This window comes from Phalacrocorax aristotelis, chromosome 1 (genome assembly GCF_949628215.1).
Source record: "Phalacrocorax aristotelis chromosome 1, bGulAri2.1, whole genome shotgun sequence".
Taxonomy (NCBI): Eukaryota; Metazoa; Chordata; class Aves; order Suliformes; family Phalacrocoracidae; genus Phalacrocorax; species Phalacrocorax aristotelis.
In genome coordinates this window covers 146,066,624-146,189,475 of record NC_134276.1, presented here as the reverse complement: position 1 = coordinate 146,189,475, position 122,852 = coordinate 146,066,624, and the positions used below count along the sequence as shown (strand labels likewise).

At 40.5% G+C, this 122,852-nt stretch overlaps 4 protein-coding genes across 7 annotated transcripts; 2 read left to right on the top strand and 2 right to left on the bottom strand.

Moving 5' to 3' along the window:
• Positions 1 to 5,443: 5,443 nt before the first annotated feature.
• Positions 5,444 to 26,985, bottom strand: LOC142066699 (solute carrier organic anion transporter family member 1C1-like). Its single transcript, XM_075114516.1, has 15 exons — positions 26,846 to 26,985; positions 24,477 to 24,622; positions 23,766 to 23,907; positions 23,524 to 23,656; positions 21,961 to 22,088; positions 21,595 to 21,741; positions 18,334 to 18,432; positions 17,293 to 17,529; positions 15,956 to 16,120; positions 14,386 to 14,581; positions 11,828 to 11,993; positions 10,127 to 10,308; positions 8,615 to 8,679; positions 7,344 to 7,461; positions 5,444 to 6,559 (listed from the first exon to the last, which is right to left on the bottom strand). The coding sequence occupies exons 1-15, from the start codon at positions 26,880 to 26,882 to the stop codon at positions 6,337 to 6,339; spliced, it is 2,184 nt and encodes a 727-aa protein (XP_074970617.1). The 5' UTR covers positions 26,883 to 26,985; the 3' UTR covers positions 5,444 to 6,336.
• Positions 26,986 to 38,930: 11,945 nt separating this feature from the next.
• LOC142066675 (solute carrier organic anion transporter family member 1A2-like) lies at positions 38,931 to 107,377 on the bottom strand. 4 transcript variants are annotated; one of them, XM_075114464.1, is made up of 22 exons: positions 107,147 to 107,347; positions 106,852 to 106,929; positions 106,614 to 106,755; positions 105,300 to 105,423; positions 78,699 to 78,759; positions 72,558 to 72,584; positions 71,898 to 71,994; positions 68,919 to 69,036; positions 57,938 to 58,049; positions 56,670 to 56,811; positions 54,621 to 54,753; positions 53,569 to 53,675; positions 50,175 to 50,321; positions 49,769 to 49,867; positions 49,049 to 49,282; positions 46,747 to 46,911; positions 45,037 to 45,232; positions 44,092 to 44,257; positions 42,827 to 43,011; positions 42,199 to 42,263; positions 41,523 to 41,640; positions 38,931 to 40,633 (listed from the first exon to the last, which is right to left on the bottom strand). In XM_075114464.1, the coding sequence occupies exons 9-22, from the start codon at positions 57,995 to 57,997 to the stop codon at positions 40,474 to 40,476; spliced, it is 1,977 nt and encodes a 658-aa protein (XP_074970565.1). In that variant the 5' UTR covers positions 57,998 to 58,049; positions 68,919 to 69,036; positions 71,898 to 71,994; positions 72,558 to 72,584; positions 78,699 to 78,759; positions 105,300 to 105,423; positions 106,614 to 106,755; positions 106,852 to 106,929; positions 107,147 to 107,347; the 3' UTR covers positions 38,931 to 40,473. The 4 variants fall into 4 exon arrangements, with proteins under 4 accessions (XP_074970565.1, XP_074970582.1, XP_074970592.1 ...); XM_075114481.1 differs by lacking the exons at positions 106,614 to 106,755; positions 106,852 to 106,929 and having other exon boundaries at positions 72,558 to 72,681; positions 105,300 to 105,401; positions 107,147 to 107,377; XM_075114491.1 differs by lacking the exons at positions 106,614 to 106,755; positions 106,852 to 106,929 and having other exon boundaries at positions 72,558 to 72,681; positions 105,300 to 105,401; positions 107,227 to 107,355.
• IAPP (islet amyloid polypeptide) lies at positions 77,555 to 81,227 on the top strand. Its single transcript, XM_075114503.1, has 4 exons — positions 77,555 to 77,605; positions 78,036 to 78,132; positions 78,280 to 78,414; positions 80,963 to 81,227. The coding sequence occupies exons 2-4, from the start codon at positions 78,053 to 78,055 to the stop codon at positions 81,153 to 81,155; spliced, it is 408 nt and encodes a 135-aa protein (XP_074970604.1). The 5' UTR covers positions 77,555 to 77,605; positions 78,036 to 78,052; the 3' UTR covers positions 81,156 to 81,227.
• LOC142055104 (uncharacterized) lies at positions 91,283 to 121,703 on the top strand. Its single transcript, XM_075088613.1, has 3 exons — positions 91,283 to 91,441; positions 107,569 to 108,198; positions 120,776 to 121,703. The coding sequence occupies exons 1-3, from the start codon at positions 91,283 to 91,285 to the stop codon at positions 120,908 to 120,910; spliced, it is 924 nt and encodes a 307-aa protein (XP_074944714.1). The 3' UTR covers positions 120,911 to 121,703.
• Positions 121,704 to 122,852: the final 1,149 nt, after the last annotated feature.

Below are 122,852 nucleotides of genomic sequence, written 5' to 3'. Positions count from 1 at the left end.
AATTAAAATATTCCTACATATTATGAGTTCAAAATTTTTAAAATGTCCTGATTTTATTTTTTTAAGAAATGCATTATTCAGCATGCCCAGAACTAGATTTTTGAAGAAGAATGAGTACTAATTCTTTTAAACTCAAAACTGTTACCTAAATTACCTGAAATAGGGAACCTAAAAATGGAACTCTTCCTCTAAACTCATTATCATCTTCTAAATACACAGATCAATACTTTTAAGCATTGATAGGACACTTCTTCACAGTCTCTTAAAGTCGTATTTAATCAATTCTTCTCTGTGCTTGCAATTTTATTCATGTTTTAACATATTCCTCTTTCTGAACAGGTATCCCAATGAGCCATTCGCCAACTGATATAATATTATAATTGGCCATGATAATCTTGTGTGATTTATACCTTCTGTTGGCTATGACGAATAAAAGTCTATGTAGAAATCTATCTATCTGTTATGTTTAGGAAATTATTTTCCACCCATGTGCCTGCAGCTTTAAAAAAGATTGAAGCAATGAATACACAAAACCCAGCAGGTCCTCTTAGATATTTCAGGTCACACCATCATTGTTATTACTATAACCTGTTACTAGTACTGGAGTAATATTTCAGGTTTCCTCGGTCTTCTCAGGTTATGTCAGGACTCAAGCACAAACTCTATGGTTATATATATTGCTAACATATATTGGCCCTTGCTGTAGTCTAAGGAGAGACCAAGAGCGTCTGACTTTCTGGAGAAGGAAATCCAGCAGAGCTGACGCCAGCTCACCCTGAAGCTATGCTCTGAAAGGCCATGCAGATACAACCAACTCAAGCTGTGACTCACAGCTGTGGCAGGGAGGCTGCTGCGTTGGCAGGAGCAGCCCATGGGATGCAGGGAAGAGGACCAGCTTGTTCAGGCAGACCTGTGCTCTCCCACTGTTCATTATGAATCAGCACCCCATGTAGGGCCACCTCACAGCAGGACATCAGGCTCCAGTGTCCCTGTGTGAGCCAGACTAGGAATCCACTTTTGTTATCAGGGAGATAAAATTTGATGGATGCATCCAGTAGAGCCACCAGCAGCTGCAGGGGACAAGCCACAGCTCTCCTGCACAGGGCTGCAGATGGTCCCTCTGTAGGGAAGCTCAACAGCCATGGATGAAGATATATTAAGCCACCTAAAAGCAGAGTATTCTTGGAGGATGCCTCATCTGAAACTGCATTAATACCTCTCCTTTGAAAATGTCATCTGAGCTATGGGAGTGGCAGAGCTCAGTATATATATAAGAAATCCAAGTCTGAGATCTAGTATAATACTAACTTTAGAGATATGAACTAATACATAGCATCAGTTTTCCATCAATGAGATCATAATAAAATAAATACACATTCAAATGAGATTAAATCATTTACTATTTTTGCAGATAATGGCAAGAGCATTCGTTCATTTATACAGCAATATATCCTACTGAGAAACATGAGACTTTCTGATGATTCCTTACCTGCTGATTTTAGAGGAGAAAAAAATGCTGCATTTTTATATAAATGCCTTATAGTGAACACATGGCTGATGAGATGAATTATTTAGGTATGACAGTCACTGACTCATAATATCTCTGGTTTAAAATGCAGACCTGTTATAATAATTTTATAAATACTTCTCAGATTTTTTCCCCTGCATCATGTAAGTCTTATACTGACCAAATCTCAAGGATTCTGTAAGAATACTTTGTCTCCACCTTATTTCCCTTATAAAAATTTCTGTGTAGCCTCTCTTGTAAGTTTATTCCAGTGATCTACTGAAATCTGCTGGCCTGTTGCTTCCTGGTAGACTTGATCACTCAGGACTTATTACTTTTTTTCACTAAATGTGGTAATCACTTTACAACACCTTTAGAAGACCTAAGGAACACCGTGCTTCAGACCCATTGGAAAGTAATCCCAGGGTTTCTGCTTCCAGTCCCACACCACAACCACTATGTACCAGAGACACTCAAAAAGCAGCCTGCAGCCAACGGGTGGGCCAGGCAGGAGCTATCCCACCTTGGTGCATGGGTGGGCAGCTGCATAGAAAGCTCTTATTTAACTGTCAGCTTCAACCTCTTGGGCTTTTCAGTCTTTTGCGGGGGGCTCCTTTGTTCCACCTACACCAGTGGAAGTCAACCCCTGCCTCAAGCAGCTCATCCCATGGAGGATGATTAAGTTCCAGGAACTAAAGTGGGACCATAAGTGCGGTGACACCAGGGTTGGTCTCAGAGAAGACCAAATTTACCACACATGCAACACACAGCCTGTCCAAACCCACATGATAACTCCACTGTGCTGCACTTGGTTGTGCTATGGATGCCATGCCCAGGTTTTCCTTGATTCTTACGAGAGTCCTGACTGCATGAGGGAGACACTGTGTCCTGGGTTTCTTAACCTGATACTGAAATACAGGGTTTTCAGACCTGAGCTAAGAGCTGCCATATCCTGCAGGGCACTGCTGGTGCATTAGGCAGGGCTCAGGCTTTAGAGTCCACCCTGTCCATAGTGCAGATCTGACCAAAGAGATGGACAAACACCTTAGGACACATGCAGAATACTTGAATGTCTCCCATGAACCCTCCACATCCATGGCCATACACAAACAAATCACTTACCTTCTCTGAAAACAGTCTCTGCCCTTACAGACCTCTTTAATAGTAGTGTAGTTGTATCTCATGAAGGAACCTGCTCAGCCTAAAAATTCAGGTGCACTTGTAGCAGGATTTTTTTTTGTTGTTTTTTTCTTCCTGGCTGACTTGAACTGTGATTAAGAATAAAAATATGAATTAATTAGAATGTAAGATATAAAAGTAACACTGGAGAAAAAAAATATGTGGTTCAGTCCTATATTAACAATTTGATCTAGAAAGAACTTTGACCGTATTCCAAACTAGAAGTAGGCAAAATGACAATATATTCCACAGTGAAAAACTGGTAGACTAAATCTAATGTTACCTTTCTGCCATGATGTTAAAATATTTGAAAAGCTTTAAATTTAATTTGACAGCCTCAAGTATTTTCTGTTTATTCTGCAACAGTAGCACTCTATTCCCAATTTATTTTTGTGCCAGGGTAGACAGGACTTGTTGATAATGGGGACACAAAACTCACAGGAGGGCTTGGTCTTTGTAGGGTACATGATCATAATGCGTACAGAAAACTGTGGATTTAGGGCTGCTGGGGTTTTTCTGTCTTTGATAAACAACCAGAAAATACCATAAAAACAGGCAGTCATAGGTCATTATGTCTGCTTGATTATATATCTAAAGGTAAAGAAATGCCAAACGTCTTCTGGGATAAGGCTCTGTCTTCCATAGTTATTCTGACAGAAGGACCTTGATAATGCCATTAAAGGGCTTTTTGATAGCCTCAAACAAGAGTTGGGTAAACACAAGGCTCATGCCCTTAAAGCTCCCACAGTTTGATAAAAATTCACTGGTTTGGCTATTTCTTCATTCCTTTCAGCAGAATTGCCATGATTTTTGGCCCACCAAGTTGTCTGTAATGATCCCTAAACCACCTGGTTTGTCATCTTTATTCAAAAGCATGACTGACTTGGTGCAGTTGCAAATTTGCTTCCAAAATAGCTTTCTTGGTTAACAATTTCTCTTACCACCTAAGAATACAACAGGTTTCTCTGCCTTCCTGGAGGATCTTCCCAGTGATGGAGCTCAGGGATGTCAGAGCTGGCTCTGAGCATGCTGAGACAGCTGTCACCCAGGACAAAGATACCAGTTTTGACCCTAGAATCAGTAATGTGGCTTTGCAAACAAACCAGAGCCCCAGGGGCTTCTCTGCCTGCTGTTTGGTGAAAACTTACCTTTGGAGCAGGTGAAATTAAAAGGGAAAACATCCTTATTTCTTCTCTTTTGTGAGAGGCAAGGGGATAAAAAACTTTTGGAAAATGCCACTCAGTTGACCACCTCTACCATTTTTTGTGTGTGTTAGTTGCATGTTGAAGAACAAATTATTCCCTTGAAGAAACTTCTACCTGGTGTTCACAGGAGAGCGCTTAGATTTATACATGAGAGAATGTGTGTTGAAAACATAAGCATAAGACCCAGCCTTGGAGTTGGGAGTATATTGAGCCAGAGTTTCATTTAATACCACCTGTGGCAGCACTTACACTATTATCAGTTTGGGACTGTTACAGAGAATGGTGTCAAGCCTTATTTGTTTGGAAAAGCTCCCTTTACCAAGTTGTATCTGGGGTAGATAACTGGACATGAATCATCAGATCTGACCAGCATCTCATTTCTAGTCTGACATCAATTAACGCACCTTTGGTAAAACATTAACTCTTAGGAAAAGCAAGCAATAGATGCCAAAGCTGCTCTCATCAAAAAGCCTGCAATATAAAAACCCAATATAAATACCAGTATAAATACCCAAACAACAGAATTAAAAGGGAAATGACGTTAGTGTGAGTCACCTGACTGAGTCTGTATGCCTAGCACAGATCAGGAGTGTTTCTAGAACTGCCAATATATTTATTCAATGTTAAAACGCTGTTTGCAGAATGAGAAAGACACATCATTATTCTCTCTGTGTAAAATGCCTGGGGTTTCTGGAACTTGTATTTTTCTTTAATGATTTCCAGATCTAGATGCAATATTGATATCATCTGTAGTAGGGAAGTTTTCATTTCTGTTCCCTTATAACACACACTGCTTTCTCATATCTGTTAGGAGTTTATAATCAGAGCCATGATTGTAAAGGGCAATGTCTAAATGTGCTGGTCATTGTCTTTAAGCCATAAAATGCAAAGAACTCCATCCCCAAGGCTAGGATATGAAGAACTTGCTTTCAGTGAGTACCATATCAACCCTTTTCCCATTCCTGTTCTTGCACTTACACAGGGCAGATGGTAGAAGAAAGATCACAAGATCCTTTACTGTGGGGAGTCCCTCTCTTTAGACCTCTGCTCTGCTGCTTTCTCAGATAAAAGGTGGTAGATTTTCTTCATACTAGTGTAGTGTTCTTTCACATGTCCTGAGGAAGTTTAAGATTTGGAAAGAAAGCTTGTTTCCTAGTTTTAGGCTTGTGCACAGGACCACAGGGAGCAAAGACACCCTTTAGAAAAGAAAGCAGAATGGCTGTGATGATACAGACAAAACCTGCAGTGATCTTATTAGGCATGTTTGCTCCCATTGCGAAGGTACATCATGAGGGCTTCCAAAGAAATATCACACTTCAAGTATTTTTAGAGACTTTTTTTTCCCAGTAATGACTGTTGGAAACACCGTTTAATACAAGTTTCTCTCTGAGCCAGGCTGTCTGTGGAAAGCTGTAAATTTGCAAGTTTTCAATACTGCATTTCAAGGCTTACTGGAGGTTCCTTAAACAAGGAAGGAAATCTATATAGTTGTGGTATAAATGCAGTGGTCATTAGAATAAAAATGCCCACAAATGCAGACACACAAAAAAAATTAAAGACACGCTATCACTTTATTTCATCAGTTCAGAGTAATTTTACTCATACCCAATACTGAGATGTGCTGCAAAATTAATACAACAATTTCTTTTGTTTGCAATCCATTTTGATTGTTGTGTTCAAGCCAAACCCCAGAGTCATCATGTAGTTCTTGTTCAGAGTGCTCACTAATGGCCCTGGGGCTCTCACCTGAGCTTGGGCCATGGGACCCAGTCTAGAACAGAGAGCTCTCTCTGGTCATGAACCATGCAGCAAAGCCATCAGAGCAACTGGGCAAGTGTAACCATTAGCTCTAAATTAGCCATTTAGAGCTGTAGGACTAAATGCAGAGCAAGAGGACTTGAAATAAAATTGGTGAAAAATGGAAGATTATTGTGGATTTCTTCTTTTTAATTTTTCAATCATAATCAAATGTATGACACTTGAAAAATTTTTGCTAGTTTTACTGTTGGTCTAAAAAGGAACTTAATCTCAGAATCACAGAATCACAGAATGGCAGGGGTTGGAAGGGACCTCTGGACATCATCTTGTCCAACCCCCTGCTTGAGTAGGGACACCCAGAGGAGGGGGCACAGGAATGCGTCCAGGCGGGGTTTGAATGTCTCCAGGGCAGGAGACTCCACACCCTCCCTGGGCAGCCTGTGCCACTGCTCTGTCACCCTCAAGAGGATGGGAGAGTTCCCCAGATTTTGAAAACCTTTTCCCCCTATTGTTTCAGATGAGTAGAGAAAGAGGATAGGTAAAGCAAATTAAAGGTCAATGTTTCAGAGATAGTTTTTTGAACCCCCAAAATGTAAACTAGCTGCTGAAGTCAGTGATTAGACCCCTGTTGTGCTTAGAAAAACTGAAGTGTGGGCAGAGTTAGGAAAAGGCCTTGTTTCTGTTTTTTTACATACAAGTTTCCTCACTCTCCGCTGAGGTTCTTGCACCAGGAAGAATTTCTTTTTTGTTGGCAGTAGCTGGTTCTTTGCTGGTTGATCTTTCTGTACTTTTAATATTTGTCATCTCTTTGCCATCTGGTTTAAAGCGTTTCATTATTAAAACAGAGAGCACTATGTATAAAAGACAGCATCCTGCCCGTAGTCCTGCAATGAGGCCAAGATAGACATTTCTAGAAAAAAAGGTACAAAATGTGTTTGTATTAATAAAGCTTGCCCCTTCTGAGCAGAAGCAAGTAAGATACCAAATACACTTTGGCAAAACCATTTATTCTCACCCAGGTATTTCTCCACATTTTAAGGAATAACAAACAGAAAGCAAACAATCTAATGGTTTTTAGCCCCAGGCAGGTTCTAATAACGTCCTATACTCATAGCAGAAATTCCTCCTGTCTGAAGAGTGCTTCCATTCAGCAGATGGTATTTTAGGGCTGGGACAGGAGGAGCTGCACCAGCCATGGCTTTGCCTTTCCCAGCCTTTCTCCAGCCCCTCACTGGCAGCACTCAGTGCTCCAGGTCACAGCTCTCCACGCACCAACAGTCATTTGGGTCTCCTCACCAAGGGGATTTTGTGACCTGTCTTATACATTAGGAAGCAGAGAAATAAGGGATGAGGAAGAGGGACTTGACTACTACACTTATTCCACGGTTGTTCCGTCTCCCACAAAGCCAAAGCGTCACAGAGTTATTCGGTGCACTAAGGCTTCGATAAAGGAACTAATTTGGGCGATGTAAGAAAGTGTATTGCAATGTCACACGTGAGATTGAATCAATATTATTAATATTATTTGGCTTATTTGATCTATTAAGGCCTAGTCAAAACAAGGAGTTTTGGTGCTTTTAGTACACTAATCTGTCTATTGACAACTGTCATGGGCAAAGTATACCTTGATCCTTGGTGCCCAAAGCTGCCTCAGAAACTGAATTCCCAACCCCTTAATGAAGATTTCAGCTTACCTGAATGCTTTCGTGTCATATACCCGACAAGATCCAGATCCCCCACAGGTTTTTGTCCCCCATTTCAAGCAGGTCTCATCTATCAAGGCACCAAAATAAATAGGGGCTGGGAGTCCTCCTGCAAAGAAAATTCTTATTACATGATCTCAGACATGAAGATCTCAGCATTTAATGTCATGGTAAAGAAATCAGGAAATTGATCTCAAGGCTTCTGAATTATGACAGCATAAAATGGGACTAAATATCCACCTCCAGCTTTGACATTCCAAGATTGGTGAAAATATTGAAGCAAGCACCTAAATGGAGTTGAAAGGATGGAAGATTATAGCATTACTATATTCAACAAGGGAAATGTTAGTAATTCTACTTTAATGGCATTTTTATTAGAATTATAGCTTCTGTTATTTAAAGAAATAATATAACCAACATTACTTTTTGAGTCCCTGGTGTGGAATTACACACCATTACATATTAACATTTATGTATACTAATGTATTTCTTCAGGTATTACAAAACAGTTTGCCATTAAAAATGGTTAGCTGAGTGAAAAGGGCTGAAATTAAGCACTTGCTCAAAACCAACCAGGTAATAAGTGTATTACTTATGTGGTACTAAAGAATTCCTTTTAGACAGTCATAATGCTTTAATATAATCGGTAAGTTGTTTCAGGGATAATGTGCAGCATTGTGAAGAAAATTATTTCATAAACGCACAAGATTGATTCTCTGAATAGCTAAAATATGGAGATTAGGAGAGAGAATGACTACTTGGGCTTATTTGCATGGGGAAGATCTCAGAAATCAGCAAGAAAGTGAGGGTAAGGCAAGGTTCATTAGAGGCAGAGCAGACTACATGTCTAAAGACTGGAATGATTATTTATTGCAGATAAACACAAGGAAAAAAATAACAGGCAGAGTACATGGAACTCTAAGTGAAAAACGGTCAGCAAAAGGCAGCATAGGTGTTAAGGATATCCAGACTGATCAAGCTCAGGTAGTTGTGCCCACCAAAAAAAAAAAAAGTACAATGCACTTTCCTTCCTTTGCCTGATTCCTTTGCTGCATAATAAAAGTTCTGAAGAGGTAATCATAATACATAATTACGGTCCAGGAAATATGTAGCAAGCTCCTCCAAAAATTTTGAAATGCATAGTCTGAGAAAAATTTTGAAAATTTCTTCTGTTCTCATTTGGAGCAAGGACATTGCACTGGCTAGCTTTGATCTGTCTCTTTGACTACCTACTTGAATCCCACAAAGAAATGAAGTTTTACCTAGTACTCTACCACCTAAAGTTTCAATCCCAACAGCAAAGGATTTCAGGTCTGGTGAAACAGATCTAAAAGGAAACAAAAATAGTACATTGTTTTGGGGAACAATAGGGTAATGTAGCTATAGCCATCCTGCGACCATCTGCACGTGCCCCATTGCAAGAGTATTGTGGCTTACCTAACACAGCTCACTCAAACCCTAACTGAAAACATTCACCAAAGTTGAAGTTCAGATGTAGAGCCTCCTTCCATTGACTTCAGTGGACGAACTCTCCTTGAAATAAATGGGAGATTCTACAGAAACTGAGCTTGAACCCGAGGAGAACAGATTGTAAAGACTTTTGGGAGAGGATGCATGGGAAAATTAAAGTGAATCAACTAAAAGTAGGCACTTCATGTCCATAAGTTAAGCTCCAAGAAGCTGCCTTGCTTTAGAAGGGGCTGTACTGTGCGGTGGTGAACAGAGGGAAGAAGGGTGTGCAGTCCTTGCTAGCTACATGCAGGTAAAACCTACCTCTGCCTCTAGCATTTTAGAGAGAGACAGCAACATGTGTTACCTGTCTGCAAAAGTACCTCATTCCTACCAGTGGAGAAACAGCTTGTGTCCATCAGATGAACTGGAAGAACTCTCAAAAAGCAGGGGGGAGTACTGAGCTGGCACAGGGACGGGAGGGAGACTTGCTATGGCCAGCCTGTTTCCTGAACTGCAGTTTATACATCAGTATATCGTCTTTCCAGCATTAACATGAAAGGCTTCTCATTATACACATTAGTATCCTGAAAACTTTGCTCAGCAAAGTTAGCCTTGTCCATAATCCAGGCATGCGGTAAGAATGGCTGCACTTAGAAATATTGCAGAAGAACCAGCAGCTTAGCAAAGAGTTACCTAGTCATGCACAATAACTACTGAGGATTGCAATTCACCCGTGAGCACAAGTGGAAAGAAACTTCCATGCAAAAGGCACAGAACATTGTCTTTTCTTCCGAGTACAAAATAGCAGTGCTGCTTTACAACTGAAGGAATAAAAATTAAAACATTATTGCTGCTGACATATTTCTGTTTATACCAGCTTGACAAAAAATATGGGAGTATCAGACTTCCCACAACACAGAAAACATTCTAAGCCAACAAGGCTTAACAAAGGTGAATGTTTTACTCCTGAGTAATTTGAACAGCATAGTCACCTTGGATATGGTGCAGCACTGCATCTTATTTCAAGTTCATTGCTCTGTTAAAAGCATCCCTCTCACTGGAAGTAAAAACTAATGTTCAGGATCAGCATAAGGCCCCCCATTTCATCACCATGTATCTACTCAGCCTTAAATTAGAATAAATTGGTGGGCAGGCACTTTGCTGTGCCTATGAACAGAGCTGGATTTCAGAGTACAGGCAAAGACTCAGGGCCCCAGTTTCATCAGCATGCCATTCCTCACAACAGGAACGAAATAGTAGATACCATATTCTGTTTCTCTTTCCCCAAAGCTTTACGGTCAAGGTAAGGTAAAGTATTTCACCTAAACATAATCATATATGTAGGAGTGCCTCCTAAGGCTAAAATAAATGCACATGCAGTCTGTAATGCTAAAAAATAGGGAAACGCTTTGGTACAGCTTTCTCTTTGGCATTGTCCCAGAACTGCCGAGGAATTGCCAAGTCCATGCATTTGTCCTTCGACACAGCTACAATCATAAAACACCTGAAAGGAGAAGATGAGAAGAATTTTAGTCAGGATTCAGCAGCACAAAACTATTTTAGTAGCTAGATTTTTCACTCCCCATAACAGGCAGGCTGTTGTTTACACTGAAAGTACCTCCCTAATCATCTTTGTGGACTGATGACCAATCCAATTTAATTGGTATGCTCCAGCCACTCTGAGCTGCTCCAGAGACACAAAGCAACTGAGACTTTAGTTTCAGACATGCCATTCCTAGGACATAAGGTGTTCTGTGTATGCTTAAAATGGGTCAAAGCTATAAAATTCAGACATGGACTGTTATCCAGCCATTCTGCTCAGGAATCCTGTGAACTAGATGAGTAACAATAAAAGTATAGATGTGGCCCCAAAAGTACAATCATGCATATCTATTGCCATGTATCTAAAACAGCATTTGGTACTGGTTTGGGAGAGGGCTGTTTCATAGCCTTTGAAGTTAGCAGGAAATGGGATTGAAAGCCAATTCCCCTGAAGAGAAACAAGGGAATATTGCTGGGATGTATGGATATAAGCCTGAAAATGTTGCCTGACTCTTTCAGTGTTGTTACGTAAAGACAATTCTGCCTCTGCCAGAAGACATGACTATTTGCACACACTCCTGCAAATCTACTGTTTTTAATGGTCTTACCCAGGTAGGATTGTTTGAAATCCTGGAAATGGCTTTGCTGTTGATACACAGAACAAAATGGCCAGATGTATGTTTACAGGACTTCTGGCTGTAAAATTTAGAGTTATGATTTGCTTTCCTGAGCTATGGCAGCTCTGACAGGTCTGTTGCACATGAGTTGACACCATGGAATTGTGCTAGTATAACAAGATGACTAGTAAAGGTCTTCTAAAGCAAACCCCTCCTAGCTGTGTCTGTGTTGCACCTATGTAGTAAGGGATCTACTGAGAAACTTAAAGCTAAATTTATGGTCATCTTGCTGAGAAGAAAATAAATTACAAAAAAATAAAAATAAAAGCATTCAACAAATGTAAGTCAAGAGTCTGACGCTTTCATGTCTTTCCTGCATACCTTCCTTACCTCACCCCAACTGTTTTAAAAACCCTCCCTGCAACCTTGCACTCACTCAGTTTCTACTACAAGGTTAAACTGTACAGAATGGACTTTGTATCTACAGGATTTCTTAATCACACAGCCAAAAATTTAATAAATGGAGAAATCTAGCTATATCTATAATCATAGAATCATAGAATGGTTTGGGTTGGAAGGGACCTTTAAAGGTCACCTAGTCCAACCCCACCCTGCAGTGAGCAGGGACATCTTCAACTAGATCAGGTTGCTCAGAGCGCCCTCCAACCTGACCTTGAATGTTCCCAGCGATGGGGCATCTACCAGCTCTCTGGGCAACCTGTGCCAGTGTTTCACCATGCTGATCATAAAAAGTGTCTTCCTTTTATCTAGTCTATATCTACCCTCTTTCAGTTTAGAATCATTACTCCTTGTTCTATCACAACAGGCCCTACTACATAATCATCTGTCCACCTATATATTTACCATATTCTTTCCCATCCCGGTTGATGATTTACATCCTGCAAAGCAGGCCGTCATGTAAGTGATCCCATTATCCCCACAGACAGGGTCCCACTGATCCAACTTGCAGCCGCAGTCAGCATTGCAACTTGCCATGAAGCTGTTTTTCGGGGAGGAAAGATGCTTTGATCTGGAGGAAAACAAAGAAATAAAATAATTATTTAGTCAAATTACATAGTCAAACAAAATGTGATGGAGTAGGCAGGAAAAAACTTGGAGAAAGTGAAGCAATCAACATGGGTAGGCATCTGCTACCATCCAAAGGACTGTGAGGTTGTCATAGGGAGACTAAGCTAATTTGAGCTAAACCAAATATTTCTTGAGATTTCTTATCAAGAGAAATTATGAAAAATAAAAAGCATCAACATTTTTTGGGGTTATTGCTGAAAAGGCATGGAACTCACAAACTAGGTATTATTGGCTGGGAGGGAATGTTTGGTATTACTTTTTAATCTGAAAGCTCAACCCAAGAAAAAGAAAATCATACTTAGGATCTCTTATCACCTGTAGACTGGTCATGCTTTTCCTTAGCAGTAGATATCATACCATATCTGGGTGCTAGAAGTGGTGATATTAAAATACATAAAACTACAGCTGCAAGATGTCCTTGACATTTTTTTTCACTGGATCAGAGCCAGTTAGTGGCAATGAAAGTTTCATAAGTCTGAGTGAGAAATGCTGCTTCTGTCTCAGCTCTGGCCATATTCAGCAGCAGCAGCCCTGCAGCTGGGACAGGCTTGAGCCCCATTTCTTATCAGATCTCATTTCTTGTTGTACATTATCATAGACTTTCATAGCTTCCACTTATTTCAACATTTCTGTAAGAAATGTCTAAATCAGGTCCCAAGGAGTTAAAATAAGTGGATGACAACTAGAATTGAGAATGTAAAAAGTGGCCAGCAACTCTGAGGACATGGTAGCAGGGCTCAATTTTCAGGAAGTGCTAGGAGCCCATGATCTACAAATCACCCCTGCTTTGAAGTCACTCACAATATAAAGGAAATAACGTTTAAAGTTTGCCTTTTCTTCCTCCTTACCTCTCAATCCAAGACACACCTCAAGGGGGCTACATTTCTCCTGTCTTCTAGAAGGGAAAATACTAGGGGCTTTAGCCCTCATTAGGCTGTTGCTCATCCTCAAGCTACAAATTGTTGAGCAGTTAAAACAGCATGTGAGTTTCTTACCCAGAACAATCCTAGCACGTGTTAAATTCTCCAGTCTCAGTTCTCCTGAAGAAACTGTAATTGCTCTTTCAGTATTTGTCTTGATGTTTCTGCTTAATTTTAATTCACTCTACAGTATCAGACATTGCACTGAACCAGAATTATCTCCATTGCACAAACCTCTAACATCTTTTATGTAACTAACCTCAAAGTTGAACTGGGTGTCAGGTTTGCCAAGACCACTTAGGTATTTCCCTGAACATAGGCTCAGTTTCAAAAAACACAGGACTGAGTTTCTGTCTGAATTGAAAATTCAGCACGCCCTGCTGGATTCAGTTTAATCCTTTAAAATCCCTTGAAATTTGTTGGATCAGATTGAGCTAAATTTAAACAGTAGGCAATTGTGGCAGGATGCTAGAGTCAGCAAAATGTTCTCAAGAAAGCATGACCATGGTCCTGCTAAGGGACAGGGAATGTCTGTTTGGGCAGCACACACTCCTGACAGGACCACTTCCGACCTCCCAAATGAGAAAATGTATTCAGGCAGGTGAGCATCTCCAGATGCCAAGGGAGGCTGGTAACTCCCCGTGCAAGATGATAGCTACTGATCTAGAGGATGGTCACTTCTAGAGGCAAAGCCATTGGAGGACTATGGGGAGGCCACTTTCAACAGTTTTTTTACATCCCACTCCCTACATGTTAGGAGGAGACGTGCTTTAAATTAAGGCCATGGAAGAGAACATAAAAATTTAATTTGTCTGTGATAAATTTCATCTTAATTAGCAATTTGCCAGAATATAGCGGTATATTGTCAATACCCAGCAATAAACAATTTAGACAAAAAAATGTCCAGTTTAAACAAAATTTGAAAAACAAAATCAGGATATTCTGCCCATCCCCGACACGAGGCATCGTTCCAGCCTGACAAGCCTATCTCAAACCCCAGGAGTTTCTTGTGTGTATCATCACCAAGGGAGCAGTAAAATGATATAATCACAGTATCTCCACTCTAGCTGAAACCACACTGATTGACACTAGCAGATGACTTAATACAGGTCAATTTCAACAAAAATTTTGTCTTTAAGCAAACTTTTTTTTTTTTTATGTAAAAGGATATAGCAATATGCTACAGTAAATCAACAGAGAAGACACATTTCAGAACTCATTCAAATTCAAATCAAAATATTTTCTAGAGTAGAAGGTTTGTAGCCCAGCTGAGATTACCCAGATTAGATGAGAACTCAGATTAGTTTGTGGGAGTAGAGGAATACAGATGTGTGCGCCGTGTTCTGCAGTTGCAGGAGCAGGAAGCAACTGTGACAAATGACACAACCAACACAAACCCGAGGGGATACAAACCCGGAGTAGGGCACTGTCAAACCAGCCACCTGGAGCACCTCACAACTGCATGTAAAGTACAAGAGGTTTAACAAATATGCTACTATAAAGGTGATGCATGCGAACTTTGCCATTTCAGTTATGTGAAGTTTGAATTTCTTGATCAGCAAGCCTCCTAGAAACATCCCCAAGATTGTGATGGGTAAAAGTATCACACCTGCAAATAAAAAGTAATAAAAATGTTATTCGCTGTCACTTGCATTGACCCTTTTCAGAATAAATATCTGGTTCTAGTCATTCCCAAAATATCAGATACTAACCTATTTTAGGACAGATCCTTTGATGTTCTAAGACTTTTTATTACCTTTAAGTAAATTTGCTTACTTCCTCATTTTCTTTCAAGTCGTGTTATGTCTTTAAAAAGCTTAGTTGCTCAATATTCCCTACCCTTTTATTACAGTGGTGTTTGAATGTACAGTGATATAATAAAACCTATACAGGTGCCTGTTAGAAACTGGAGTAAATGACATAGATGTTTTAGCTCATGGGCACTTCATCTAAAATAAAACATTAAACTTTTTGAAAGTTACAAAAAAAAAAAGCCCAAAACAGAACATGAAAGGAAGCAGCGTCTGGTTTTGCATTGGATTCCATTTTGCTCTCAGAGTAAATCATGGAATGATTTGCATTTAGATATAATCCGTTCAGGATTTCACAATCTCTAGCCCTAATATTTAAATGCTAAATAGAGAGCTTTTACAAGGTTTTGTTAGGGGATCGCCTTTCTCTGTGTGGTTTGGTTTTGTTTTGTTTTGTCGGGTTTTTTGATCATGTTGTTTTTGTAAAACTTTCCCTGCATCCAAGAAAAGATAGGAAAAGGAAAGTTCTTCTCTCATTTTTATCTGACTTGCAGCAAAGCAGGGTGCCTTCAGATTAAAGTAACGGAATACCAGTTCTGCAATGACCTCAAAATACCGTGGTTTTCTTGCCAGGTTATGACACCATATTAATCACTGTAAGATTAATATAATTTCAGCATTCTTTTCTTGTAGGACACTACAAAGAACTTATTTTTGATGGAACTGGCAAATAGAAAAAGAGCTTTGAGCTGAATGAAATTACTCAAAATTTTACATTCTGGTTTCTTATTGCTAATAAAATTTGTATTTGTAATCAAAACAGAAGAACATTTATACCAAGATGTTATTCTGAAATGAAAAATGACACATTTCATTAGACATTTTCTAAATTAAATGGTTTTTCCTTTTAGTTGTTATTTAGTTGCAGTTTATGTGTGGTTTCTGTTCATGAAAACAGACACATTCATAACCATAATCTCACTCTGGAAAAAACTTCAGCCAAAAAAAAATCCACCCAGTTCTAATAATCCTGTAGCTCACTAAATTAGGAACACCAGGAGTATTAACACTAAAATGAACATCCACTTTCAAAATATGGTAGGATAATTAATAAACCACTACATACTTTTTTTAACCAAAAAAGTTCACAGAAGTTCCTCCTACAAAGGAAGGCAAAATAACAAAGAAAATCTTCCTTTTTGAAACTGGAATTTAAAAGGACAGGTACCTACCAATTAGAAAGATGGCTCTTGCCACTGATACATTAAATTGCTGTTCCATGAACTTTGTCTCATAGGTTATCAACCCAATAAGAGAATTGTACTGCAGAATAGTGAGAAAGATGTACACCAGGAAAACTGGATTTCCAAACAGCTTCTTCAGTGCTGGGAAGAAATCTGCAATGGAGAGGTATATGCTGTACACCCTGCTAAACACAGAGAAGAGTTGTTTTGACATCCTTTAGATAATAAAACTAACTTTGATGTAATTACAGGCTGTATTGCAGGTTGTAATTCTTTGCCTATCAAAACATATGCTTGCTCAAGTGAGAGTTTTCCTCATTGACAACACATGACTTACAGGAGCAGCAATGCTGAACGGCACAGAGGAAGCTGAACTGGGAATCAGAAATCCTAAATTATCTTGTGTGTGACACAGGACTATTCATCAAAGGCATTCAGGATCACAGCACTGATTCTCAATGCCTGTACAGGAGAGTGTCCCTAGAGGAACATTAAGACTCTCTATAATAAACCAAGTGAAAGGTTTAGTGCCTAAAGCAGGAGCCTTCACAAACCGTATGAGAGCCCCACATGCAGCTGATATTCAGAGAAAGGGAGCACCTGATCCAGAAAAGGCTGGAACCTTTCCTGAGACCTTTGATTAGTGTATCTAAGTCCATGAAATTAAACTGAAGACAAAACCCTGTATTTAACCTGTAGTCTGGGTGTTCACACACTTGCCTAAAAGGTGACAGTTCAAAACACATTCACTGTAGCCACTAAGGGGTTCACATGCCTACATACATACGAATAAAATCCTTGGGGGAGTCCAGCAATGGGTAGTGTGGTCTGATATTGCCTATACGAGGTTACTTTAGCATCACTGAGCTCATACACAGGAGCTATGAATACAGTGAAATCCCTCCAACAGCTAACATAGTACTTAGCCCCATGTTTCCCTCCCCTATGTTGGCCTCAGTGAAACAGTAACCTGCCAGCAGTGGATTGCTTATTAATGAGGGATGGGATGTTTTCTCCCCTCTTCCTTCATAATCATAGGATTATAGCTGTAATACATGATATGACAACTACTGCATTGAACTGAGAAGTTCTGGTGCTCAAAGCAACAGCATGAGCTTTTTCAGGCTGTCTGACATAAGGACAGGACTGAAACACACCCTTAGCATGTAATTATAACACTACAAATTAAAGACAGCATTTTTGTCCATCATTTTCACTGCAGAAATGTGCATATTCTGAGGGTTATGCAAATCCATGCTCAGCTCAGAATGAACCCACGAGAGAGAATTCACATGCAAACAAACATTTGGACAATAATCTTTCACCTTTTACTGCCTCTGAGAACTTTAACTGTGGCTGAGCTGGGAGGTCTGTTTTACAGTGATCTCCTTGAGAAGGCAAATGACTAATCTTCAGGTTTTCATTCTCTCCTTCTTTCGGTAAGGAATAAGGCAGAAACCAGAAAGGCAATGAAGCAATGAAGTTGACTGCGCCACAGATAAGCAATCCAAGCCACCAGGCACCAACCCAACGGGTATCTTTAGGATTTATGCTGATGGCATCTATAAAATACAGAAAGACAGGAAAATAGATATCATGCAGAGTAATTAAATGTATTATAGGCATCCTCATATATATTATTTAAAGACCAGAACCGAGGTGATTTATGTTTCATACGAAGACTTGAAATGCAGCTTGTATCAAATCAGTCCCATGCAGTCAAAAATAGACGCCTCCATTTAGACCCACAGTGGCATTTCCTTGCCACAATCTTCCAACACTTCCTGTGGGAATGAGTGACAGCAAGAGGGCCCTTCACCATCCAAAAAGAACTTCACTTTCTCCGTTTCCCACTGTCCCCTCTTTCTACCAACCCCAAACTTAAAAGTTTTTCTTTGAAGTTCCTCAAATTTTCCCTGGGATTAGAGACTTGAAAGTGATTTGAACAATGAGATGGGTTTTCATATGAATCTTTGCTGCACGGTTTTTACAAGAACATAATTTTTGCCAGGTGTTGAAAGTGTCCATGAGCAAAGGCCTTTCACTGTTCTCTCAACATGGGCATGGCCTTTCATTTGCTCATTTGTTCTCAGCTGCACAGCAAGAATGTAACAAGTGTGTGCACAAGCATGAAAAGGGGTATAACATTTTTCTGCAGTGGGGGTAAAGGTCTTGCATCAAGGGATATTCCAGTCACACTACAATGCTGAAGATCTTAAAATGTAAATAACAGCAGCTTTTGAATAGGGAAAACTCTCTAGAGAGCCCCCGTTTTTGGAGTAGTAAGCTGGGAAGGTGCTTCTTGACATGCAGGTGCCTATATACAGCCATCTTCTCAGTTACTGCACCACCCCATGGTTTCTTACCAATATCCACAATGCCAATGTCAACCCAGAGGCTGGCACAGAAAGATCCAAGCAGGAAACCCAAGGTCGGCCCAAACATGCCTGAGGATCTCACCAGGCCTGTAAGAGAAGGGAGGGAGCACAGGAGAGTGAGCAAAATGCTACGCAGACAAACATGTCTTCTTCTCTGAGGACAAGGAAAGGAGAAAGGAAGGAGGAGACAGAAGAGGGGCACAGGCTGTTACAGGATGTCTAATGGGAAGCTTCTGAGCAGCAAGAAAATAAGATGTAAGGTGCCAATGTGCTAGCTGTGATGTGGAAGCAGGCTTCTTTACCCGCACAGGGCTTTGCTGAAGTGAGCACAGTCTCATGTGGACCCCCCACGCATTTCATTGGCAACGTTGGTGGATTGGAAGGCACAGGAAGAAGGACAATAACATTGCCATGATTTCACCCCTCCTCCTCCCTTCTCTCCTCAGACTTTTGTAATTGCATTGTTCAGCTTATGGTGGTTAACTAATGAACATACAACTCTAGGCCCTTGGAGGTATCATAAGTCTACCTGCAACTCTACAGCTTGCACGATGTTCTGTGATTGTAGAAGTCAGGACTTTTCCCTGTACTATGTGGTCAGGCCCCTAGCTTAATTTTAAGTAGCAGTGGTTGATCTGATAATGGGCATATAAGAAGGCACGCCTTTGTAGTTTGGCATCACATTAGGATGATAGGGACAATAAAAGTGTGTGGACACGGAATTAGGTGGAGGACCCTGAGAATATTTTTCTGTAGGCAACAAGGAGATGTAAGTGTCCCTGTGTGTGATCATAGTTCATTAGACAGAATCTTTGTTGGTTCATTCAGCTCCAGAACAAGCAAATCAGCTAACTGTTGTGTTAATATGTACTTATGCAGCCATAAAAAATAAAATAAAAAAATAAAAACCAACCAAACAAGAAATCCAGTCATAAAGTAATGACCTCTAAAAGTAGCTTTCAATTTTGCTACTGGCCTCACTGGGGCTTCTATTTCTCGCTCTGTCTCTGCTTACAAAGGAGATAACATGGGATCAGAAGAAGGTAGGCTGCCCCTAGGAGCAAATTAATAAGCTGTGAAGGCTAGCAGAAACCTAGGAAGCTAGGACTGCATTTTGCTGACTCGGTATGTAAATACAGCACAATTTGACTTTGGTGACCACTGCTGGCAATCAACATAAAATAAAAATATCTGCAAAATAAATCAAGCATAGTGACATTCACTTGTCACTTGTGTTGATCTGTTGAAGTTTAGTTCTGAGCGGGTAACAGTTTAAAAAAAAACATTCATTGATTTGGATTTCTGAGTTCTATCATGGAATTGACACCAGGGAGCTGATTGGAGTTGCAGAAGGCTTAATTCTATTAGAAAAAAGGGAATTCTTGACCAAGTGCCTGTCAGTTCTTGCCCACATTGGGCACAATGCTCTGTAAATCCTTCTGTGTTGCTCTACTGCAGAGCTTTTTCTCCTGTTGGTTTTGCAAACTCTCTTCTGAATGTAGTGATTGCTGAGCTTATGATCAAGGACTTCCATAATAAATTCTTACAGCATAATTTAACCAGACTGTTTTTCATCTTTGCTTCATTGTTCCAATTGCATTTTGTTTTGATTTAGTTCTCTCATTGTACTTCATTGGAAGAACTGGCCTTTTAGACTAAATACTGATGCTTCCAAATGACTGACTTCTGCAGTCAGGATTTTGACACTAGAAGCCAGGAATTAACTCTTTATGTTATTTATCAGTGATCTCCAAAGATCAAATACTCAGTGTCCATTCTCTAAAATAAACAGATAAAAACCAGCACAGTCATACCAATGACTTTGTATATTGTTTACGGTATATTTCTTTAAGACACCATAAGGTATCAGATAACTTAAAAAGCATATGTGCAATAATTTTGCATATGAAGAGCTTTTAAATTAAATGTCACACTTGCATACCCTTTAAATTCAAGAGTAACTTCACTAATATGCTTGTATTGTGATAAAACAGAACAAAATAAATCCACTGTTATATTTTCTTAGTATATTTTTTCTTTGTAATATTTATTCTTTGTAATTAGCAAACAGACTAAACCACAAACAGTACATCATGCAGACTTATTCAGTTAATCAGATGCTGCATATTGACATACCTACGCCAAGCCCTTGCATTGATAAGTACTTTAGCATGTATCGGGTATTAAAATTTACAACATACATTGGCCTCAGATATGTTTTTGTTGAAGCCATGGGTTCAATAGATACAAGATTACATGCTAGTGCTCAACTCAGTGATGAAATTTCATTCATTCAAAGCCTCTGCTTTGGTGAGAAATCCATAGAAGTGAAGTACTCGTTAAATATCTTCAATTGTCACATTTTTAACTTCACATTTTGCATGACTTAAACAAATTTTCATTTTTGTTGAATCCATATTATTCTGTGTCTACTTCATATTTTTAAAGTCGGTTCCCCAGCAATCCCCAACTTGTTGCAATCTCTCCCAGATCAGATTCTGACAAGAAAAAAAATCAGCTGAACTTTTAAAAATACCCTTAATCAGAAGCTCAGAGGTGGTGACAAATATTATAGATACTGCTGAGTGGAACTTCTGTTTTTGTCAGCTCCCTCCACAATACTGCCATTTTCTTCAACCTGCAGATCTCCTCATCCCACAAATGAAGACATTTGCAGTGTCCTTACCCTATAGCATTACATACTGAACTCTTCCTGAAATCACATCTTATTATCTTTATGACCAGTTCAACTTCACTAAGTTTACTTCAGGCAGCAGTTTTGGCCTCCCTCAGCCACACAAACACTCCATGCTATTAAATCAGTTTGGCAATAAATTAATTAGCTTGAGTGTAAGTCTTTCTGTCTTGGACAATAGGCTATCTTCCATCAAAATAACAACCAAATACCAACTAGAAGGGATTCATTACAACACCCTGGAAAGGGTTTGGCTTTTCCTATGGTAACTAGTGACTTGAAAATGCTTTAATCAGGAAGTATGCTGGTGTAGAATCCAAAAAGTTAACTGGCACATCTAGCAGAAGCCACTTGGGGAAAGCAAAAGGAGCATCTGGGAAATATCCTTCAAAAATAAATGAGAGATCTCTTTTGCATTGCTTTTTTTGTCTCTGTACGACTCAGAATTATTCAGAATAGAGCAGATAGATTTTTTCTTTGGTGAGTATTTGCTTGGCTACAGAAATGTTAAAGAAAAGACTGTTTAACATAAAAATCACTCATTTGCATATTACCTATGTAAAATGCTGAGTTTTCTTCTTTAGAAAAATCATCAATATATGAAACCCCCAGAGGCATAACTGGTGCCTCCCCAATTCCACGTAAAAGGTTCCCCATCAACACAAAGAGCCACAGGTAGGAATTTGTTGCTTTCTCACATCCTGAAAGCCATAAACATATACATTTCTGTGAACATAATTCTGACAATACTTTATTGCAACAGAAAAATAACATAAAATATGGGGGTTTTACAATCACTATAGGGTGGGTTTATATATATATCATGTTTCTAACAGGGATCTTATTACTATCCAGTAAAAGAGGGTGTATAAAATGGGGACAGCAGAAGAAGGGAACCCAGCATCAGAGCTTTTGCTTACCAAAATTTTTCATTGTGCTGGGTGTTTCTGTAGCATCTGTGACTGGATGGCCCTCTGATGCTGGGGAGCAAGCTGATACACTCATAGAGGAGTTGTCCGCAGTAACAGTTAGCCTTTCATAATTATAACTGGAAAACAACTACGTAAAATACAACTGACACATGAAAGACACTGCTTTGCAGGAGGTGTGTATGAGCCTTGTATTCATACACATCCATTCCTGTTACATGCAGGCAAAGCCAGAGGGGCAACCAATTTCCAGTGCTTTTGCTTGAAAAAAGATAGGTATTTTCATAACACTTTCAAAATGCCCTGACCATTCTAACCCCAATATTTTCTTAAGCTAAAGAGCAAAGAAGCTGCTTCCAGGGCTTAAGAGAACATTCTTTAGACTGAAGGACAGAGCCAGAGTCCATCTACATACAACAGAGCTGCCACCGGTTTCTTACCTATGTGACAGATGCATAACGACATAGAGATTTCTGTGCTAGTTTAAAATAGCTAGCTAAGGATCTAGCAGTAACCTATCCATGTCTATAGAGATTAACACAGGCTGCAAAACACATGCACCAGTTTGTCTGTATTTAGGCAGCCCACTACTACAGCATACCTGCTAAGTAAATTGAAGCCAGCTTGAGCACATTTATGCTACCTTGGGATAAATGGAGAGCAGATCTTCCCTCGGACTGTGCAATCAAGTAGCAACCTTTAATATTGTGATAGTTGACAGTGAGGCCCCTGTAGCCACTGGGTTTTGTTCAGTGTTTTGGAGAATGGGTAATCTTCAGAACTTGGCTGTGAGTTTGGCTTAAGTCAGAGATTTCCACAGCTCTGCTTCTGGCCTGTGCTGTCCCCTGCAATGCAGGTTGCCAAGCAGAGTAGTGACTGTGGCCATTCTATACCATGGTCCCCAGATATAATTCTTTCCATAGCCTCCTTATCAAAGGTATTGGTCTTGGAACTAAAGAAGATGCACAAATAAATTTTAATTTTTGAATGACAGAGGGATTTATTTTCAACTACTATTCAGTAAAGCTGCTGAAGGATTGGAGAGGTATGAGCTGCTTCTGTCAACTCTGTAAGCTCTAAAGCTTAGATGTGAAGGCGTATTTAGATAGTTAACTCTCCCCGAATTCAGTGTAGATAGATAAAATTCTTCATAATTTTAAAGAGTTTAACATTGATATAGCCACCATGGAGGAAGAAACCTCTTCCATCAAGACCTCATTACAGTTCATTTAAGTATAAAAAAAAAGAACGGCTAAAAGAAAAAAAAAACATATCTATATACATCCATCCCAGCTGAAAAATTCAACCCACTTTATCCCTAATTATGTATAAGTTCTGTAGAAACTTAAGGTTTCTCTCTTACTTACCTGTAGAAAGAGGTAAGCTTTCGGAGAGGAAATCAGAAAGTCAATAATAAAAAATCCACCTATTAAAACCTTCCTGTTATCTGGAAGAAACTACTATTGTCAAGCTTTTACCTCAGGTGTGTGATTAAAAAACACTTTATATGGTCAAGTTCAATTATTGCACAATGTAAAAACTCTCCATATTTACCGTCCCATTAGGAACTGAGGCATCACTGACAAAAATGCTCCTAAGGACATGATGAGACATCCAACAGCAATTACTTTTGGTCGATGAACTCTTGGTCCAAGGTAGCTCACCAACACCATTACCATTAAGTTACCTGCATCAACAGAAGAGAGAACCAGTAAGATTACAAAAAGAGTTTTTTTTAGGGGAAAAAAATGTATTAAGAAGTAGTATTTATCCACTTTCAAAGGAAGCACACTTACCAATCTCAAAGCTGCCATCAATAATGCCAACAATTGATGACGAGATTTCAAATCTCCTTTCAATTTGACTGGACATGCTTTTCATGTAGCTCCCAGAAAATCCTTTGGCAAAAAAGGAAAAAGCTAGAGCTCCAAGAAATATCTGAAGAGAGAAAATAATTGAGTTAACAAAGAAACAATTTTTTGCTTTCTAATTATCTGTGAAGAGATTCTTCCTATTATTTTCATTAAAACAGAAGATTTTACTTTCTCTTTCAGATGGCCTCCCAAGCCTCTTCTGCTGCAAAGAAAAAGAAAGTTGACATCGACTGTGTGCACCTTCTACCTTTCTACCACATTCTGTTTTAGCTGTTTCCTTCCTTAGGGAAAACCTGCAGTATAAAGTTGTTCATTACTGGTACTATTATTACGGCATGCCTTATTACTCTTACTTCTCCTGTTCTAAAAAACATGGATAAAAAGTTATAGCTGCAAATACCACTACAACTACAGCACACCCCTGAATGATTCATTAGTAAAATATGACCTCTCTTTTTAACTGCTGAACACATTTATTGAATTCTATGTGCTTGGAATCACAATGTAGAGTGTTATTTCCAACACATGTAGTGTCAAACAGTGTCATACAGAACTAACTGAATCTTGATCGAATTTTAAATTGCCATTTTCAATATTCCAGAGAAAATATGTGGTGAGGGCTCCTTTCCATACCTTTAGCTTTGAACAGTTATGGCACACGTTCTTGGCAGGAACTGCACTGCCATTGTTGTCCTGGAAGAGAGACTTTTCTTTAAGCTGGCCAGCAGTGATTGGCCTATCCATGGTTTTCCTCCTCCAGATCTGATATGTAGGTCTTTCTGTTTGGAAAATATCACTATGATTAACTATTAATTGCACAAGAATAAAGGTTCCAATGTTTTTCAGGCATACTAGATGGTGAGACACTACCTGAGATATCTATACATTGACACCTTTTCTCAGGAAGGATATTAAAAAGCATTCAAAGTAATGAGTTAAGGATTGGTGCATCTGCTTTGTGAAATCTGCATTCTAAAAGACTTCAGGACCTTCTTGCATAGATGGAAAATTTAGAGGCAACTTGCTGACAGTGTTTAGAAAACTTCATAGAGAAGAAAAGTTCCTAGGCATCTAGAGGCTAGGAGAGTATGTAAGCGAAACATCTTCACCATGCTTGACCTAATTCTTATATTCTCTTTTAGATATCCAGTTTTGATCATTGTCCAGGATAAATGGACCTTTGGTACGATCCAGTAGGCTCTTGATATTATGTTATATTTATTAGGATTTTCTCTAACTGCATGACCTATGAATTTGCAGAAATACTGAACACTACTCTGTACCATTCTGTCAACATTCCTATGAGTAACGTTACTTATCGGATAAATGTTTGTAGAATCAGACCACAAATGATGACTGAGGAGAAAATAGGGTAAGAGATATGGTAGGTAAAGATTTATTAGGGAAAAAGAGGGCACTGATTAAAAGAAACTAACAATGACTATCCTGAAGTCCAAAAGTGTCCTCAAGCTCCTGCAAGATAGATGATAAATGTAGCTATTGTAATGAGACTGCCAAAGTTTTCTGTTTAAAAAATGGCTCTGATGTAAGGAGTCATCTTAGCTACATTGCTTGGTGTAGATTAAGCTGATCAGGGGCAACCAGCTAATACAGAGAATTCTAGAATGACAACAAGACAAAAAGAGCTATTGCCAAGTTCCTCTGTTGGAAAACTGGTGCGGTAGCACCAAAATTAATTAGGTAGCTTGGATATACATTGGCACACGTATTAGAGGAATATAGAGGAAGATAGGTCAAGAAATTGGCCTGTAAAATTTCCTCCCAAGGCAATAGGATCTTAGATATCCCATTCTGTTTAATTTCTCTTGGAACTTCTCAAAGTTCCCCACTTGCAGGGCCGAGAGGCCATTTAAATTTCATAGGGCATTTTCAACACCGCAGGCAGTAGGGCTGTGGCAGGCCCCTGGGCCAACCTGCAAAGGTTGCTCTGTTCCTCTGGAGAGCTCAATTCCCTCAAGCAAGATGCTCAGGAGCAACCTGAACTCCCTCAGAAATGTACACCCATGCCCAGAAAGGACAACACTCTCTAAGCAGCCCAACAGTCCCCTGAAAATTATTCCTAATGATTGCAAATAGGCATTGACAACTAATAAAGAGATATAAAGCCTCATAAGCACTCTAACGAATTTTGTAGTTTTTAGTTCGAAATCCTACTCCAGTAGGGTCCACCAAAAGTGACTATGAAAAGTAAACACAGGTGTATTTCAGAGTGATCCACATATGAAATTTCTAAAGGGACTTAACCTTCCTCAGGCCATCTTCAGCAGCTCACAAATCAAAAAAAACATTGAAAAAAAGAAGTTATAAGCAATTAAAGTATGGCGAATTCAGGTTTACCCCGATCTTTACAAGATGGAAGCTGAAAGACATTTCTCTGAAGTAAATACATTCTTTATTGACTTGTATTTTGCTGATGATTAACTTTGTGAAACATCTGACTCTGTTAAATAAACAGTATTTAAATCAATGACATAGTTTTCCTTTCACAATATTTAATGTTATGCTGCCAGCCTAAAAATCTACCTTAAACTTACAGAAAATGTTAAACTGTATAAATCCTTCTCTTATGCCTAATGAAACATTTTCCATAACCACTCTATAAAAATGTGAACTTTGGCAAACCAGTGAATCATGGACACAACTGATATTTAAAACTAAACGAAGCAAGGAAAATAGTGCCAGATTTAATTCATGACATTTTTAAAAAATGAATGGTAATGAATAGTTTTTGTACAGACAAACAAAACATCCCACTGTCCACACAATTATCCTTTAAAAAAAAATTATCTAATTTGCAGAATTGTACCTTTGCACTTTACATAATCTCTTTCAAGTTTAGTGACACGGAGATGTACAAAAAGCCTAGTCTGTCCTGCACTAGCACGTAACAATTAAACAAACAAACAAACAAACAAACAAAAGGAAAGAAGTAGGAAGGCAGGGTGGGGAGAGACAGTGAGAGGCAGCGAGAGAGCACTTACTTGGTCTCACTGCCGTGTCAGGCTGTTTCTTTCCCATGCCCTAGGGCTTTCAGGCTTGAAGCCAGTGCAACGTCACAGCAAAAGCGCTGCCTACTCCAAGAAGTGGAACACTCCACAGCATTTTTTTAAACCTTGGATTTCCTTCTTACGGTGATTGCAAAACTTTCCTACAATCACCGATACAAAAGGTTTGCAAAACAAGGCAGGTTTCTTGTGTTGTCATTACTTTGGCAGCCTACCTGCCAGCATGCTAGTGGTGCCAGCCTCTCCCGGGAGGAGCAGCTTGTTTTCTTTACCTTTTTTTTCTTTTTTTTTCCCTAAACTCTAAACACTAAAGCTGCTTTAAGCACCTCTCCAAAGGGGACTTCCTACTATCCATCCAACAGCCATGGTGTGGCTCAGCTCACATACAAGAGCCCTGGGACAGCAGGCTCAGTTTTTCCAGTATCTTACCTGCAGCCTCAGTAACTTGCACTTCTTGGTGCCTTTGATGAGGGTCAGCAGAGATACTAAGGGATGACTTAGCCCCTCAAAGGGCATGAATTGCATATTGACATCTGCCAGTTTTTGGTATGGGCCCTCTGTTTCACAACCCTGATGCAGAGATGCAAGAGACCTAAAGAGAAGCAGATGCCCTCAGGAAATCACAGCCTCCCATTAGACCCGCTGCCTGTTATAAATCATGATTATTTAACACAGCCACAAGCAGTTCCTGCAGGTGTCAACAGGAGACGTGGGATGACACAGCTGTCCCTCCAAGCTGACTACAGACTGACCAAACAAAGAGAGTGAGTGTATTACCCATGGCTAGCCAAGCTCTCGCAACTTAACCAGCTCTCGTGTCTAACAGGGCACATACAGATTGCAAACCCACGTAATCCGTGTCTTCTCTAGAGCAGAACTTTCCAGTGCATGGAAAGATTCTGACCCAGAAGTCACTCAGGCGTTATCAACAGAGTCTCAAGAAATGCCTTTGGTCATCTGGTTACATGTAACAGCATGGTGCTCATTTTTGCAGAAATTTGAATTTAAAAATCAGATTTGCATCTAATTAAAGGACCATTCTAGTGATTTCTAAATATAGAAAAAAGAGTTTCATGACTCCAATAACTTCAGGAACCCTGGAAGAAAAAAGTGTTGCCTCACCGTCCCCTTTCGTTCCAGCGAAAGGCAAACTCCTGAAATACAAACTTTGACAGAGTTTGTATGAAAAGCCTTGATTAGCTTTTTCTGTACAAAAATACATTAAGAGACTTGCTAAAGACTCAATGAAATACATGGTAATGTATTATTTCGTTGTGAAAGCTAAAAGAATAAACTTGCTAAGTCCATAAATATGTAAGTTCTCACTTTCCCCTGAAGCTTGGTAGTTAACTGCAGACAATCATTTTATCTGCCATAGTCACACTAGCTGTTGGATTTTGCTTGACAGAATTTTACAAGCTTTACTTTAATGATTATATATTTATTGATTTATTATGGGTCTTTACTTCAAGTTTCAATTTTTCTATTTTTGCCAGTGGGACTCCATGCTGTCACCAAATACTTAGTGAGCAAATCAAAACACAGCTCATTTCTACCATTTAGTAAGAATAAATGCAAGACAGAAAAATGTTATTTTCTATAATAGTTTCAATTGCAATGTGTCTGCATTCATTATTAAATGCTAACTTCTTGTTTAATTAATTTAGTTTTAACACAAGGGAAGAATGTACATACTGAAACTTTCCTTCTCTTAAAAGAATTCAGAATACAGGAAATGCAATTAAACCTATTCTTAAGATAAACTGATCCATTCTCATACTTTTATTTAGGTGAGAAGAGTTACCTTTGCCTAGTTCTTAATGCCTTAATTTTAATTTTTTTTTATTTTTAAAATGCTTAGATTCACTCACCAGAATATCACTAGAATAAATGAGAATTTGCTTCATCTGCTAATTTTAAATTCACTTATATTACAACCTGCATTTGGATTGGTTTTAACTATGATGGTATTGCAAAGTTTGAGGAAAAACATATATGAACATTAGCAATGGGTCCCCTACTGCAACCAGGTGGAAGAACACTAGTCTGTTGAAAAGGTAACTGCAAGTCTAACAGGAGTGGAGCCACAGTTCTCAAAATGAGACACCCATAAAAATCCCATCAGCACTTTGATAAATACATTTTAAAGTTGAATACAAAGAACTTCATCTATAGAGGGCAAGACACTTCTTGTGATTGTCACACACAGATGGTAGGATCCACTTACAAGGCAGCACTGCATGGATTCAGTGCAGACACTTCCAGATGAGACACTCAATGACTTTCTTTTTATAGTCAGAGGAGGAAAAAGAAGCATTTCCAAAGGTATGAGTTGTCTAGTCTATTTTAGATACTTACTTTAGGTATGATATGAAATGAACTCCAGATATGGCTGTGAAAGAAGGCTAGACAGCAAGATCAGCTTTTGACAACAGAAATACAGGAGAGATGAATCCCACTATAAAAGACTTCAGCGCTCCCATAAAAATAGTCTTCCGTAGCTTTTGCAAACTAAGCTCCGATGTCTGTGACAGCATTTGCCATCGTGCCTGTCCATGCAACTCAGTTGCGATATGGCAGCTGCTAACAGATGAGGAAAAGGGCCCTTATTATGGAAGGGCTGTCCTGCGGAGGCAAGCTGCAGCTGCCGTATCCCGGCCAGCCCACTAGCACATGCTGGCAGAGAGCAGTATCAGCAGCACACATCAGTGCCTGTCCATGAGCTAGTGTGGGCTGTTGTGTCAGCCACCAGCCTGACAACCGGCTGTATGTTGGCCTTGCCCACTGGGAACCTGTTCTGCAAGGCCTGTGGTGGCATGGAACCTCAAAAACAGGTGAGTAGGTCACCAACAAGGAAAGGTTTGTTGTTGCTGATAAGGTGTTGCTGCTTCCTGCATGACCCAACACTGTCTGTCTGCAACATGTTGAACAACAGCCATCACATCTTGTACTGGCAGGTGCTCAGAGATGGGTGCAAGACCCCCTGCAAATGGCTCCATGAACATCTCTAGTGAAGGGAGCTGCCTCCCGAAGCCTGGCTGGGTACTGCGCTGCATAGCACCACCAGCCGTGTTCGCAAAACAGGACACAGTGTCCCTGGTGTGATGTGCCTGGCTGGCTGCGCATCAACGCCCTCGGTGTGTTATGAACCGCATCAAAAGGGTGCAAGATATTCTGCAGCTGAGGACAAGTAAGGGCATTCACAGCAAGTGGGTGTATATTCCCATGCTCAGCCAGCTTGTTTCTCCAGGAAGTTTTCTGTGGCAGTCATTTAAGAAATTGCAAAAGTTGTAGGCTTGGCCTCCTGCCGTGCAGAGGTAAACCAGATGGCAGCTCCCTCTCAGGAGGCTGCCCATTTGGAGCTGCATCTTGTTTATCAGCGGAAGAAGCTTTGTGCAAGGGGAACCCGCTTGTCATAGCATAGTTGTGCTCGGTTGCACTGATTGAGATTTGCTGCCAAACACAGCCCCAGCCCAAAGTGGCACAATCCCAAGTGCCAAGCCGGCAGCCAAAAGACCACGTGGTGATGCCATGTCAGAACTGACGTGGCTGCAAGACCAAGGCTCAGAGAGCTCAGTCTGCAAGTCATGTCGTGGGTTTCCTCAGGAGTAAATGGTAGCAGAGGGAGGAGGATCACAAAATCTGATGGATTGTTCCCTACTACTGCTGAAACATGGAAGGACAAGATGTGAAAGAAGGGGGGAGATGTGTGTGTGGGGGAAGATTAATCCTCTGCTTAAAAAAAAAAAAAGCCTTTAGAAGCATGTTTTATATATAAAGTGCTCAGTCATATTTGTGACATGAATTTTTCACCTCCAGAAAGGTGCACAGAGAACTTGGGGTTGCTATGCTAAGCTATCACATGATCTTATTTTAGTAATTCCAGCTTCTTAGGTCCCAAAGAGAATTAATAAAAGACAAAGATACAAGTGGTAAAATAATTTCAGAGTGCTCTTCTATGAGAATTTTCTCCTGTAAAACTTAATTTGGCAAGAGTTCACAGGCCTCCTGCAAAATTGGTACAATCTAACTCCACAGTAAGGGAATTTTCTCCACAAAGATGGGGCCCCACTCAGTGGTCATATGTAAAACCTCAAATAATAATAGTAGTAGAAAAGGACTATTACTGATCTCTTCAAACTGTAAGACAGATATTGCATTTGTGCTCATATAGGAAACAATACTATTAACCGTGGAGGAATAGACCTAAAAAAATTTTATCAAGATTTATATTTACTTGGTAATATGGGCTGCCTGTGCCGTTGAACTTAGATATAATTTCTGTTTAAATTAATTAGTCTTCTGAAAAAGAAAAGGTGGGTGCCCAGGTGACACAGGATGCAGAGAAGGCAGAGTTACTGAATGCCTTCTTTGCTTCAGTCTTCACTGCTATGCCTGGCCCTCAGGCATCCCAGCCCCCAGCAGTGAGAGAAAAAATCTGGAGAAAGCAAGAATTCCCCTTCGTTGAGGAGGATTGGGTCAGAGATCACCTACGCAAACTGGATCCTCGCAAATCCATGGGCCCCGATGGGATGCACCAACAAGTGCTGAGGGAGCTGCTGGATGTTCTTGCCAAGCCACTCTCCATCATCTTTGAAAGGTCATGGAGGACAGGAGAGGTGCCCGAGGACTGGAGAGTAGCCAACGTCACTCCAGTCTTCAAAAAGGGCAAGAAAGAGGACCTGGGAAACTATAGGCCAGTCAGCCTCACCTCCACCCCCAGAAAGGCGATGGAACAGTTCATTCTAGAGGTCGTCTCCAGCCATGCACAGGAAAAGGAGGTTATCAGGTGTAGTCAACATGGATTCACTAACATCATAGCCTTCTATGATGGTGTGACTGGCTGGCTCGATGAAGGGAGAGCAGTGGATGTTGCTTATCTTGACTTCAGCAAGCCGTCTGACACCGTCTCCAGTACCGTCCTCACAGACAAGCTAAGGAAGTGTGGGTTAGATGAGAGGACAGTGAAGTGCATAGGGAACTGGCAGAAAGGCAGAGCTCAGACGGTTGTGACCAAAGGGGCAGAGTCTGGATGGAGACCTGTCACTCGTGGTGTTCCCCAGGGGTCTGTGCTGGGTCCAGTCCTGCGCAACACCCTCATCAATGACCTGGACATAGGGATAGAGTGTACCCTCAGCAAGTTTGATGATGATAAAAACTAAAAGGAGTGGCTGGTACACCAGAAGGCCGTGCTGCCATCCAATGAGACCTGGACAGGCTGGAGAGCTGGGCTGAGGGGAACCTCATGAAATTCAGCACGAGCAGGAAATAGTCCTGCACCTGGGGACAAACAACCCCCCGCACCAGTACAAGTTGGGGGTTGACCTGCTGGAAAGCAGCTCTGTTGAGAAGGACCTGGGAGTTCTGGTGCACAGCAAGCTGACCATGAGCTGACCAGCAATGTGACCTGGGGACCAAGAAGGCCAATAGTATCCTGCACTGCATTTAAAGGAATGTGTCCAGCAGATCGAGGGAGGTTATCCTCCCCCTCTACTCTGCCCTAGTGAGGCCACATCTGGAGTACTGCATCCAGTTCTGGGCTCCCCAGTTTAGGAAGGACAGGGAACTGCTCAGGCAAGGCCAGCGGAGAGCTACCAAGATGATCAGGGGGCTGGAACATCTCTCTTATGAGGAAAGGCTGAGAGACTTGGGTTTGTTCAGCCTGGAGAAGAGAAGACGGAGGGAGGATCTTATCAATACTTATAAATATCTGAAGGGCGGGTGACAAGAGGATGGGGCCAGACTCTTTTCAGTGGTGCCTGATGACAGGACAAGGGGCAATGGGCACAAGTTGGAACACAGGAAGTTCCACTTAAACATGAGAAATAACTTCTTTATGGTGAGGGTGGCAAAGCAGTGGAACAGGCTGCCCAGAGAGGTTGTGGAGTCTCCTTCCCCAGAAATATTCAAAATCCACCTAGACATGGTCCTCTGCACCCTCATCAAGCAGGTATTTTATATAGACTTTAGGTTTTTAGTTAAATAATGCATTAATGATTTTTTAAGCATTCGTTTCAGCAACTGGTTTTGAGGGAGTAGGGTTTTTACATGAGGCAAACATATTGTGAACGATCACTCAAACTGTTGTGCAGCATAATCTCAGGCAAACCCAATGGGAATTTCTTTATTCTGCTAAGAAGTGTAAAGTTACTTTCCTCTACAATCTGTAAGAAAAGTCATAGGTAGCATCGGTGATATAGTTTGAACATTAAAAAGGCAGTATACTCACTATTTTCGTGTTCCATTCGAGCCCAGCGGCATGGTGACCCATGGTTTGTTTTTTTCTTTTGTTGTTGTTGGCTTTGCAGGTCTGTAAAGCAAAAATAGGAGACCCTAAAACAAGTTTCTGACATTCAGTTACACAGATCCAATGAGAATAAAGTTTACAAAAAAATGTTTCTTTGCTTTTTGTTTTGTAAATGGCACAAATTATAGAAAAATTCAAAGGTAAAAAATTCACAGTGTCAAAATGTAGGAAGACCTTGGTTAAAACAATACTCAAAGACCTTTTTCAAGGCAATAAAGCAATATGCTAGTCAAGAACCAGAACAAAAGACTGTTCATTAGATGAGCATCATGCAAATTTTGTGCATTCTTGGGACAAAACACAAGGCGCTCAGTAGATAGACAAGGTACAGGCTTACTTTAGGGAACCTGACACAAGTAAATATATGAAGAATTTAAAAACATCAAAGAGAAAAAATTAATATCAAATTGGATGAGAAACTCTATATTAAAAGTAAAAATTAATACAACAATGTGTCTGTGACATACTGGGAAACGTTCCAAGACAGTAAAATTAATGCAGTAGAAAATAATCTCCAGAGAAGTGATGGAAGCCATGCCATCTATATTTTAAAATTAGACTTAACAAACATTAATAAATATGTGCCTAGGAATAAACTTTTATTGGTGGAAGAGAATGTAATTTATTTACGGTACTCAATTTATAAACTCAGAAGTGCTAAACCAACTTGATTAGGACTAGAATTAGAGGCCTGGGACACTAAATTGTTCCCACCTGTTCATGATCACCACTGCCTATGTTCTCCAGCATGAGCACTTTTTAAACAGGCAGTAGTTTAAATCCCCTTTGATAGCCTGGGTGTTCCCCTTTGCAGCTTGCAGTGCAATTGTTACACCCAAACCAGATGCAGCAGACACTCTTCTCCCTGCCATGGTGGTGAAGCTGGGGACATCAGCTACAGCATCCTCTGCTTATTTCTCTCCCTTTCTAGCTACCACAAGGAACACTCTTTTATCACGGAGAGTTTCCTGCCAGCCTAGAACTCTTGGGAAGTAGTTTCTCTTCTCAAGCAAAGCCCAGGTCACGCTGGAGCTATGGAGGATCTCACTGATGCTGCAAATCCAAGGGGACCGAGGCCAACTCATCTCGCTGCAGGACACACTGTCATCTGGCAAATCCTCTAGTGCGGGACAGAGGTGCACTGAAGTCATAATTCTCCTTCAACAATATCACTGTCTACTGCCATGGAGGGCTGTAGTAGCAAGTTCACTATGTTCATACAGAAATAAGATTTGGAGAAACCTAAGCTCTTCTCTACATACCACTGCCTTTGCTGATTAGTAGAGGAAAAAACTAAACTGGACCTAAAGGCCTCTGATTGTGAGGAAAGTTCACACTGTACTCAACCTTTATTGCTCAGGCCTTCTCTGACCTGAAAACATAGCAAGATAAATTAACACAGAAAGTTGGAAACCATTTATAGTTCTGTGTTTGGTATATTTGAATTTAGAAATAACATCTCTAGCACCTAGGACAGGATTTCAGAAGCCAGACTTCTACATAAAAAGAATTGAAATGAAAAGAGAAGTCCCTTAGTAGACTGCCTGTTAAACTGTAATGCCTGTGTTGTGGTTTAACCCTAGCCAGCAACTAAGCACCACCCAGTCACTTGCTCACTCCCTCCAGGGTGGGATGGGGGAGAGAATCAGAAGAGTAAAAGTGAGAAAACTCATGGGTTGAGATGAGAACAGTTTAATAATGGAAATAAAATCAAGTAGTAGTAGAAATAAATAATAATAATAATAATAACAATTAATAATAATATACAAAGCAAGAGATGCACGATGCAATTGCTCACCACCCACTGACTGACGTCCAGCCTGTCCCTGAGCAGCAATCACTGCCCCCCGGCCAACTCCCTAACACATGACATCAGCTTATACACTGAGCATGATGTCATGCGCTGTGCAATATCCCTTTGGGCAGTTTTGGTCAGCTGCCTCGGCTGTGCCCCTCCCAGCCTCTTGTGCACCTGGCAGAGAATGGGAAGCTGAAAAGTCCTTGACGTGGTGTAAATACTACTTAGCAACTAAAACATCAGTGTGTTAGCAACATTATCCTCATACTATACCAGCTACTAGGTAGAAAATTAACGCTATCCCATCAAAAACCAGGACAGTCTGAAAAATAAATAAACAATACAAGTTTTCTGTGTGCGTGCATATATACCTTTGATAGGAATATTCCTGCAAGTTCCTGCTCAAAAGTGGAAGTGAGTCACGAAGTAGCAGCAACCATGTTGCAAAGGCTGGTATCCTACTGTTCAGATTCATCAGGAGGAACATTCCAAGTTAAAAAGTAGAGTGAGGTAGAGAACTGGGTGTGGGGGAGTGTGTGTGTGTGTAATCAAGAAGGTCATGCCTTCTTGGAAATTTTTTTGAAATTTTGGACATTCCTGGAGAAACTGAAGCTTGTTATATATATGATTCTGTCTTTACACCAGAAAGTTTTCTTGAGATTGGTTTACTACCTTCAGAAGAAAGAAAACTCTGTGCCAGACAGCACTCAGTTGCCTGCACCCTGGCCTTCCAGAGAGCCGCCTTGAAACAATAGTAACAGCAAAGGTACAGCATGAACTGGACCACTTTGTGTGTCATTAAGCTCAAATGAGAAGTTTGTTTTTTTCAAAGCCTGTTTTGGAACCATTTAAATGATAACATTATAAAGCTTTTATACAAACACAGGGGGTCAAGTCCTTTTAAAAAGCAAAACCTTTGTAATGAACTTTTTCTCTGCCACTTGAAATGGGCTTTCTGCCCTCCAAGTGAGGACCTTCCTCAAACACTGCCCAGGCTATAAGGATCCTTTCGGCAAGCTGCCACCTATGGTCACATACATGTCTGCCCTGAACAACTTCTGTTGGTATTCCATAAGCACCTCTGTTGGAAATTAACAGGCATATATCACACTTCTGGCATGGAGCTAACAAATGGTTTCTCCTTGAAGGGATGCTAGGCATTGCAATACCTAAGATTTCACCTTCTAAAGGAATCTACTGCTTTCTGTCCTGTGATTTAAGTCTCCTGTGATTTAAGAAATCTATACTTTTGACTCCCTGAACAAAGCAAGAGAAGGGCAATTACCTCATAATTTTCCACATTCTCAGAGAAAGTCCTAAACAATTAAAGTTCTAAATCCCAACCAGCATAACAAGGAACACTTTATGCCTTACAAAGAAAGGGAAAGACTAACAACAATTCTGTTAAAAAAAAGTAGCAGCAGCCAAGAGCTTGTTGCTGGATATATCCAGTTTTTATCGCATGACCAAACTTACATAAACTAAAAAGTGATTTGGCTTTTTTGCATGCCAGATCCCATCCCATCCCAGGTGTGCTCAGGGTGCTCAGGGTCCTCTCTCCACATCCACAGGTTGAATCACCTTGTGGTACTATGAGGCTTGCTTTGATAAGAGTCTGTAGGGAGGAGTTATCTGCTAAAACTCAACTTGAGATAGAAAGGATACAGAAACAGCCTACTGTTCACTGTAGATGAAATGACTGAAAAAGAAAGTGAACCTGAACTGCCAATAATACTAGTCCAAAACTGTAATGTTCATGTATTCAGAAGCTATACACGTTAACATAGTATGTTTGTATCACAAACACAAAGCCAGCATTCATATCATAAATCAGATGGTCATGTCATCAACCAAACTATTGTGTAACGATGGAGCTTTGGTCACCACACCTCCCTTATGCCCTCTAATTAAAATCAACTTGCAAGGTAACATTTTTTCCTCCCAAATGAGTAATTTCTTCTCAAAAAAATAATAAAACCAATCGTAGCTTGAACAATATGCATAATCGGAAATTTTTAATTGTGCTTCAAGAATAGATTTCAATTCTTAAAAGTTAGAAGCATCAGGGAGACAATGAAGTTTATAGAAGCAAAGAAGTTTTTAGGATATATATAAAACTGTTAATAATGATTTTTATAATACTGAGAGGCTTGGCAATAAAGGAGCTGATAAAATTAAAAGCTGAGACAGAGAAAATAATGTAAAGAGGGAAAAAAAGCCCCACATAGCCCGCATATGCACAGAGATGTGGTTTTTACAAGGCATTGCCATTTTCCAGTAAGATACTGAAGACACTGTCATTATTTCTTTGAAAATGATGGCTCAGCACCTGATCATGTTCAAAAACACCCAGTGGAACATCAGGGATCATTACAAAAGGCATTGAGTACAAAATGCGTGCACAGTTTGTGCACCATTGCCTTTAAAATATCTCCAAGATGGTTGCACTTGTCACACTGCCAGAAAAACATCAAGTGTTTGTTTCTCAGTATCTGGCAGCATCCATACCCAGGCACCAGCACCTAGCCTTCCACTTGGTAGGTTTGAGGATCAAAATTCAATTCACGGGCACCCTTTACTGAGTTGAAACTTCAGTGACAAAGAAGTGTGGTTGACTGAACTGTGAAAGCCATATGCTCAGCTCTCAGGCACACAGAAAATAAATTTACCACCTATTTTTATTAATTTGATATTGGGCTTAATCAACTCAAATATTCATATGCCAATGCTTTATAAAAACTTTATGCTGACTGTTACTTCTATTAGCATTATTCCCATTTGTGGCTTGTGCTACCCACAGTGCTGATGCAAGTCTTGGTGCTTGAAACGTCAGACCAGGATCAGCCCAAAATTTCATGCACAGTGAATATCATCTGGGTACCTACCGTAACCTACAGCAAGTAGCTCTGTTCAAATGCGTGTCACAGCAGCGGCAGTTCGGGGCCCAGTCTTGAAATGTCTGATGTCATCTACTTAAACAATAAACATAAGTAAGGTCACTCATTTTTAAGTTAACCGCATGCTTCAATGCTTTGCTGAATCAAGGTCAGCAAGCTCAAAACTTTGAAGGATCAAGTCTAAAGGTTGGCTTTACATTTGAAGGATTAGCTCCAAGAGTATTTTTGTAACTTTCCAATCTAATCTGAGGAATGTCTGTTGTACCAGACATGGCATATCATAAAGGTTTTGTGGAGATTACTTTGGAATGACCTGCGCTCTTCATTTCCTGGTTTTGCTCTGGAGAAGTAAGGTTCCCACCACAGGCTTATGCCAAGAAGCCTCTCTACTCTGCCCTCACCCAGCCAGCTTTCCAGCCAGCATTGTGCAAGTTGGCAAACATGCTGAGTAGCAGGCTAAAGACTTCAGAGCATCTGGTGAAGGCAGCCTGTTTCACTGCCACATGCTCAAGGAGATGAACCAGAACAATTAAAAAGAAAGTTAATGTATCTACTAAAATGCTAAATTTAAAACTTGGAAACTTTCCTATCTGCTTCCTTTGATTTCAAAACACAGTGAGTTAACTAGGCCTGACTCTTCGGCAGTGTTCCATTTAAATGGCACAGATTTGCCTACCTAACAAAGCCCTTTTGTTTGCTGCAGCTGTGAAACTTTAGTGCACTGTAACTTTTCACGTTTCCCAGGTTACCTTGGCACCAAACTGTGACTAAATGCCTGCAAAAGATTTTTAACTCTAGCTTTGGAGGAATGTAATATCTACAAGGAAGAATGATAGCTTTCAGTAAGCACCCCATGGTAGCAAGAACAATGCTGAAAATCAGCTGTTCTTCAAATGTTCACAAAGCTTCTGGAAGACCTGTGGCTTAACAGAGAACTGCTCTCTCTGCTGTGCTGTTACAGGCTGCATCACGTTTGTCTTTTCTTCTGTTCCCCTTCCTCATGTTATACCTGTCCAACTCTATCATCTGATGCAAAGGGAAGAAGGGGCTGTAGCATACCTTTTCAAACTAATTAATTAGAGAATCTCCTGTATTTGAAGAAACTTTAAATTCTAGAGCTGATTTCCTGCAAATGTGGGAAGAAATGCATCTTTTGTCATTGATTCCATGAGGGCAGGAAGCAATTCCAAGCACATACACATGTGGCTTTAATAAGACACCTTAAAGTAAAACAGAATATAACTTAACTAACGTAACTACTTTGGGGAAATATCCTTTCCATGTTTCTGTGGCTGCAGAAGGTCCCAGATGGATAAAATGAGAGTAATCTGTGTCATACAGATTAAATGGTAGGTAATACTTGCAAATGCTGGAGCACTGGTCTGTGGTACAGTTCCAGAAGCTCCCCCCATGCTTTATGCAGTACGGAATAATAATCAGGACGGGTTTTTTTATTTCCAAGCACTGTACTAAAAGGGCTTGAGAAGTTACTACATGGCCACCTGCAGACAGACATATATGCGAGGCAGTTCCAGTCTAGAAGGTAAACACGAATGCATTCTACTCAACCGAAGATACACGCAGTGTCACATATACCCTTATCAACAGGGTTTTCTGTGCATGTTTTTTTTTCCTGAGACATTCAGGGTCTTCTCCTCAGATATTTAAGACATCCTAGGGCAACAGCTTACTGTCAGTGAACCACAGATGGATACTGCATTCATAGTAGCATCACATCTGAAAGAAATAAAAATTGGACAAAGACCAGGAAGAGCACATGGTTGACTACAGTTATGTGCCATTCAAAAACTAATTTTTCAAGACATGAGAAGGTATAGGATTCAGCAGACAGTGATATGATGGGCAAAATACTCACAAATATCATTCTGTCACACTTCATGTATGAGTATTCCCCTCTAGAGTGAATGCAACTGAAGCAGCAAACCCTGATAACTTTTCCTTGTCCATATGTAAATCTTAAAACATCACCATAAAACTGCATTTTTTAAAAATTTAATTTTTTTTCTTTTTTTTATATGTTATTACTACCACAGCACCCAGGACATGTCATAAACCAGGTAACCAGGTTCCCAATATATTGACCATCTACACTATGCAGAATAACAAACAGTTCCTGCCTGAAAGGACTAACAGCATAATCCAATAAATTTATGGAAAAGTCAGGCCCAAAGAAGCTACAAATCCTGTCTACAGTCAGTGAGAGAGGCTGTGGCAGGAGCCGTTGGAGAATTCCAGGGTGAAATCTGGCACCATTGGAGTCAGTTGCAAAACTCTCCTATCTTCAGTGAAACCAGGACTGAAAAACATATGTTTCTGCTTCATAGCCCTTTTCTCAGACAACTCAAACCTTGCATTTCATAAGTTTTCTTATTTCTACTCCATGTTCTTTGCACCAAACACATTTTTCCTGTAACTTCTGTTTATGAACTGATACTTTTATAATATAACCATGATCCAACTATGTGTAATTCTATTAATCTCTGTCCAAGTGTTCACTAGATAAAGTGAAATCTTTCACAAGGATGCTTCCAAAATTTACACTGCAAGGTTTTTTTTTCACAATATGTCCTGCTTTGAAATGTTATTTCAATGCTTCTTGTACTTTATCCTGCATTTCTACTGGTGCATTTAATAAGACTTGGCTTTCAGATACATGTTTCTTCTTTAAAATGAGGAGAATTAGTGCACTTGGGATATACGACACTCCACGTAATATTGCTGGCAGGCCAAGGTAGAGCCACCTGAAATAAAGGATGAGCTTCATTAAATATATCATTCATGAAAAAACAACAAAGCTATTCAGCATACACTATTTTGCGACAATTTCCCAGCCGCCCTAAAGCTTGTGCCCCAATCCTTTTGGACCTCTCAGAAGAGGAATCAATATAAGAACAGAGATTATGTCAGTGAAATGTCTGTTTATACCACCCAACTTCAGGCAACTAATTTAGTCAGTGTAGTTGGTCACCTGGTACTCCTATGGCTTTCTCCATAGGGAAAAGAGCGAGCCCTGAAAAGGGCAGCTCAGACCACCTGAGTAAGACTTCTGGGTATTCATGAGCTAGCATTCTTCTTCCAAATCAACCACAACACAGTATGAAAAATAATCAGCCTGAGGCCATTAGTTCAACAAGACTTTTCTTCAAAATTCCCACAGTGCTCCCTGAAGGACTGCAAAAGCATGAAGCGTAGTATGCTGGGCCAATTTCCAACTTCGGTAACTATATCCTCTCTATAATTTCTCCTATATTTTAATTCAAGTACTATTTCAACCATTTTCTGTTCAAAGATTTTGCATAGTCAGCCATTAAACATCTGGTATTTTTTCCCAGAAGGTCTTATTGATTTTAATTCTTTTATCAGAAATCAGTGTTTTAAGGTCTGTTCTCATGAAAGGCCATTAGTGAATGTAATTATGGCACCAGAACATTCCTGTTCAAAGGGTGTTCTAATGTCTGTGGCAAAGGTTGCATTTGACAAATAAAGCCAATGCCAAAGAAAAGTGTTGTGTCAAATCTCTAACACAGGAGCAGTTTGTCTACTAGGAAAAGACAAAGACCATACAATTATATGTCTATGCATGTAATAATACAGTAAGAAGGAGAAATGAAAATAAAGTACAAAATATACCGATATGTGACAATGTCGTACATCCTACATGCTCCTTCTCCACCACAAGTCATAGTACCCCACTTCAAGCAAGTGGTATCTATCAAAGCTCCAAAATAAATGGGAGATGGAATTCCAGCTAAAAAGGATATTAGCAATGTTTTTGTGAATAGCATATTTTTTCTGATTAGCAGATACACTATAGAACCTATGCTGTTTCTCACTTACTCCATCTGTCCTGTCTTGCAGCATGAACCATGATCTCTGTATTTCTTATCTTCTCCCTTCTTCCTTATCCACTTACTCTCAACCAAAGATTTGCTTTCCTGTTGCCTGTTTAACAATATATACATGCTACACTATGGACTGCGATTCCTATTCAAAACTCAACGGTTTTTCTCATCAGTGAGAGTGAGTGTTGCGTTCAGTAAACATATAACAAGAGCAATGGAACGTAAAACGGCTTTCAGGTGAACAGCAGATGTAGCCAGCCTATTACCCAGTACAAATAAATGCAAACTGAAAGATGTTCTAATTTGTCAGGCTGCATAGATCTGTAAAATCCTCAAATTCTTCCTGATCAAAGGCACTCCATAGAAAGTACACTCCTGTGCCATGTCCATAGCCCTGATGTGATCCTTATCTAACTCTAATCAGACCTAACTGTGCTTCTGAAGTGTGTTAGAGCTTTTCTTACCAAATACTCTTGAAGCTAGTCCATGGATACCCACTCCAAATGACTTTTCTTTAGGCTTCAGAGACCTGTATGATAATTACATTGCACATCAATTAGTAGAAGTGACATTAAGAAGCAATGTTTACCTCTGGTTTTTCTTTAATCAAACTTTTCATCACATTAGGCCCAAACCATTCTAATCAGAGCACTGGTTGAGAGATTTTGTTATCCTCATTAGATGACACTTACTAAAGTTCCTTAACTAAGACTTGTGAATCACAAAAGGAAAAGCTATTGCCCTGGTATCATCCACTTGGACTGAGGTCAGCAAGAATTGCAAGATAGTTGTGCCTTAATCAACGTGATGTTGATGTGATCAATAAACACGTGAGTATCACAGAGCTCTCAGTATCTCAGTGCACTGACTCAGTGGTCCTGCATTAATTCAGCATACAGCTGACAGCCAGAAGCAACAACAGGTTATGAAGTTGACATGACAGTAAACCCTAACACAGCACAGAACTGACATAAGGTCTTTCTATTCTTCCTCCCACCATACACAAACTAACACACTTTTAATTCCTGGGGGTGTTTGACCTCAGAATAAGAAGTCCAGTAGGTTTCTTAATGTAGGGACATTTTACTGTACCTTATTAAGACCATGTACCCAGGCATGGCTGCTAAGGAAAATATGAAGCTGCAGACTAATGACAATATTAAAAAATATTGAAGCATCTTGTCACAGTTTTCTTCTCCATCACACTTGCCCAGAATTGCAGAGACATTTTGAGATGAAAACCCTGAGGCTGCAGCACAGGTGCAGTTTTCAAATACCTGTCAAAACAGTATTTTAATCACACAGACTTGTCAAAACTCACACACTGAGCATGAAACTTGCACAGCTGGCACCTAGCTCCCTCTCTCCTGCACCTGATTATGCTACACATGTGCAGCACTGCACTGTGGCCCCTCTCACAGTCTGCCAAGCACTGACTGGTCCAACCATCATCTGTATGTGGTGTATGGGGTTAGGGAGCAGGAGGGAGCTTTGGTCCTCTTATGCAGCTGGGACTACGCTTCCTCAAGGAGGCCACGGTCAAAAGAGCTCTCATATTTTCCAGCACAGCCTGGTTATGTAGTCCTTCCAGGGCTACTAGATCTGACCCTCTTTTTCATAACGTAGTATGTCATCTTTTATATGTCAGAAGGGAAGAAACCAGAGATGTTTGATTGAGGCTGGGTTGCAATATTTCACTCAAACACTTGCTTCTACTGAAATCATTGAGGCTATTGCCAGAATAAGGGCTCTCAACTGTAAGCCAAAGTGAGCAAAGGCACCAGCATCTGACCCTTACTATCACCTAATGCTTCTCTAAAATATTTGTAAAGCACAAAGGCTTTCTAAAATCTGTGTGAATTGGGGTTTTCATTGAACTTATTATTTTTGTTTGTTTTCAGCCTCATTAGAACTTGTATTTTTTTAATTGAAATTCTATTATTAATTAAGATAATAAAAGTTCTATAATACCTGGTTGCTTGTTTAAATCTACAGGGTAAGAGATTAATAAGTCCATGCTATAGAATTTCATATTGGCTGAAATATTCTTGTGCACTCAGGTTTCCAACTGGCAACAATTTAAGAATAATTTCTCACTTCATTTTGAGCATTTAAGGTTCCTTCAATAATTAGAAGAAAAGGAGGCTTCTTCATTATATCCTTTAATTTAAACTTAAGCTAATTTTCATATTTAGTTTGCAATTTCCATTGCTACTCAATGAATTTGTCCAACTCTATTTATCACCTCATCTATCCAACTAAATTTACATGTATGGATATTTCCCACCCTATATTGATATGGATATTTCTCACAAACTATATTTCCTAGTTACAGCACAACAAAATGTATGCTTTACCACACTTTTTCCAGTTCCTCTTGAGGCTTTACACCCAGCAAGACAAGGTGACAGGTATGTGATTCCATTGTTCCCACAAACAGGATCCCATATTTTAAGTGGGCAATCACAATCCCTGTTGCAGCCAGCAAGTAGAGTATTTTCTGCATATGAAACTTGCTCTATTCTGAAATACATTTGGAATATGAATAAATATTTCAGTAATGAAATACCTACAGTAACCCCTTGTAATGGTTAAAATACATTCTAGCTCAAATGTCTATCCAGAACACAATCTTACATGCTCCTACCCTGGAGCCATGACTTTCTATCTTTCTATAGCATGTTATATTACATTGTATTATATTACATTACATTATGTTAATATTATCAATTTATAGATAGGTGCATACCCTACAGCATTTTTCTCATCTATGGCGTGTATGTTCTTGATTGTCTATAAGCATTACATGTGCCTACATGTGCATTTTACAGACACACAACCCCTCCCAATGATTAACAGCAGGCATCAAATCAAGAAACTGCAGATAAAATATCCACTGGTAACTTGATAACAACCAAATTCCAGTAAATCAGCGTAAGATGAACAAAGGGTTTTGTCCCTCTGTAATTCTGAAATTGCATGCACATATGCCTAATTTGATCAACAACAACTTATTTTTACCTGCAGTTACATGACTTGAATGTATGATTATAGTAGTAAAAGAATTAATATGGACAAGCAATTGCATTAGTCTTGATGTGAATATCTTTCTTTCATACACTTTATTGTTTGAAAGAGGGATAACAATATAGACTTATCGTCTCATGCAAGTAAAAAGCCTTGAGAATTTCGGTCATAGAACTAAATTGTTGCAAAACTATGGAGTTTCTGGCTGATTCTTGGCAAACAAAATCATTCCAGTGTCTTAAGATTTAAGTCCTCTTGTATCTTAAAGAACATACCCTTCATAGGAAATTGTTAGGCCAGCAACTGGTGAAGTGTCACAGACAGTCCAATAGGCAGCAAAGTAGAGAAGGTATTCCAGTAAAGATACCCAAAACGCTATGTTTGCAGCCCCATAGATATTTATCTTGAATTTCGTCATTAATAAGCCTCCAACAAAATACCCAACGCATATAATTGGTAAGTTGTAAACACCTGTGTAAACAAGTGAAACTTCCATGTTAAAATAAAGGAGACCATCAAAGCTACTCATAAGGGAACATTTTTTGACAAAGACTTGTATAGTGCCTGTGAGTCAATAATATAACGACAGTCAGAAATGAGAGTCTACTAGTTCCCTTGCACACCCAAAACATCTGCCAAAGTCAACAGCAGTTGGGAATTGCTTGGAGGGCAAGCTAGAGGGTAAGACTGAAACGATTCATGGGAAAATTGCAATCTAGAGTTGCAATCTAGCTCCACCACACACACACGAGAAAAAAAAAGGCAGTGTTTCAATACAGCCTCCCTAGTTGAGAGAGAAACTCAACAGGAAGATAAGCTAGTGAGGCACATCTTGATGAACAGAAAGGAGGAACAGACTTTCAGTTCTGATATGAAATTACTGAACATGCTCTCTTTACTGTTTGATACTTTAACAAAGCAAAGACTGATTGAAAGATATTTTGGAAGTAGCTGTCTAAAAAACTACCCAGCATCGCTATGTCAACACAACACAGATAATATGTATGACAGTTACTTGCCTTTGGATGCACAGCTTCCCAACACTGGTAAGAGGACAACAGTAATATTCATAAGGTCTGTGACATTCTGCGTGACAGGTTTTAAAGAAAAGGGTGCAGCTACTCTGAGAGATGAGCACTGAGTTAAGGAACAGAAGTATTGCTAGAGTATTTTAGGATGTTTCTTCTATAATGATTAGATAAATTCTAGTCTAATTAAGTCACTGCAGTTAAATAAGGAAACTGAGAGTTTAAGATATGATAAAGTGGAACCATAGAAAGGCTCCTACAGTTTCAGGATATTTGCTTTGTGCTACAACTACTTGCCATTACAATTTCCCAATGTATGACACCTTCTTGTCCTCACTCATAAAAAAAAAGACAAGCTGATAAAGAAGAGACAAAAAAGAAAGCTATTTAGTCAGTGCTTTCCTTCCACGGAGTTCTGTATATGAAGGAGGATCTGAGGATTTCAGAAGGCCCAAGACCGATACCTGAGGAGTGGAGATGACGGGAAGCGTTGAAGATCACTGGCAATTTTAGTTGTGCATAGGTACAATCCATCTATGCCTTAAGAGTTCTAGCAATATCATTTTCATGAACATGAAATTTACCCTCAAAATAGAAAAATCAAGATAATTGGGCCCACACACTCCTGGTACAAACTAGCATATTGTCTTTGAGATCAGCAGTGCAAGTTTTACATCAGCTGAACTTCCTGGGCCATTTCAAATGATGAGAAGTAGATTACTAAATCCTGCACATAAAATCAGGAGATGCTTGGCAGAAAATGCATTATTATTTAGAAATGCTTTGTAGTGTGGAATCTCTCATTTGTAGAATCATTTGACCTTAGTCCGTATATGTATACTTGTACACATGAATATATATATGCATATATAAATATACGTATAAAAAAAGATAGAGAGATTTTGCATAGAAACATCACTACTTGGTAGAACACAGCAAAGCAAAATGCAAACGTACCAATTAAAAAGATGGCATCCGATGCAGATTTTCCGAACTGCTGTTCCAAATATTTGGGCATGAAGGATATCATGCCATTGAAGGCACTGAACTGTAACACAGTTATGCATATAAATAACATATAAACTGGGTTGTGAAACAGAGCCTTGAGGAATGGGATGAAATCTGGAATGAAATAATGTAATGAGTTAGTGTGATGCTTTATGAAATGTATCAGCCATTGCTCAGCGTGGCTGAGGGAGTAAGAGGGAAACAGAAATGCTCCTTAGCTGGATCAGGCTAATTTTTGTGCTTTGCCAGATCCCACAGGCCAAAGATTACTTGCTTAGCTCAGGCTACCCCAACACATGTCTTCCACACAAAGATAACACACATACACACGCGCACACTAATGCATGTTGCTGCTTATAGAAGTATCACAGTAATGGTCTTATCATAAGCGTTTCCTGAAACTTTTTAGTTGTATAGTGACTGAACTTTTCACTTAGAGTTTTGCAGCAGCAGCTACTCCCTCACTATTCCTACTCCTTTTTCTCTCATCCCATGCCCTCAGAGCATTCACCAAAACCCCTTTCCTGTACCTGGCGTGCAAAGGGAGTACAAGGGGTAAGGGGTGCAAACGCACTAGATAGCTGTGACAACCCATCCCCAGAGACTTGATCCCTGATTTTGGTTATTGCTGCTGTCAGTGGTGGGGCAGAAGAGGCCTGAAGAGGGAGGTGACCACAGTTATTCCCACCATACTCTCATAGTCTGGATCCTCCAGTCTTTGGCCAAGTAAGCATCTGAGAAACTTAGTCACACAGGTCTTTTCTCTATGCAATGCCTATTAAGTCAGGATCTGAACCATAAAAAAAAAACCGACCACAGTTTGTCTCTGTCTAATATTCTCTGTTAATTAATGTGCTGAGCTATTGTCAAGAAACTCTGCAGAAAAACATAAGCATCTGTAAAACAATGACTGTGCTTTATTGAAAGTGGGCACTGCTTAGGAAGGATATATATCTTTCAGAAGTAGACAAGTATCTTACTAGAAGAGGATCTGTAGGCGAGTCTTGCAAAAATGAGTCAAATATACAAAACACTATAGATAGGCTGTATTATTTATATATGCCATGCAGTTTATAATCAGAGCTTTCTGAGGAAGAGATTAAAGTTAACTATAAATACTTCAATTTTCATCTTGAAATATTCAGGGATATTAAAAAGCCATCTGAACATGTCCTGGTCAACTGGCTTTAAGTGGCCCTGCTTGAGCAGGGGGTTACGCCAAGCAACCTCCAAACTCAGTTGTTCTGTGAAATGAAAAGGTTCTTAATTCAGGATATTCAGGGACAGTGGACATTCACACCAACACAAGGAGGGAATGATAATGAAAACATAAGCTCTGAAGGGACTCTGGAGTACTAGGACCCACAGTCTGAACTAGGAACCTTTCCTCCCCAGAGCAGTACTTTATTCATGGATTCATCTCTACATGTCAGCAGAGAAAGATGCTGTGTTTATCAAAATGAAGCTGCAATATCAGCCAAGATCTGAGTATGGTGAATTTGCAGGATTCAGCTTGAAACACCATGGAGAGGTAGCTGGCACCTGGCACTTTCTGAAAATGAAGATCCTGTCAAGGGGCCCTGAGCTGGGTATACAGAATCATGAGACTACTCTGAAGATCATAGCCTTTGATGAACGTTACTCACTTATGTTTCCAACTAGCACAAAAAATGGAAGGAAAAAGAATAGCTTCCTAGAGATACATAGATCTGAAAGACCACAGATGTTAATGCTACCAATGGTAACATGAATAAATATGTCAGATAGATCCTTGTTCAACAGATATTAAATGTTTATGAGTCACTTAGGCACCTGTCAATTCCCTTTTATAGCTTCAAGTTGGAGTCAAGAAACACATAAGACTTGTGCTGATTTTCTGCTTTTCTGCACAATAAATGTGGGGTACAACCAACTGATATCTGCAACTTGTCCTCAGCACACCAAGGTGTAACATTCTTAAGCAGATTTCAGTGCATTAATCCTCTACCAGGAAGAAAAGCTCCAGAGCTACATACACCTGAAATGCAGGAGGGGGAAAGGAGTGAATTCAGATCCTGGATCTATGGAATTAGCTTTCTTCCTCTGCAAGGAGCCATTCTAAATCCCTACACAAATAAATTGGTTGTACTACAGAGAGGTGAAGAACAGAGTATGCATTTCATACCTTGGACCCATCTTTATTTACAAAAATATACATAGTTCACACCTTAGGGACTAAATTAAGAATAAAATAAAATACCATACAACTTGCCTTTAGCAATTTCACACATGGTCTGTTTGGCTTCATTTTCATCATTTTCTTGCAACAGTACTACACTTTTTTTACTCGTCCTCTCAGGTTCATGTGTTTCTCCTTCCTTCACAAGTGACTTGGGCAAAAAATAAAAAGGTATTCCTGCGAGAAGATTCAGTGATGCACAAATCAAAATGCCCAGCCACCATGCTCCAACCCAGCGGGCATCAGTAGTTGTTATATTTATGTCCTCTATTAAAAAAAAATTCAAAGAAACAAAAAAATCCACACATCTTAAATCAGTTCAGAAACAGTCTTTGCTGTCATTGTGTGTTTTCCTAGTCATCTCTGACATGCAAGATATTAAAAAACATTTTAGAGATTCTTAAAATGAGGCTGATGAAAAAGAATAGTCTCTAGTTTTCTTTTCTAATGTTGCTAATTTTCTAGCAAATTTCAGTGTTTTGTATTAAATCAATTCTGGCCTTCTCCTGTGTTAAGCCAGATGACACAATTGTTCATCAGATAATTGATATGCAGATTCATTTGTGTATGTGTGAATTCAGGCCTTTTATTGAACTGAATATTATACACAGATTTTCCATTCTAAAAGAAACATAAGCAAACTTGGGTAAAATGAAGACACCTCATATTAGCAATGAAGCATCTTTTAGTGTTCATAAATACACCATCATGCCTACTGATTTATCTGTAAGATTTTATATATTCATCCATTACCTGTATCTACTGATCCCAGATCAACAAACAGTTCTGCACAGAATGATGCCAACAAGAAACCAAGGAAGGGGCCGATTACGGTTGCTGTATGGAGACATCCTAAAGTATGAAAACGAGAAAACATACTAAATTAGAACACAGACATAATTATTTTCTTGGAATTGTTATCTATGTTTAGGACAGCTTTACTGAATAGACATTTGTGCCTAAAAATTGCCTTATTTCAACAAGTTCACCTCCAGTTAAATTACAAGTTCTACAGTATTATTCTTTTGATAAGGCAGTAATGTCTTTCTTCTCTCTTCCTTTACTGGACTGAAGGGAGTCATAATATCCTTCTCTTTTGCTTTTGTTTATGTGTGTGTGTGTTTGGGGGAGGGAAGTTATCACACTAGGGTTTATTTACCCAGGTAGAAAGGTGAATTCTCTGCTTTGGCAAAATCCTCCAAATATGAAATGCCTAGAGGCATGATGGGAGTTTCACCCATTCCTCGTACTATGTTTCCAACCATCACAAATATCCACAGCAAAGACCCACGCTCTTTTTCACATTCTGTGAATAAAATAAGAAGCCAGAGTTAATATTTTAATTCCAACTCTTAAGTAAATTCTATAGATGAAGACAAAAAATTATCTAACAGCTTAAACTTTGATGGGTAGGTCTGTCTTGTAAATCAGGGAAATAAGTAGTTGCGATACTTGAAAGGCTCCAGAACTGGAAGAAGCTGTTGCACTTGCTGGAGTAGGGTTTAAATACCATCCCTCTCCATGCCATTACTCATCCAACCATCTGGCAGTCCAACTACTGCATAACCTAGGCCCTTCCCTTTCCCTCAACAAAACTGCCATTTTCATGTCAGCAGAGAGAAGACAGTGCCTGAACATCAGGGATGAAGGGATGAAAAATCATGCCTGACTAACCTGATCACCTTCTACAACAAAGTAATACTCTCTGTTGACACAGGGAGGGCAGCGGATGTTGTCTACCTGTACTTCAGCAAAGCATCTGCCACTTTTTCCCATAGTGTCCTCCTAGACAAACGGGCAAGATACAGACTGGAGGGACAGTCTGCCAAACGGGTGGGAAATTGACTCATAGACCACACTCAGAAGATTGTGATCAATGGCTTTCACTCAGGTTGGCAGCCTGTCACAAGTGAGGTCACCATGCTATTCAACATCTACAGAAATGGTCTGGATGATGGGATTGAAAGCACCCCCACTGAATTTGCTGATGACACCAAACTGGATGGTGAGGTGGACACATCAGGAGGGAGAGCTATCTTAGAGAGAGACTTGGACAGTTTGGAAGAGTGGGCTAGCAAGAACAGTATGACCATCTCTCTGAAATTCAGGAGACTTTTGCAATGATTCAGGTAATTGTTGCATAAAGCCCATACATTATCAGTTAATTATAAGAACATTGTCTGAAATAACCCTGAAGACTTCCTGATTGCACAGTGAGGTGCCACCATTTGCTTCCAAGAAAGCTTTGCCAGTGCAGAAGATGTGGTGGTGTTCTACCTTTGCATGGAATGAGATTTCTGAGCTTTTCAGGTTCTTTGCCTTGATTCAGACTGCTAGCTTCGGGTTTACTAATGTTCATAAGACCCCAGAAAAGCACATCGAGAGTAAATTTGACTATGTCTAATCATTGACTGTTTGCTGGTAGCATCAACCAGCACTCTGTACAACAGTCCTCACCACCTGGAAACCCCAGCTTAGACCCTTACCTCAAAGCTCTGTTCTAGCACTACAGACTTTTGCCTTGCAAATCAAGGACCTCCCTAACCAGAAATTCCATCTGTCCTGCTGCTATCTGTTCAGGTATTCAATTTCAGACTTGGGACATCCTGAGGACAATGCATATTCTGATTTGGCATATAATATACAAATTATTCCACAATTGGCACATCACCAGATGTTACAGAAAGGTTTTCTACCTCCATCAAATCTCTGCAACTCAGAAGGTCAGTATTTCCCTGAGCAGGCACCTACTGGAACATAGCCTGCAATCTGCCCATCTGGGCACTGCTCTGAGGAAGTTTCTGACTCACTATGACCTTTATACAACTCTCAATCAAAATCAACATCCATAACAATATATCTGGCCAGCCTGCTGAATCTATCCGGGGATATTTATTCACATCTGTCCTCCTACATAACTCAACAGAAGAATACTGCGCTGCAGCACAATCCTGTTTGTCCCACATCAGAATAGTTGTATCAGAAACTGTTATGACCTTGAGTACTTTCCTTCTCTCGCTAATCTTGGATTTCTTCATCCCACCACTTTGTTTCAGACTCCACTGTTCTCTATGGCCCACTTTGTCATGCTGAGACTTCTCACTGCCAAATCGTTAACAAATAAAAACCGTCATTGTTAGTAGCAACTGATAACTTTCTAAATGAAAGCATTACTGTTCAGAGACCAAGCCTGGATCTCCTGTATCAGTGTCAGACTGCTGTCAGCAAACACAGGTGAAGACTCCACATGCAGACGTGGTCAAATTCAAACCACTTTTTGCATCACACAGGAGATGAACTCATATGTAGGAATGTCACAGTTTTGTTTGTCCATAAACTAATAGAGATACAATCACCTTACCCAAATGTAGTCATAGGCTTGAGGACATATGTGTTCTAGTACACTGAATGGCTGTATAATTTAGAAGAAAATGCTTTATCTATCTATACCTTAATTTGTGCATTTATAAAATGAAGAAAAACAATATCTGAAATCTTCAAATGAAATATTAATACCAAGTGCTATTAAGTATACACTTTTCTCAACTTTTCATTGTGAAGATGGAAAAATTAATGCCTTAAGTGACATGCAGTCTTGGAAAGCTTGGAAGCCATGCCCATTAATAAATGGAGACACAGAAAACTACAGTACAACAGTATGGTTTGATGTCACTGTATACATAAAATATTTCAGCAGTGTGACTGAGCTTTAGCACACAGTGATGGAAGACCATCACAAAATGTAACAATTAACTGTGGGATTAATCTCAACCAACTTTTGCCATCCACCGATCATCTAAGTTTCCACCAGTCAGTAGGCGCATGCAGGAGGTGATCTGACCTGCCCTCAAGTAAAGAGCATGAATGTCCTTACAGCAAGGGACACACTCTGCAAGAGCTCTGTAGCCTCCTTTGACCAGCTATCAAGGGAGCCTAAACAGATGGTCCAGACTAAATGCTTCCCTTTGAGGAGATTAATCCCATCCTCAGTGTGAGGATTTTGTGTGTGATCGTTTAACAGTTGCGTCTGAGCCTTTTGACTTCATAACAGTTACTTTATGTGCATATTGCTAGCGCACATACATATTTCAGTCTCCCAGGTAAGTTTCAGTCTAGTTTAAACTATTTTCTCTTTTCTATAAAAGGAAGTGGGATCTACTTTCTTGCTCTATCTCTCTTATTCTTGTGTGGTACAACGGAAAAGTATCCTCATGCCTTTTACCCATTGTCCAGATATGTTTTCCAGTATCATAGTGCTTCAAGTCAAAAAGAGGAATATTTGTGAGAGCAATCTGGTGTTATATTTCCCCAAAGTGGATGATAGGGATATTGACTGAGCTGTTCAGATATTGTGAAAACTGCATGAAAAAAAGCTACAGCTCTGGAGTCACAGTCTAAAGAAACAAGGCAGCTAGGAAATTACCTGACCTCTAGTTTTTATGCCTGATCAAAAGCAGGAACCTGAAATAATTGCTAATAAAAATAAAAACGTAGTTACTTAAACACTATGAAAACTGAGTAAAAAGTACTAGTAGATATAGGAAGAGTCATACCTGTTGATGGTTCCTCTGTAGGTAAAGACAACACACTTTGATTAACAAGGCACAGAGGCATGACTGAAAAATTCTGCCGTGGTGAAATACTGCTTTCAATATGATACCTGTTTGAATCAACGGAAAGCATGTGTAGGTTAAGAAGAAATACATCAGAACCACCTCTTAAATCTGTACTTCAGTATTGAAGCTACCTGTAAGAAGAGTGTGTAGCTACAGGAAGAAGGAAAACCACATCAAAACCTAACTGAGCCTCAGTAACAAATCAGGCTAGGAACAAAGTAACTGCAGCAGGGAATCAACCCCCAGTGTTTTACCCAGACTGTTATCTAGCCTCTAACATAATCTTGTAACAGATGCTTCTGGAGAAGTGGATGAAACACTCTAACAAAATCCCTCGTATTTCCTTCTTCTCTCCTACTCTTCTTACATTCTAATCCAATTTACACCCTAAACAGAGGGTGCCACTAAGGCTGTCAAAGCCACACCACATCGGGCATAACAAGATTAGAAGACCTTCTTTTCTCAAAAGATATCTCACTGATGAAAATATAGACAAGTCTAAATGACTATTTTGTTAAGCCAAGCAAAAATAGTGAAAAAGTGGTTAAAGAATCATTATAGTCTGTAAAGGCCTTGCCAGCACAGCAATCAGGTATGATCTGTCATCCAGGCTCCAGACCAAAGACATCTTAAAAATTGTGTTGTATTGACCATCCAAGCAGATAAGAGCTAGTAGTGTAATGTGACAGTATCACAGGCCACTGTTTCTTTGGAGAACCCACAATAGAGGTAGCACAAGGATGAAGGCAAGGCAAAGCAAAGCAAGGTAAGGGCAAAGGCAGGTGCCCAGCAGAGGGGTCACTCTCCTCAGGAAGTGATGACCGACCTTTGAAGCCATCTCAGAAGCAAAACAAAATAAGCTGCCCTACAATTATCATATCATACCCATGCTTAGTGATGTCCCTCTCAATAAGCAATACTATTTCAGTGCAAGAAGTTAAGGCAAGTAAGGATCACAGAAGCTGCTGTAAGCTAAGCAAAATACTCACCTTCCAAATAGGAAATGAGGAAGTGATATCAAAAGACATCCAAATGACAGAATTGTGCAGCCCAGAGCAATTATTCTGGGTCTGTGAAACTTTGCTCCAAAGTGACTCACAAATGCTATCAGCAGCAAGTTGCCTGCAAAAGAATCTGGTCATTATTTACAAACCAAAGCATCCCTATGTCTTTCAAAGTGCAACGGAAATTTGAGTATACCTTGTTAGCTCAACATCTGTTACTACCTGCCTTGCAAAAACTGGAACTAGACAGGGAACTTCCTAAATTATGCAGTAAGTCCCTCCTATCTGTGATGTTTTTCTGGGAGACTTACACTACATGGAAGAACATGAGAAGAGAAGGCAGAATGGAAAAGAGATCATGGTGAAAGAGATTTTTGACGGCATTTATGTAAAGAAGAAATTTCCCACCATTTACATAGAGACCAGGCTCAGGGGGTGCAGAATAATACCTGTTTTAGGAAGTTATTTTCCTAGGATACTCTACTTTGCAATGTGTGGGAAAATACATAAGTATATATCCAACCGTTTTTGTACTGAAAATAATAAACATAAGATGACATACAGAGAAAAAGGGAATAATAGATTAATATTCATTTCAGTAATAGCTTAAGAGAAATTAAAAAAAAATACAGATTTTTGTGCCTAATACCATCTAAAAATACAAATGGGCTGAAAATCTTCATTTTCTTCTCCTCCACTTTCACTTCAGATTCAGCTGATTTTCTATACTCTTCATCTATTGCTATGCAAGTAAGAAAAGAATCAACCTTCATGTTGTGAATCAGGTCCTATAAAAATAACAATTTAGTAATAATACACCAATTAGTTTTGTGATCTTCTTAGCAAAAGAACAAAACCATGCCTCTGAGTAATGAGCAGCACGCTCTGAAAGAAGATATCTTTTTTATGTATGATTGCTAGACAAACTCTATTGAACCAGTAGCTTGAATGATACTTAAAAGATATACACTTACATGGTCCTAATAAGTTCCTTGTCTGCCACATACACTGACTCTTAATCATTTCAAATGTTAATATGATTATTCACAGTTATTTTACATCCTTGGAGATAAGAATGCCACAACTTGTTATAGAAAAGTGCATATGAGAGGATAATTTATTTTAAATAATAAGCCTTTTACATACTACTTCATTAATCTTGACCATGTCATATCTCTTGAAGTCTCTTCCTTACCTAAAGCAAGCATATATCCTGGGTATTCCTTCTCTATCATAACTTTGAGCTGCCTCACCAGACTGCTTTGCCAGCAGCAGCATGGTGTTGCCTACACTTTCTTCTTCTTGCACATGTGGATATAGGAGACTGGGAAAAGTGGGGGAAGAGCCTTGTATCCCCTGTGCAAACCATTTCCTCAGCTGAGCCAGGGATAATAAGGACCCACATTGTGACTTTAAGGGTATAAAACACATCCTCTGAGGGTCTCTATTTAGATGGGTTTGGAACTATCAAGCCTTTTGTTTGGTTTTTTTTGGCAACGACAAGACGTAAGCCTGTCACTGGGCAATAAAACTCACTGATAGGCAAGGTAAGGATCACTAACAGTAGGGCTGGAAACTTTCTTTAAAATTGTACAGGTACAAAATCTTGAAATATTATTGAGTTTGAGTAAAGAGACAATCCACTCCAACCAACTTTGAGGTCACTGATTAAAAGCAGTGTAAAACACTAAATATGACCTTAAATTCAAACAAAGTTTATAAAATCTTTCTGGTTTGTTAGTTGATTCAGTACAAAGCTCATAAAGTAGTTCTAATTTGTTAGTTGCACTGCAATATCTTTAAATAGTGCATAAATTAGCTGAACCAGGGTTTAATCCTAAACTTCATTTAATTTGCTGTGTTAGTTTCCAAGACAGCAAATATGTAAGTACCAGCTGAAACGGTAGGATAGATTCGGTCACTATTGTCACATACAGCAATTGACAGACTGCTGTGGACATGAGAGTCACTAATACATGTTCAGCCGACATATTATATTTTCAAAGAATAAGGAATACTAAAATGAGTCATTACCAATTTCAAAGCTTCCATTAATGATCCCCACTAAAGAAGCCGGAATATTAAATTGTTTCTCTATCTGTGTGTACATGCTGTTCATGTAAGCACCAGACATCGTTTTACCAACAAATGCAAGTGATAGCGCCAGCAGAAATACCTAGGAAGGAAAGAGGAGAATGCATAAAGAATTCAAAGTTGTGTATTTAGGAGTATTCCATGGTTATTTTCCCCACCAAAGATGTGCTTCTAGATAAAACAAGTGGGCAGTCCTGATCCACTGATATGTGTGTAAAGCTCAAATCCTATCATCTTTGTCCACAGAATTATGGCTTCACTAAACAAAATAAAATGAAGCAAGATTTTGTTCTTCACCTGCTCCCATTGACCAAGACTGTCTTCGGAAACCTTAAGCCCCATTTCCCCAGCCAAGACAGACAGAGCACAGCCTCTCTCACCGTGTCTGCTGCAAGATTGCCATCTGCAGGACTGCATAACATCTGCAGCCAGACCAGGGTGCAAAGACCTTCACACCCTTTGCTTATCTGAATTATAAACAACCTGCAGAACTAAGATCTTTTTCTTTGATCTAATTACTTTTTCAAGTATCTGCTCTCCCACCTCAGTAGAGGTCATGAGTCCAGAACAAGTAATTTCAAACAGAAGTAGTAAATAGTGTGTCCTTTTTACAATAATATAGTAGCACTTGACAGTAAGAAAAAAAAAAAAAGAATAATATATGCAGTAGCATTAAAATCTTTTTAACTTTAGGGTTCCTAATAAACAGTATTTATGAAATACAATCAACAGTATTTTTAAATATAACTCCTGCAAACGCTAAAAAACATAAGTAATGTATTGGGGCTTTGAATTACTATAAAAACCAAGCTATTTTACAACTTTTATAGAGATTATTGACAATAATAGTCTATGGGTACATCAAAAGCCGATTTTTACTGCCATGTTACAATCAGTAGGGCTCATTTCACAGGTTTAAGAAGGAATGGCAAATGTCAGACTAGGGGGATTACACAAATTCAGAGGTGGAGCTTCAAAGAAGCAATCAGCCACACCCCCAACACATCACAGAGTATAAAGTTCAGGGACATAAAAAGCAACACATGATTGCTTACAAACTTGCTTGACCTTGGTTAAGGCATTAACGATAAGGAAAGAAACAGAACTTAATCATTCATTTAGTCTAGATTGTAACTTATACCAAGCCACTATAGGTACAAGCAGTCACAATTGTGGGTTCATAAAAACCTGCTAAAATATTTTTGTACCTTCAGCTTGGAAATGCAGCAGAATTTGTCCTCTGCATGTGGCTTCTCAGCATCTTTCATGTTGAGTTTTTTAATTGATCCCAATGTGTGCTTCTGAGTCTGTCCAATGTTCCTATTACAGTGTTGAAAAAGACAAAAGCAAAAAAGAAACAGTTTTATCCCATGTTTACAAAAAAACCCAGATTCCTTCTAAGATATTTGATATTCAAATTTCTTCCTTAAATAAATGCAAGCTGAATTCCAACAAGAGCTACAGCCTATAAACTTCATTCTAATAGAGAAATTTGGCATGTGAATGTCAACAATGTAACAGGTAGCCATTTCTGATCAAACACTGAATACTGTCAGCAGGTTACAACAAGCAAAGAACAGAGAAAAGAGATGTTCAGAGGGAAGCTAGTTTGTAATACAGCTTTTCAGTCTTCTTCACAAGCTTTTGGTACTGACCACTGCTGGAGACAGGGTTATGAAGACCTATACATTTCACTGACATATACTTGTCTCCATGGTCTTTACTTACTATGCCTGTCCTTCCTAACCATAAAAAGGATATTTAGTTCTGCACTGCATGTTCTATTGAGCCCTCTCCTCTTCCACTGGCATCAATAAAAATTTGTTCATTTTAATAGAAACTGTATTGGAGACTAACAACTTGGCATTAAAATTAGAAGAAGAAAAAATAAAACCAAAACCACCACATCAACTTAAGTTCTAAGTGGAAACAAACCAGACTCTGTTCTGCTTCCCCTCCCAAGATTTGCAAAAACATCCCTCTTTACTTGTCGGCCTACTTTTAGTCACCTCCATATCGACTTGATGGTTAGAGCTTCTGGTAGCACTAACCCACTTACTTTCTTATATATCTTACATATTTCCCAAAAATTAGTTCAAAGAAGGAGCAACATATTCTAGGGACTTGAAATATACTTATCTGTGAAAGTTCCTACTTATCTGAGGGTTAGCATAATGAGTTAAACAGGAAGAACACTAGTTTAAAGAATATTTCTCCCTAAGGATTGCCACAAATGCTTCATTAAATCAAGTTATTCAATACAGTTCCCTCTGCCTGATGGGGTAAGCTGAAGGAAACCAGGGCAAGACAGAGCCCTACCTTACAGTCGGGATCAATATAGGCTAATTTCCACTTTTTCGTCTTAGATACACTTTCCAAGCGTGATCTCGTGGCACCTGCTCTTCTCTATGTTTTCCACCTCATGGAGCTATGGCTGGGAAGTAAGTTGTCCTTGACAAGCCCACCAATAGGACTGAATTGCCTTTCACATTCTTCAGGCCAACACCCCCCCAGTCAATCTCTTCAAACACTAATTTCTACAGCAATGTTAATCCTCTCAAATGTGTTTCTTAACTTGATTCCCAGCAAATGCATGGGCATTAACTCCTTCTACAGCTACCTCCTCATTTTCAATCTCTGAAAGCATAATGCATTTTTATAGCATTCCTGCAAATACTTACTATACAGTTAAGTGTAGGTGGTCAGCAACTCAGACAATTAACTATGATATATAAAAAATTTGCATTTCTGCTTTGCTTAAAGATGCTTACACAAACTGTGTTCAATCACCAGTACTAAACTGTGCTCATACATCTTTGCACTTTCTTTGCAATTTGGCATAAATGTTTATATTCCAGGGAATCGTTTATGCCTTATCTTAATACTGCTTTATTCAGACTGTAGCCCACCTGCAATGCCAAAAGGTAAGGAACAGAACAAAAATTGCAGTCACCTATGTTTGTCCTCTTCTGCTCCTAGGAGTTGGCAATGGGATTCTATTCCTTACTATACCAGTCCCTGCATTTCACTGCATTGATACATTGAACATCATCTGGCTAATTACAGGTTTTCTCTCCTGGTGCTATAAGAAACCAGCCAGCAACCTCTGCCCAAGTTTCTCTTGGGGCATCAGAAACATCATACTACTCCTCATACAATTACAGATGACAAAACGGCAATGTTTGCCTTTTTACCTTCCCTCAAAGCGTAAATTATGGTAGGAAAAAAAATGAACTGCAATCCATTGTTTTACTGGGAAGATTATTAAGATTACTAATTGAATAACTAAATAGAATTCTTATTTCCAGCTATGTTCCTGAGGTTGTTTCCCCCATCTTTAAAATTTTTTTGTCAGCATACTTGGTCAAATGGAACTGAAGCCAACACAGACTAACAGCCTAGATTATCAGAGAGATGTAGGTGCGTAACTCACTCAGCTCAGGTGCATTTATACCACACTTTAAATCCAGGTTAGAACTTGGACTACCATTTCTGTGCCTAAAGATGAACCAATAGTGTTCCCACTCCTATCTCCCTGCTCTTTGTTGTGCATTCCTGTTGCTTTACCATTCTTCCACTCTTGTGCTCTTCAGGCTCTTCTGCAAACCTTTTTAACTCATTAAACAGTCAGAAATTTAATGCAGCAAAAGATTGCTTTCCAGGTAGTGAACTGATTTGACCTGCAGAATGGTTCAACAAGTGTTAGACCCACATAAACAAAAGAGCAGGAAAGTGGAGGCAAGAACACGAGAAGAGAGGAGAAAGTGGGAGTGAAAGCAGAGTAGGAAAGGATGGAGAGTGAAACCTGCCCATCTAAGCACAAGTGATGTGTTATGTCACTTCTAACATTTGTGGAACTACGGTCTCATGCCCTAACCTAAGCTGCCCATGCCAACCCTGAATGCTGCTGGCCTCCTAGGATCAGCACAGTTGTAAGGAAATTATCTAATTCAGCAAACATCCGTCAATAACTCTTTAGCCAAAGCAAGCAGAGAGGCAGCTTATGCTACTAGGATATTCATGTTGCAACTAAGTTTTGTAACAAACCTCTTGAGGAATTTGTACAGTCCAGATGAGATTATATATTTATGCAAAGGTTTGCCCCTGGGTTCTGATTGACCTACCAGCTATCATGTAAACACCTTCACTTGAATCCTACTCATAGGCCTCCAACATCCACTAAAAATTCAGGGAAGAGGTTAATAAAATCCCACCTTACAGGATCTTACTCCCTGCACTTCTGCACTGAGTTTGGAACATATTTATGGCAGGCTAAAATGTTAGTTAGTGGTAACGCCACAGCTGCCTCTTCCAGCTGTCTCCACCACTGGAATAAATTTCCACAGGCAACCAGAAAGACAGACAAGTAATCAGAAGCCTTGTGTCTAGAAGATAGCCACCTTACACAGTGCACAAAGAACTGAAGTGCACAGTGTGGACAGTTTTAGAACAGGCTAGAGCTACAAAGGAGGTGCGTGAAGTACAGCTGATGTAACTTGGGCTGAATGAGGTTGGCTTAAAAACAAAGCAGACATATTCTCTGTGGATCAAAGCAGGCATATTCAGTGGGGTTGACAACAGCAGGCAGGCTAGCATTGAGAGACATGAGTTTGGACCCATTTGTCCTAAACAAACCCATGTTTATAGTTTTAAACCACATTTCACCTTAGCTAACCAATAAAAAAGAGAACAAAAGCGCACAAATACCTGGATTTAAATGTCTAGGAAGCAATATTCTGCAAGTTGCCTTCCCTGAGTCCTAAGGGAACATCCTATTTGCAATGTAAAATGCATCTTCCATTTGGTTCAGCTTAGTCATATGGATAAACATTAGTCCTTGTTTTGCTCACAAAGAGGATTAAAAACCACATGAGGTAACCAAGCAGAGGGCGATTACCGTGTCAGAATTTTAAATAATTTATTTTCCCAGTTGCAAAAAGCATTCTGACATCTTGTTTTACCATGCACAGTTCTAATTATTACTCAAATGCAATTACACTAATGTTAGACTAAGACAAAGGAAAAAATTCTCATGGCAAAGCAGTTAGGTACTTACAGTTATAAACAGGCTTTCAGAAGAAATGACTGATATCATATGCTTAAACTTTGAACTTTTTCTAAATTGTTGAAAATTAACCTAAGTATACTTCCTGCAGAATTTGTGTTTTTGCCAAATGGTTTCAGCTGTGCATTTTAGAGTACTCAGAGTGAAAGACAGGAGGAAGAGGTCAAGCAAATTAGCCAGGAGACCTGCACCAAAGATCAAAGACCTTCTAGAGAAACTTAAATGGAAGAAGGAGGTTCACAGTATGGGGAAAAAGGGACTGGCTACTTGGGAGGAATATAGGAACATTGTCAGGGTTTGCAGGGATACGACAAGGAAGGCAAAGGCCCACTTGGAACTAAATTTGGCAAGGGATGTCAAAGATAACAAGAAGGGCTTCTTTAAATACATCATCAGCAAAAGGAAGACCAGGGAAAGTGTGGGCCTGCTGCTGAAGAAGGGCCCAGGTGACACAGGATGCAGAGAAGGCAGAGTTACTGAATGCCTTCTTTGCTTCAGTCTTCACTGCTATGCCTGGCCCTCAGGCATCCCAGCCCCCAGCAGTGAGAGAAAAAATCTGGAGAAAGCAAGAATTCCCCTTCGTTGAGGAGGATTGGGTCAGAGATCACCTACACAAACTGGATCCTCGCAAATCCATGGGCCCCGATGGGATGCACCAACAAGTGCTGAGGGAGCTGCTGGATGTTCTTGCCAAGCCACTCTCCATCATCTTTGAAAGGTCATGGAGGACAGGAGAGGTGCCCGAGGACTGGAGAGTAGCCAACGTCACTCCAGTCTTCAAAAAGGGCAAGAAAGAGGACCTGGGAAACTATAGGCCAGTCAGCCTCACCTCCACCCCCAGAAAGGCGATGGAACAGTTCATTCTAGAGGTCGTCTCCAGCCATGCACAGGAAAAGGAGGTTATCAGGTGTAGTCAACACGGATTCACTAACATCATAGCCTTCTATGATGGTGTGACTGGCTGGCTCGATGAAGGGAGAGCAGTGGATGTTGCTTATCTTGACTTCAGCAAGCCGTTTGACACCGTCTCCAGTACCGTCCTCACAGACAAGCTAAGGAAGTGTGGGTTAGATGAGAGGACAGTGAAGTGCATAGGGAACTGGCAGAAAGGCAGAGCTCAGACGGTTGTGACCAAAGGGGCAGAGTCTGGATGGAGACCTGTCACTCGTGGTGTTCCCCAGGGGTCTGTGCTGGGTCCAGTCCTGCGCAACATCCTCATCAATGACCTGGACATAGGGATAGAGTGTACCCTCAGCAAGTTTGATGATGATAAAAACTAAAAGGAGTGGCTGGTACACCAGAAGGCTGTGCTGCCATCCAACGAGACCTGGACAGGCTGGAGAGCTGGGCTGAGGGGAACCTCATGAAATTCAGCACGAGCAGGAAATAGTCCTGCACCTGGGGACAAACAACCCCCCGCACCAGTACAAGTTGGGGGTTGACCTGCTGGAAAGCAGCTCTGTTGAGAAGGACCTGGGAGTTCTGGTGCACAGCAAGCTGACCATGAGCTGACCAGCAATGTGACCTGGGGACCAAGAAGGCCATAGTATCCTGCACTGCATTTAAAGGAATGTGTCCAGCAGATCGAGGGAGGTTATCCTCCCCCTCTACTCTGCCCTAGTGAGGCCACATCTGGAGTACTGCATCCAGTTCTGGGCTCCCCAGTTTAGGAAGGACAGGGAGCTGCTCAAGCAAGGCCAGCGGAGAGCTACCAAGATGATCAGGGGGCTGGAACATCTCTCTTATGAGGAAAGGCTGAGAGACTTGGGTTTGTTCAGCCTGGAGAAGAGAAGACTGAGGGGGGATCTTATCAATACTTATAAATATCTGAAGGGCGGGTGACAAGAGGATGGGGCCAGACTCTTTTCAGTGGTGCCTGATGACAGGACAAGGGGCAATGGGCACAAGTTGGAACACAGGAAGTTCCACTTAAACATGAGAAATAACTTCTTTATGGTGAGGGTGGCAAAGCAGTGGAACAGGCTGCCCAGAGAGGTTGTGGAGTCTCCTTCAGGTTTCATCTGTAACCTGAAATCTCTTGATGACATTTGTGTTTGTCTCCCTCACAGGAGTAACTACTAATGTACATGAAAAGCCTAAATGCAAGGTCTGAGAAGTGTGATGAGGGTGGGATTGGGATTAATGAAAGCCTGGATTTGGGCACAGCCTCCAGGGCAGTGTTTCTTAGCTTTCTCAGGAAGCACCCAGCCTTCCTGAAAATACCCCTGGACTATCACACACCCTGTGTGGGTAGGCTCCTGGGAGTGGGAAATACAGACTAGCAAGGTACTTGGCATTTTTGTTACATGGTATGTTTTTGTCTCACAAGGTTATAGCTCTGCTGCTGTACTGAAAAACATTTTGTAGACCCTCTGCTGACGTCTTACAGACCACCGGTGGCTGAGGATCCTGGCCTGCCCGGTGCTGCACCAGAGCATGAGGTAAGGCATTTTTCCCTATTATTTCTTATAATAACAGTTCATGATTGCAAATTTCTGACAGCTTATCTTCTCAGTTCTCACACACTAGAAAATTTCTCAAGTAAAAATTTATTAACATGCTTCCAATACGTTAAAAGCTTCAATCTCCCTCAGAAAATATACTTTTCATAAGAGCTATAGCACTACTTTCTGTTCTCACTTCATGATCGTCTCCAAATCACACCTGACGGCTGCCTGTGCTGGGATTTTACTCATACAGTTTAAGTAGAAATAGAAATTCCGTTTCCACCTTTCATTTCCTTTAACTAAAGTCTGAGGTGAAGTCTTATTTCCCACTAAGATATTTTGAGAGTTTTCTTGCATTTTATATTTTGTCCACTTATCCATTGCCACTTTCAAAAAGCTGAAAAATCCTCTGACAAAATAAGTACAAAATATGAAGACAGTGGTCCGAGTTCTGTCACATGCTGTTTTGTGTTCACAGAAGACAGTACAATGAAAAAGCCATGGTGAACAGAGGTAGAAAATGGCTGAGTGTAAAGCTGCCTTTACTCCATGTGGCCATCCTTGCTCCCCTTAAAAAAAAAACAGCTAAAGGTGATGAAGGAACAGGATACTGCCTACCAAAACAGCAGTTGTTCAACAGTGTACGTCAACAACAATGTAGTATGCATTCAGGTGTAAAGTGACTTCTGTACCCATACCATGTGCAACAGCCCTCTGTGTATTACTAAACCTTGTTCTATGTAGGAGAGAAGTCTTGATGTCATTTGGGCATTACCCTTGCTTTTGCATTAAAAATATCTTAACTTCAATATTCTAATCGTAATAGTTCTGGAAATCTCACTGCAAGCACCTAATCAAGAGACTTGACTAGAATACACAGGGAATTTGATATATGGTATTTATTTTTGGTGATTAGAAACTAGAACTGTAGATCTCAGTTTAGTTGTTTCTTAACCCTGTGTTTAGCTGGTACAAGGGCTTGCCAGATCTTTCTTCTTTCTTTCTCACCCCAACCACTCTTTTTTTAATATTTCGTCTCATAACTATTTGTAGAACATATTCTACATATATTTTATATTTTAATCCATGTCTGTTTGGGGGCAGGGGACACCATGATTTTGACTACTGAGGTCCCTATTTTCAAACCTCCTTATCCACCATAATTATTTAAAAGTGAGCTTCTGAGATGCATGCAAGTATTTTCAGTATCTACAGGAAATAAGCACACCAGTGAAATAAAAGCAATTCTCTGGGGTTTTAATTAAACAAATAACCATTACATAAACCTTGATGAGATAGGCAGTCATAGGCACATCACATGCAGGACTGTAATTCTACAGTCTCAGTAGGATTATTTTGTTCAATAATGATTTCTGCCCAGGGTGAGTAAAGTTGAAGATTCAGACACAGCAAAGGACTTACAAAAAATGAAAAGCAAACATTTCGGTCAAATAAATACCTCCTTATAGCAGGCACTTAACAAATTGCTTTAAACACTTCTCTCCATATCAGAGAAAAATAACCCAGGTGGCAGTTTAAGTGATTTACAGTTTGTCCCCACTATCATTTTATTTTCTAGCTCCACTTTAGAGAACTTTGCTTTTAAAATTTCCCCTAGAATTTATCATCAATAATGTGCATTTTAGAAACTGAAGATGAATGAGTGAGTGCCCTCTTTCCTCTTAAAAAGAAAAAATAATAAAGGGGAAGAAGAAAAGAAAAAAAAAAACATATTATCTTTTAAAAAGTTGAAGTACCTCTTCAGGACGATGTCTTTAATTACTGCATGCATTGGCTTATCTCATCTCACTTACGAGTTTTAAACTCCTGTTTGCAAAGATTCACATTGCCCATTATAAAATATTTACTCTTATACATGCTGCTTAATTTTGGTCAATTCATATTAGCATATTTGCGAAGTGCCTTAAAGTAGGAACCTACATGCTGAACATTCACAGAAGTCAAAATAATTTCACTTACTGATGTGCTTAGTTTATCTTTAAAAGCAAAATGAAGAAATACATGTTTCAAGGGCATATTCCTTTGGACACACACACACAAACAAAAAAGTTTTCCCCAGGATTGTCTGCATTCAAACCTTTCTGGTGTTCTATTTTTCTGCAGCACCATGAGGAAGGAAGTACTATTGGAATTATATCAATCTTTGCTTCATGGAGAAAGGATCTTATAGACTTGTGCTTACAAATGAACAAAGGCTAGTATCCATACATTTGGCTCCACAGTCTTGGAGGAAGGAGAAGTGCCTTTTACAGGGATAACAAAAGAAATAATTCCTATGAAAATAATGTTTTCCCAGAAAAACAAATTATTAGACTGAAAAAAATATTTAGTTTAATTTTTAGCTGCCTGAGAATGCTGGAGAGCTTTTATATTTTTCCAGGCTTTTGGGGAGATGAAGGATGTTGGGGGAACATTTTTAGGGTATATGCGTGTTCCTAATCTTAAAGTAGGTAATTGTAGCCTTCTTGCATGGTCTGTGTGTATAAAAAAGTGTCTGAAGGAATACACCCATAAGGTCCATACCTGGGGACTTTAGTGACTTCTGTGAATTTTCAGCATTTAGATGCGATTAGGTGACACTGAGAAGCACTTACTGTGCAGATGTTGACCTTTATAACCTGCTTTTTTTTTGAGCACACAGCCTTCAGCTGTGGTACTGAGGTGCTGAATGAAGGTAAGGAGTCACTCCCAGCCATTTGCCAGTGATCACCAACATGTACAAATTAAATAACTCTCCAAAAATATAGGACTAGAGATATGAAATTAAAATATATTCACAAATGCACAGTTTAATATTCATTAAATTTATGTAAAAATCAGTGCATATGGAATTCGGTATTTTTCTCTATTGTGATTAATTCACAGATAATGCAGCATTATAGACAGTCTATGATGTCTTAGCATATTGAATTCCCATCTTCGTCACAAGATTTCTCCTAAAGACCATATTTGCACCAAGTTCATTGCTTCCTGCATAATCAGCCCATCTCTTGAGAAACTGAGACTACAAGTATTTTCTTCTGTCTGGATAGATTTTATTTGAGGGTCACTCTAATCAATCTAACACTTCAACATAAGAAAAATACCCTGAGAGGGTAAAGTATTCATATAGAATGAGGTATACCCTATTCTTAGCAAGTAGATTTATTGAAGATCCTCATCTAGAGTCTTACAATAGGTATCTGAGAGAGTCAGATATTTCCAGATAGTAATTTATCCCATCTTAAGACAGCTGTCTAAAATAAGTGGGAGGAAACAGCCTCTGGAGGTGCTTCTTTCTTCCCTTTGATTTGAAAGTCTAGAGATCTAGCTTAGTCTAGATAACTAACTTTTAGACAGATAAAAATCAGGTCAGATGACATCTGTCCTGGTTATCTCTCCTTATGTTATTCTAGATCTACTCATTTTGGCCAAGGAACAAAAAAGCCTGTCATCCAGCAGCTCCCAGCCTAAAGTCAGGAGCCCCTTAGAATTGCTTAACCAAGCTCCCTGGCAATTCAAATGGATAAATGGTGTTCTTAAGGAAATCAGTAGTTCTCAGTAAAAAATGCAAAGCTGACGTACAATTATTGGCCCTAGTCTAAATGTTGTATGTAATGATGGGTTACCTACCAAAACCACAGAAGTCACTTTCTCACTGTAAATACAGTACATGATTTTGGAAATGCTGGAGACTAAGTAGCTCTTTCCCAGCACTGCGGTTGTATACAACCACAAATGCAACTAATTCAGGAAAAGCTGGAAATACGAGCTATGCCTCCACAGAACAGACTACTACAGCAATCAAGGGTTGGACATCCCATAGGACATAGCGTGGCAACCCAGATAAGGATGTCATGACACAAAGTAGGTTCACTGTCATTTCCCCCATCAGTTCAGAGCTGGACCACAATCCACAATCCAAGAAATATTTAAAACCATTTCTTTTCTCAGTTGTATCTCCTGAGATCTGCTCCTCTACTGCAGGTTTATCAGGACACACAAGGGAGCTTAAAATTTTACCCCTCACTAGTACTGACTGGGACAGTGGCTGTGCAGAGCTCCGATAGTTGAGTAGCCATGCAGCTCCCAGTCAAATGGAGACTAACAGAGAGAATTTCTAACAAGGACAAAACAGAATTTTCTTCTCAGGGTTGTGCCCTGGCCTGGGTACACACTCCAAAAGCTTCACTGCAAAGTTAAACCTTTGAACAGGCCAGCAAAACTGAGTCTGGAAACCTCACAAGACAGGCTCTTTCACAACACTTTCCCTCCTTTCAACTGTTCTTAGAGGCCACAACATCTGCAGAGAACAAAAAACCCTTCTCAAGATATTTTGGGAACTTACTCTCTCAGAAGACAGGAAGGATGCAAAATAAAGATGTAATAATTTAACTGATCCTCCCTTAATCAAAAATGTATTTATTATTACTCTGGAAGTGGTTATACTAGACTGAGGTAAATTGTGTGGAGTCACACGGTCTCATTGTACTGGCCAATGAAGAGACTACTAGGTAAGAGTGTGACCTACACAAGCCAGGTAGGGAAGCACCCATCTGCATTTAACAGAGTGGGTGGTGCTTATCCCTGCATATGCAGAATCACAGAGAGGCACAAGACCTTCTGAGCCTGAATTCAGATTGTTTGACTATCCAGTAACATTTCCTTCCCTCTCACCTCAATGGAGTGCATGTTGGTTACAGACCAGATGAAGATTCAGACCTGTCTTCCATCCTTGACTCTGTCATCGACTATGTGCATCCCCCTTAACTCATCATCATCTCAATTTTTTCCCCTGTAATACAAGAACAATAAACGGTCATTTATAGCAAGGATTCAGATACATACATTGGAGATAATATTGTCAATGTGCAAAACATTAATTATTGTCTGTTTTCATAACTATTTATTTATTTAAACTAGTGAGAGTGCTATAATAGTTTCTCTCTTAAGAAAGAAGATTAGCACATTGATTTCCACTTGTATGGATTTGGAAGGTTTGCTTTCGTTTTAGCAAAACAGGTTCGTTTCTTCCAGCCTCCTGGCAAACTTTATGGAGACATAAAATTCTTTATACTTTGTAAAATTTGCCAAATGCTGGAAGGCATTCTGTTACACGAACTTCTATTTTTAAATGTTAGAAAACATAAATGTTCCAATTGTCAAAACAGCTTTCAGAATAAATTAGCTGTGTAAAATAAAGTTGAAAATCTAATTATATACTTTTGGGCAGTACCTCCTTTTTAAAGTACAAAGGGATTTGTTCTGTGCTCAGGACGTCAGCATTCCACTAACGAGTTATATCATCTCATGAACATATTTCAAGAAAAGTTAAAGGAACAAATATACTGTAGGTTGACTGGCAGTTCAAAAGCTTCAAAGTCTCTCTGGAGTCTTTTCCTCTGAAAAAATGACATTGGCTATGATTCATCAACCAGTGATTTATGTAACCTAATAGCATTTCACTTTTGCTATCCATCAAGTCCTCAGTTTTTTTGGTGTGTGATAATATGCTTTGTGTGCAGAGATACTGTCACACAACAGGGTATGGTACCAGTTACCAGAGGATGCTTAAATGCGATACTCCTGGCCTTTCCAGTACACTTTACATAGAAACATCTTCTAAGATGGCTCAATCCTAAAAAGTGTGAAACATCCAAGTGGAAGCTCCAGGAACATGGGGCAAATTTTGGGAATCAGGCATGTAGCTATGCGCCTACCAGTAAGCATGGCTTTCTAACTACAAACACTTCATTTTTAAAACATGGGAAATTTTCATAGGACTGCCCAAAACAGGTATTCCTGCTCAGAAAGGTTTAATTTTCATGAAATATACATCCTCTTTTGACAATGGAAATTAAAGAACTGACTTCAAATAACAATGTACATTTAAGACCTTCTAATAAAAAAATGCATTACCTTTATGGTGGCAATTTTTACGTTTCTTTTAACAGTTATTTATTCAACTGCTACAGACTGTTCTGAGTATTGTAGAAGGCAAGAGTATGATGTTATGACCTAGAGCAGTGGGCTGTAATGATGCATAACACCATGGAGAAGATTACAACTGTTTATGATAACTGCTTATAAAATAATTTGAGTGTGTTAACCCTTCATTGACAAGAAATTATATGAAATATTATATTGATGTGAAATTATATACACTGCCAACATTCTTCATTTTTTAACACAATACCCATAAGTATGAACCATGTAGCAATGTCATAGTTATCTAAAATGAAACTAGCCATTTACAGCCTCTGTGAATGCATCAGGAAGGGGTACAGGCCCTCTGTGAAGTATAATGAAATCAAGCCTACAGTCACTAGAATCACAGACAGTAGCCAGAGGCCTACCCCTCCATCCGGAAATGTGTAGGAATCCTGTAAATCAAGAAGGAAAAAAAAGACGACTACCAATGTAGACAACAGTTTATGCAACAGAAAAGACTCTGAACCCAAAAGCAGAGCTTAAGATACCCATTCTAAATAAACACTTAGTACACACTCAACACCCACAGACTTTGAAGACACTTGTCCTGAAGTATGTGCTTCTCTGCTGCTCTGCACAAGGTTCTTTTCTGAATCAAACACTATGATAAAATGACTTCTCAGCTTTGTCCCACTGAAACTGTAGCGTTCATTAGCAGAATATATTTTAATATGAAATCATTTTAATACCTTAGTAGCTGAAAGATTCCAGAGCCTCAGGGTTTTTTTGTCTTCCAATAAAACAGTCCCTTCAATTTTCCACTGGGTATTTGGCTCAATAACAGTGTATTGCAAAAAACATCACCTTTTGAATCAGCCATGTCACTTGTAGCTCCTAAAGCATCTGAGAGAGCTCACATTTATATACTAGCTTTTCCATACCATTTGTGGTTTCTGTTTTCAGGGACGATCTCAGCCAAAAGCAGAGTGGTTGTTAAACGGATGGAAACAGCAATATTTGGTGTAAAAAATACTACGACAACGGAGCAAAAATCCACCAAATTTTTCCAGAAACACGTGCTGAAGTCCTAATGAATTTTTAATGGCTTCTTACAATAGAGAGGCAATTTCATGTACTGATTCACACTCCCTGGGCTTATCAAAATCTTTTCTCATCTCCAAGTAGAATGAAAAGGTCAGGTCTTGCACTCACACATGCAATAACCCAAGCATACAGTAAATGCAGCCCTACTGCACTTCTCTTTGAAGAAGGGCTATCTTATTTTGCAGCCACATGTGCCAACATACCATAAATAATTTATATTTCATGGTATCGTCAACCTAAATCCTCCTACGTAAGCTAGTGCACTGCATTTACCCTCAGTAAAAAATTATTGCTAACATGACTGATTCTCAGTTCAGCACAACTCTCCTTTTTAAACAGCAGAGAAAATGCCACTATTAATAGCAGAGCTGTCAAGACAACATCATCTAAAAGACTCAGAGTGTTTCAAGACAAAGCCAGATTGTCATTCTCTTGCTGCAGTTTGCGGGGGGTGGGCATGGGGGAAAGTCTGATTATTGAAAGTGAGATAGTTTAAAAGAAAACTTAGTTAAAACTTATGCACTGGATCAGGTAGGAAGGGCTGATGTGATTCTGTGCAGATTTATTTTGAAAACAGCAGTTTCTCTTACTGGTGAATGATTCCATTTGTTCTGTACTTACTAGCAATTCACCTCCGCTGAAATAAGTCTGGGGAGCATGGAGGGTGGTTCCTGGTCTCACTGTATCTTCTACAGATGTCTGTGCTCTTTATAAGATGCTGGGATGGGGAAGAGTGGGTGGAGAGTTTTCACAGTTAGACTTAGTAAATCAGAAACAGCACTTCTACACATACCTAATTCCTTAACCTCTTTTTTCCCCTTACAGGAGCATTCAGGAAGACCTCATTCTGCACATTCAGTAGCAATATAATCACTCTGGACTATTCTGTAAGGAGAGACCTATGCAGGGGACAGGATGCAAATTTACAATGCACTGTCTCTGTAAGGAGATACTCCAAGTAAGTGCCATAGCCTTCCTTTTAGCAAAACTATTTGTTCCGCTTTGAAGCGCACATGAATCCACATTATAGGACTCCATATACTATTGTAGTAGTGGTATATATACATTACAGCAATATATTTGAAAGCTGAATACCTTTTTATAGTTAAGTCTTACAGATAGTAACTTTAGAGAATGATCATAGCAGGAAGCAATGGAGGGCTTAGGTTACCAGGAAGGAAGAATAATAGTACTATATCATATTATTTATTTACCGTTAGAACTGTCTAGAGTCTTTGTAAGTGACATTTATAACCAAAGGAGAGTTCTGCTTTTACTTACACTTCTGGAAGAAGGTTGCAGAAGAGACTGGAAAAGAAAATCAAGAATTTAAGCCTTCTGTTGTATTCAGAGGTAAATTGTTGGACGCAAGCCAGTAGAAGCCATGTAATTAACACTCTGTAAACTGTAGGTAGGAATGGCATTAGGAACTATAACTCGTGAATCACTGTACTGTCAATTCTGACTTTTCTGATCTAAAAATGGGGTTTATTCCTCTTGCTTGGGAGACTCCCAGCTATAGGAACTGATTCAGCACAAATTCTGCTGAGCTCATTCTCAGAGCAATCATTACCAATAGCCTTTTAAGGCTACATCATTGCTTTGACAATGGTGTGAGCTGAGTAGCATAATACATCATAAAAGCCAGATTTAAGATATTGTTAACTATCCAGATGACTTCTTTCCATTTGCTAGTCAATTCCATGAATGGCTGACCCTTCATTTCTGAATCACCTGTTTTTTCCACTGGGGAAGAAATTAACTTTCGTAGAATCATTAAGGTTGGAAAAGACCTCTAGGATCATCAAGTCAAAGTGTTTAATAACTAGACTGGCCCCAAAACCGAGCCCTGGGGTTCCCTGCTTGTGACCAGCTGCCAAATGGATTTAGCTCCGTTCACCACAAGTCTCTGGGCTCAGCCATCCAGCCAGTTTTTTACTCAGCAAAAGTTTTTTAACTTTGCTCCTTTTACCTCTTCTGCTGCTTTTTCCACATTTCTTCCATAGGTTTAACATCAGTTTTGGGATTAACAAGAAGGGCTCTTTGAGTTTTTATCAGTGCTGAAATGCCCACACCAAATAGCAGTAACAAAGTTGGGCTAGCAAAAGCATATTTGATAAAACAATACTTAAACAAAGCAGATACACATAGCTTAAGTGTTAAGAGTAGCAAATTACAACTCCGCTCACTAGAAAATACAAACATTGTAGTATTCATCAATATAGTACCAAACAAGAAATACTGGGTAGAAAGTGTTAGAGCCAAAAATTTCAGACTTTGGCACCCAAATGTAAAAATTTAGGGAACAATTCGCATTCCAAATCATAGGTGTCTAGTGTAATTTTAGACTCCCTCTGCTGTTCCACCTCGTCTGCAGTTGCTACAACAGTGTCCTGCTAGTCAGGTTCATGCATGTCAGTCCTGGATATCCTAGGACATCAGAAATGATAGCAGAAAACTGTGTTTAGGCACCTGATTTACTCCTCTAATTTCAGATTTGGCCATTTCAACACAAGGCACTTAGACTGCCTCAGAGGTGCTGACATTATCAATGAAATCCTTTTTTTTATACTTTACTTCTGTTTCAAAGCTTGATTCAGACTTATTTAACAGGAATCAAAGGCTAACAAAATTGTTATAAAAATAAAACAATTTTGTCAGATCACATGAAACAACTCATATAACAGCTACAAGCAGTGACACATGCACCATTCCGTTTCATTACTGGTAATATTTACACTGATGCATATTAATGCTGTTGTTATGATGTCTGGTTTATTCAAAAAATTGAAATACGCTCATTTCAGGTTAATGCCTAAAGCTTTTACTTTTCTGTTTTGATACAACAAGAAAACTAAAAACTAAACCATGAGCTATTCACACATTTATAGCTCCTGGTAACTGAGCAACAATATAATTTACTGGAGAAATTTACCTTACATAGCAGAACAACATCTGGTAAAGTGCATGCAGCAGGTAATATGGGTTTTTTAACACTCTCACAAATGGGAGAGACACATCCATTACCAGAAGCCTTAATGCATGTAATTAATATTATTAAGCAAATGTGGAACTCAGAGATTGAAAAGCAGCCATTAAAAGTGGGAAACAGCTGTCCAGCAGGTGTCAAGAACAGCCTAAGAAAAGGTAAATATGAGAGAGGGAGACAACCTTAAACGTTAGAAACTGAGCACGTAAGAGAGTTAAAGCACCCCTGACAGAATTCATTTCACATATATTTAGACACCTGCAGTGTAAACATCTATATGTGAGCAAGTCACCCATGGCTGGTTTTATAGTCAAAAAGGAGGAACAGGCACAAATCATCTGAGCTATTTTAGACTTCTACATTAGAAACAGGCACTAGAATGCTCTCTCTATTCATCTCACAATTAGACAGATAAATCCCACTCCCCAGTACATAAGAGGAGTAGACACTTGAGACACGACTGGTTCCACATTCCTCCACTGCCAGTACGTTGCAGTGCAGCTCATGTTCATCATCTTGCAACTCAAGACATTTATGTAGGTAGTTTCCAGAAGGAACCGGGCATTGGCATGCCATATCTTCTGGATTCTTTGTAAACCTCAGCTCTGGTGTCCCCTAACCTTTATATAGGCACCATATTTCAGACAAATCTTTTCATACAGACTTAAACACCCATACAAATATGTAAAACTACCATGTTACAACTCAGGATAGAACTGGTTGTGGATCATGGGTTTATTTAGAGTAAAGTCTCTTTACTGAGAATACTTGACTTCTTCCTTAGGCTGATAACATTTGTTAGGTACAATCATGGCGGGGGGGGGCAGCCTAAGACCAAGGTTAAGGAACTTTGTCAGTAATAAAAATAGTTTTCTAACTGCTTCATTGAATGGCACTAACTGCACAGTACTTAGGGCCAGGTTCTTGAAATTTAAGTTATTAATAGTTCTTCTGTCAGAAAGATTACACAACTTCTAATTCCATTCTTGTTTGTGTGGGAAAACACTACTTCTGCTTAAGTGAAATTGCAACAGAAGCCACAATACCTTAATTTTGTTAACATTACATCTGAATAATAGTTGGAGAGACTTCTTGCTAACTCTGCCAAAATGCTATGTGGCCTGGAAGGCAGACAATGGTCCTGGGACATCATAAGTCCAGTTTGATTTCTATAATGCACTCAAGAATCAGCCTTTCTCCTCTTCCCTTAAAGCAAGGCCACTTGCAGGACAGCTAGAATTAGGATTTCAGTCCAATATTTCTTTGAAAAGCCTGTTTCACTTTTCCTATGTCAACCTATAGCTTGACTCAAGATTGACATAATAACTATTCACTTAGATGCCTTAAAATTTAACTGATTCTGAATAGTCAGTCCAATCTTCTAACACCTTAGATGCAAACTGCATCTGATCTATGTACTGCTTTTCAGGAGTTGAAACAGCATGAGCTTGCCTTTTTACAAGAGCTGAGCACATACCCCACTGCTGAGTGTCAGTGTGACCCAGATCTCTTCCCACTCTGGAAAAAATGCACCAAGGCATTTGAATTCAATATTCAAGCTGTGAATATTGGCTGGTGTCAATCACCAGCCAGATTATTTGCATAATTGTTTTTTTAGCACAATTCTATCACTGTAAAATGAATCTAATTATGCCTTCATTTCAGGGGAGTGAAATGGCTACTGTGAAACTAACACCAGAATGTTATTTCATTGTAGTCAAAAGCTACAGATGCAAATAACATCAGAAGACTCTTTGGAGAGATAACTTGTTTCAGATGTTGCATCAAGCATATTGTCATGGTGAAAATAAAACAACAATTCTCTCACACTGGGACTGTCCATCCAGAGGAGGAGGACAGGAACCTGGGGAGAAAAAAAGTATATGGTCATGTTTAAAAAAATCCCATTTTAAAACAACAACAACAAAAAAAACCCACCATTTTGTCACTTGCTAGAATCTTGCTGGCAGACTACCTGTAGTGTCAGGTTAAGAGGCTACTACCCCAGCTAAACACTCCTCCTGTGCCAACTCAAGTACCACAGATACCTGAAGAGGGCCAGCACTGGAACTTTAGCTGTTCCAGTGAAAACCTGGTGTTACAGACTAAAGCAGCAAAGGACGCTTCCAGTTAAGGCAATGTACTTGGCCTTGTAGCAGTTATGAATTAATTCATGTTCTGTGGGGATATGGAAGGTGCATATGATAACTTCTTATCCCAGAAAATTTTGCCTGGGCTTTCACATCAGCACCTTAACCTCCATAAATAATTGAAAGACCTGTTTTCTAAAGGCATCTGGACACCTAAAGGTATCTAATGAGACGGGAGGGGGAAGTAATTTGTCTAATTCCCACTGAAATTGGGAAAAAAATGGTTCTAATTTGTATCCTTGGAAATCTGCAATCAAGTAATTTATTAACAATGGATTTAGTCTATTAAAAGCTGTATATTTTTCCTTGAAACATACTCTATGCGTACTAGAGAAATAAACTTGTACAGCCAGCCTTTATTCTGCAATTTGCTAGCTTTTAAATCCTAGTCTTTGCCTTCTTAAGAATGTTAATTGACACAATTTTCATGCACGACAAAGAATCTACCTGTGTTAGTAAAACATAATATTTTCAATTAATAATGTAGAATTTTCATTCATATTTATACTTTACTGAAAAATGTACATTATTTCTACCTTGTTACCCTGAATGATCACCCTATCTGTCAACTGAAATAATTTTCACACTTTTCTTATTCCTCATACAGCTTTTATCCCTTCAGATACTTTTTTCTGTGTTTTGATCATTATACACTTCTATAACAGACCTCCACAATTTTGTCTATTCTCTCTTTTCTAAGATATCTGTTTTCTTATATTTCAATTACTGGTAAACTGGTGTTTCATTTACTCTGGCTTTCTTTATAATTTTTGTTACCTTACTGAGCCCTTGAAAACACCCACAGGGAATATTACCTCAGCATCTTATCAGAACTATAAAATTGAGGCTACAGTTCTGATGTGCAATATGCTATTACAGTATCTTCACGGGGGCATCCTGCATATGCCAGGTTAATATTTACTGATGTGCTAATGTAATAATGACCTATCTGCCTCTGCTCCTCTCAGGGGTACTTTCTATCTATAGGGATGGGAATTAATGACAGTCTCTCTGTGCTGCCTGATGTCAGAGCTGAGAAAAGTGTGGAGGGTATATAAGAGCTGTATTACTTGTCAGCAAGGAAGCGGGAAAAGGGATACTCCAGAGCTAGATGCAAGCGTGGAACTGTTGCACGTACCTTTCTTGCTAACACAGGCGTGCTTCTTCCATTAACTCCCGACCAGTAAAAGGTAAACAATTTCCCTGATTTTTTTTTTTAACTTGAGATGCAGTGCAACAGATGTGCTTTCAGGAAAGCACAATGTTTCTCTATTAATCAACAGCATTTTTCAGGAAAAGGCTAAGATAACTTCAAGGCAAATTGCACCTGGGACCAGAATTTGAGACTGGGACCAGAATTTTGAGACTGGGACATGTTGGGAAATACAAACTGGAGATAAGGGAAAGGATTGAAACTACTAGATGGAAAATGAACATTTGCTGCTGAGAGCTATGTCTGAAACTGCATTGTGTCATGAAACTTAGGGGGATCATTTTTTTTCACTCTAGCCTGTGAAAAAGACTAGCTGCTGTTGATTTAGGACAGAAAGGGCTTCAGTAATAGGACAGGCTGAAGACTATTTGGGTTTGTTTTCAGTTTTGAATCATTATTCTTTTCAGAAAGTTTGGAAGCAAAGATGTGCAACCTAAAGCTGTCAGTTTTCTTCATTGCACTTTCTGTCACTCTGAGCTGTTTGGAAGCTACACCTATTGAGAAGTGAGTAATAAATAATCACAGGTATTTCTTTTTAGGGGAAAAAAGTGTTCAGATTATTGCATGAATTGCTTTTGCTTTCATATCTCAAATAATATGAGCAAAAATTAAGCTATTCAATTTCACAGGGTATATTATTGTTGTTTAAAGATTACTGTCTGTGGCTGATGATCTATCTGACGGTACTTCCAAGAGACAAGGATGGATATTGCCAGTAATGTCACGGAATACACTCTCAGGACTTAGTGAGGAAATGCCAGAACAACCAGCAGCAAAGACAAAAAGGTATTGATTTTCCCTGTTTCTTCTAGTCATATCAGTTAGGATTAAATTATGAAGTAAACTTCATGTCAGTGATATTCTGTTACTTGTGACTCTTTGTGTCTGTTGTTTATTCTCAAAAAGAGCTTAAAATACCCTTCTTCTTGTAAAGAGAGCCATTCTGTAAGCATAAAGATCAAAGCATTCAGGGTAGAAAGTGAAATCCAGAGACAAAAGTTGTAGATCATTTAACCACTTTACAATTATAATGCTTTCATAAATGAAAAAGGCTACAAATACTACATTACCTTGAGAAGAAAGGTGTATTTTGAAAGGGCATTCTTATTTAAATTTGTCACATTTCCAAGCCTGAAAGGAAAAAAAAGAAAATATACCCTTCTTAATAACACTAATGCTCTGCTAGAGTGGAATTATTTTATAACATAACTATTTCCTGTAAGTAAGTAATATTTCATTACAGAGTTAAATATCAATTTAATCATGGAAGAAGGAAAAGAAGCAATTGGCTCTGATAGAATTTAAGTAGTCTAAAATGCATTCATGTTTATAAATCCATAAATCCAATTTCAGGTAACTTTTTTATTAATAAAATAGCATTTCAAAAAGTATTTGCAATTTGTACTAAAAGATAAACAGCCCTGAACTATTCTAACTGTTCATCAGGCTTTTGAGTGGATTTCTTTCAATGACGATTCTGTTATGGATAGGTTCAGTAAATGCGTGTCTGTATAGTTGACTGTTTCTTCCTCTCCAAATTTATTTTTAAAGTGTCATTATTATATGACAATTTGGTTATCTTCCAAAATATTTTGATAATGGAGATTAAGTTCCCACATTTTTACAGCAATTACATTAAAAAAATAGAATAATAAGTGTAATACTCAAACACAAGGCATAACCTTTATGAGTGTGGTATGCCTCAGCTGTTTTTCTGGGGCCTTGGTTTACAATCTTTTACTGGGTGAACTGTCTCATTGAAGTACGTATTCAGTTAAAGGCTGCAGATCAGAGAGCTAACGGGTATAACGGGTTCAGTCAGGCTAGGCATCAGCTTGAAATCTAGTAGCTTCCTGTAACAAAGTTTTAAAGGAGTTTTAAACTTGGAATGTCAGGGCCTGATTTTGTACCTTTAATGAAAAAGAGAATTTTGCCTCCACAAAGAAATCATGATTTCCATGAGAACCAGTTTCTATTTGAACCTCATATGTTAAAGGCTTGATTAAACTATTTTTAAATCAATAGAAATACCCATGAAAACATAAGAGAACCTATATCAAGACCTATCCAGCCATTTCCTTTAAATACAATTACATATTTAAAGTATTCATTACTTAGAAATTGCTGCCTATTTGTCAATGAAGAACCAATATAATACAGACATTTCTCTCACAATTGCTATTCCATTTGGATTCTTAGATTAATACAAGTAAGTCTAAGATAATAGATGACATTATAGATGACATTTTAGATAACATTTAGTCAATCAATAGGAAAATGTACTCATTGGTAATTGCTCAGAGTTTGAAACTGGGAAACTGTCACTCTCCACAGTAAATTTTTGCTGCAAACTCTTGTCTACCTCATGCCACATAAACATGAAGAAACCCAAGAAAATTAGCAATAACTCAATAAGCAATCTCGCCAAGCAAGTACTTCTGTCTGAAGGAACAACATAGTGGTCTAAGACACAAGTTTGAAAACCCAAGATCTCTCAAGCTAACTGTTGTATTGTGATTTAAAAAATAAAATAAATTTCATGCTACATAAATTCTACATGGAGTTCTATAAATGGTCTGTTGGTTCAAACCATAAAATGGACTTTTTAGATATAGATTCTTCCATGGACACTCTTTAAAATCTCATCTGGTAAATTATTATCTACCACAACAGCACTTTGAAGTTTCTGGTCTTTCAACAAAGATGTGGGTGTTTTTCAGTAGTGAAGAAATCTCTGTTTAGACAGAGCTTAATCTTAAGTGGTACTGAAGTTGGCAGAAGTTGGCAACTCCTGCCACCTCTCAAAATACATGGTGCAGTTGGGAGAAAGCCTTTGGGCACAATCCACTTGGTATGGATGGGAAGATTATGGCTCACTTCAATGAGAGTAAGATATGATTCTGTGGGAACAAGAGAACTAAATATTAGTGATCATTGTGTTAGTAATCCTCATTATATCAGCAAGAGCTCTGAATAGATTTAGAACTTCAGCTTAAAGCTAAACATTTATTCATTGCTTTCACTTACTGCCTTAACTATACTATCATTACAGGTTTTCTAGATGTCATAAACTGCTATGCAGAATACCAATAAAAATGGCATATGACTGTTAAGGTCTTTGCATTTAAATAACCCTCATCATTAAAACTCATAATAGCATACAGTGCAAGTTTTTTTCAGGCACAAAGTAGGTGGCAGGAAGATTGTAATGTTCCTGTATTTGTGCACATATTAAAAGAACTCCCACATTAGCACAGCTCAAATGCCTATTAGAAGTGGCACACTTGATTGCTCATCATTTGACTTAATCTTGGCTCTTTTTGTTTTACCTTAGTAGTCACCACCTAGAGAAACGGAAATGCAACACGGCTACGTGTGTGACACAACGCTTGGCTGACTTTTTAGTTCGTTCCAGCAACAACATCGGAGCAATTTATTCACCTACCAATGTGGGGTCTAACACATATGGAAAGAGGGACACAGTTGGGCTTTTAAGCAGAGAACCCCAAAACAAGGCACAGCTTTAGGGTGTTAACATGACTACTGATACAGTTTTCATTAGGAGCTCAGTTTTTAATGTATCAGTAACCTTTTGGTCATTTATTACTTGTACAGTCTTAACGGTGCCTTGTTTTCTTTGTGTGCGTGTGTGTGGGTATGTGATTTATGTTCATCATTTCACTATGCATGTACAATGACATGCATAGGCTATTGTTTGAAGTCCATTAAGAACTCCAGAAATCTGCTTGTCAAATTCCTTTGTAAAAAAGAAATATATATAAAATACAATAATAAATGGACAAGTAATTGCAACAGGGTTTATTATTATTATTATTATTATTATTATTATTAATATTAAAAGGATGAAAAAGATAACCATGATGTGTATGTCTTTATGGTCACAGTTTGGGAAGAGAAAGAAATCATCTTAATTGAGACCAGCAAAAACCAGAATGCTAACAGAAGTTCGGTCCTAATGAAAGTGAAACAGAAGAATCTTCTGCTTTTGAAATATCTACAGTGTGTTGTTTTGCACAACTGAAGGAACAACTAGATAAGACAAGATGGCTGCATTGTGCATATGATTACACCAGTTAACTAACTGGTCTCTTTCCACCTCAATGTGCATTAAGCAAGTAGAAGTGGTCTTGCAGCACAGACTTCCATACATAAGGAGCATGGGACTTTAAGAATTGATAGTTCTTACTTTAAGATGGTATCAGTAAAATGTAAGCATAATGGGCATAACTGCTTTTGAACATGAATAAAACAAAACTCCGTTAACAAGCCAGCAGAAACACCTGTCCCTGGGTAGTCCTTTCCTTCAACTAGAGTAACAAAGAAAAGAGATAAAATCAATGAGCAGTTCAGGCATCAAAACTTATCATAGAAATAGGGTAAATTTGCCTGCTGGCATACTTATGTTGCTACCAAAATCCAAGAAAACTAGTTTAGAGATGGGCGGACCTTAAAGAAAATTTGACAGTGTTTTTTGCTCCTACCTCAGCCCAGTATCAGTTCAGGCTTAATAAACATGCTTTTTCCTTTAAACTGTTAAGCAAACTTCATAGACATCCTTCTGTGACATCCTATATCACAGCAATAGTTGTTTTGTCCATTATTTTCTCAGCGAAGTGTTCACTATCATCGGAAAAACATAACTGTCCAATTATGAAAAACATTCAGCAGAAGCTTAGTGCTGAAGACGCAAATGATATCTTAATAATTGCCTTTGGTTGATTTGCTTCTATTATGAAGAATGCCTCAAAATAGAAATATTTCTGCTAAATTTAATGTTACATGGCACATTTCTTTCATTTCACAACTAATACATGGGAATAAAAACTACTGCACAGAATTTTTTCTGTAAAAGTGTTACTTATTACTCTTTTTGTTGAGAAAAGTTTCAATCTTTGTTGATGTTCTAATGGATATTTATTCTGAAAGTTATTGAGAAAACCATTCAGTTGGTATTAAACTTGTCTAATATTTCTGCCAGCGTGAAACACTTTCCATTCAAGTTACTTTTGAGATATATTATACACTCGTTGTGGGATTAATTTGTTTTTCAGCTAGAATATTTACTTTTCAGAAAAGAAATGAGAAAGTGACAGGATAGCTCTGAAGTGCCACTATGATGATGTTTCTACACAGGAGTAACCAGGTGGAGTCTTCACTTTGGGTGGATGCTGATTTATAGGCTGATCCCAACCTGAAATACGCACAATGCTTTATGCATCAGCTTTTGCTCTTTAAGCTACCATTTGACAATCAAAACAAAGCACAGACTGTCTATGCATGGGTTCAGTGGAACTGTACACATTATCTTCTGCCCCATGTACTCCTGAACCTGATGGATTTGATACTAACATCTATTTCACGTTTGCCCCATTTGGTAAATACTGAAAAAAGTTACTCATCTCCCAGATCAGTGAAACAACAGAGAGGGATAAGAGGTTTATCGATAGCTCAGAGGGGGGCCATCTCACCTATCTTTAGATGCTTTTTGTCTAACCAGTTGTCAGTGGTCTCCTGCTATTTGGCGGAGAAAGATAGCTACTTCCAATTCATCCCAGCTTAGATATCTATTTTAGGATGGTGTGAACCACACTTTTGAAGTTCCTCTAATTCTTCATTGAGGATAGAGAGTGTCTAGCCAATTAACTGCAAACGGGCACTTAACTTCAAGATAACTAGTTAGTTGACACAAATCCCACCTGCAGTTGGTATGAACCATTCAACAAAAAACAAACAAAAGTACAAAAAACCCCCAGAAACCAAACCTCAGGCTCCAAATCATCAGAGTGATCAACTCTCATAATCTGAACTGTTAGTTAATTCATTAGTCCGAGCATCTTGAGAAACTGCCTACACTGAGAAGGGAAAGAGGAGAAAAAGAAAGGGAAAGAGAGGAAAAGAAAGGGAAAGAGGGAGGGAAAAAGGGAAAGGGGGGGGGGGGAAGGGAAAGAGGGGGAAAAAAAGGGAAAAAGGGGGGAAAAATGGGAAAGGGGGGGAAGGGAAAGAGGGGGTAAAAAGGGAAAGAGGGGGGAAAAAGAAAAAATAAACACTTAAACATTAATTCATCAGAACCCCAAACAACATAACTTCAGACATTTCAGAATACGAAGACTGCTAGCTGAAGCCTAGTTAAATAACTAAAATTGAGTGCCTCTAAATATTTTTTAAAATCTCATTATGTATTTATCTGCATCTTTAGGGACATAAATATTTTTTGAGAATCAGGTCTTACATAGCTTTGGTTCTTTTTCAATTCATCTGGACACCCTACATCTTTCAGAGAATATGCAAGAAAAAAAACCACAGAAGAGGAAAATCAAGAATGTAGACAATGTGATAAACATGGCTATATTCCCTTTAAAAATAAAAATACTAATTCTCTGGTTTTTTATGTTTTCTATTAAGTTGTCTTTAAAAGGAACAGAATAAGGGCATAATATTTAATTTCACTAAATGAGAGGGGGAAGAATAAAAGTAATCAAACAAGCAAAAGGAATGTTAAAAAAAAAGATTACATGAACATGAAGAATGTTTTAAACGGAGTAGTAGGCCCTAGGGTCTAATATTTCTCAGGAACTATGACAGCTTCATAAAAGACAGAATTTACATTTTTTCATGATGAATAGCATCGAGGTAAGAAATTTATTTCATTTTCAAAAGCTTGGCCTAAAACTAAGAAAGTGCACAATATTCATGCAATGTAAAACACAATTTTATTGAACAGTAAATTTTAAATTAATAGTTTCAATTTCTATTAAGAAAATATAAATATTTTTCAAGTAGGTAAGATTTTTGGTGAGAGCTTTACACACCAGTTTGGCAAAGCTTCCATTCACTTTCAACAGGATAATGTTATTAGCAAGTCTGGATTTTACTGAATGGCTTTCTAAAACTATTTGAAACTTAACACATTGATACTATGAAGAAAATCCATTTCCTGTAATGTACTACTGAATATCTTCAGTAGCTGCCATCTTCACTTTCTAGAATTATGTTGGGTTTGATTCAATTAGCTCACTTACAAATATAGTTTGACAGGTATGGTAGACTCTTCCTGTTCAGTTACAGGGTTAAGTAATTTTGTTGTCTAGCTTCATTATCATATAGAAAAGTGATCACTCTGCATTGCTTTTGCAATGCAACTAGCAAAAAGCTGAGGTGAGTCACATCTCCTTGCTCTATACAGAGTATAAAAATAATGGTCGAAATAATGTGAAATAGAATCTTTCTATGGGATATGCCAACTTCTGTTTCAATCATCTTACAATAACCTCTATTTTTTCACACTCAAAAAAAAACCCTATACTGAAAAATAACATATTTTTGTGAATCTGTGTAAGCTTCAATAACCAGACTCAAACTCAGACCTGAAAACCACCATTTAAACTAAGCTTCAATCTGCGAACAAAGTCCCCCAAAATCTGGATTCTCTACTGACCAGTTTTTCTGAAAATTTTAGACAAATTGGTTTCCAGCTTCAGTTGATACCAATACTATGTATCCTTAATTAGATCCAGTTAAGAAATGCTTCTCTAACTAAAACCTATCTTCGTATCAAAATGTTTAAAAAATTCTCAAACTAGGAATCATATATGCCATCAAAAGTTGAAGGTCATGACGTCAGAAGCTCGCTGAAGGATGAGACAATGGTGATAAGACAATAGTTAAAACTGCTGTTAAGTATGCAACAAATTTTCTCCTTGAATGCTAAAACATCTAACAAAAAGAACACATTCATATGGATTTTAATCCTAATAATAGGGCTGATGTGAGTAACAATCATGCCATAAAGTCACTATTTCCTAGAAATGCTTTTATAAATACAAAATCAGTTTAATTATTCAAAGGAAGAATCTGAGATCTGCCCCTACTTTAATAACATTTTTCCTCTACAATAAAAGACACCTTTTGATTCAGCATTAGAGATGGTGAAACTGTTTCTTATAGGCTATTTTACAATAACCTTAATATACATGATTGCTGCAGAGGTAGCCTGAGATCTGCTGCAGAACAACTGGTGACACAAAGGGTGATAGAAACTGAATCGCATTTCTTTAGTCCCAAATTTTGATTAGTGCATCACCTATGTGGTAGGTTGGGTTTTTTCTGTTTCGTTTTTCAAAAAGAATTAAAATACTAGGATGTATTAAAATCACTGGAGTTGTATTAAATAGATCATTACATGCGATAGTTGAAATAGCTGGAATAATTTTGGAATGAAATGCTACTCAATATGATTAAAATATGATTAGAACCAGAACCTGCATATTATTTACACCATAAACAGAGGTAGATCACTTTATTCAAACAGAATCAGTCCTTATTCATTAAGCAGTCCCTTTGGAAGAGGTCAAAGTGGGACTTGCCTCCACTAAGGGAAATGCGTAAAAATTTAATCAGCCTGTGACTGTCAGATCAGCTCTGAAGAAGCTGAGCTACTTAACTCTCAGAATATGGGTCATTTTTAAACATCATTCTTGGATGAGCTCATTACTTGTTTCATATGGAACTAGCCACATAACAGAGGAACTTTTCTTTTTAAAGAAATATTTTTTTTTACAGGGCAAAGGGAGAAAGGAATCCTAAAAACTCGAGAAGAAGACAAATAATATCAGGGTTGCAAAACACATCAATCCTTTTATCAGGATCAGTAGGCGACAGGTAGCCATTTTTTATTTCTAAATTGTCTGCTGTGTTACGATACAGGAGGAGAGAGAAAAAACTAAGATCATGGGACAGTATATTCATTCTTTTGGAGAAAATACAGATTTGAAGCAGCCTAAAGATGGTTGAGTGGATATTAGGAGGAAAGATTGCCTCACTGCTCCAAGCACCACTTCAGATTTCAGGATGACCACATAGTGGTATTAGAGAGATCAGAAGTCGCTACCTCCACTGTAACAAAGATATTCACACCCAGAGCACGTTAACAGGGCCAGTACTTTCCGGTCATGTTCCAGATGCAGTACCTTGAAAGATGCTGCTGGAGCAAGTGGCCATCGCCTGTACTTCTTGGGAGCTGCTGACTTCTTAGCCAATCTCAAAAATCAGGCTAGCTCCCCCGCACTAGGTGCTTCAGGCGTCCGCATGCCACAGTTCCCCTTAGTCTGTTTTCGTTAAACTGACACCCTGAAAATTTCCGGGAGGAGGCACTGATGCTGCTTGCAACTGCAGGAGGCAGGGTTAAGTGTGCACAATGGGGCTAGCAGAGCCTGTGGTCAGGGGAAGCCACAGCAGAAGCCATCAGTACTTTTCCCAGCCTCTCTGGTTTTCTGAGGTTATCCCTGCATATCATTCCTTCTTGAGGAAGACTTACTGAGCAAGGACTTTCTAAAAACATTATTCTTGAGTCCATAGTTACTTGCTGTTAAGTAATTTACTAATTTTTTTTAGGAAACCTTTTCCAAAATTAAAAAGCAAGTGTTGTCACTAATTTTTCCTAAAATGTTTTCCCTAGTATTGCAGTAGGAGTTTCCCAAGACCCTTTGCACGCACTCCACCTGCTAACATGCAGCTTACATGCAGTGAGGACAAAGCCAGATCAGATATAATCATGTTTGGAAGAGACCTAATAAATAAAAATGTTGTTAGATGATCGCAGAGAATGTAAACAGGAAAGAAACCTAGCATTGTGCTAGTTTCTTTCTGGAAGAGAAAAAGGTTGTGTTTTTGTCATTATTCAGTCAGTGTTTTCCCAGCTCAAATCCAGGCAAATGAAGCACACCATTGATGGCATCAATACCAGTACTGTAAGCTTGAACACACTGAGTGAGCCTAACGTAGCATAAAGCTACTAGACCATGATATCTGGAATTGAACAGTTGCAGGAGAAGTCTGCTTTACCCTAATATTCTTCCTCTTCATTCCACACCTTAGGAATATAACTTCTGTGAATCACCACTCACAGCTGTGAACAAAAGTAATTAAAACCCCAATTCTTTCCACATTTTTGACATTAAACAATTGGCATTGGAGACGAATGACACTGCAGAATGATTTCCATCACCAATCACCCTTAGTATCACTTTCAGCTGGATCAGCCTTAATATGTGGAGGGAAGCTACCCACAAAACTAGCCATTACCTAATTCAAGAGTAATCTGGAGGATAGTTCAGGCAGTTTTTTCCAGAACAGTATGCTGCAAAACTGACCCTGTAAAATCAAGAGAGAACTCCCTCTGTCCCTAGAAGGATATACATGTGCTCAGCTCTTATTCCAGCAGAAAATTTTACTATATTTTTCCTGTCCTTTATGGGATGCTGAACTAAATGCAAGGGCTCAGCTGTCATTTTCTTGCACTTCCCTATTTTCACCACTTCTTTGCACCCCAGAATCCTCAGGCTCACAGATCATCATAACTAGGGTTTGTGCTACTGAAATCCCCAACAGTTTTTCCAGCAAAATCTCTCCCACCAGAAGGGACAGCTTCAAACAAACAACAGACTCTCCGTCACAAGGAGAGGCTGACTCGAATGGACAACGGAAGCAGCTACGCAGAAACAACATGGATTTATCTAATGACCACGTGAGGAAACAGGAGAAGACTTTCCCAACACTAAGGTAAAAAACAAAATCTTGAAACAAAATGGTGGATACATTTTTGTTGCTGAAAAGAAATTTTTTTTACCAAAAGTCACAGAGACTTTCAGAGACCTGTATTAAAGTCTTCAACCATAACAAATCTGTACTCGCCTTCAAAAACATTCCACCACGTATTCAGGTAGCTATGTCATAATACATTTAGCAAATTAGAGAGCACATCTCATTTCTGACATCATTTTTCAGAAAAGTAACATTTATGTAAAGATCACTATCAAGTTGGGCAGTACAAAACCTGGCTAGAATAAGAAACACTAGTTTACTAGGAAATAGCTTCTGAGTCAACTTCAGACCCCCAAAACAGTGGGGTTTCAGATCACTTACATTACTAATAGGAGCAAAACTGACACTTCGTGGAAGTTCTGCAGCAAGGCGGTAGCAACGAGCCTTGGCATACAGACCATTTCATTGACCTTCTGCATATGTGTGTATGCATGCACATGTGCAAACGCAGCCTAGGGTAAAATTCTGCAGCTTTAGGTAAATAGGAACTTCCTCTCTGGTTTTCGTTTGTGGGGTAACACACTGAAGTTCCCAGTTTCTGCTGAGCTTCAACTGATTAATCCAACTAGTTATTATTTATAACAGTATTGCCAGAACCAATATCAATATTAATTTTTTTCCTTTTGTCAAAATTATTTTTGATGAATGCCAAAAATATAAGAATACCAAAAGCGTTTGAAATCAGCACACATGTTATTACATGGTCTGGGAATTGGGGAAGAATTAGTTAAGAAGCATAATTTATTAATATTGCGTTTGTTGGTTTTGCAGGTAAACTATGAAAAAAATATGCATAGCATGATGAAACTGAGGAAGCATCTAATAAGCAGCCTGGAAAAAAATCTCAAAGACATAAGTGAAAATAGAAAACAGCTAAGGTAGAGGGGACACTATAGGTGGCAGAGCTAACTTTTGCATCTTTTGAGACCAAAATGCATCCCAAGGTTTCACACCAGCACAAAAACTTAATACTTCTGTCTGACTTTCAGGACTCAAAGAAGATCATAAGTTTTGAACAGGTCTTCTACACAGGAGCTAGTTTTATCCTAGAGGTGAAAATCTCAGTTTCTTCATTTAATCACCATATTAAGTAATGAGTTTGAGTAAAGACTGCAGGATTTAGCCTATTGCTACTACGAGTCGGTGGAATCAAGATTGTGCATGTTTTAAGAAATTCTTTTCTGTACCCTCTATTCACAAACACAAGAGACTCAAGTGAGATCAATCAATGGTCATAAATTTTACTGCTCACGTATTACACTGTGTTTATTTATATATGCTGGAAGGGACTAGAGATTGGGTATATGACTAATGCTAAGGTTATAAATTGCTCAGAAAAGAAACCTAAACATAACTGCAAACTTCCTCCTCATCCAAACACATCCGTCACATTCTAATAATATGAAGTGCCATTCTAATCAAAAGTGAACTGAACTTTTTATTTTTTTTTAATCCAGATATCTGTATCCAATGCATATTCACTGACAAAAATAGTATTCTTGACTTTGGTGGGTTATATTACTAGATAATTAAGGAACTAGAGAACTATCACAAATCACCATGACAGCGGCTTTTCTTCTGTTTTCCATATCCTATAGAACCTTTTCTCCCCCCCCCCTTTTTTTTTTGCATAATATCTTATAACTTATAATATAACTGAAATTAAAATAACCATCAAATGAGCTGGCACAGACTGGGAACTTGTTATTTTACATACTGGGTGCCACTCTATGCCTCTGAATCTCTCTTTGAAATATCTCTTCAAAAAATGCCTGATGTTTTGAGCTGAGAAAGATAAGCTGGAGACAAGACCTAAAGAAATTTTGTACCTGCCTCATTGTTTTCCATTGTGTTTCACTCTCAAACCTAATAAACACCGCTCATAAATTTACACTGTTAACTATTTCACTGTGGCTGAAGCAGTCAAGGATGTAGACATAAAAATTACAATGGTGATCTGCCAATCTGTTGATAAAGCCACTTCCTTTGGGCAACATGTTTTGCTATCACTAGCAGCTTCAATTGTCAGAGTACTCTGGAATTCTCCTTTGCAAAACAGAAAGTTTGATACTCTCATCTGTGTGAGTCTTCAGAGATGCCATTTGGCCAGATCAACTTTTCAAAGCAAAGCTGATTATCAAAGCCACATACATCACATACCGGGTGAAGTTTAAATATAAAGCAAGTCCAAATAAAGCCCAAGTGCGCAAGCATAAGATAAAGCATGAATATTTTTTCTAAGGATATATCACTCATTACCACCCAGTACCATTTTCTGTTTAACCTTTTATTGCATCTACTTGTGTCAGTCAATTATATATACACTCTTTAAGCCTGTGTACTTTTTCCCCCACCTTCTATGTAATGCTTTTACTTTTCAGTGCATTAAAGGGTATTATTGCAGCCACAGAACACTCCTATTGCTCTTATCTTTCCCCAATATGCAACAAATAGTATTAAGACAGCCTTCGCCTGCCCTCCCGCACTTAACTTCCCCTAAACATTGCTTTCCAGATTTGATCTCCACATCCTCAGTTTGTTGCAACCTGTCTTCCCCTGTTCAATTGCTTTTAACCAGTGCTCCCACCCCTTTCTCCTCTTAGAAAGGACAGCCTAGGAAGGGGTTGGTCTCAGCAACATCCCTGCACTTAGACAGGACATCTTATACTATATAGCCTGACACATCCTAGTATCAAAGGTACTAAAAGGAATAGAAAGAGAAGGACTTTTGCGAGGGTAGAAGAAATAATAGAAAGTTCTTTCCCAATTTTTTTTTTTTTGAGCAGTGTCATCCTGAACAGAAACATACAGGAGAAATTTAAGAACAGGGAAGTACAACTTGTGGGTAGGATACTGGCACACTCAAGATGAGACACTTGGGTAGGTCACAGCAGCGGCTTTACTCCCTCTGAGGTCCCCTTTTTTTTCCCCCCAAGTGTTACAGAGCAAAGGAAGGTAGTTCTCAGTCAACAGTAGGGCCAGTCAGGTTCTACTGTACATACTGTCTGCAGATCTGAGTGCAACCAAAAAGGACATGGCTCTAAGTTGTAAGGACATGAAGGGGGCAGAAGCCAAAAGGGGCAGCACAAATCCTAGTGCAGTGGAGGCTTCCTATCAAGAAGACACCAGCCAGTGTCAGTGTGATGACTCACAGCACAAAGAGGAATTCAGTGAGGAAGAGGAAGAGGCACTGGTAAATGAAATCCAACCTGGTCACAGGACCTTTTCTTCAGGGACAAGATTCCTCCTTCAGCTCTATTACATGTCTTTAACCCCTTTCACCTCCTGCCTCTTATCATGGCCATTGCTCAGCCTGGCCAAATCTACACGGTACCCAGTCCTTCCAGACCTTTTGTTCCCCAGTACTGGTATGGTCTCTGCTCTCCTGCCTCTCCAGCTTTTGACCCCCATGCTGTTCTGGAAGCTGATGGCAGCTATTCTGCTATACAGTGTCTTCAGCACAAATATGTACTTGAAAAATACAAATCAGTGCCTCCTGGAGTAGCATTCTGCTGCAATCAGTTGCAATTGCCCACGGAATCAAAGAAAAACAGAAGCGGCCGAACTGGCTGGGCACTTGAATACAATACACAGCTGAAGCCATACACAAATAAAACTGTTATACCCCAAAGAAAATAAAAAAATACCAGTTTTGTAGTGAAGCACAGAACTGCATCAATTTCCACAATAATCGGACAGAGAATGATTGCTCTGAGTCTATGCTATGACAAGAACATGAAAGTCACGTCTGATGGCAAGGCAGAAGGGACCTGGTGCCCTCATCACATCCCCACTCCAGAACTGATCCCTTCCTCCCTTCTACCTCCACATCATCAGCACACAGCCAGTTCCTCGTTGGCAAGCCATGGGGTATTGATTACCATCCACACTCACCCTTGCTCCAGCCTGCACCTGATAGATGAGCTAGAGCTGCCTGCCTAAGAGCTGCAGCCCTAGCACGGCCCAGAGCATACTTCACTCCTCTCACACCCAAGTCCACTCTCTCCAGCAGAGCAGCAATGTCCAAGTCCAGTTTTCAAGCTGCTCTTCTCCCTTTCAAAGAAAACTTAGAAATAAAAGCAACTGTGAGCCAGAAATACAGCCAAGTTTGTTTGCCCTTGAAAGGAGGTGGTCACACACTGTGAAAGAAAAAAATGAGCAGAGAACTGCTAAGGAAATATATTCACCCTAGTATCTTCTCTAGGCATTAGTCAAAAACTCCACAAGTTGAGCAGCAAGATACTACTTTCACAATCCTGAGGTAAAATTTTTGTGCTTTTTCAACACAAATCGAGGAAACCCTAACATAAGGGCATACACGCTGCTGAGGAGGAAACACATTATTGATAAATTGAGGTTCCCTCTGACTAACAGAATGTGTAGAAGAGTCAAGTAGTTCCTTTACTTAGTGCCAGAAATGCTCTCAGAAGTAATATAGTTGCAACCTCTATAAGCAACAGGGTCAGCAAAAAAGGCAAACATCTGTGCTTAAAACAAGTAAGTTTCAGACAGAGATATTGAGATCATGAATGAGTTAATACATAAATGCAAGTCAGCAGAAAGGCATTTCCACAGAATTAAACCTTTGGAAAATGGAGAACACAAGGGGAAAATACTTGGAGAGCAGGAAAAATGTTTTCTCCCTGAAGTGGGGAAAACGGACTCAGAGAAGCTTTGTTATCCACCACTTTCACTTGAAAATTTGAGCTCATGGCATTATTGTAGGCTATAAAAGGAGTAAAAGACAGGAACACCTTCACACTGTGAATCCTCTGGCCAGAAAAAACTTCCCAGCAAATGTCAAAGCAGGGAGGAAAGCATGCTTTTATTCACAGCATGTATGTAGTTCATCCGCTGGAGTACAAGGATCCCCACTCTCCATTGCTTCCTTCCTTCTGCCAGGAGAGCAGTCTGCAACTGTCCTCACTGCTTCTGCAGACACAGGCCATGGGTGTCACCAAGAGGACTGAGGTTCACCCTCTTGCCCTGAGGGATGAACCACTCGACAGGGCCACCAGTTTCAGTACATGGTTGCCATGTGTCATGCTCAGCTCCTTTGTAATGAAAGAGGTAAAGACAACCTCAAGGATCCTGGACCAACGCTCTGGCTGCCAGCACATCCTGAAGTCCATATCTTCACTACTACTGCAATCGAGGCTGATGAGATTAAGGAAATACAGACATATGGAAGGCATTTACTGAACTCATAATGCACATGAGCATATTCCTTTTTTATATTAGACCCTGATCTTGCACTGAACTTCTATTTTCTCCATTATCCAGTATCTCGACAACAAACCAACCCTACTCAGATGATCAAGAAAGCCATGCTACCCGGCAGGGAGCTGCCAAGATGGTTGTGAATGTAGAGGAGTTCTTCTTTATTACCACTGTGGCTCTGGTCTTCAAAGAGACACTCTTCCAAGCTTTCCATTTTTTGTTCAATTGAACTGAATCATTGAGTAAGGTTTTCTCACTGAACTAAGAATATAATTAATAATAGATTTGCTACAGATTAACAAACTGGCTCCCTAGATGAAATATGAGCCAGAAGAATCAACATAACTGATTAATAAGAGTCAAGTTGTATTAAAGACAGGGCAAACAGTAACTCTACAGATGTCTGTATCTGATGGCTACAGGTTTCAGAAGAACTTGAACCAGCACAATTAGTGGAAAGGCTGAGCTGGGGAGAGCAGGTGTGCAATAATATTGCTACTGCTGTAAACTGCCTTTAGCCACTGATTAATCTAATCACCACAATGATACTCCTTTCTTTTGTAAAATACATTAAAAAGTAGCAAAACACTACCAAAACAAAAATAAAAGCCTAAGTGAATGGAAAAGAACAGTGGAAAGGGCTGAAGAGTCCTGTAACTCAGTACCATGGTATGCATCATTTAAGGGGGATGTGAGGAATGAAAATAACTGTTACTATTATTTACATTCATAGTTTGCATTAGAAATAGGAATAAAGGCAAAGGAGGAAGAAAAAGCACTAGGCAATGAAATATTAATAGAAGTTATATATAGCTTTTAATAAAAAGAAAACAACCATATGAAAAGTAGGTAAGCTAGACAAAGGAGAAATTAATGTAGGAAGAAAAAAAGTAAAAAATAAAATAAACTGAAATTGAGAATTGTAATACAAATCTTCAGCACAAAGTCTGGAGAACAAAAAGAGACCCCAGAGGCTGTTTATATCCTGAATACCCAGGGGAAAGGTAAGAAAAGTTAGACTGGAAGAGACGTTCAGAGGATATAGAAAGTGCTAATCAGAAAGCTCACGAGCAATTAACTAAGGCAAATAAAAAACGCATTCATGTAGACCATGCTAAGCCTGGAATCCAGAAAAAAAAACGGGACAAATAGCACTCCAGCCAGCCAGGGTTCCGAAATAATTTCTACCATGCCACAGAGTACGTAGTCCTCTGCAAACAAAAATAATAATGATGGGAGCTAAAAAGCTCTGTGCTATCAGGAATAAAATTCTGAATATGATGGTTCTTTTATTGGGGAAAATAACGAAAGAAACCAGCCAACAACATCAGTAAAGGCAAAAAGTTCCTCTGCAAAAGTGCCCACGGAAACTGGAAGGGAACATCCCTGTTCCTTAAATCTAAAATGCTTATGTCCCACATGTTGTGTTATATACTTCTACAAAAAGGGATTTACATTATGAGAATGCCAGCAAAGTTTTATCTTATGACTCAGGCCATGTGAGTGAAAAATTAGTCAATTATTCTTGATAGAAATAGCTTCATACTTTTTTTTGTTTCAGGGACTGATTTGGTTCACTATGGAAATTTAATGAGCAACACTAACTTCCAGAGGAAATACAAAATTAAAACTGTGCAGTCTCTTTCCTAGTTCATGATGGTATCTGTTAAATTCATTGCCTTAGGAGATTAATTTTCTTTTTCAAATTGAGGCATTTACAAAGTCATAAAATCTTCAGGGTTTCTTCCCAACCCTTAGTGCTTCAGCTCAGATAAAAAAATAGCATCTGTTGTACTCTGAGGTCTTTTGCAGGACCTAAGTTAGCTCAGCAAGTCCTTTAGGAGAAATTCTATCAATTTTATTCCAGTTTCTGTACCTGTAATTAATGTCATTAACTTTCATTAAAAGGCTATGGTTACCATTTACTTGGGAATGGGTTTACTTAAAAATACAATCTCAAAATTCAAGAATATAGTGGAGTAAGTTGCTGTCATTACATCTTTGTAGCACGGAAATGACACTTCAACAATGCTGCGCTTTCAGAATGCAGATGAAATCAACAACGAGTAGCCATTTTCAACACAAATAAAAGTAGAAGTTAATAGTGATATTAAGACACTGTAATACAATTGTCCTTTTACTTCACTCTGAACAATCAATATTTACTGACGTTACTACAACTAGCTCTTTCAAAAAGCAAAGGCCTCTTTGAAAATAGAACTAATTGCACTGGACGCATAATTTGTGAATTAACTTTCGAGATAATTTAAACCATGGCCAAGTAATAAACTTTCTCAAAGCTGATTATTTCAATGCTTAATGCATCTTAGGCTTTCCAGTTCCATATGAACTTCACACATTCGTAGAACATGTTGAACTTCTGTTCTATTCTGTCTAAATGGAAAATGTCCTAAATCTTGCCATAAAACACAATAATGGACCGTGGTCACTGTGACCGATCATTTAAAACGAGATTTCCCCTGCCCCAAAATACAGACACTGAGACACTACTTTTAATTACTTGGCAGTAGTAGCAACAACCCACATTTGAAGTGCCAGTGCTCACGACAGCTTTATTAGGGCACTCAATGAAAAAGTGAGCTACGACAAAGCCTAATTGGCTTTGCTTCATGCTAAAAAGAGAAACTGAGCTGAAAAATTCTGGATACCACTGAAGTCAGAACTGAAATTCACAGGAGCTGTGGATGTTTAGCACCTCTCAAAAATGGGTCATTTGTTAAAGCCCGCGTATCACCTTAGAAATAATGAATCCACCCCCTTTAAAGCAGGAAAGCAGGAAACAAGGACTAATTTATCTCTAAAGATCCCCTCCCCCCCAAAAAAAAAACCAAAACATTGCATTCAAAGCAATCATAGAGAGCTCTGCCGAACAGAATGCAATTACCCATATACCCAAATCATCTTTGCTGATGAGAACTCTGTATTTCTCCCCTATTCATTCTGCATTTATTTCTGCCTCAGCTACAGCCCTGCTCTCACTGATGTTCCTTGTCCTTCCTCAACCCTAACATTGCTCCGTGTTGGACACGCTTTTCCCACACTTACTGAATTCTGCATGTGATCCCGTCTTTTCCTTTTTAGCCAGGTAAGAGATAAGGTGTACAGAACAACTGCTGATTTTTATCTTCCATACCCTTTCTAGACTGAAGCCTTTTTAGGGGCAGGTAAGAATAATGGCACAATCCTTCATCATTATGTTGAAATCTTCTAGGCTGCTTCTCTACTCCAGGAGAGAATAGAGTGGGGCAGTTTACAAATACTGAAGGGCTTTCTTTAGACCAGCCTAGAATTTATTAGCGGGCAGGAATTTCCCTCTGGCTCACAGGCTGGCTCCAACCTTGAACAAGCTTTTTGTCACCTGGCAGAAAAGATAAGGCAAGAACTACTCGCCCCATCAAGAATCTCATGAAGTGTTATTGAGACCAAACACTTGTATATCAGGTGAGGCACATGATAGCTGGCAATGTAATTTTGATAATATATTAATTACTTCTTTTTTAACACAAAATACCTTTCATTCAAGCAACATATGTTTGATACATTTTGCTGACTCATCTGGATATGAGTATGCTTTCTCCATAGTCACACATGCATAGAGACGCATATAGACATGCAAAGATTGAGAACACTTCTAAATAATTTCTATAGCTTGTTAATGTACCAAATTTGCCGGAAGAGACAAGAAAATATTAGTCAGAACAAAATTCTGGAACTGAACAACCATGTAGTGAATGTTAATACAACCACCAAACAAATCTAGCAGTAATACCATCAGCATTAGCTAGACCTAAACCCAGATCAACTAGCAAAAACTGAGTCCTTATTCACTGAAGGGAAAGACTCATTCCTCTCTATTTGTACTTACAACAGTTCAGGAGGTAAGCTGAATCTCTGAGCTTTCTTCCTATCTGTGTGGGTGTCGGTCTGTTCTTCCTAGTAACAAGTGATAGGACGAGAGGAAATGACCTCAAGGTGCATCAGGGGAGGTTTAGGTTGGGTAGTAAGAAAAATTTCTTCACCAAAAGGGTTGTCAAGCACTGGAGCAGGCTGCCCAGGGAAGTGGCTGAGTCACCATCCCTGGAGGTATTTAAAAGACAACGTGTCAATGTGGCACTTAGGGACATGGTTTAGTGGTGGGCTTGGCAGTGCTGGGTTAATGGTTGGACTCGATGAACTTAAAGGTCTTTTCCAATCTAAATGATTATATGATTCTGTCATTCCTGGGGAATCCTTTCAACAGTCATGTTTATACTTACTTTTCTCCGGTTTTCTCCAATTATAAATTGAGTAACCACCATGAATAACATTTACATACATAACTGCCCTCTTATTAACCACACTTAAACATCAGCAGACCCAGCTGAATTTTGCCCCTGAAATGGATATCTCTCTACATAACGGTCGTCAGTATGAACTCTACAGGGCTTCTTTAAAACTTAGGGCTGAGTGCATTTTTGGTCCACAAGAACAGAACACGAACAAAAGTTAAAAGCAACATAAAATTAAGGACCTCTTGGTTCGACCCTTCCTGCCAACCACAGTAAATTCTGCTTTACTAGGTGTTTTCTCCTCTTTTTCTCCTGAAAAAACTGAAAGAGCTACATGATATATCAGCATTCCCGCAAACTGCTGTTCTGACAGTCTAGTGTTACATATAGCTAGAAATACTCTTTCCTGCCTGAGATTTTGACTGGCGTTCATGCAGCCAAACAGGCTGCAGGACAGTAAGAAACAAACTTTCATCACTGAGTTTATTACACCGTTTGTTTGGTCAGTTATCTTTGAGTAGCCTCTCTTCACCAGAGACACACCTGAGACTGTAACCCTCAAGTCCCTGCAGGCGGACATAAACAATCATTGGATTTACATGATTTTTCCGATACTCTTCAAATGTTCAGAACTAATATCAATATCTTTCACTTACTAATTTATCAGCAGTATTATCTGGCTATATGGCTTACTTTCTAAGACAAAGTATTTTAAAAATATTTCTATGAATGTATGATGTGGTAAATCACATTTCTAAATTGGCCTAGATTTAACATATTTGTATAAGATGAGGTATCTTTTACAAAATGAGATTAATTCCTCCTCAGAAAAATGTGTTTATTAGCCAAGGCCTTAGGGTGCCCAACAAAGTCAACAAGAGTGTCTCTCTTGACTTAAAGCACACAATTCTCTTATCATTCTCTAGACTAAAAAGGACACTCCTTGTTGTGTCAACACTGCAAACCTTCAACAGGAGATACTGGAATATATGAAATAGCATATTTATTGGTAAAAATACCTTTAAGGAGAAAGGTTTGTTTATGGATGAGAAAAGACCAAGGGACAGTTTTCATTTTCTCACTGCTTTAAAGGGTACTATACCTAAATCAGATAAACACTGTCAGAATCAGGCTGCAAAAGATGTGTCTGGTGTCCTTGCATTTTTTTAAAATTATATATACAAAAAAGGGACAATTACAGATCATTTTAAAGAAGATATCTGCTCCTTGACTTTGCAAACTAAGATGGCTTGCAACCAAAAGAACTGTGCTGATTTACACTCCTGTCTCAGTCCTTATTTTTGTCACCAGTATATTCACAGGGATTCTGTATTTACTTCAGAAAATTTTCCAAAAGTGTTAAAAACAAATGCAAAAAATGGCTGTAACTTTAAAGATGTTTTCCAAATGTGGATTTTCAAAGGTCATGTCCTTATTATTCATACTTACATAACGCCACATTTTCTGATCCCAATAAGGTGATTGTTAAGGTCAGAGTTATTCTGTCAAAAAAGGTTTTGATTTTAAACATTGACCAATATATTTATAATTTTATGAATTCTGCCCAGAAGATAGGGCCATACTGACCTTTTCAGAGAAATTATATGACAAACAAGAAACAAATTCTGATAGCTGCCTGCTATTAGAAAAAAATCAGTGTTCCTAAAACTTGTGATCAAATTGAGCCTCTGATGCACCAGCAGAGTTAAATGACAGCATCTGTGTTAAAATGAATCATCAAAAGGGACTAATGAAAAAAACATTGCAGAAGAGTTTCTCCCTCTGCAAATGATTCATAAATCTAACCTTAGGGAAAAAGAAAGAAAAGAAAAATTAAAAAGAATAAAGGTAGAAGGTTGCGCAGTTGGAAACTAAGAGGCCAGAAAACAAGTAGTATGCTTTTCTTTGAGTACCATTGTTAACTTAGTGATGGGTAGTTGTATACAGGCTATACCTGCTCTGAAAATGAAATATTGCTTACTATGGTGATTACTACAGAGCTTTATGATAAATTCATTTAACATGCACCGATTTTTCCTCCACTTCAATATTATTCACAGATCAGTCTAAGCAGAACTCATCTAAGGTGCCAGACCTCTAAAACAGTCTTCATACAAACACCAAAGAAACACCTGCCATTTTCCTTTGTATGAGACTGTCCAGGGACCTAAGAAAGGCAATATTAAGTTCTCGTCATGTCAGAATTGTGATCACCATTCCTCCGCCATTACTCATATCCGAATTAATAAGGCAGTCCTACAATAACACAATAACTAGCAAGAGCAAGGGAAGCAGAATCTGGCCATTAAGGTCTAACTTTTAATACATTTCAGAGTTTAAAGCAGAACTTGCAAACTACTAGAAAAGGGACATATTTGACTTGCTGAGTGAAATACGCACTAGTCTCAGACAACTCTTGGGTCCAAAATTCTAAAACTGCCTCATTTTAGTAGATAAATGAAACATGTTATTTCTAAAGATTTTTATGAAGTTGCTAGTTGTAATTTTCCTTTCAGCCTCAGTCTTGTGCTGTCGGAATTAGGATTTGTCAGACTTACTAAAACATTTTTTTAAGAAAAGAGCCTTAAAACGTTGTGGGGCTTTATTGTTTGTTTGGTTGGTTTTTTTTTTCACTTTGTGTGTGAGAGTATATGATTTGTGTACTGGGATTTCTATGCTAAAGGCAAAGATGGCACAAGTACACATCCAAAGCCATGTAAGTAAAGCCACCAGGTATATCCTATAACTGATAGTTAAACTGTAAGATTTTCTAAGCCCACTGTTCTGAAGAAGTAACGGCTGCACCAGAATTCATCTCTAGGTGCAAATCTCTCTTGGTCAGTTTGTCCACTGAGTAATCTCTGGGTCTGCATGTGTAAAAAAACCTAGTAATTATACACTTTATCCAATTTATTTCCACAAGGGGTTACTTCTGGGGTTATTCTTTTCTCCTGCAAGAACAAGATTTCAGCTGCATGTGACACTTGCAGAAGTCTCATCCTATGTAAAAATATTTCTCCACTGCTCAGTATTTACACTGTCATTGCTGTAGGAAATGATGGTCAGAGGAGAAAGATCAACCTTCAGGTAGGAAGAACAAATGTCATTGAAGTTTTGGATATTAAAATATAGTCCTACGTTTCTATTAAGGAGTATAACAGCACTTTCTCCTGCCCAGTAACATTAATTCAGTCTGGTTTGAACTCCGCATCAGCCAGTGCTGCTTTTTCAGGTGCAAGCTTTGTATTTATCCAGAGATGCATGTTGGCAAACAGATATGTTTGGTAAAAACATGCAGAGCTATCAGACCATGCAAGACTTGATGATAGTCCAGTAGTAATTTTATTTTGTGGAGTTCAAGAGGTGACCCCATAAAGTAAAGAATGTGGCCTGTAACAATCCTGTGAGAAAACTAGTCACTACAGAATATTTCTATCATCTCTGCAAACAGCCAGAAGCAGGTGGTACCAATTTCATGAAGTCCTCAGTTACAGTAAGTTGAGATAGGCCTACCACTTCTGTACAGATAAAAAGAAAGTCACACACAAAAATAACAGGATATTGTCTTTGTTCCATTCCCTAGTCTGAATGATCAAAGATTATCAAGCTCCATTTCCAGACTACAAATCATTGTATGACTTCTTGCCATCACTTGTCTACCTGTGAAACATGCAAAGCATTTTGAGATTCTGAGAGGAAAATGGCCTCAACACACTATACAAATAACTGACCAGAACACTGTAAAAACCAGGAGAATAAATGGGTTAACTAAATGCATTTAAGGTAAATCCATTTTATAGTCATGATGCTATCAAATACCACGGTTTAGATTGCAGCCTCTTACTCTGGAAGCTTCTTAACCAAAGGCTGTAAAAGCCTGGAATAATATTCCAGAGGAAGGTCACTCCATGTCCTTTCTCTAAGTTGATGTAATCATCAGACACTAGATGACAGTCTAGAAGAGCCTTTGATCCAGTCATGTATGACTGTTCTTATACACACATAGAAGAAATATACTGTATTTTACTTCTGTTGCACTCTATTTTTTTAAACTTATGCGAAAACCACAGTCAGAGTTTTATAAGTATCCATGTATAGAATTACCTGTATATATCCAACTTTGCCATACATTATAGAGACCACCACAGAGCATGGAGTTCTATGTTGTAAAAGGAAGCCCTGTAATGTAACAAACTTAAGATTTTAGAGTTCTAAAATACTACATGGAAACCATGCACTGAGTGAAATTCTTAACAGCAAGGTATCTGTGACAGCAAAGCAGGAAATAAATCTAATGTATAATATGCACTACAGTCGTTCATCATAAGCCCCTGGAGAAATTACAGAAATATAAAGCAGTTCACAAAAGAAGTTTCTGTCTTGGTTCCGATGGTTTCATTCATCAACAAACAAGTTTAGCTCCATGATAAGATTACATTAAGGGAACTATTAGGCTAAATGTGACCAAATGTTATTTGTTTTACCTATCAAAACTTATTACTGTCAGAACCACTGCCCCCATCACAGGCTTGGAAAGAGAGACTCAGAAGCTGATTGTTTTAAACTATTATTTTAAAAACACAGTTTACACACAGCATGGAAAGAAGTTTTTTCCCATACCTTGTACTACCATGACAAGCCAGGAGACAGAATATAACCTCAAGAACATTAAAGGTTAAATCTTTATCATGGATGAAAATCATCCTGGAGAGAATTGTATGTATGTCACTAAATCACCAGTGAACATCTTATATACTTCTGTGGATATGCTGAGCTGCCTGGCCACATCAACATAGGCCCATTGCTAGGACCAGCTGGGGAGATACTGGTAGGATGGATAGCTAAAACTAATCTGCAGACATAAGATGTGTGAAACCCTGGTTTAGTATTATCCACAGAATTAACTTACGTGTTACTTATCATTTCTTCCAGACTGCAAAGGGTAAAAATCTTATCCCACAGGCAGAGGGACAAGGGGTATCTCTGACTGCATGAAACTACCAGTTACCTCTTGGACTGATGCTAGCAGACTTTACAGGGAGAAGGCAGCAAAACAATTTGGAGGGCAGCTCATAACATCTTTTAACAGCCAGTCCCTGTAGCAAACTACCCCCAGCATTGCACCTAGGCTTGATCTCAGCAGGAACTTGTTGCCTAACTCCAGGGAGGCAGCCCAAAAGCAAACTAACTTCTAAACAATGAGGATGACCAGAGCATCAGGAGGTAAGAGGCAGGAAGAACTGGAAATTAACAAAAACCTGCAGATAAAAGCATCCCTGTCAGGCGCTATCAGGACTTAATTCCCCTGACTAGTGCTACCTGGGGCCCCCCACACCCTGTGCCTGGGAGCCCTACCGAGGCTCTGGCTGGGCTTTGGTGTACATGTGCCTGTCTCTGGATGGGACTTGAGCTTCCCCTGTAGTTGTGTCTCCTGGTAGGATTCCTTGGATTGTCCTGCCTCATCACATGCTATACTTGGGGCTGCTGATATCCCGCTAGCCAGGACCTGTGCTCCATGCTCAGCCCCGTGGGGGTGCCAGTGGGTGTGGATCAGCCCAATTCCAGGCTTGTCCCCTCTCCAGGGGCAGCTCCACTCCGCTTCTTCATGGGTCACTCTAGCTGGTGGAGCTGAGTGCCTGGCCCTTAGGCTGCGCAGGACTTGCCCCAGGGCCATGGGCCTGGCTCCCAGGGACCCTGGGGTTCCTTGGTCAGCTTTCCTGTCCCCCATCCCCCTCTGAGGCTCCTCGGGGGAGCCTCGGTTCCCTCCCAGTGCCTGGATCTATGGCTCTGACCCGGCACACACTGAGGGCTGGGGAGGGCACCAGCAGGCCTTAATGGCCAGTGGGTCCTGGTGCCCCATTTCACCTCTGGAGGAGGTTTCCTTAGGAGGAACAGTGGCTGAAATATCAAAGCTTCTTGCAGGACAAACTGATTTTCACCCATCTGGCCTTTTGAAATGTGAGCTCAGCCCAAACGCAGGATCAGACACAAGGGCTGGTTTACTTAGTAAAAGACGAGATGCAGCTATTTCTACTGTTAGTGTCATGGAAAGCAACCCTGATTTCCACAATGTTCAGTAAAACATGTCTTAAACAGTATCTATAAATTTTGAAATGTTTGGAGGACAAAAAAATCCCTCTATTGGTAATTTAGCTTGAGTATCTTCACAGCACGGGCTTCTAAAGGGCTGAGTCCTGCCAAGCACCATGCATCCTCTGCTGCCCCACAAGCAAGACCGCTCTCTTCACAAGGTCTCGTTCGATGCTTTGCTCCTGCTCTGCCAACAAAGTATTTCTATCAGTTTTGAAAGGACTAGATTTTTTTTTAATAGTTCAGAGAAAGTATTGTTTTGGGGACATTGTTTCTAAGTGTTCAGGACACCAGGAAACAAGCAGACGAAGTGATGCTTGCCATCTAGATAATGCTGGAGAGCAGGGGAGGGACAAACACATATATAAAAATAAAGCTATAGGGAAAGATAAATTTTCTATCCTGAAAGCAAATCACTTCCCAAAGCTGAATTGCAAGCCAGACAATTTGCTGAGGTGGCTCTGTGCTTGACCTAGCTGGAGCCAGGCTTCTCCTCATCGATGGTGCTCTGTCCAGGGGCAGTGCAGGTGACAAAGAGAAGCGGGTGGCTGGCAAGGGAGTAGTGTCACTGCCTCCGATACTGTAAATTTCCCTGGCAGAACTAATCCAGGCTGGCACAGGCAGGCACAATTAATGGGAAGTGACACAACTGTGATCTGATAATGAGGTAACAGAATAGAACTGTCAGAGTCCTTCCTAGTGCAATGATAAATGATGTCATCTCTATTTCAGGATGTTTCAGGTGGAAAGCAAGCTTTAACCACACAAATTACAGAAGGAGAATGAAAATGTATTATACCCAAGAATAACAAAATATTAGGCTACCGTTATATTGCATACATTTGGGCTTGCATTCTTGCTATATACCACCTCATCATGCATACTGAAAACCTCTGTGCTCTTTTCCCTGGGTGGATCCCAGCCGAGCTCACAGGCCTTGCTCAGTATCTAGGTACATATCCATCCCAACCATTATTTTGCTTTCCACATGGCTGATTCACAATGGGTGGGTTACAGAGTGGCTAGGAGCTAGAGACTCAGATATCCCTTAAATGTTATTATTGGGATTCTCCATTTCTGCACTTTTCAAGTCTCTAGCATACGCTTTCCCATCTGCTTTCTATTCCCCAGGCAAGGATGGCAATTTATATATCCATTTCATAGCTTAACAGATAAGTCCAGAATATCAGCAAAGCCTCTAGACTTATCCCTCTCTGCCACACCAAGAATGTTTCTGTTGTGCAGCCAGCTGGGCAGCCAAATACATCAACTACCAGTGACAACTAAAAGCTCTGTGTTAGGCCCCACAACTGAAAGGTAAATTATGTATATAGCAGGGCTTTCATCCTGTTAGAGTTAAAATTGCTCGCTGGGGAGAGGGTCCAAAGTGGTATAGACTAGACCAAGCACCCGTGAGGGTGCCTACATATAGACAGACACAGGTTCACATACCTCTTGCAACTCCTCTTGATCCTCACCAAGCAATGACAGACGTTTCGGAATTGCAGCTTCTATTGTTAGAATTCACACGCTGTCCAAGAGCTCGTGAATTCCCTGGAATCAGACAACCCAGAAACTGTGGGGGACAAACATTTACCCATTGTGTCATACCACAAACACAGGAAAAGGCAATAAGAGGGAAAGATGGCAAATGACACAGCAGCAAGCCTAGTATATTTTCATTATACAGGTTGCAAATTTCCAGAATGTTTGATAGACTATAAGAAACTATATTGGCTTCCTTTAGCAGTCAGTCCAATGTTAGGACTTACAGAGTTACAAGTTAGGTCCAATTATGCTGTTTGTATGTCTGTTCTCACATGTTTACAAATTCTGAGTTTGCATAGCTATTTGCCGTTTTCCAGTCAATCTTAAAGAAATGGGGAGCTGCTGAGATTTCATTTTTAAAAGCTAGCAATTACACAAGCCAATGAAATAATAACCCGGTCACACATAGGGTGTTACATTCATATTTCATTTGGCAAATAAATCAATCCCAGAACAAATCATACTATTAATGAGGTAAAATATTCCCCATGCAGATTAGCAGCTCCTTCACACCAGGAGGTTAAAAATAACTACATTGCCCCCTTGCACGAAAAAGTGTTTCAAAATGGTACAACTTGCATGGCATTTCTCCAAATTAGCTCCTCACATACAAGTGCCTTACAAATAAACAATTCAATTAAAAGGACTTCATACGGCATGCATAGGAGTATACAGGGCATTACTAATTCCCCTTCTCTCTGAATGCCAGGGTATTATGGCCAACTGAAGCATTTTCTGACTGTGACTTAACTAAAGAGACCATCAGAATCACAGATCCTCTCAGCCACATCAAGACTCATTAAAAGCGAGAGACTTAGACTCCTGTTCTCCCATCTCATTCCCCTCACTGCAGTATCAACACTTTGCCACCACTGTAATTTCCACTGTTTTCTTTGTCCCACAGGCACTTTTGGACGTAGCACAGCTGATCAACGCACCTCCAACTCACCGGCCTGGTCTAGTTATGCTCTGAGCCAAGCAGAGTCAATGAAATAGTTCTGTAGCCGGAGCTCCTCCTATAATACATAATTTAGAGCAGAGGAGTGCCTCTGCCACACAAGTTAATGAGTAGCTATGCATTTACCACTTGACTGACATCTGTCCTCAGTATGCAGCTTGGCAGAAGAACCCCACCCCACTGGGTTTGCCTTTAGCCCCGCACACCCTGTGCAGACCGCAGCAAGCTGTAATCAGGCATGTGCCACAGGCGGTGCTCACCCCTGAGCACCTGCGCACGTTTCCCGGCACGCTGTAGCCCTGACAGAGAGACCGGGCCGGCTCCTGGAGGGGCATATTAGCCTGCACAGGACTGTTCATGAATGAAGCGCTCTTTAGAGGCCCACATCTTTTCTGCTTTTGCCTAACAAAGGAAAACATAAAGATTAATGTTCCAGGAACAGCCATACCAAAATAAACCTCCCAGAGATCCCTGGTAATAATGTTTACTCATACTCACAGAAACGAAAGCGGAACCCAGTCAACATGTTTTCACTGGCAAGTTCCTGAACGTTGTTGCTAATTGCTGTACTTTCAACTAATAACAACATAAGGACAACACAAAACATTCATTTAGCTAGCATTTAATAGTGCATTAATTTATTTTCAAGTCCAATGTGTCAAAATGATAATGCTTGGCACACAGACGTTTCTTAAGAGAAAATCCTAGTAGCAATCATTTCAGAAATAAAGAAAGCAGTAAAATCTCTGGATATCTTGTTTTAGAACACATCAAATTCTGCTGTAACACTTACCGTGTTTGAACACACTGAAGTGACAACACAACACATAAGCATATTGCAAAGGTACTTCCAGGCAGCCTGGCGACACTGACCGGAAGACGGTACACTGGAGACTGCTACGCGGAGGAGCTGGCGATCCACAGAGCAGTTATGCCGGGGCGGCAGGCATGGGTGCGTTCTGCCGTGCAGGTGCAGCCTGGCCTTCCTGCAGCCCGTGCTGTGCTGCACACACACCCCTTGGCCACAGGACGAACTTAGCCAGCCAAACATAACAAGGAGCCTGTCGTCAGCTCCCACTCAGCGTTGGCGTTTACAGCACCTGCGTGGCCTTGCCTTTATCCAAGAGTGCAACAAGTTCTCATGTGAACATACTTTTTGTTTGACAGCAGAAATTATTAATAGAAATGTTTTCTTGTAGGAAAACCCTATAAAAGCTCAGAAGACCGCAGTGCTGGGTAACTTTTCCACTGACCAGACCAGCACAGCGAGCTGCGCCCCGACGGGAGGCCCGCCGATGCTGCACAGCCGGGGCTTCCCACCCGCCGGGGGGACGTAAGATTCTCCGTGCTTATCCTCTCCTGCCTCACAGCGTGAGCTCCGACCGTGGCGGGTCTCCCGGCACTTCACCTGGGCCGAGCGCCTCTCTTACCGGGGCCGTAACGAGGCGGCGCCCCCGGCGCAGTAGTGGCGGGATCCCCCTGCGTACGCCGCTCTGGAGCAGGCAGCGGGCACCGGGGGTGCGGGGCTGGGCTGCTGGCCCCGGGGCCGGCCGCAGGAGAGGGCCCCTCTCTCCCCGCGGGCCCGGCTCAGCGACCCGGGGCTGGGGCAGTGAGGCGAGGCGGCCCCTCCGGCTCGGCGCAGCCGAGGCCGGCCGGGACTCGGGAGCTGGCGCGGCCGCCGGGCGACACTGCCCGGCCTCTGTCGCCCCGGCCGGGAGCCGCGACCCCCCGCCTATCAGCGGTTCTCTAGGCGGGCCTCCCCGCCGCGCCCGGCGCAGCGCTGGCTCCCTCGGTAGGGGCTGCCCCGGAGGAGCGGAGCGGGACGCCGCCGTCGCCCTGGGGAAGGTATGGCGGGGCGCTGGGTCGGCTGTCCTTTGGCGGGGGGGGCGCTGTCCCTTGTAGCGACACCCCAGTTTCCCCCACCGCTGGGTCGCAATGGGAACAGGGTGAGGGGACGGGTGGCCCTTCCGTGGGATGGCTGGTGAGGGGCTGACGGGGGGCTGGCATGTAAGTGATGGGTTATGGCTCTTCTATGGCTCATCTAGTAGGGTATCTAGACACTGACAGATGGAAATGCAACCCGTTGCACCAGGAATAATGCGATAGATATTAACATGGGGAAGGGGGAGGGGGGGAGCAGGGGAGCAGGGGAGCAGACAAATTGGATCAAGAAGTTTCTCACAGCCTGAGGGATGCACAGTACAGTGTGGAGTATGGGACTGTCCCAGTCTATTGTGGGTGGCAATCACAATCACTTTAATACCTTTAATACCACTGGTGAGAAATGCCTACTTTAATGCCTAATGAGAAAAATACTCCTTCAGGGTGCAGCCCACCCAAGCCTGGGAGCCGGAGGCTGGAGGCCTGTGGGTGCCACCTTGGGCTAACCCGCTGTGCGGCTCGACGTGCGTGGCTGCCAGCACACCGGGCCCCTCCGGGACTGTTACACAGGGTGTGAAGCAGGGCTGCCAGTGGGTGCCTTCCCCTTGGCATAGCCCTGCTGAGCCTCCAAGAAACTGGGTAGATCCCAGTGTGTGAGAGAGCAAAGTTTGGGAGTGATCCTGCAGACAGTATGGGGGCTGGCAGCTGAAGTAAAGGTTTTAGGCATCCTCTGGCAAGCACCCTGCTAGGCCATGCCGAAGCTGCAGATGGGCAGCACCTGGTGCAGAGAAGTGTGCAGCCCTCTGTCTGGAGGCTAATGCAGGCCTATGCCTCTGGGTCGTGAACTGCCTGTGCTGCTCACCCCTAACAGATGTCCGTTTCATCAACGTCCATTTAATCAATGTACAATTAACGCCTAATTAATCCCTGTTCACTTTTAATAATGTCATGGCCAATGTGTTTTCATAGTGCCCTGTAATTGTCTAGCAGGACCAGCCGCCCCGAAGAGCTTACTCAGAAATATGCCAGAAAAGGAAGCACCGTCTCACTACATACACAGAAACTGCCTTCTTTGACAACATCATTTTCTGTGTTTTCATACTGTTTTGTGATTTGCTGGTTGCCATTTTTTGACACTGTCATGCCCACATGATCTCAGAGTGCCGTCGGCTAGATTGGCTGCCCTTTTCATTTGGTCCATAGGCAAAAATTAAGCTTTTATTTTATGTATATAGATAAAGTATTATTTAGGTATAGATATAGTTATATATTGATCAATGTTATATATGCAGAGAAAGTATATATACAGGGGTGTACAAATATGTATATATATTTTATTTATACCTACGTATGCTATGCGAAGATATATAAATTTTATATATATACACACATAAAATTGTAGGTATAAAATGTGTAAAACATCCTTTAATAAGACATAATGAAATAATTAGTTGACACTTAAATGTCAATAGAAAGGAATTAAGTAAAAGTAACAAGCAGGTTTGAGGGTGTCAGAGTCCAATACTCTCTGACCAGGTTCTTTAGAAATTCCGTGTGTGGACGATGTAACATTTAATATCAAATTTACTTTACTCAGCTCCTGGAGTTGAGCAAACAGTCACAGCTCCTCAGTACAAGAGAAGCACGGACATACTGGAGAGAGTCTAACAAAGGCCTACAAAGATGATTAAGGGTCTGGAGTATTTCTTCTATAAAGAAAAGCTGAGAGAGCTGGGACTCCCTTCTGAAGGGAACAGAGGGTCTGATATGCTGACCAGACACAACCCACAGGGAGGTCTGCTGCCTTCCTGGGGCCAGAGTAAGAGATGTCTCTAGGATACTCCCTAGTCTGGTAAGCTCCTCAGACTATTACCTGCTATTGATTCTCCATGTCAGCAAAGAGGAGGTAGCAAGGAGAAGCCCAAAGGCTGTCAAAAGGGATTTCAGAGCCTTGGGACAGATGGTTGAAGGTTCAGGTGCTCAGGTAGTATTTTCTGTGATCCTCTCAGTATCAGGGAAGAATACTGAATGGAACAGGCAGGTCCAGCTGATGAACACATGGCTCTGAGGCCAGTGTCATCAGCAGAATTTCAGCTTTTTTGATAATGGGATTGTGTACTCAACACCAGGTCTGCTGACATCTGATGGTATTTAACTTTCTCAAAAGGGGAAAAGGTGTTTTGCTCAGGAGCTAGCAGGACTGATTGACAGGGCTTTAAACTAGATTGGAAGGGGGAAGGGGGCAGTAACAAGCTAGTCAGTAATGAGCAATGGGTAGACTTACCAAAGTTGGAGGAGCTGCGTGCTAGTGAGACTCCTCAGCTTCCTACATGTGGTGATGGGCACAAGTAGCCACACTTGAAGTGTTCTTACACAAATGCGTGCAGCATGAGGAACAAGCAAGAGGAGCAGTTGGCGATGACACAGTTGAGAGCCTCTGGGTAAGGATTAAGGGACAGACAAATAAAGCAGATGTTGTCGTGGGAGTTTACTATAGGCCACCCATCCAGGAAGATGACATTGATGAGTTTTTCTTTAAGGAACTAAGGGATGCCTCTAAGTCATCCGCCCTTGTCCTTATGGGGGACTTCAACTTGCCAGACGTCAACTGGGAATACCGCACAGCTGGGGCAAACAGGTCCAGAAGGTTCCTAAACCATATGGGTGACAACTTGTTGGTACTGGTACTAAGGGAATCAACCAGGAAGGATGCCTCCCTTGACTTGCTGCTTACTAACAGAGAGGTCCTCATGGGTGGAGTGGAGATTGGGGGCTGCCTTGGCTACAGTGACCATGAAACAGTCAAGTTTAAAATCTATGGTGACAGGAGGAAAGCTGCCAGCAACACCTAAACTCTGGACATGAGGAGAGCAGACTTCAGGTTGCTCAGGGAACTACTTAGTAAGGTCCCCTGAGATAAAGCTTTTGAAGGTGCTGGGGTCCATCAGTGCTGGTTGCTTTTTAAGTACCACCTCCTAAAAGTACAGGAGCAGGCAATCCCAAGGTGTGGGAAGTCAAGAGGCCGGCTTGCCTGACCAGGAATATTCTTCTTGAAATAAGGACTAAAAAGAAAGTATATGGCCAGTGGAAGCAAGGTCAGGTGACATGAGAGGACAATAGGGATGCTGTTTGCCACTGCAGGGAGGAAATATATGCAACCAAAGCTCAATTAGAGTTAAAGCTGGCTGGTACTGTGAAGGACAATGGGAAGGGCTTTTTAAAATACATTAATGGCAAAAGGCAGGCAGGAAATAACGTTGGCCTGTTGCTTGATGAGAAGGGTCACCTCACAAGCAGGGACAGAGAAAAGGCAGAGGTGTTCAATGCTTTCTTTGCCTTGCTCTTCAACACTGATGGTGGGCTCAAGGACCCCCAGAGCCCTGGGCTAGAGAACCATAACTGTGGGAATGATAAACTCCTAATAAACCATGAACTTGTGCAGGACTTTCTGCTCCAGCTGGATCCCTATATGTTGATGGGGCCTGATGGGATTTATCCAAGGGTACTTAAAGAGCTGGCTGATGTCATAGCGAGACCTCTCTCAATGATTTTTCAATGATCTTGGGAATTTGGAGAGGTCCTAGTTGACTGGAAGCTGGCAAATGTTGTCCCAATCTTCAAGGAGGGCAACGGGGATGACCCTGGTAACTACAGGCCCGTCAGTCTCACGTCTGTGCTGGGTAAAATTACGGAGAAGATTATTCTGGGAGTTATTGAAAAACACCTGAAAGATAATGCAGTCATTGGTCCTAGCGGGCACATGTTCACAAGGGGAAAGTCCTGCCTAACAAATAGAATTTCTTCTATGACAAGGTCACCCACCTAGTTGACCAAGGAAAGCCTGTCAATGTGATCTTTTTGGATTTCAGTAAAGCTTTTGATACTGTCTCTCACAGTATCCTCCTGGACAAAATGTCCAGTGTACAGCTGGATAAGCACATAATGCAGTTGGTGAACAACTGGCTGATGAGTTGGGCTCAGGGGGGTCATAGTAACTGGGGTTACATCAGGCTGGTGGCCAATCACTAGTGGGTTTTCGCAGGGATCCATCTTGGGGCCAGTACTCTTTAATCTCTTTGTAAATGACTTGGATGCAGGACTTGAAAGAATATTAATTAAGTTTGCCGATGGCACAAAGCTGGGAAGAGCTGTTGACACTCGAGGGGAGAGAGGCCCTGCAGAGGGATCTGGACAGGCTGGAGAGCTGGGCAATCACCAACCGCATGAAGTTTAACAAGGGCAAGTGCCGGATTTTACGCCTGGGGCACAGCAACCCTGGATGTACATACAGAGTGGGGAACGAGAGGCTGGAGAGCAGCTCTGCAGAGAGGGACCTGGGGGTTCTGGTCGATGGCAAGTTGAATATGAGCCAACAGTGTGCCCTGGCAGCCAAGAGGGCCAACCGTGTCCTGGGGTGCATCAAGCACTGCATCGCAGCCAGCTGACGCAGGCGATTGTCCCGCTCTGCTCTGCGCTGGTGCAGCCTCACCTTGAGTACTGTGTGCAGTTTTGGGTGCCACAGTACATTAAGGATATAAAGCTACTAGAGAATGTCCAGAGGAGGGCCACAAAGTTGGTGAAGGGTTTAGAGAGGAAATCGTATGAGGAGCAGGTAAAGTCACTTCGTTTGATCAGCCTGAGAAGAGGAAACTGAGGGGAGACCTCATCGCAGTCTACAGCTTCCTCACAAGGGGAGGAGGAAGGTCAGGCACCGATCTCTTCTCTCTGGTGACCAATGATAGGACTTGAGAGAATGGCAGGAAGATGTGCCAGGGGAGCTTTAGGTTGGATATTAGGAAGAGGTTCTTCACCCAGAGGTTGGTGGAGCACTGGAACAGTCTCCCCAGGGCAGCAGTCATGGCACCAAGCCTGACGCTAGTCAAGAAGCACTTGGACAACACCCTCAGAGATATGGTGTAAATTTGGGGTTGTCCTGTGCAGGGACAGCAGTTGGACTTGATGATCCTTCTGGGTCCCTTCCAACTCAGGACATTCTATGATTCTAAGATTCTGTGACTGTTTAGCCTTATCAATGTATAAATACCTGAAGGGAGGTGCGAAGAGGATGGTGCCCAGTGATAGGACAAAACGCAATGGGCTCAAACTGAAACACTGGATGTTCCATTTGAACATCAGGAAACACTTTTTAACTGGGAGGGTGACCAAGCACTGCCACAGGTTGCTCAGAGAGGTTGTGGAGTCTCCATCTTTGGAGATATGCAGAAGCCCATCTGGACATGGTCATGGGTGTCATGATGCACTGTTGGGCTGAAGAATTTGGCTGAGGTCAAACCCCATTGCTTTCCAACCAACCTCAGATAATTCTGGGAGGTTGGGGATGGCTGGGCTTAACTTCTGATTGACTCCAATGTTTTATCATGACTAGGTCCCTTTTACGTTCTCGGGAACAGAATTAAGACTCAAAACGGAGTCAAGTGCCAAGTCACTTTATCTGGCCAACAATAAATACGCGAGAGAAAAGCAGAGAAAGGAAAAAAAGTGAAAAAGGGAGAGAGAGCGAGCACGAGAGTGTTGTAATAGCTACCACCATGGATCTGTGGCGGTCCATGCAGTCAGTCCATCTGTGCGGTCTGCCTGTCCGTCCATGCGGTCTGCCGATCAGTCGGTGCATCCAGTGTAGCTTCAAATCCGGTGGTGGTGGGGATGTTCCAGAATGCTCCTTGTGGTCTCTGCTGGTTTCCCCTTTTTATAGGGTTGTCCTCTTGCATAGTCAATGACTGTTTTCCACATCTGCGTCTCCCACTCGGCAGTGGGGTGCATGCCCAGTACCGTCACTAGAGGGTGCTGGAAGGTTCTAGAGGGTCTGAGGCCCCCCATCAGTCGACCCTGGGCCCAGACGCATGGGCAGAGGGCACGTACTCCAGAGACAACAGGACACTCACACTCCCGCCAGGCAGGACTCAGGCTGCCCCGGCAACCAAACTGTCCCACTCAGTTGCCGTGGTGATTAAGCTTTGGTAGTGAAACTTGTCCTGCCAACAAAGTTGAGACAAGTTTCTAGTCCCTTAGAGTGGGCAACCAGCTCTAGGTGGCCCTGCTTGAGGAGGGGAGTTGGACCAGATGACCTCTGGAGGTCCCTTCCAACATCAACCATTCTGTGAATATCCCTTTGGTCAGTTTGGGTCAACTGTCCTAGCTATGTCCCCTCCCAAACTCTTGCTCATCCCTAGCCTACTGGCCTTAGGGGGAAAGGGGTTGGAGGGACAGCCTTGATGCTGTGTGAGCACTGCTCAGCAGCAGCTGAAACATCAGTGTGTTATCAACACCCTTCTAGCTACAAAGCACAGCACTATAGAGGCTGCTATGAGGAAAGATAGCTCCACCCCAGACGGACCCAATATGAAGTCTTGACATGCCTGGGGCAGCAGGAAGGTCAAGAGGGCAGAAGGTGTCACAAAAGTAGGGGAGAAAAATAGGTTAGAACATGTTGGAGAGCTTCAGTCCATCCTAGGAGGGCCATCATGGGGTCATCTGTGCACCCCCTAACCCCTGCAAAGGAGAGACAAGCCCTGTGAGCTGGACAGAAAGCTGAACCCTGTCAGAGTCCAGTATTCTCTGACCAGGTTCTTTTAGATATTCCACACAAGAAGGGTTAATGTTTTGTTGTGGTTTAACCTGGCAAGCAGCTAAATACCACACAGCCATTTGCTCACTTCCTCCTCCCCACAGTGGGATGGCAGAGAGAAACGGGGGGAAAAAAAGCTAAATTCCTGGGTTGAGACAAAGACAGTTTAATATTACAGAAAAGGAAGCAAAATTAGTAATAATAATAATAATGGTGAAAGAATATACAAAGTAAGAGATGCACAATGCAATGGCTCACCACCCACTGATCCATGCCCAGCCAGTTCCCAAGCTGCGGTCGCCGCCCCCTTCCCGGCCAGCTACCCCCAGTGTATTTGCTGAGCATGACATCATGTGATATGGAATATCCCTTTGGCCAGTTTGGGTCAGCTGTCCTGGCTGTGCCCCCTCCCAGCTTCTCACTGGCAGGGCATGAGAAGCTGAAAAGTTCTTGACTAGTCTAAGCACTACTTAGCAACAACTAAAACAACACTGTGTTATCAACATTATTCTCATACTAAATCCAAAACACAGCACTGTACTGGCTACTAGGAAGAAAATTAACTCTATCCCAGCTGAAACCAGGACATGTTTTACTAACCAGATTTACTTATTTGAAGATATCTGACATTACACAGGTTTGGATTTAGCAGAGTGATACAGCAATGTACAGAAAGCATAATACAAGCACAATACAACAACTGCAGTCTACAGCTGGATCACAATGAAAATATGATTCCTATTGTTGGTCTCTACATCCTCACCATCACAGTGCTGGGTGTCCCCCACTGCTGAGAAGGAACACATGGGTCAGAGCTAGCTCAAGCCTGTTGCTCTCTTCAAACTTCAATCTGTTGGTTGCTCAGTTTTAATACTCTGTTTTGGCCAGCCCTACATACCCACTTTCCCCCGTGCTGGTCTGGCTAGCTCAGGAAGGCATTCATGCCTTTCTGATTAACTCAAGGAAGGCCATTTACACTTGGACATCGAGCCACTGATTATAACTCTTAAATTGTGGCCATCCAGCCAATTCCTTATCCATCTAACAGTCCATCTGTCAAACCTACAACTCTCCAATTTAGCATCAAGAATGTTGGGGGGACTGCATCAAAGGCCTTACAGATGTGTAGGTAGATGACATCTGTGTTCTTCCCTTGTCCACTGATGCAGTCACTTCATCATAGAAGGTCACTAGGTTAGTCAGGCACAATTTGCTCTTGGTGAAGCCATGTGGGCTGTCTCTAATCGCCTCCCTGTCTTCCCTACATTTCGGTGTGTCTTCCAGGAGGATCTGTTCCAGGCCCCAGAACTAACAGCACCACCAGCCCTTTTATTAACTCCCTCCTGCCTGCTGTTCCTCTGTGCCTGAAAACAATCATGGTCTGCAACACTCCCATTGCTCTCACTGCTCTCCTGGCTCTTGCAGTAGCTGTGGTCTCTAAGATCATGGGTCTGCAGGATGTGTCCCAAAGCCTGGGTCTTGCTGCTTCTGCAGTAATCATGGTGTAACAGGGCCATCTGGATTGCGTGCTCTGCCTTCTGCCTCTTGTTTGCAGCATTGCTCTAAGGACGAGGAGACACATTCAGCACAAGCCTGTGCCCCACAATGGTCTTCCAGGCAACTGTCAGACCCCACCAACAACCACTGGCAAAAGGAGGTCCCCACCACTCGCCACCCTGTATGAAACTTACCTCAGTTTCTGACTCACAGGCCCTTCGCCTGTGTCGTGGTTTAGCCGGCAGCTCAGCCCCACACAGCGGCTCGCTCACTCCCCCACCGGTAGATGGGGGGAGAGAATCAGAAGGGTAACGCTCGTGGGTTGGGATAAGAACAGTTTAATAATGAAAATTAAAAGAAACAACAGTAGAAATGCAATGTAAAGGAGAACAACGAGAGGCGCAAAGCCCCGGGGGAGGGGAGGGGAGAGGGGGAACGAACCGCCGAAACAAACCGCACGCGCCGCAGCCGCCCGCCAACCCGACGCCGCGCCGCCCCCGCGCTGCCACTGCCCCCCCTCAATATACTGGTCATGGTGTCACATGGTATGGAATGAACCTGCCATTGGCCAGTCGGGGTCAGCCGCCCCCACCACGGCCCTGCCCCTCCCAGCCCCCCCCTCGCCGCGCGGCAGAGCGCGGGAAGCTGGAAAGGTAGCTGACCCCCACAGTGAGGAGAATTAACCCCTTCTCAGGCAAAACCAGCACAGCCTGGTTCTTCTGCTTCGCGTGGTCTTACCAGGAAATGCTTGTGGGCTTTTCCTTATAGTCCGCAGACTCATGTTCTTCAGAAGCTGGCATTCTGTTCTGGTTTTCCATTTTCACCAGCAGTGTTGCCTGTGCCTTGCAGCACTGTGCAAAACCCAAAGTTTGCCCCAGTTACACTGCATGGCCATGCTGTGGGGCTGGGACCAGGCATGGGGGCCTCTTGCTCCAGCTCCTAGGACGAGTCTCTCCTTTGCACATGGCCACACAGGATGGGTCTGTAGGCGTCAGGTGTGTTCTAACTTGTTTGGGTCCCCCACCCTTGTGACACCCCCTGCCCCCTTGGTCTTTCCCCCTCCCCAGCCATGCTAAAGCCTGTTAAGCAGCTTTGTGAAGTGGTGGCCCTCAAGCACATTTTTTAGTTTTATTTAATTCCTTTCTATTGGCATTTAAATGTCCACTATTCATTTCATTAGCTCTCATTAAAGCAAGTTTTATACCAACACTTTTATGGATATATATATTTAATATACGTTATGTATCTTTATATATGTATATATACACACTTCTACGAATATATATGTATGAAGTGTATCTAGGCATAAATAAAAGATGCAGACATGTTTTTACACTCCTTTATAAAGTTTTTTTTCTCTCTCCATATATATATGTATAAATATATACATATGTAGTGGCCTGGTCAGAGGTCTATCTGATGCTGTACCATCTCAGGGTACAAAACAGAAGAACCAGTTTGTATGGGAAGGTGTCAAAAAAGCCAATTTTGAACAGGCGAACACACGGTCTCCCACGTTGTTATGTTAGGTCCCAGTCAACCCCACAAACCTTTCTAAGTCCTAGCATCAGGTGATGATATACCACCTTGGAGTTTGTGGCAAAGAGGGAAGGGCAGGCAATACAAGTGCAGAGTGATGATGGGCAGTGTATAAGGGGTGAACTTAGGGCTTAGTAAGTGACAAGCAGACAGCTGGATAACATGGGAAACCATTGTGGAGTTAGGACTTATGGAAGCAGAAAGCAAAAAAAATACAGGAATTCAAACCTGTGGTTTTGACAAGTTGATGCTTACATCACCCAAGGTGTTGGGGAAGAGTGGGAGCACAACGCCACAGCAGATTTGTCTGCTCAAATTGTTATCCCCAAAAATGGGTTCATTCACGCGGCGTGCAAAATGCCAAACTACACACAGAGTGGAGGTATTTTGTTCAAGTCATTTTTATGCAAACAGTGCTAGGTGGTAACCCACAAAGCTAGCACCCCACTCTGAAAAACTACAAGGCATTTATACAGTTAAATATGTCAATCACAGCTAATATTCACACACCTTAAGCCAATAATTGGTTAATTTCTTTCTTGGTTCGATGTAACAGTACAGCTCACTTTTAATTTATCACGCATGCTCATAGATTAAGGGATTTACTAGAGGGGGGCCAGTTCCTGGCCTATGGGTCTGATTTTTAGTATTATAATGAGGATATTTCCCCTACTGGGCACTTTGTTTTAGTTCTTATCTACATCGCTTTAGTTGTTCTCCTTGACTATACACTTTGTCACCCCATTCTCAGCAGCTTCTGAGGTGGGATGTTTGCTTTGATCAGTCTCTCAGCTCTCCTCAAGGATATAGTTGTAAAACAAGTGTTTCTCTATCTCTCAGTTTCTGTCTGTGGCCCTCAACCTCTGTTTTGCCAGGCTCACATAGTTCATTGTTATGTAGCAAACAGTTCCAAAAATTCCATTGTCTTAGGGATATCAAAATCATAGAATCATAGAATCACTAAGGTTGGAAAAGACCTCTAGGATCATCAAGTCCAACCATCAACCCAACACTACCATGTCTCCTAATCAATGTCCTGAAGTGCTACATCTACATGTCTTTTAAATACCTCCAGGGATGATGACTCCACCACCTCTCTGGTCAGCCTGTTCCAATGCCTGACCTCTCTTGCAGTAAAGACATTTTTCCTAATATCCAATCTAAACCTCCCCATATGCAGCTTGAAGCCGTTTCCTCTCCTTCTATCGCTAGTAATCTGGGAGAAGGGGCCAACACTCACCTCACTACAACATCCTTTCAGGTAGCTGTAGAGAGCGATAAGGTTTCCCCTCAGCCTCCTCTTCTCCAGGCTAAACAACCCCAGTTCCCTCAACCTCTCCTCATAAGACCTGCTCTCCAGACCCTTCACCAGCTTCGTTGCCCTTCTCTTGACACAATCCAGCACCTCAATGTCCTTCTTGTACTGGAGGGGCCCAAAACTGCGCACAGTACTCGAGGTGCGGCCTCACCAGTGCCGAGTACAGGGGCACGATCACCTCCCTGCTCCTGCTGGCCACACTATTCCTGATCCAAGCCAGGATGCTGTTGGCCTTCTTGGCCACCTGGGCACACTGCTGGCTTATGTTCAGCCCGCTGTCAAGCAACACCCCCAGGTCCTTCGCCGCCGGGCAGCTTTCCTGCCACTCCTCCCCAAGCCTGTAGCATTGAATGGGGTTGTTGTGACCAAAGTGTAGGACCCTTCACTTGGCCTTGTTAAACCTCATACAATTGGCCTCGGCCCATTGATCCAGCCTGTCCAGATCCCTCTGCGGAGCCTTCCTACCCTTGAGCAGATCAACACTCCCGCCCAACTTGGCGTCGTCTGCAAACTTACTGAGGGTGCACTCAATCCCCTCATCCAGATCATTGATAAAGATATTAAATAAGACTAGCCCCAACACTGAGCCCTGGGGAACCCTGGTCATGACCAGCCACCAACTGGATTTAGCTCTGTTTACCACAAGTCTCTGGGCTCAGCCATCCAGCCAGTTTTTTACCCAAACAGTACACCCATCCAAGTACATGAGCTGCCAAAATGAGGAGTGTTACTTTATATCCTGATGCTCCGTCTCCCGGTACTCATTTCCTGATGAGGAAACCCTTGCTTAGCAGGCACAGGGGAAGTCCAGGCACCAAGGTGTTGATGCACATATAGCTGTGGCAGCGTGCAGTTTGTGCAATACTGAAAGCTAAGAAGTTACCTCAGTAGCCTTGCAAGCAGGCTCAGTGAGGCCCTGTTATTGGTCATACCGGACAGGTTATATTGGACCTTTGCCAAAAGCACAGGAATTCCAGAAAGTACTGATGATGGTAGATACATATACGTACCACAGCTATGTTGCTGCGTTCCCAGCTGCACATGCTGACCAGAGAGGAACACTGAAAGGCCTGTGGTTACTTAGCCAGTGGATAGGCCCACCTGCCTGCATCCATTCAGACAATGGGTCTCATTTTAGAGGCCAAATGGTCCGACAGCGGGCATCTGAACACGAAGGACACAGAGTATATCATATAACTATCACCCCAGAGGAGCTGATCTAATGGAACGGACCAGTGCCTTATGAAAAAAGCAGACGCATGCGCGGCTCCCCTCTCACACTCTCCATAGCTGGCCAACAGTGCTATTACAGGTTGTAAAGAATTTGAATAGTAAAGCATGCTTCCAAGGTTATACCTCCTATCCTAGTGTCTTCTGCCGGGACATCAGCACTACGAGGTACAGTCCAGAATGTCAACAGACCCCTTGAGAATCGGAGGCAAGTGCAAACACCAGACTCTTCAAGGTAAACTTGTCCCTGCAGGTGGGGCACATGGACAAGGAACCACACACTTAATCCTAAAGGAGTAAGCAGACATCCCTCATTACGTGACTGGACTTATGCTGTATGTAAAAACAAGTCTTTGTTTTATCTCATGCAGAACTGCTATGTGGAGCGTCACAGTATTGCTTTTGATCTCTGCATCAGTGAACGTGAAGTGCCGGACATCTCTGCCCTCCAGCAGCACCAAAGCTCCTCTTCATCTACTGCTTCACATAACCGGACCGTTTGGTGAAATTTGCACCACCGTGTCTTCGGGTACATGGGACTAGGGGTGGAACCTGATGGCAGGACGTCTTTGATGGTCCTAGCTCCAAGATGACTGCTATCCTACACTTATTCTTACAACAATATTTATTATTCTTGTATAATTAATTTTAGTAATTGTTTTTTGTAAAATAATCTTTCTACTAGACAAAAAACATTAGTGATATAATCTGCAACTTCGGGTATCTGCAGGAAAGGTCAACTGTATGTGGATCAAGGGGTGGAAGTTAGTCATCCTGACCGGAAGATCATTGTACATCGAGGAGTCAGTGATCCACAAAACAGCTGACCTGGGTTGGGCCAAACCTGTGCTGTCCTGTACAGTGCTGCACATACAGCCTGGCTTTCCTTCAGGCCGTGCTGTGCTGAACATGTCCCTTGGCCACAGGACGAACTTAGCCAGCTAATTGTAACAAGGAGCCTGTCGTCGGCTCCCACTCAGCGCTGGCGATTACAGCACCTGCGTGGCCTTGCCTTTACCTAAAAGTACAGCAGCGAGTTCCCATGTGAACATACTTTTTGTTTGACAGTAGAAATGTTTAATAGAAATGTTTTCTTGTAAGAAAATCCTATAAGAGCTCAGAAGACCGCAGTGCTGGGTAACCTTTCCACCGACGGGATCTGTATGGTATGCCTCACTGGAGCCCCATCCAATGCTGCACAACTCGGGGCTCCCAGTGTCTGGAGGGATGTTAGATTATCTATATTAACCTCTTTTTTTGTTATAGTGTTAGCTCCAATAAACGTAATTTTAAGTGATACTTTACAGAGTCTGAGTGCTTTTCTTATCGGAATCATAATGAACCAGCACCTCCTGGTGCAAAAACATTCAGGCGTTTTTCCAGAAGCAAGCCTGTAGTTTTAAAAATCATTCAGATTAACCACAATGATGATATTACATCTTCTGGCTTTATGTGAACCAAGGACTAACTGACAAAAAATCTTGGAATCTTTAATGTCACTCAGTCTGTAAAATGGTTTGTGCTCTTTTAAAGCTTTATCTCTTCTCTGATCCCCTTCCAAAGGCCAGTCAAATAGTATGTAATTTTCAGTTCATCTTTATCATTCAATCAGTGGATCGGGCACCTCTTGCCTCCCTTAGCTGTCACTGTCTGAACAATTTTTCCATCTGCTTGAAGAATGGAAGACAGTGAAAAAAAAATTCCTTATAGTATGTATCACTATAAAGGCTTTATTGTCATATTCTGTACATTATTTCATTATTCACGAGTGATACAATGCTCACGTTCCCAGACAAAACCTACCATCTTGGCCCAAATCAACAAAGGCCTACAGACATCTGAGGTGCCCAAACACACTTGCAGAAAAGGAAGGATGATAGAACTGCAAAGTGCACCACCACTGGCAGACAGCATGAACAGAGCCATGATCTAGCGGGCCTTGCTCTCTGCCAAAGCACGGTGGCCATTTAGCAGAGGATGCAGGGTAGCAGAGACTCATTCCGCCTTTAACTGTATGTGTCATTTTCTTCTGTCATAGAAAAGTGATTGTGCTTTACTGACAAGTGGATTTCTTCCAGAATTTCTGCAAGGACTCCCCCAGGTCAATACCCACTCCATCTATGGACTGCAGCAAGGATTTGGCTGCTGGAGTTCGGGGTGTTTTGACAGTCACATTTATATTTAGATTTTTACTGTCAGATAAGCAAAGTCAAGCATTGAAGGTTTGGCACCCACGGGTACGAGTGACATAGGCACCATGATGGGTGTGCAGTGATTTCCAGAGTTCCTTAGAGAACATTAAGAGTTCTCGTTTAATAAAGAATAAAATCTACTTAATGACTGTCGTCTGCTTTCATGGTCTCACATCCTCTGCTACTCCTTTCCAATGCATATGCACTAAGCTATGTAAGAAGTGTCAGGAATGAATTCGCTGTGGGTTACTGATAC

Bases quoted from the DNA above. Each gene is read 5' to 3' on its own strand.
- LOC142066699 (XM_075114516.1), bottom strand. From the start codon at position 26,882: ATGGGAAAGAAACAGCCTGACACGGCAGTGAGACCAA. The intron at 7,462-8,614 runs GTAAAACTTCAT...TTTTCTTTGCAG, and splicing joins TTTAGGTGGTAGAGTACTAG to GAGGACTCCCAGCCCCTATT. The intron at 6,560-7,343 runs GTAAGCTGAAAT...CTTTTTTTCTAG, and splicing joins TATGACACGAAAGCATTCAG to AAATGTCTATCTTGGCCTCA.
- LOC142066675 (XM_075114481.1), bottom strand. From the start codon at position 57,997: ATGAAAGATGCTGAGAAGCCACATGCAGAGGACAAATTCTGCTGCATT. The intron at 50,322-53,568 runs GTATGACTCTTC...TTTTATTCACAG, and splicing joins TACAGAGGAACCATCAACAG to AATGTGAAAAAGAGCGTGGG. The intron at 41,641-42,198 runs GTAAGAAAAGCT...TATCCTTTTTAG, and splicing joins ACTAGCTTCAAGAGTATTTG to CTGGAATTCCATCTCCCATT.
- IAPP (XM_075114503.1), top strand. From the start codon at position 78,053: ATGTGCAACCTAAAGCTGTCAGTTTTCTTCATTGCACTTTCTGTCACT. The intron at 78,133-78,279 runs GTGAGTAATAAA...TGTTGTTTAAAG, and splicing joins GAAGCTACACCTATTGAGAA to ATTACTGTCTGTGGCTGATG. The intron at 78,415-80,962 runs GTATTGATTTTC...GTTTTACCTTAG, and splicing joins CCAGCAGCAAAGACAAAAAG to TAGTCACCACCTAGAGAAAC.
- LOC142055104 (XM_075088613.1), top strand. From the start codon at position 91,283: ATGGCTCTAAGTTGTAAGGACATGAAGGGGGCAGAAGCCAAAAGGGGC. The intron at 91,442-107,568 runs GTAAATGAAATC...ACCCTATAAAAG, and splicing joins AGGAAGAGGAAGAGGCACTG to CTCAGAAGACCGCAGTGCTG. The intron at 108,199-120,775 runs GTATGGCGGGGC...TATCTCATGCAG, and splicing joins CCGCCGTCGCCCTGGGGAAG to AACTGCTATGTGGAGCGTCA.